Raw genomic sequence first — 119,086 nt, forward strand, 5'->3', positions numbered from 1 at the left:
CAATGGTGGCTTTGTAAACAATGGCCTTCTGCAAGCATTGCCCATTCAAAGGACAATCTGGCTTCACCCTACAATTGCAACCAGGCTGAGATGGTTCATTTGCAGCCTGCAATATTGATTTATTGTAAGTGAATATGATTCTTGCAACATTCGGAGTAGGCTACAGCTAAAAGTAAGCTTAATAGTATTACGGTTGAATATTTTATGCAATCTATAATGGAGCGGAAAGTGGATGGAAATGAGTCTGAAAAATTTCTTACCAATGTTGCTATCAACCAGCAAGCTGAAAGGAGGATTAAACCATAAAATTTTCCCACTCCTTTTCCTAGATGTGCGCAAGTGATTAGCAGGGTTGTAGCAAACTCTCTCCGTAAACCCACTTTTCAAAAGGGCATCATTATAAACAGATGCGGTCTTATCAAATTCATTCTAGCCAAATGATGTGGCGGACAATCGCTTTGCAATCATAGTCGAGATTTGTTTCTTAATGTTAGATGGGTGATTGGACTGACTTTCTTTGACACAGTTTGTCAGGTTTGATAACTTCAAAGTTACATCAAGAAAATCAGTTTCAACTAGGCCAATTTCCACAGTAGCCTAATACCTAAGCCATGTTGTTTGAATGATTGAATAAGATTTTTTTATCAACTTTTCGGCCAGATGAATTACGCAAAATAGCCAGACCATCATCACAATGCAACCCAAGCATCTCTCTGTCAACAATAGAAGAAAGTTCGTTCAAAAGAAACAAACCAACCAACTCGCAAACCTCTGCACTATGCAGTGACAGTACGCACTCATGCACCTCGACAGTAGGTGAATGTGCCAATAAGGTAAATAAGACCCACGCTGTTCGTTACATTGAACAAACAACTAAAGCAAACATTTGCTGACTTTCTCATATTGTAAGTAGACTTTTTGTAAATCATCACCATCATGTTCCTTCTTCGTATTGAAGGTTAGATAAAATGCGCCATTGTTCTCCACCATGAGCTGTTCGTACTGCTCTTTATAAATAAGTTGCCAGAATATTTTCCTGCTTGCATTGCGTATTGTTGCGTCATATTGCTCATAAGCACAGAAATAAATATTTAAGGCAGTGATTTTTATTCTATTTTCACCTCCCAATAGTCACAGCAAAACAAGATCAATGTTTGCGAACAGAAGAAGTTTGGGCGACCGTGTCTTTCAACCACTGCATGTAGACAAATGACGCTGTGCTGGAAAAGCCACAAACACTTTTATCTAACAAATGAAACTTATAAGCAAAACTTTTGTTACATTTTAACTAAAAACTTCAATGCTTACCAGGTATTCATTCCATCTTGTGGCATTCATTTCATTTCAGCTCCCATTTTGAAATAACTTTACACTAATTTTTACTTAAAGAGAAATTCCGTAAGGTGGAGCTAATGACCTATCCAGGAAGTTTAATTGTGGTTTAGCAAAAGATAAGAACGACTGAGCATCACTGGTTGGTTTGTTTTGAATCTTTATCCTCGGCCTTAATAGGTCATTCCTGGTAGTTTCGCATAGGTTACTTGTAGAGGCTCTTGACGCAAGGCCGGTTACCGAGATTAGCAGAGTGGAGTTTTCCGATTGTTGTTGCCGAGGAATTAATCCATTCACTAGGGGCCGCTGAATGGAGAGCAGTCCTGAAATGCGTTGCTCAAGCGCACACCCCGAGAGTCGAACTTGCGTCGCGTGATCTTGAGTCGGGTGCGTAACCACTGAGCTAATGGGGCGGACAACTGGGTTTTGTGATTGAAACTTGATTGAAGCCATGGTCGCTCTTGTTTCGAAACAAAAATTTACTCCAGGTATCTCATGTGTCTTCATTTAGTGACTGGTCAAACAAAAATGTGAGTCTTTATCAAGAAGGTTCACTGGTGCTAAAAAATAAGACAACGGTAACAAAGAAAAGAAAAATTTGACCAAATATCTCTGGAGGCTATCCTTTCAGACCTCACTATTTCAACTTTCGCTTCCTCGGTGCTCATCTATTTATTGCATGCCTTGTGCTGCAACAGTAGTGCAGTGCGCTAGTGTTTTGTGGATCTATTATCACAATCATCCTAATGTGGTCACAGTGATATATTGAGGGGAGACTGAAGAGCTCTCGCCTTTAGAAGCTGCACCCAGTTGCAGACGTCGCAGTCTAAATGTGCGTTTTGTCGCAGTTCCACAATGCAGACTACGTGCATCACGTCACTCACATGAACATCTTGTTCTTATGCTAAAGAGTGCATGGGAAGCTCTTGTTCAAATCAATCAAATCTAGTTATTACTATCTAAACCCTTGACAGCCTGTTTCACCTAAAGGAGGATCATCAGAAGGTCCTTATTCAAATAGAATCTTGTTCATATAAATCTTGTTCATATGATGTTCTTTTATGGGTTCAACAAACATAAGTAACTATGCAACGACTTTATTTTCAACTGGAGCTGATCTCTTAAACGTTTTATCGTTTCAAATAACATTCCTTTGTATAGAATTTCCTTTTGACAAGCCGTTCCGTTTGCAATAAAGCTCCTTACACCCAAGAAAAATATTCCACCATTAAGTTCCTACTAGTAACTCAATCTTAGTAGTGTAACTTGAAGACAGCGTGGACAGCAAGAAGCAATATAGCTATCTACAATATGATTAAAACTCGCTGCGGAAGCAACTGCCGCTATTTTTCATTATGACGAAACAAATGTGAAGATGTGCTTTGTATTTTGGAGGCAACAAAATGGTCTAGAGACAATTGTCTCGCGTCGACAGAAAAAAAGTCATATTTTATGAAAACAGTAAAACGACTGCGTGTTGGTCCAATGCGTTGTTTGGTGTTTCTTGTGACGTTCCCGTTGTAGATTGATGGGATAGGAAAAAAAGGCGCTTTACGTAAGTACACGGCTTGACGACATTGCTGCGTAACACACCATACAGTGAGGTAACAAAATAAAACACAGATCACAGAAGACTTGCACAAAATGTTTGGCCCGAAATACAAATTTTAAAATGAGAAATTTCTTACTCTACAAAAAATGTTTTTTATGTAAACTTCAGTCAAAACTTGGATTATTCTGCTTAGAAGACTCTTAAATAATAGTATATTACATATTTACAAATAGTTCAACATTTAAACGTTTTGTAAATATGTAATATACTGTTGTAATGCTCAACCCTGTGTTATTGTTGTGTCTTGCCTGTCTTTGGTATAAAAAAGCAAACTCTCTCCCGAAACTATATCTTAAATAATAGTTTGAGTAGAGAGGTTACTTTTTTCAATCATAAAGAGACATAACTTAGCAACAACATTTTCGTTTCTCAAATGCTTGAATAGTTGTGTTGCGTAATCGTTGAGTTGTTATTTCGTTTGAGGTATTTATTTCATATGCGAGCAAAGTACAGCAGTTCTCAAATATTTCTACCATTGTGTGTTATAAATGTTCTCTAGCATTTCGTATGTGACAATGTAACAAGGGCCAGATACATAGCCGAAAACGTTTGCTGTTTTGCCATGTTAAAGGTCAGGTTGGTGCTGAGTTTTTCTTCTCATAATAATCTTGCATCCACGTTTAGTTACAAGTTTTTCTTGATGACGTCATATCAGTGACGTGGTTATGAGCAGCTCAAGGGAGACATCATAATTTATACACTGCACGTATAACCATCACGGAATCCACATTTTGTTTGACATCTTTGTGGATACAAATCATCTTTTGTTTATGAAACGATGTTGCTTTTACAACAATGACTCAGGAGAGGTTGCCCTCCGCATGGCTGCGCAAAATCACACCACACGATAGAGCTGAGGTTTGTAACTTCCATCCACGAGAATTCCAACGACATTTTTTGGTAACAAACAAACAAAAACGACGTTTGTGCAAATTTAGTCAACAAAATCTTTTCACTGATCCTCCTCTGTGTAGAGAAGTTGTCGTGGGTTATGAGGTCACAATGTGAAGCAGACGATCTCAAAGTGGGGAGTTTGATCTCATCTCGGATGGGGCAGACCACGCCTCCATCGATCCGTTCCTCCTCCCATCAGAAAGGGAAGTGGTCGAATTTCGCGTTGAGGATCCTGTCGCTGGGTCACGTGATGAAGGTGCTGTCGAACCGTTTTCTATCTGTGACGAAATAAAAGTATTATAGTTAATCTGTGACGTCACACTACAACATCGATGGATGTTGATAATTCGTGGACTAATTTCGTGTTCGATAAGAATGGAATCCGAGCAACAATTGTCTGTCCACGAATTGATTGTCACAAAGTTCGTGTCACAATCTCACCGATATGACGTCAACTCGACTTCTACGCTTCAGTTTGCTTTTGCATCCCAGCTTCATGATTACCACCGCGATGACCACCGCGACGACCAGCAGCGCCGAGATGGGAATAAAAATGGCTAAGAACAGCGTAGTGTTGTCGGAATTCATTTGCTCTGGCGACGATGTAATGTTAAAAGAATTTGTGGAAGCACTGGACGTAATGTTAAAGTGAAGCATGGAAACTCTGGAAGTGGTATTTTGATCTGAAACATAAAAAATATTTTGATAATTAATGATCGCGTTCCATTTATGACGTAAGAAGTATTATATGAAACAACTTATCATTGTCGTTGCCTCACAGGCATGAAACTGCAAGTGGGACGGTTCCCACATTCCAAGACTCAAGGTAAATCGTTGGAAGCTGGTTGCATTCTCGATACATGCGCAGATGGCATCCACGGTTATCAATAAATTGTTAAAATAGTTTGTGTCGAACTAAAGCTACAAACATACAAGCCTGCCAGTATTCATCTTTACGAAAATCTTTCTCATTCCAGGCATAAATATTGTATTTACAATGTCTCACCTTTCCGCGTGGAAACACTTGTTGTGACGGCCATTGTTGTCGATGTCAGTGTTGATGATGTCATTGTTGATGATGGCATCGTAGATGACGGTTTTGATCCGTAACTTGTTTGACTTGTTGTTAAGTCACGATCTGTGGTGACATCAAAGAAGTCCTTACGAGTCGATGCAGAGCTGATGACGTAAGAAGTCGACGTGGAGTTTCCAATGAGGAATGAAGGAATCATTTCCAAACCAGGAGTGGTAGACAGTACTGTTGGTCTGGGGAAGTTAAATATATTTCTCCCTTCATTCACTCCTTCTCCAACCGGCCCAAGTCCTCCGAATCCTACCCTGCCTCCTCCCAATCTTCCTGTTCCTGTTGCTTCTCCAAGAACATCAATAGGGTAGTCCCCTTCGCCGTAAGTGTTTGAATAGTCTGTTTCATTGGAGCCGGGGTAATCTCCGATGTCGCTGTAGGGGCCAATAGTTCCCAATTCGGTCACATTATTGTTACTGGCCAGACGCAGGAGTTCGTCCTGTCCAAGTGCCTCTTGGGGAGCCAACCCAAGTAACGAAATGGGGTTTGCTTGCCCACCATTTGGAAGGAGCGCTCCCAAATTTTGCACGTCGTCTAAAAATACAAAAACAAAATCTTACAAAGACAAACCGACTAGGACTAGGCAGTGAGTTCAATCAAAACCAGAAGACGCAGCAAAAGAGAGTGCGACCCCAGCACGCGACACCAATCGGTTCTCATCTATGCTATAACGTTGTCTATTGCTTTAATTTCAAAACATTTCATTTGACCACATCTTGTGCTCCTCATCACTTCTACCATTTTATGATCGTCTTTACTTCTTTTATATTCTTATGATCCCCATCACTTCTTCTATCATCTTATGATCCTCATTAATTCTTCTATCATCTTATGATCCTCATCAATTTTTCTTTATCATCTTATAATCCTCATTACTTTTTCTATCATCCTATGATCCTCATTACTTCTTGTATCATCCTATGATCCTCATTACTTCTTCTACCATCTTATGATCTTCATCAATTCTTCTATCATCTTATGATCCTCATCACTTCTCATCATCTTATAATCCTCATTACTTCTTCTATCATCTTATGATCCTCATCACTTCTCATCATTTTATAATCCTTATTACTTCTTCTATCATCTTATGATCCTCATCAATTATTCTATCATCTTATGATCCTCGTCACTTTTTCTATCATGTTATGATCCTCATCACTTCTATGAAGTTCCATTTTTGATTTTTGCTTCCACTGCTGGGTAATTTCCGTGATTGATCGTAAAGAAATAGTATGAAATGACATGGAAGACAACTCACCCGTCGTCCGACTCGATGATTGCAGGTAGCCGTCTAATCTTCCACTGTTTCCGTGAGGGGATTCGCGCTTATCGCGATGCCTTGTTGGTTTCAGTCCACGCGATACACGGCCGGTGTGGAACTGCTTTTCTTTCAAAGAACTCTCCATCCCGAACATGTTCGTTGCTGTATTCATGAGGGACATCTTGCGGTGAGAGATTTCCGGTTCTGAAATTCAAATTAACTTCCAGATAATTGTTGAATATTGACTTTCGGGATAACAGTTTGAACTGGCGGAGTAGTGGAGAGGCCTTTCAGAGATCGAAGCAGATGAGTGCGGATGTGAAGCTTCAACATCCAACACAACAAATATTTCTAACGTCCGCCCAGTTAGCTCGCGACTTTCTGAATGAAAAACGGAAAAATCAAACGGCGCTGGTTCAACTCTCGGGGTGTGCTTTTGAAAAACGTATTTCAAGGTCTGCTCTCCATTCAATGGCAACTAGTAGATGGAATGATTCTCCGGCAACAACACTCCAACAATAGGAAACTTCACTGTCAATCTCGGTGACCCAGCGCGCGTTGGTAATTTAAAGATTTTACAAGTATACGCAACTGCCAGGTTTATCATCCGACAGAATTGCTTTGGTATCTGTTCTTCTTGTGTGTGTACTTGGCTCAATGCGTATTGCACTTATTTGTTTTGTCACTTATCATTACCATTATTTACAAGTATTTGTTTTTTTAATGTTTAAGTATTTTCTGATGAGGGCAGATAGTTCTTCCCGAAAGCGTTTGAACGTATTATGTTGTTGATCTGTTAGTGCATTGTATTTTGTTTGAATAATCTCATTCATTCCTATTACGTTATAGTCAGTCACCAGTTTATGGTGGGATTAAGATGTTAAAGAAGCTTTCTCAGTCCGAGGATAAATATTAAAAAGACAAAATCAATCACCTTCTGCCAACCAACGCACGTTGTGGCTCAGAACAACTTATTTTTCTTAATGATTTCAACTTTTAATATTTCTAAGGGCAGCTCTTCCTGTTTTAAAGAGATGACGCAAAGAGCTTTCAAATGAAATACACCGCATTGTGTACCTCACAAACACATCGTCATTGTGGCGAACAGACAATTGAACATGTTGCTGTTATTTTATTGGTCTCACATGTTGCTGTTATTTTATTGGTCTCTTAGATTTCAAGAAGCGAGTTATACAATTTATTGCTGCATTGCTAGTGGACCTCGCTTCCATTCAAAGATCGGGCAAAACGCTTTCCTCAACCAGAGATGAAGCGCAATCTCATAGACAGAAGAAGACAAAAGAAGCGTTGAAGTTGGCATCAAAGACCCATCAACGTTCCTGCAATCAATTGAGCGTCGTAGCCGTCGGCCATGTTGCGCTTGCCCCAGGACAAAGATCGCCCGATTGATTGTGCGCGTTCTTTGTCTTCTGTTTCAAAAACTCGCTTAACTATAGATTATGCCGTTCACTCGTATTGATGTTGTCCAGATGTGAAAGTTTGATTTGAAATTTTTGTTCAACTGCAATCAGTGGATGAGTAGAGCAACCTTCCCACTCATCATCATTTCACGTCCCATCAACAATCAACCTGGGTCGATCGATTGATGACGTCTGGCAGATAATTGTCATGCGATGCCCGCTAGAAACTTCTATCCAACAAGTTGTCGTCAGATGGTTTCTGGGACATTTTTTGGTTTTGTAAAAAATAAAACTTCATTTTGTCAACCACTGATGCGTGTTTGCATCATTGGTTCGAGTCCTCGCAACAAAGATATTGAACGTTTTCTTATCACGTCACGTTTGGAGGTTCGGTACATGAAGTGTTAGTCAACACTGTCTGCTTTGTAAAGCGCTGTGGAGCAACGCATTCTGCGATGGATACAGCGCTATATAAAAACTAACATTATTATTATTTAACAAGTTGTAAAAAAAATTAACTTCCTAAAGTGAAAAAAAAAACGTGAAAGAAATTTAAATTTAAAGCTGAAAACTCTCCTTCTTCACTCTCATCTATGTGAAGTAATTAGGATCACAATACAGAAGGAAGTACGTCTGGGAGGATCATCACTAAAACCATGGACAGGCAAGTTAGCAAAACCGTCATATCTAATCTTTAAAAGATGCTCTCTCAGTCCCAGAATAAATATTGTAGCAGCCATAATTGTCTTCTTATTATAGCGTTGATTATTATGGTAGTTACGTAACTTTGATTGTGCAAGTTATTTGTCGAAGCATTGAATGGCATCACGGTCAGGTATGTCATGCTCACTCGTTTCATGTTGTCGCAATAAACATTGCAAGGACTGCAACATAGGACCGTGTGAAGTTACCTTGTGCGGGTGCAAACATAGTCTGCGTCACACCTGGTCAAGCATAGTGAGTCATCAATTATGAAGACGCCGGGAGCTGTGAAGGCCATTATAAAATAATCAATCAAAGTGGGTGAATCGAAACAGAAATGAGTTGCCCCCGGGATGACGGTCTCCCATGAGAGTGAGTGAAGGCTTAAAAGTGTGAGGGAGAGGGTTTGGTGAAGAATCTATAAAACCGGCAAAGTGCTTTGTTCATACAATCCCTGCAACCAACTTCATGTCGAGGAAAGTGTATTTGCCCGGCGGTCATGGATGATACTTCATGACGTCATAATTGCTCTCCACCTCCGGCCGCGCCTTAAACGTCGATGACATATGGTCGTGTTCATCGAGTTGTTTGTTGACATCAACTAAACGAGGTTTGTTCAAACTGACCCACAGTCATCAGTAGAAACGATAAGAAATCTTTAAGGTCAGAATCAGTAAACCTGACGCAATAACACATTATTTCAAGTTTATTCGTTTCACAACAAACCCGACTTCCAGAACTGATTGCTCGAAACACAAACATCTTGAAATGCTATAGATTCGTTATTACGTCACATTCCTTGAGTGTTTTTTTCATTCAATTTTCGATTAAGTTCTTAAATTTTATTTTTGCTTACGAATACAAGCCGCTTCGTTGAACGTTGAGCGTTGAACGTAGATGGACTCGTCACCTCCAACATGCGACCGTCGCACAAGATTTGTCTCTGAGAGGTTCTTCAAATTAATTGACTAACCGCGTTTTTCACAAATCTTATTTGAACATTTTTAATACAAAACTTCTTCGAAGCAAAATAAAATGTTCGTTCGTTTTGAGGAAATACAATTTAGGCAGAAAGGTAACTTTTTTAAACCATAAACAGACATAATCCAGCAACAGCACTGCATTTAACATTATAAATACAAAAACAATAAGTTAACGTTTTCGGCTAGTCAGTAGTCACACAGCCCTTTTCAAGCCTATAAGAAAAATATTTTTAAACGAAATACTAAAGAATAATGCAGTATCACAGCAAAAAACATTTGAGAAACTTGCTTAACTAAGTTAGCTCACACAAAATAACTGAAAAATTATGCAGCACAACGGGTCAAGTATTTGAAAGGTAAAAATTAATCAATTGATCAGAAAAGGACTCAAACAGATTACGCTAGATAGACAGAAGCACAACACGAGATTCTTTAGAAATATTTTTCTTATAGGCTTGAAAAGGGCTGTAGGGGAAGGTGGGGATGGTTCGGACACTTTTTTGAAATTTGGCGTAAAACTTTTTTTTAAACTTTTTTGAAGCTTAAATTTTATGTCAACTTATAGCTATGTCTTTCATGAAAAAAGGGTGCACAGCATAGATTTCTCAAAATTTGTTTTCTTATTAATTTTCCTAAAATGCTGACAAGACTGAATTGTCCGAACATTCCCCAATGAGGGGTAGGTTCGGATAAGGTATGGGGCTATGTCGGACAAACCAAAATATGGTTGAAAATAGTCTTGAATAACATGTATTGTACCAATAATATTTACAAAGAAATCCTGCAATTGTTTCATGTTGAAGGGAATAACAAAATATCAAAAAAATTACAGAAGGTCTATAGCCTAGGGGATAACCCGGACACTTAGATATCTTATGTCCGCGGTATCCCCATGGTCACGTGTAGCAAACAATGGCAGACTTCTACTAGTACAAAATGTTCTGCTAGAAAACTCTTTTGCTGTAAAGAACCTGCTATCTACAACGTATATGCTACACTAAAGGTTAAAAGCTTTACAGCACAAACTTTTTTATAAACGCTTACGACGTTCACTAAAAATATTACGTCTTTGAGAAAAAAATCTAAACTTCTAAATTTGAACAACTGAAGTTCTTAGAGCAGTCCTAACGCAGCTGGCAACTTTCACCAATGGTGAAAGTTGGCGTGCAAACTGCGCGGCGATGAGAAAATTAAACTGGAAGTTGCTTGTCCGGGGTATCCCCTTGTCCGAACCATCCCCATCTTCCCCTATGACTAGCCGAAAACGTTAGCTTATTGTTTTTGTTTTTATAATGTTAAATGTAGTGTTGTTGCTGAGTTTTGAGGAAAAGTTTTTGATATGGTTTTGAAATATTTTTATTTTGAAAAGTTTCTTTCAGTTCAATTTCGTTTTTAAAGAATGTTATTTATTTGCCCGAATTAACCCGAGGCCGGCATGAAAAGTTTTGGATGATTCCTTAATTTTGTTGAGAAAAACCTTGAATCTTTTTAACTTGGATCCAGTTTTGTTTTCCAATGGCATTAGAACCAGTTTTTGATTGATTCAATCTTTATCCTCGGATTGACAAAACCTTTATAGGTTATTCCTGGTAGTTTCGCATACTTGTAGAGGCTCGACACAGGGCCGGTTACCGGTACCGAGATTGACAGAGTGAAGTTTCCGATTGTTGAAGTGTTGTTGCAGGGGAATTATTCCATTCACTAGGTGCCGCTGAATGGAGAGTAGTCCTTAACGTGCATTGCTGAAGCGCACACTCCGAGAGTCGAACCAGCGCCGCTTGATCTTGAAGCTTCTTTATTCCAGAAGTCACACGCTAACCAACTGAGCTATCGGGGAAGTTTCCAGGGCAACATTTCGTAACTTCACTTTCCACAATCTTCTGTTTATGTCTGCCCTGGTTGCATTTGATGAAAACAAATTGGATCAGCAGCTTCCACCACCTTGCTGCATTTTTTAACCCGCGCAACTTACATTTAAGAAAGAACAACCATAGAATTTTTTTTTAAATTTGCAAACAATAATACAAATGTGCTCAATTTTTATTGATACATAAAACATCTTCTATTAATGTGAAGAGCAGTTCATCAACATGACAATTGTGACGTCACCTGCATTTCCTTTGTTGGTTCCCACGGCGAAAAGAAGAATTATTAAGATACAAAGTTGTTTTGTGACGAAATAATGCAAGTTGTCATAAGTAATCCATTGTTGGGACATTATTTAATCATTGTCCCTCCGATGTAGAAATGTAGACGGCGGTGGTTCAAAGGATCAATTAACAAAGAATTGCTCCAAAACAGCCTAAAACTTTCGCTCTTTGTCGAGGATAAAAATATAATAAACAAACATTTAGTTAACACACAAGTTTGAAATATCATGTACCTGACCTCGCTACCAGCATGAGTTGAATTTTATCAACAAATTATTGATACGAACCCCTTGATAGTTACTTGGGATTTTAAATACAAAATTTATAATCCCTTCCTTCTGCCTTGTAAGATCTCCCTCCCTTCCAGGTGTAAGAACCAGAAAGCCTGATGACATTGGAACAACATCGACTGCGACTTTGTGTTCCATAAACATTTACTTCAAATTCATGTTGATTTCTCTTAAATCAACAAAATTACTCTTTCAATACTTCATAGCGTTTTGCTCGATGACCAACGCGTTGGTGACGTCACACTTCACAGTCGCGAGTTGAACGCAATTTGTCGCCGATGACAAACGCGGGGGCAGCGTGCGCACATGGAATGAGCCTTCCTTCGTGGACGTCGCTGTAATAGCGACGTCCACGCTTCCTTTCATAAGCTTCCGAAGTGAGAGGCTGACAGCTGTACAACTTATCGCAGAATAAACATCTATTTGAATAAGCTGAAAATGATATTGCTATAGCGAAGTCGATTCTTAATGAATTACACCAAGAGGTTAGATTTTTGTGCAAATGCCAGTATTTTGATGAAAGCAAAATAGAAGTACCTGCTTTTAGGAATAACCGACTACTAGACTCGACAATTCAAAAGCGAGGAAAGTAGAATTGCCAAATTGGAAAGCTACGTTGTAAGCTATACTAAAATTTAATCCACACTCGTAATTCAACATCTATTTTGTTGCTTCCACTAAATCATTGAAATCGCAGCCACATTCTTTCGGTCAGCCCTTCCTGGCAGTCAACGTACAGTGCGGACTGTTGTTGCATCTTGTTGTCCAATTAGATCGAAGTTCAAAACTTTATGTCGCCCCAGGCTGTTGGTCGACCGGGCAACCCACAATTTTCGTGTTAAGCAGAAACGACGACGAACAAGTTCATCGCTAACCGCGGGATAGGCGTTTTATGACGTCAATGGAACGTATTGTATCGTCTGAGCTCCTTTACAAAAGCAACGTCTTTTAACTTCCAGAGCTTTGGGATATTTTAGAAAACAGCAACTCGACCCTAGAAAGTTAATTCCACGCCAATATACATTTCCAGTAGTGGGCCACTGGGAGAAAAGAGGGTAACTTAGGTACAGAATCATTTCTTTGTCCTGAGTGCAGACGTTGAACAGTTGCGGGCCGATTTGTTGAGATCTACAACTGATATCATCTGCTGACTTTAACTCAGCTGCAAAGTTGAGGGATTAGAAATAAACAACTTGGCAAATAATTTGAACAAGACAAACGAAACGTTTATTTCATAATGGGCAGCAATTATGACGTCATGACATAAGAAAAATCCGTTGCATCGTCATGACGTGTCCAGCCCTGATAGGTCAGTTGCATCAGCAACCAATTTTGTGAACGACGAAGCCACAATAAGAAGCAACGCTGGTTCGGCTTTCGTGCACAACCCCGTTCAAAGGCAGCTCTCCATCTAGCGGCACCTCGTTGGGGAATTCAATGTCGACTGGGATGATGCAAGGCAAACGAACAAAAGGACGACAAAAAATGAAAGATTTTGACAATATCAAGCAAATTACAGGAATGAAAAACATGCCGGAAATACTAGAAAAAAATTCAAAAAACAGAACAAAATGAATGGAGTTCATATGGGAGGCCACAGCTGATCAAACATGATCAATTTGTTGAAGAAGAAGAAGTGGTTAGAATGATTCCTCTGGGAAATTGCCCTTGAATCGAGTTACAGATTTTTAGTTTTTTATAAACAATTAGATGCAAATTTGTTGAATTCCATTTCCTTCACAGCGCTGTGCTCCAGAGAAGCGCGCAGCAACCATTGATGACGACACCAATCAGCAGGTGACGCCATTGATTGGTCGAAGTTGCAACAACATGAGGTTGTTCTGTGCTTGTCAGACCAGGGAACACATGTATTTATATCTACCCGATGCTACAGTGGAGGTGGGAATCATTCAGGATACAACATAATTCCACGAAATTTTCTTTCGATCTAATGAATGGTTTTGTTGTTCTTGTAAACGGAGATATCGATATGAACAGATATATTTACTTTTAAAGGTCAACTGCTTAATCTTTCAAGTTGTTAGTTATAAATAGTTGCACAGATTAATGGCAGCTGTGTTCAAATTTAGTTTAACGTTCTTCAACAAAGTCTTAACGTTGGCCAACGAATATTATTTGCTTAAAGATATCTTGTCGGTCTTATTTGATCATAACTTCAAGCACTGGATGCTGTCGGATGTATCGGTTGAGCGATCCCTAATAATTTACTTCCATGTTTTCCACTTGTTTGGAAACAATTTTGAACATTATCTTCTCGTTATGACGTCACACTTATGCACACAACACAGGCACAATAACGTCATTGTCGGCTGCTTAGGGCGATAAGATCACAAGATGTCGCGGTTATCGTCGCGAGACAATTATTTCAACAGAAGCAGAATTATTTTTGTAGAAAATTGAAAACGAGTCTCAGTCATTGGATTCCCTTCCAATGCAAATCCAACCTGTTAGTTCCACAACTGTACTTGGAATTCGCTCAGTAATTAAACATCGGTTTCAAATTGAAACTTTCAGCCTTTGTGACGGTTGCGTCAGTTAATCAAAGAAAACAAAGTTTCTATAAACAGTCGGAGCTCGACGAGGACGAGTTTATGATTGCATGTGAACAGATCCGAATATCTATGTATTTGTAGCGTCCTGCGGTTTTTCTTATGTGTTTTACGACTTATACTGTTGTGAAATTTAGAGGCCTTTCATCCCCTGTAGTTTTTCTTTAGGACATTATGTCGTTCATTAGAAATTTGAAACGCTGGCTAGGAATTCAAGTAGTTGTGTGCTAAGGAATTTGGAATGCCACCCACAAGTTGGGCACATTTTTGCTACCGGCTGTTTAACATTTGCGACACGTAGTTTTACGTCTTCTTAGCGATGTAGCCTACATTATGTTGCATCCGCAGTGCTTTTGTATATCGTGATTGCAAGCGTCGCTCAGGGGATTCCTATCAAGTTTCGAAACTTTTTAAACCAGGGTTGAAATTTCATTAGTATTATTTTTTTCTCAGTTATTCAGCAGCCTACTATTCTTTTTCAGTCGCTGGATGGTGACATCGTTCAATCAGTCCGCTAATCAGTCCATTCGTAGTCAAGCGACGATTTCAGTTCAGTTGCGGCGATGGTTTAATTTATGAGACATGAACTGATTTGAGTTCTTTTTGAGATCGAGACATGTTGCCGGTTGCAACCCTTTAAGTTTGTGTGATGGTTTGAAGATTTGTTTCTACAATAAATACATGCATACAATCAAGAAGTCTAGATATTGTTCTCTGATCATTCTCACCGCACTACTGCGCTCGGAATGTTGCTGTAGGCTAAATACTCACAGCTAGGTATGGGTGGATAGTCTGGACTATACGACGTCCGCTACATATTGAATGCAAATGGCGAGAACTTTGCTCGACCTGCATTTTTAAGAGTAAAACTGCAGTGGCTTAAAAATTTGCCTTAAATGCACAAGCATGAACAAAAAGTTACGAATAAAAATTTACTTCAGCGATTTATAGTCTATAAATATATAAATAATTGGTTAAATCTTTATCTTCTGACTGGGAAAGCTTCCTTGAGAGCTAAATCCTGGCAGTTTCGCATAGGCTACTTGTAGAGGCTTTGAACCACTGACGCAAGGCCGGTTACCGAGATTGACAGAGTGAAGGTCCGATTGTTGAAGTCTTGTTGCTCGGGAATTAGGCTACTCCATTCATTAGATGCCGCTGAATGGAGAGCAATCCTTAGAATGCGTTGCTCGAGCAAACACCCCGAGAGTCGAACCAGCACCGCTTGATCTTGAAGCTTCTTCGTTCACAAAGTCACGCGCTAACCAACAATATGATAGCGAATCTTTCAAAACATTACCTGGGAGGGATGGAAATCTTTTGCAAGAATTTGCTTGATGCGTGGAAACTTCATCTGCACTGCATGAAGTTGCTCAGCAGTCCAACAATTTGACATAAAGTTCTGGATTGAATCTTTATCCTCGGACGGACAAAGCTTCCGATAGGTTATTCCTGTCAGTCTCGCATTGTTCCGGCGGCTCGATTGCCCTTTTTTAGGTTTAGAATTTGTGCTAACATTGTTTTTTTTTGTTATTTCGCGATTGTTTTCCATGACTTGGTCTGCCTGCGGACGACAGCATTTTTTTACTTCATAATCGCTTCTGCTGCCTGCCTAATTGTGCGTTTAAAAGCCATTTTCACTTGTGTTGGAAAACCAATATTTGTTGGAATGAGATGCCAGCCCCCTTTCTTGTGGTACCATGTCTAACAGTGAACTGGCAACAGAGGTCTCTTACTGTCCAACTTCGACAGCTCAGTTGGTTAGCGCGTAACTTCGTGAACAGAGAAGCTTCAAGATCAAGAGGCGCTAGTTCGACTCTCGGGGTGTGCGCTTGAGCAACGCACGTTAAGGACTGCTCTCCACTAAACGGAATCTAATGGATGGAATAATTCCCCGGCAACAACACTTCAACAATCGGAAAGCTTCACTGTCATTTTCGGTAACCGACCCTTCGTCAAAAGCCTCTACAAGTAAGCATACGAAACTACTAGGAATCACCTATCAAGGCTTTGTTAGTCCGAGGATAAAAATTTAAAACCAAGCAAAATATTTTATCCTCACCAAAGCAACCAGTAGATTGAAGCAGGGATATCCAAAGAAGGGCAGAGGTGGGCAGTAGCGCGCTACTTTTTTAGCTATTATTTTGCTAAAAGTAGCGTTAGCGGCGCTACTTCTTAGTTGGAGTAGCGGCGCTATTTTTTGTCAAAGTAGCGGTAGCGGGAGAGGCGCTACTTTTTTTCAGTCGCACTCCCGCTACTTTTTAATTTAAAGTGAAAAAAATACCCTTTTTTTTCGCAACACTGTCGTGGTCAAACAGCTATATTATATGGTAGCCACTTTAACAAGTCGAAATTCTGCCAGTGAAATTGACTACAATGCAACCGTCAACCAATCAGAACGTGTTATAAGAGGCTACCGTCCAATTGTGACCCTTCTAGCACTCATCCAGAGAGTTAATGCTTGTTTTGAACTTTATTTGGTAATTACAGAAGAAAAAGAGCAATAGCAGTGGTGAGAATCGAACACGCGTCAATGAAATGACTACTTTCTAGCCCTAACCCTATCCCCTAAGCCAACCAGCTGACAAAAATCCATCACTTAATTTGCTTTCTATGATCTTCTTTTCGCCATTTTTTACGTCACTTATGCGCGCTTACGTCACTTATGTAAACCATAACTTATGATTGGTTGGCGGTTTCATTCTAATCAATTTCAGTGGCAGAATTTCGACTTGTTAAAGTGGCTACCATATTATATAGCCTATGTAATCGGTTTGATTGCAAAGTTTCGGTCTTTTGGGAATCTCGTTTTCTGGTGTGGAGCTGCGATCAAGGTATGAAATCAATAATGTTCATTTTAGTTTTAATAATAGCCGAAGTAAAGTAGTATATGGCTTATATAGAATACAGCATGCAGTGAGCATTAGCCTACCTCATCAGTCATCACCTATGCTTAGATGTCCAAAAATAAGATTTTTTATTGTATTGATTAAAGTAAAACTGTTGACAAATGGTTAGCTAAGATATTTGTTGCTGATAAAATTTTCTTACACGATGGTTTTTATTAAAAGAAATTATTACAGGGCAATTTCGTGTGATTTGTTTTGCTTACAACTTAGAAGTTACAACATAGTTTATCTTATTTCTAAACTCATTTATTTCTAGCTGACTTCTTCGGCGAATAGCCTATCTCCGTGTGATGAAGTTAATCTGCCAGGCTTTAGACATTCTCCAGGCCGAGTCCAAGGCGTATTACGAAGTCTTGCTTCCAACTATCACAATTTGCGGGAAGAAGTTGACCGAGATCAGTGATCTTGTTACCTGTGAGGAGTTAAAAGTAAAAGTCCTTGAAGGGGTGAAGAAACGATATAACAAGTGCTTCACCGACATGAAATGCGTTATGGCATCATCCCTCCTTCAAGACGTCGTGGCTACAATTTCTGCACTACGTTTCCACGGATGATGCTGACGCAGTGCGAGAAAAAGTCAAAACAGATGTAATTCGACTGTTGCGGGAGACATCAAGCCAGGTTGATACCAAGAGTGACACCAACACCAGTCACGACTCCGAGAATGAATTTTTTGGTGTGTTGGCATCCCGTGAAACGTCGGTGCAGAAGGAAACAGCAATTGTGGACGCATTTTTTTCGGACAGGAGCATGTCCTTGAGCTTTTCAAATATCGAGTTAAAATATCTGTTCGTTAAATACAATACAACACCCCCATTCCTTCCAGTGCTGCGGTGGAGAGACTTTTCTCTGTTGGAAAAGATGTGCTTAAACCAAAGCGGGCAGGACTTAGTGACTCTCATTTTGAAATGCTCGTGTGTTTGAAAGATGCGTAGCAATAAATTTCCCTTAGAACAGGGGTTCTTAAACTGGGGTCCGCGGACTAGTTTTAGGGGGTCCATGAAAGCTCAATGGAAATCTTGGTGTATAATTTCAACAATAGGATAATTTTTTTAAAAGAAAAGAGATTAAGTTCAAACAACGCTGATGATTTTCCTCAGGTCATCATTACTCATTGCTTTTTACATCGCCATGCATTAGAATCGAAAACTCTCCCAACAAATTTGAAAGAAATTTTGTCGGGTAGTGTGAAAATCGTTAATTTTATCAAAGCTTGGGCTTTGAACCATCGAATATTCAAGAGGTTACGTCAAGAAATGGAAGTGGAACATGAAGTTCTCCTCTATAATATAGAAGCTCGCTGGCTGTCAAGGGGACAAGTTTTGAAGCACTTATTTGAACTTCAAATGGAAGTTTTTTTTTTCTAAGAGACAAAAATATTGAACTCTCAAAGCAGTTTAACAGTGAAGAGTTTATTCAAGGGTTAGCTTACTTGGCTGATGTTTTTACTCATATGAATGAGGTAAATCGTTCGATTCAAGGCCCTGCCGTTACAACTATGGACGCTTCTGAAAAACTTAAAGCTTTTCAGGACAAGTTATCTTTGTGGAAGAGGAGATTGGAGACTAACAACTATTCCATTTTCTCAACGTTGGAAGAATTGATGCTTCAACATGGAATTGCAGTTTGTAATGTTCCACCATCTTCTCTGCACACAGACACGTGCAGACATTTGGAAGCATTGCAAAACTCTTTCAGAGGTTACTGCTTAGCCGCAAAGGATATTAAAAATACAGCATGGATATTTTACTCTTTCCTCGTTGAACTGGAATCTATCAGGATGAGGAGGACCTTGCAAAAGATGAGTTCATTGAACTAAGGGCAATGGAATTATTAAGAATGTCCTTCAATTCGAAAAGTATTGGCGATTTTTGGAGTGCGTTGACGCAAGCATATCTTCTTTTGGTAAAGAGTGTCATGGCTGCTATGTATAATCCCTTTGGGACTACATAGGCTATTTATGTGAGTCACAATTTTCATCCTTGGTAACTATCAAAACAAGAAATCGAAACCGGTTGGATGCAAAGGATGACATGCGTGTTGCCCTATCAAAGACGAAGCCACAATTTCATATTCTTGTTGAAAACAAACAGCAGCATCCTTCACATTGATGAAATTAAATCGAAGATATTGAAAAACAATCTGCATTCGCTATTTCAAACATAAATTTTGTTACCAATTCACTTTAATTTTATTGCGTTATGTCCAATTCATGCTGATCAAAAAAAGTTTCTCGGACTAGGCCACAAAGGGGGTCCACGCAAACCAAATTTTTGTTTTAAGGGGTCCGCATTAAAAAAAAGTTTAAGAACCCCTGCCTTAGAATGTGTTTTCTATAACGATGTTAAAATGACAGCGTAAACGAATGATAACATTCGTTTTCAAGGTCATTTTTGAAGAGTGTTTCCTAGTGTCATTTTAGACAAAAGTAGCGGTAGCGCGCGCTACTTGATCCGAGTAGCGCGCTACTTTTGTAAATTGGTAGCGCGCGCTATTTTGGTCCAAGTAGCGGTAGCGCGCTACTTTAAAAGTAGCGGGTGTCCACCTCTGAAGAAGGGGATACAATGGCTCGCAGCAATTGCCTTATTCTAACGACACAAGAGTGGTAGTTTGTAGCACGTTAAACATGCGTTTTTTTTTCAAAATTGAAGAAAGTTTTGTAGTGCAGCTGGTACAGTCAGTTAGTAAATGTTACATAGAGCAAATTTAAAGAATAGGCCTACCGCATTTGTTTCGAAAGACAGTTGAAAGTTACCAGTATTAAAGATGTTTTTCTTAAAGCCTTTTGCAGTAGGCTAGAATAGATGTAAAGCAAGTATACGGGTAGTTGAACTAACAACTAACCATGAGCATGCAGTTAGCATCCGGCCTGATGCTAATAGCGCAATGCAGGTAGCAGGTTATCATAACATGATTTATTAAACTACTATCGGTGCCAATTGCCATTTTACGATAAACAGAATACCTTCTATTGTCAGACGTCATAAAAGCCTTCGTACCCCCTTCTTTAATATCCCTGCATAGAAGTTATAATGTACCGGTAGCTCATTTACTGTTGAAGGGTTGTTGCCGGGGAATTATTCCATCCATTAGGTGCCGCTGAATCGAGAGCAGTTCTTAGAATGCGTTGCTCAAACGCACACCCCGAGTCCAACCAGGGCCGCTTGATCGTGACTGAAGTAAATGCAGCGTCTATCCTACGTTGGGAAATTGGCAGTGTCCGTACTTCAGCCTCTGCTCTAAAAATGTAGGACTGTTCCCGCTACCAGCAAGGTAGCGCGCTCTACCCACCTCTGTATGACAGGACCTGGATTCAAACCTTCATCTGGTAGCCGCATATGCAGCGCAAGCATCCAGTTCGGATTATCCAAAACAAAGCATGGCTATTGGCTAATGCGATTATAGATCTGTTACTTTGAATTTCAGATCAACTCTCAATCTCCATTGCTGCGTGAGGAGGCAACTTTGGCAACAACTATCCATGGAACATAAGGTCCGGTGCTCGGCTCTTGTGTCGGCTACATCCCTTCACTACACAACTTTCACAAGGCCTTGATCCCCCCATCATCCCACAGAGGGCCGTAGCCCGTATGGTGCCCCGGAAATCTGCCTCACTTATCAACTATTCACGACAGAGATGCATGAAACCAGCAATTATTGAAATCTAATCAACGGTGAACGTCACAATGAATGTCAGCCGCTATGATCAGCGACGTAACAATGACCGAACTGTTGGTGACATCATGCCGTGACGTCATCAAGCATTTTCCTTCAGCCAGTCAGCGACGGCCTGACCATCTCTCTTCCACCAATCAGCTCTGAGCTTGATTTGTTCGAGCGATTGCTGGACGGTTCGTTCTGCGGCGTCGGGACGATTTGCGTCGAAGAATTCCTGAAACAAAAAGCTGATTAACTCGGGGGGGGGGTTGACACAAGTTTCGCCTCCAACAGCTGCGGTCACGCACCATTGAACTTTCCGATGGCCACCAAGTTGAGATACAAGGTGCCGGGTTCGATCCTCAGAAGGAGAGACGCAAACTCGACTGACCAAAATCTCTAAGATGTCGCCACAAAGAGCAGTGTCGAGTACTGACCTCAATCTCTTTGGCTTGGCTCTCGGTCGCGAAGTTCTCCGTTGTTACCTGTGCGGTGAAACAATAGTTAGACAAGATGCATCGCTGACGTCACAATGGCAACGGGGTGCGCCTCACCTTCACCAATCGAGCCATCAGGAACTGGCCTTTGTACAGGTCGTGGAGTTTGGGCCAGTTCTTTTTGGTGAACTCCCAGGCTGCGTCCCGGCCCTGTCTGTGCGATCCAGCCAGTGCTCCGATCACAAACACTCTGTCGTTCGAACGCACGCGATCCTGACAATGAGAGGTTTGTTCGTCAATAAACAGGATAATGACGACGCGTATAAGCATCAGGGCGTGCAATGACCATTTTTTCGGGTTTTCACATTTTTAGAACGTTTCAAACACGTTTGACTTGCATAGTGGCTCTTCAGTCTTCATTTCATACCAGTTTGTTTTGATATGATATGAAGAGTTATTAAACAAATTGCAAACCTAGTGTGTGTTAGCAGGAAAAAAGTGAACACCCAAAATAAAAATGGTCACTGTACGCCACTGATGGGTAAGTGACCCGGGAGTGCTTTTTCAATTAAGATTAGAACATCTTCGTTGACGTAGTTGCAACAATAAGCTCACCGACATCGCGAAGTCCAGGACTTCCTGCATCAATTCCTGATCTTTGATCGCTCCCAGACTCCTCTCTATCCTATTGCGTTCCTCGTGGAGATCCGCATCTTTGTGGAGCTACAACAAGATCACTGGTTCATGAGGAAGCTCCTCCATGTGATTAGTCAATGGGTTTATGAACTCACAGTGAGCATTGTCTCCAAGTCCTTCCTCCCGCCGTGGGAAAGCACGTTCCCGTAAACAGGCGCCCGCAAGTCAGCGTTGAGAGAGCACGACTTGTCCAGCTGCAACAGCAAAATGCCGATGTCTCATGGGACGATAGCGCAAGCATTATGACGTCAGTCAGTATCTTACGTGAGAAGCGAGTCTTTTCACTGATTCCGAAACAGTTTTCTCGCAACCGCAGTTCCCCATCCTTCCGACCACGAGACTCCGCAACATACCATCAAGATGACCTGGAGGAAATATCCATCAACAGCTTGCACCACACTCTGTCGGCTGCATAACCGAGTGGTGAGAGGCCTTGAACCACACTCGAAGGGACGCTAGTTCGACACCGCTCAAGAGCAGGCGATTGTGTCTTTGGCAGGACACTTAAAAGCATGCCTGAATGTGAACGAAGATTAGATTCCTTGCCTTCCCGTCCACCTGTGCAATCTAAATCTTCATCGTCGGGCGTACGCCTGGATACGAATAACACAAAAAACACTTCGGAAAGTAAATGCAAACTTTTGTTCATTAAATCACAAACAAGAAATTTGAGGCTTGAGGTGAAACAACCAACATGGAGAGGTAAATGACATTGTTTCATAATAATGAAACTAACAAGACAATCCCGAGCGCAATCTCTCTGACGTGGCTAGAATGCTTTACGTGTCACTGGCTTTAACACCAAAAGTTGATTGTCATGCCTCCGCTCCCGTCAGTGACGTCATCAACCACGTGATCTCACCTTCCCCGTCCTTTGGCTCCCATCCCAAGGAATCTGAGATCTTCTTGAAGAGCTTGAGGACGAACTTCTTGAACTTCCCATGAGTATCATCGTCGCTCCAAAACAAGGTGAAGAGCGTCCCTACCTTGCTGTTGACGTCACTCCACACGGTGTAGTTGGTCTCATTCTCGTAGGCGGCCAACGTCTTCAGGAAGTCCGTGGTCGGCGTCAGACCCGACGATGCCTGCACGTCACAATGTGATGACGTAGTCACAAATCAATGGTTCTTCAATCACATGCGCATCGATGGTCACTCACCAGCGCGAAGATGTCGCTCTGCAATCCGAGACGATCTCGGGGCTGGAGGGCCATGCTCCGGACTGCCGGGAGAAGAGAGGAGAGCAGATCCGAACTGTACCGGACCCGGTAGAAACCATAAGTACCCGGGTTCAACTTCACCCATCTGTGACGTAAGGACGACGTCATTGACACGTCAGATTTGTGCATATACTACAAAAAATAATTCTGTCGGTGCTCACCCATCACGAGGAACGTTGTCAATGACAACCTCGATGCTCCGTTCTTCCATGAGGATCCTTTTCACTGGCTCCGCAGGAGAGAATGATGTGGAGAAGGATATCGGGATCGCCCACAGGGGGTCGCTATCACCAGTGCTCGCCTTGGCAGCGTTGGCGCGGAACTTGCTTTGAGCAATGGAGAGAGTTACAGAGGTGTCGGTTCGACTCTTGCACTGGACGTCTAGGACAGGGTAGCCCATCTGTTTGGTCCATGTCGTCATCACCTAAACGAAGGGTCAAGTTAGTATGAGGTAACACACTAGTGCCTAGTGGCGCGGGAAGCAACATTACAGAATGAGGCATAGGATTGGTCATCGGATGGGGGATAACCGCCACTCTGTCATTGATCTCCTGCGGCAGCTCGGTGAAGCTGTCGGCTCCATCAAGATGACATGGCACAGGGATGGATGACATGGCACAGGGATGGATGACATGACACAAGGATGGATGACATGGCACAAGGATGGATGACATGGCACAGGGATGGATGACATGGCCCACAGGGAGGGATGACATGGCCCACAGGGGTGAATGACACGGCACAGGGATGGATGAAATGGCACAAGGATGGATGACATGGCACAGAGATGGATGAAATGGTACAGGGATGGATGAAATAGCCCACAAAGATGGATGAAATGGCACAGGGATGGATGAAATGGCACAGGGATGGATGAAATGGCCCACAGGGATGGATGACATGGCACAACGATGGATGACATGGCACAGGGATGGATGACATAGCACAGGGAGGGATGACATGGCACAGGGATGGATGAAATGGCCCACAGGGATGGATGACATGGCACAGGGATGGATGACATAGCACAGGGATGGATGACACGGCACAGGGATGAATGACATGGCACAAGGATGGATGACATGGCACAGGGATGGATGAAATGGCACAAGAATGGATGACATGGCACAGGGATGGACGAAATGGCACAGGGATGGATGACATGGCACAGGGAGGGATGACATGGAACGGGGATGGATGAAATGGCACAGGGATGGATGAAATGGCACAGGGATAGATGACATGGCACAGGGATGGATGACATGGCACAGGGATGGATGACATGGCACAGGGATGGATGACATGGCACGGGGATGGATGACATGGCACAGGGAGGGATGACATGGCACAGGGATGGATGACATGGCACAGGGAGGGATGACATAGCACAGGGATGGATGACATGGCACGGGGATGGATGACATGGCACAGGGAGGGATGACATAGCACAGGGAGGGATGTTTTCAAGTTTTGTGGATTTACTTTTCCGCTGATGGTTCAACCACGACATGCCGCCACAAGAGGACAACCATGACATAGTTACTAAGGTAACCGACCTTTTGCACAGGCTTGCCACTAGCGTCACCTAGTGCCTTCCACAGGTCCTCGGTGAATGCGTTGCTGTAGGCGTGCTTGGTCAGGTAGGCTTTCATTCCCTTCCTAAAGGCCTGAACAAAAACAACTTTATTATCACTGTTCGTCGGAAAAAGATCCTGTAACTTATTTCACTTCTATGTATTTTAATCAGAAAACGGCGAGAAGGAATCACTGAAGCAGAATAGGCGACTATAAGGTGACGTCACTGCTTACCTCGTCTCCGATCCAGTTGTGCAACATTCGGATGGTGGAGGCTCCCTTGCTGTATGAGATGAGATCGAATATCTCATCCACCTCGTCAGGATGACCAACCGGGATCTCGATGGGGTGGCTATTGTCCAGCGCGTCAAGGTTCATCGCCCTACAATCGTCATCAATCATGGCGTTATAGCGCGTCGGTGGACGAGCGGGCTGCTCTATGGCGCTTCAAGACGAAGACTCGACCTTACCATGGAGCAAACCGCAAATGCGCCAACCAACGCACAAGTAGACGCCATGGCACACAAACCTCGTCATTCCACAACAGACGTCACTGTGGAAACACTCAGGGAATGTTGGCGACCGTAGGAAATAGTGAGATTCGATAAATGACGGTCTGCTACTATTCGAAGAATCCGAATTCAGAAAAATCCCAATTCGGAGACAGCCTTTTTAGGAGAAAGCCTCTTTCGGAGATTTCTAAAATCTCACAGCGGTATCTCTTTATTCAAAGGAATTAGATTCAAAGGAAAGGAATCACAGCTTTCTGTGCACAGTGACCGGATGCCTGCGTCCAACACCATTGGATAATCTCCCCATTCTTGCTGGCATCCAATCTGCTGAGCTTTATCGCGAAGAAGCCACTCTGTCTCTCGGTGAACAAGTAATTGTAGCCAAACTACCTTCTCCACCCCAAGGTCTCTGCTACCGTAAACGAGCTCTCTGGTGACTGAAATCAAGACACCCATTCGTGCCAGCCGCTCAACCTCTGCATCCCCGATGCCGACACCCGTCCCACCGATCTGACGCAACAAAGACAGGCGTGGGTGCGCCTCAACCGTCTCCGTACGGGCGTCCGGCTTTTCCGCTCAACCATGCACCAATGGGGAATGGCCTCTTTCTCCTCTTGTGAATGTGGTACCGAGGAACAGACCGTACACCACATCAATGAATGCACCATCTACAGCTCGCCTAATAGAGTGGAAGGTCTGCGTGTCATGGATGATGAAACTAAAGACTGACTGATCCATGAAAGTCTTCCAGCATAGTCTGAGAACATCGTGAATCTGGGTTGGTAAAAGAATAGGCCCTCGGCCCCAGAGGCTCACACGACGACGACGAGCTTATAATAGACGATAATCAAATAAAGTCTCAGCGAAAATGTCTCAACTAAAGTTGCCAGATATCGCAAAGGCCCATACCAACAAGATATCAGCTAATGTACATCCACCTCACTGAAACAATAACTTCCTCGTTTGCATGGATATCTTCTTCTTCTTGTTTTACGTCTCATTTCCTAGAATCAGGGTAGGACGGGGTCTGGCAAGGCACATCCTCTGTCTCCATTCATCACGATCTAGGGGGTTAGTGTTGGTCATCTGCCACCGCTTCCTGTCATCGTTTACGGTGTCACTCCATGTCTTCCTGGAACGTCCAGGCTTCTTTGTACTAGCTCATGGATATGGGAAGATAAAAACAAAAACCGCCTACCCAAATGATCCCTGCAAATTCTCTAAATAAACAGAAGAGATCGCTGTATTAAGAAATCACCGAATCGGTGTTCACCAAAAAAGGCTGTTTCCTGATTGGGATTTCTCCGAATCGGATTCTTCGAAACGGGATTTTCGATGTAAGAGATTAAGAAAAACAAGCTATGAATTTCTGTTGTTTTTATCAATTTAAATTCGTAAACGAAACAATACGTCACTCAGACATGTCCTTGAAACGGATAGTGATGTCATCAAGCAGCGTACGGGGTAGTTTGTGAGGTCACAGCTTCACGTCACTGGGTTGTCACAATTATTTGATTGATTCTTCATATTGCGTCACATTGCATAGCGTGAGGTTTGTATGTCGTCATAATATAAGTGGACGCGCCATCTGACTGCGCTCACTGACCTGACGAGGTCGTCACCAACGAATTGCGTCCATATGTCGAACTCTGGGTGGCAGTGGTCGGTGGCTAGGTACTCCATGAAGCTAGCGAACCCCTCGTTCAACCACAGGTGGGTCCACCATTCCTGCACGATGGTGACGTCATAAATGATGCTTGCGTCATATAAGCTACAACAAGCCTCCTCGAGCAGTACCTCAGCGGTAAGCTCAAACATGCTCTCAAGCCTCCCCTGGATACTTAGTAAGGAACACCAAATCCTTACCATGTGCTCCCAATCTACCTTAACAATAAACCAAGCCATCACCTACGGTACCAAAGTAGTGACAAGCGATGAGAGCGCGATTTGAATTTGCCTCGGTTTAGCGTGGCCGGTCGGAAAACAGTGTTTTTACACACACATGAAGTATAACCAGCTCAATGTGACGTCACACTGTGTGGATTCAAATGAGACAAACCGATCGCGGTTACCATGGTAACGAGGTTGCCGAACCACTGGTGGGCGAGCTCATGTGAGACCACGATCGCCACCCACTGGCGAGTATGAGCGGAGGAGCTCGTTTCATCGATGAGGAGGGCCGTCTCTCTGGAGGAACACAAAAACGTTCCGTTAATCACCATCAAAATCAAAGTTTAAACTTCATCAAATATATCAACAGTGATAGCTTTACAAGCCTCTCCTATAGTTAGCACAACAAAGCAGGGCAGAGCAAACCTACCGATATGTGACCAGACCCCAGTTTTCCATGGCCCCCGCGCAGAAGTCAGCAATCGCGATCAAATCCATCTTTGGTAGAGGGTAGGGGATGCCGAAGTACTCCTGGTAGTAAGGGAGCACTTGGATAGCCATCTCTAGTGCAAACCGGCCCTGCAGAGAAAGCACGACGCAATTTGAAAGCAAAGAATTGCATCATTTCGATTGTTTCCTCGCCATTAGACGCCAAGCATACTTCATTGTGGAATGTTCCTTAAATTACTTGCAAATGAGTTCTTCTTAGCAGTAGCTGGCCGTGTAACGATATCTTCACTCTGTCAGTCTTGGTGAAGTAATGGAAACCACAAGGATTATGCAATACATTGAGTTTCGCTTTTAGCATGATCGTTGCTTATTTCACCATGTAGATATTAACGACCTGTTTTAGCCTGATGCTGCGAGTTCGCTGTGGTAATCGGTCAGCTTTCGGAACACAGTTCCCTAGTCATGTGCTCATACATTCGTCATAGCATATGACCAGTCATGTCATGTTCCCTAGTCATAGCACATGACCAGGGAACTGTGTTCCGAAAGCTAGTGCAAATCGCTATTACCACAACGAACTCGCAGCATAAGACTAAAACAGGTCGTTAATATCTACATTGTGAAGTACCAGGAACTTTATGAAACTTTCTCAGTCCGGGGATGAAGATTTCCAGCACCGAATAAAACCCTTTCACGAACCAACTTTTGACCTATCACGATGGCCGCTGTATGATCACGTAACTGCCACCCACCTGTTTGGCTTTTCCCACGGGGGTGTACACTCTTATCTTCACACCGTTTGAAGTAGTGTCCTCTAGATAGTCGTACTCTCCTGCGTGGTGTAAATTTAATGATGACGTGAACACCAAGCTCATGTTTGCACAAATATAAAACAATTACAAGTTCAGCAGGTCAACAACTGCAGTAATTCCAGGCAATAGGAGCGGAATACGAACCCACAACGAAGGCGAGTAGGTAGGTGGACATGATCGGAGTGCGGGCGTACTTGACAACCTTCAAGTCACCATCTTCCTTCTCATCGATCACGTTCTACAAAGCAACAACATTGGAATCACGCGCAATTGATTTCCAACCGCAATCCTCAACATTACCAACCCCACCAACCATGCAACGGCCGGACAGACCACGATGCTGCCCTTTGGAATCAAAATGTTATTTAACAACTGCGACAATAAATTAAAGAAGTTGGCTTCTTGCCACAAGCAGTCTTCACGCTCCACTGCACACTGACCATGTTGGATAGCGCGACAAGTTCCTTCCGCACCACCAGAGTCGCGTCAAACGTCGCCTTCATCGCTGGCTCGTCCCAACAGGGGAAGCATCGACGGGCGTCGGTAGCCTCGAATTGCGTCACTGCCGCGAACCTTTCCTCGCCGTTTCCGGCCACGTACCTAGCCAACCGGAACCACATTAATGATCAAACAATAGACGTCGTTTTTAAAGCCACAACAGAAAAAAGTGATCAACCTCACAAATCTGGTACGAGCATAACAATGTTTATGCAAGAACAATATAAACTAATTCGTCACGTCAATGAGTTTATTAAATATCAAACATTTCAGCCGTTCGCCATCCAGCAACAAATTTCAATAATTTAGTGGTTCCTAGGATGCCATGGGTCTTGAGTCCGGAGCGGCGGCTCCTTTCCCATGAAATATTACTCATAGTCACTTTACACACGGCAAGATTTTCTAGCAGATGCAAGTATCAGTGATGAGAATTAGTAGACGCACTTGCTCCTGTACAAACCCTTCATCTTGTTGTTGACTTCTCCTTTAAAGACCATGTTGATCTCGCCCTCTCCTGCCGGGAATGGAAAGTAGTTACTAATGCTGACTCATCAATTTAATGCTGAGTCAGCTTCTTTATGCTTTGTATATCAGTTCGATGTTGGGGACGCTAAAAAATCTGTGCCATGTCACTCCTAACTTTGTTTGCTTTGATGGTGAATATGCACCAAAGAAAAGTTTTGTAGTTACTTGGAAATAAATGAAACTTAAATAATCAGAAATGATTTCATAGCGTACACACCTGTAGCAAGGTCATTGGGAAATTGGAGAACGACTTTTTCTTCGTCTTTATTGTAAGAAATGTCGTTAGATTCGACTTTTTCCCCAGTATTTGTGACGTATGTTGCTGATGACACATCGATGTCAGCACAGTTCAGTGTGACAGATTGAGTAGCTTTTTGAACCTGAAAATGAATTTATAAAAATTGTCGGTATATTTAATATATATCCAAACAGTGATATGACAATTGTGCGTACAATATTTGAAATGTTTTTTTTTTTCTGAAACAATTTCTTTTACTTACAAACTTATCATAGCATATATCATATGTAGTAAAAATAAGGTTTATGAATACAACATGCTGAATAACTAAGCAAAGTTAGCATCACCTTAGACGACTGCATAGGCTAGTTTGCCAATTTTCATCACCATAGTCCATATGGTTACCGGTATGGGGTGTGCAACTGTGCATGCTACTAATAAATTTGTAAAAATTGGTAAGTTATGGGGTTAACCTACATCGGGCTGTTCAACAAAGATTCAAGCTCATCAACAAAAGGTTTATTTCGGTAAACCCGGAATGGCCCGTTTCGGCGAGTTCCCTATTCGGAGACAGCCTTTTTCGGAGAGTTCCCTATTTGGAGATTTTTTGAATTTTTTTTTGAAAATTATCGGGTGCCGTAGCCTAATTATTATTGCCGTTTTTACATCGCTTCAACGTCGCTAAACGTTGAAATCGTGCAGAGAAAATAGAAATAAACTGTTTGACCAATTAAATGAAAATTCGTCATGTCAGTTGAGTTGTTTTTATTTGTGACCATCATATCAAAAACAATACACGTCAACATAGCAAAGGTCGAGGGTAGAAGCGACAAAACGCGAACGTTAAAACGTGCTTGTGACCCAAGTAAGTGATTGAGTTGAAAGAAATTTGGCACGGCCGCAACACCTTCAGAAAAATTTAAGATATGAAGCGAAAATAAAAAAAGATGTTATAAAAAAAAAAATCATGTTTATGTCTATAAGTTAGTACTTTTGAATAGTTAAAATGATTACCGGTAGTTTGGATCAACAAATGTGTGGCCTACAGCTTGGATTAAAAGGAAATTATCGGGTACCGTAGCCTAGGTATCCCGACCAGTAAAAATTTGTTCCAAGAACCCAGTTAGCCTAACAGTTCATTTTTACATTGTAGTAACAGATAACCAAATGTGTGTCCTATCGTTTTAACGTCGCTAAACGTTGAAATACCGTAGCCTAGTTATCCCGAAACTAAAAAGCGAATTAAATTTATTTTTGAACTCTTAATGTTTGCTCAGATAAAATTGACATGTATCCTGCGTTGCCTTCTGCATGCAAACTGAGACTAAGAATATATTAGAATCCTCAACTATTACAAAATTCTAAATCCAACGACGCCTTCTGTTTATTTATGTACAGTAGAGAGTTTTGTGTTTTATTCCACAATAGTTGAAATTCTCGAAGCTTTAGATGAGTGGGGTTTAGACCTAACCACTGAGATCTTAAATCATATTTATGACACCGGAAAGACTCTAGTGATATGGTACGTTCCATATTCATAACTTTACCAAAGAAAACCGGAGCAACAGAATGCTCACTCCACAGAACAATTAGCCTTGTGTGAATCACCTAACAAACATCTTACTTCGAATCATGATGATGAGCTTGAGACCAAAACTACAATCGGAAACTTCAACAGCACAGTTTTTATTTGTTCCAGACAAAGGGTCCACAAAAGGAAGTTTTGCATTAAAAATGATAACAGAGAGATGTATGATTGTATGTCCGATTCTTCTGTTCATTTAGAGAATTTTGTATTTTATTCCACAATATCGTTTTTTTTGCATTCTTGCATTTTATCCAGTGTTTGCCTTTGAGTGCCTTTCCAGACGGCAAAATTCGTCATTTTTACATTGATTCAACGTCTGCAGACGTTCGAATCAATGTAAAAATGACGAGTTTTGATGTCTGGGTTCGTTCAAAATATGTGTTTTACATCAAAACAATAGTTTTTACGATTAACAATAGGGGTTAATGAGATAAAGTCTCAGCGAAAACGTATCAACTAAAAAAAGACAGTTGCCAAATAGCGTTTGCCATAAAAGATGAAGTTAAAACCTAAGTAGCAGTTTAGAGTAAACCTATAATTATTAAATAATTAATTTTTAAAATTAATAATAATTTTTAAAAAAAATTTGAAAAAATCTCCAAATAGGGAACTCTCCGAAAAAGGCTTTCTCCGAATAGGGAACTCTCCGAATCGGACTCTCCGAATCGGATTATCCGAATCGGACCCTCCGAATAGTAGCAGACCCCGGTGAACCACCCAGCGCTAAGTTGGCATAAAATTTGGTAAACTATAATAATACTCAGCAGAAAAGGGATAGCGTTTGCAGTTTCACTAAGTCAACAATAAAAAATTAATTTAAGAAAATATTGAACCTATGATTCAGGCCTGTACTCTGCAGTCCGCATGTTCATGGAAACAGACACCTGCACAATTAAGCTGTGGTGACGATCAACAAACCTGGTAAAAAAACAATATGCTACTATGCATGACTAACTACTTACGTACTACACTGGTGTCTATCGCTGTCAATTCTTGCTGCAATTGGCTGCCAAAAAACTATACAGACATCAAAAAACGTAGGTCCCTGTGGGTTGGAATCATAGCCATGTTTCTGTTTCCAGACATCAGCCACAGACAAAAACTTTGCCTGAAGATTGGGCTTCCATGATCAAACAACTGCTTATCAAGGTTGCAAACTAACGAAGTTTTGTCGCCTTTACCAATTGATTGCCCTTTCACTCAAATGACGAACTGTGGCTGATACAAGTGACTTACCTCCCAAGACATATTAGTAAGAAAAAAAATATATAATTTCTTAGTACAAAAAAAAAATTCACCATATAACACAATTGAGAATTCACATGGACAATGGACATTGCACTTAAAAACTGCTCACAACCAACAACAAAGTTTTATATTCCATTAATTCAACTACTTATTGCACACAGTAAAAAATCCTTGACTTAGAATAGATGACGATTGACGACCATGACATGCCTCCAAGCCCTCCATGATTATTGATGTAGCTTCCATATGAATAAAATTAATATGTTATATAGCCTATTCTGCTATTGTAAATTGAAATAAATGTGGGAGCTTTGTCGAAATAAACTTGATTCGTTTCTAGCACTAGTTGCTACGTTCATCTGATGAAATTGAAAGTAAAATTAACAACAAACAAACAAAACAAACTTGATTGATAGATTCAGGACTTTAGAAAAACATTCAAAATGAAAAATTTGATTATTAAGCAATTTTGCTACATACATACAAATTCCACAGCAGATTTGATGTTTTTTAATTGAACTAATGCTGCATATTCCAATTGTTACGGACAATCGTTCCCCAAATGAAACGTCACATAAAACCGTTAAGGTCTACTTAACCTAGCTGGCGTCTTACGTCATAGAAATTATTAAAAAATGAGCAGAGATTGCAACATACTTCGTAACACCAGTAAAACATTGCACAATTTCTTTGAAAACCTATGGAAATTGCTTCACAATGTCTATCACTGTTACGTCACAGAAGCTGGTTACGTGCATTTGAAATATCTCAAGTCAGTTTCGACATTTTAGAATGGTCGTTGGAAGGTTGGTCGAATATTAAAACTGTTTTGTTTGTGCTTACCAACTAGACGAAATTTCTGTCTTTTATCCTAGTAATTTGTATTGTGGTGACAAGTTTTAGTGGGTACGGTGTTGACTCCTTTTTCGACAGCCTGTTGGCTATTTTTTGCTGAAATACAATTCTTAAAAGACGTTTTCAGAAGAGCATTTTTTCGGTGTCATTGCATACAGACAAAAGGATCCGGGAATTTTATGTTACAACTTTCCCATGAAGATATTATGGTTTACCGCTGTGACCACCAATGACATGAACTTTAAAATCCAAACAACAATTTATGTTTGCTTTAAGTCATTTCAACGTTTGGCTATGTTTTCCCAATCATCATAATTCATCAGTCAATCAATCAGAATCAGTGATACTATGCTTTTCTCTTGAACATACAGGGCACAGGCCTCTAAACTCTTATTTTTCTAGTGACCAAACATGGTACCAGAGCTTCTTCCCAGCAGACAAATTCTCAAGCCCGGCAGCAAAAACAAAAAATGATTAAAAAAATAAACGCAGGCTACACAAATAAAACTTAACTACCACATGGCATTTAATATAATAACAGTTTAAAAATAAACTAAAAAAAAATAATGCCAAAAACGACACCTTTGAAAGATTTCCAAAAACTGTTAATATGTAGAACTATGAAGCACTAAAACTTGCGTTTTATTTCAATATAAGGGTTATAAGTGCTAAAAAAGGTGTGTTTCAATAAGCATTAAAGCTGCATCACTGAGTATTGGGACATAAATGTTTTTTAAAAAATTTGTACAATAGTCACTCCTACAATATACCATTTGCTTATCTCCTTGCACATATATAATATACTCTTTAATGTTTTATGTTGTTTTTGTTATTTCACTGTATTGTGTTAAGTACCAGCATTTTGTTCCTTAATTTTTGTGTTTAACTTATATTTTTTGGGTGGCAGCTGACTTTGGTGACTTTTTGATCTTTTGCTGTGCGAATTATTTGTGTTTATTGTGTTATGTATTGACGTGTTATTGCTTTAAGTTGCATTGTAATTTACGTTGTTGCTGATTGCTTCGTTGCTGATTGCTTTGTTACGTTGCCTTAAGTTCCTTTGTCGTTTTTACTGGTGTTTATTTTCAGTCTCAATTCAGTTTGCAGTTTATGTCGTCAGAACAACCTAGTTGCATTTTAGCGTAATAAACTTTTTAATAGAGGAATTGTAGATGGTTTTACTACATTTTATTACGCTAATAAAGTATGGATCTAAAAGACTTGCGCCCTAGACTCTTAGCTGCGGACCCGCAAAGTAAAGACGCTAAACGACAATGGGTGCATTGGTACAAGTCTTTTACAATTTATGTAGAGAAGCTCGGAGAAGTTTCAGCTGAAGACAAGTTGAATTTGCTTATAAATCACATAGACGCTTCAATATATGAACTGGTGTGTGAGACAACAAATTATGATGAAGCTATCGAACAACTGAAGCGCCTTTTTGAAAAGGTTTCTAACCCCATGTTTTCTCGATTTGTTTTAAAAACTAGGAAGCAGAAGCCAGATGAATCACTAGACGAGTACATGCAGACCTTAAAGCGATTGAGCCTCTCCTGTGACTTTTGGGCCGTATCGGCAGTTGCGCATAAAGAGGAAGCTATACGTGACTCGTTTATCGCTGGGATTTCGTCAAATCACATTAAACAACGCTTGCTAGAGGACAAAAATGCTTCGCTACAACAAACTTTTGATAAAGCTCGATCCTTAGATGATGCCCAAACGTTTTGCAATCGTGTCGAAATGACTGCGAGCCAGACTCCGTCTTCACTTGATTGTGGCGCAACAGCTTTTGAAACACGTCCTACCTTTAAAATTGAAGATTCTTCAGATAAGGAAGAAAGCTCAGATGTTAGCGCCGCGTTGGTTGAAAAGTGTAACTATTGCGGAAATAGGCGACATAGTAGAAGATATTGCCCTGCTCGTGAAGTTATTTGTTTCAAATGTTCTAAAAAAGGTCATTTCTCAAAAGTTTGTTGTCTTTCCAGGGTAAATCGAAAACCTATTTATTCATCTGCTTCTACTCCACGAGATGTCATTATGAATATGACAACCGAATCTTTCGACACCCACGCAAAGGTCAACGTCCCTGTTACAGTTAACGGAGTTCAAGCCAATGCTCTCATCGACACTGGCTCTACCCTTTGTCACATGAGCGACCGTTTAAGAAAGCGTCTAAATCTAAATCTTGAAGAAAGTGAATGCCGCATTGGTTTAGCCGTGAAAGGATGTTCATCGCAAAGTTTAGGAATCTGTAACGTAAAAGTCGCGCTTTTTGGACAAGAGTATGATAATGTAGGAGTCACTGTTTTGAAAAATTTGCTCACCGACCTAATTATCGGACAAACTTTTATGAAACAGCACAAAAGCGTGAACATTCAATTTGGAGGGCCTATGCCAACGTTACAGATCGGAGCATTAGAAGCTATTAAAACGTCTACTTCAATACAGCTTTTCAAACACTTAAAAAAGGAGTGCCATCCGATTGCTACAAAGCCTAGAAAGTATTCTCAAGCCGATAGAATAGGGTGTTCCATTTCAAAAAAGTTTTTTTGTAATAGTGATTATGAGATGGGATTTTTGGTCAAACGAAGTATCCTTTTTAAATTTTTGACCAACTCCAATTTTTTGAGGTCCCATACCCCCCTTGAAATATAGAGAAATACCCCCTATTAGACATTAAGTCAAATGTTTGAATGGTCATAACTTCTGGTTAGAATGTAATAAAACCATCATCTTTTCATTAATTCTGCATGATTTTTCATGCTAAACAAGATTACATGGTTTTTAAAGTCGTAAAATAAAAATAAAAAAAAATATTTTTTTAAAAATTATGTATACAAAAAAATTAGATTTTGATATTTTTTTTTTGAAACAAAACTTGATAATGGCATTCACTACGTAGAAAATAATACAAAGAATTTCAATACACTCCACAGGCAACTTAGAAAATACAAGATAGGAAAACACAAAAGACTAACCAAAGTTAATGTAAAACATTCACGATAACGTAGCCTGCTAAATCTTCGTATTAAACTTGTAACATGCTAAACCATAACAGGGTTCGATCTTAGCGGTAGTCCGCTAGCCAATGGCTAGTGAAAATTTGCGCGGACTAGTAGAAATGTTGAAGTACTAGTCCGATTGGCTAGTGAAAATATTCGCCGGTGAAAAGTTTTGGTTTACAAAATGGCGATTGGCGACGTCACTCTCACTCTGAAATACTGCAGAAATTTGCTTGCCAGAGGCAAAATTGCACGAAGAAGGCTGCATAGTCGGTCAACTGAGCATGTGACTACTTTTTTCTCGCATTTTCGCACGCCAGGTCGCCAGAGTTGCCAACTTGACTTTTTTGAAGCCAGATTTTGAGAATCTGGCTGTTTTTCAACTCGCTTGGCTTATTTTTTTTAAATAGAAAAAGCCAGAAAAATTAGGCTTTTTCTGGCTTTTTTTCATGTTTCATCAATTTTTTGTCAAATTAATAAAAAGCCAACATAATTTTGGCTTGTTTTGGCTTAATTTTATCTTTCGCGATTTTTTTTAGGAAAAAATTCGGTCTGCGTCAATTCGAGCAGCAATTTCTACCTTATATTTGGTTGTAGTGTCCAACTGAATTTCGTTTTGAAGCCGAAACTAGAAAATTTTCTGGTTGTTTGTCTTTTCATTAACTATGTTTCTGCGTTGTCGCTGAAGTCAAAGTTCGGTGGGACACTATTTGGTTGTACACTTTTTATATGTGTATGTTTAATGAATACTAATTGGCCTTTTCTTGGCTTTTTCAGCTATTTTTTGCTGGCTTTTTTAGGCTTTTTTTGTGACTAGGTCTGGCTTTTTTTTGGTGAAGACAGGTTGGCAACCCTACAGGTCGCCAGCACGAAGCCAGCATCCCAGCAAGCAGCAGTTAGCGAAATTAACGTTTTTTTTGTTGATATATCGTGATCAAATGCTGATTCAACGTTACTACAAAGTGTCTAACGCTGGGTGTTAGCTGGGTAGTTATCGCTATTGTTAATACGTCATCAGACAAGTGAAAAGTCAGTAAACTGGTGGGACTAGTGAAAAATCGTGCGGGCTAGTGAAAACGGAGAGCAACTAGTCCGGCGAGCTAGTGAAAAAAAAAGTTAAGAATGACCCCTGCATAACTGAACATGCATTCCTATTGCATCATTGCAACCACATATTGGCGAATATCATTGTCAGTCTTTTCAATGGTATATCATCATCATTGGCATTTGTGCTATCCTTGACTCGTTTTTCGATGACACATCGTTTCAGCAGTCCAATGACTCTTTCATTGTTCATCTGACTGTTTTTGAACGATCTCCATGCAGCCGGTGTGCCCAATGAAAGACATGGAGAACACTGACTGGTGAGTGGTGACATCATAAAATGAAATGAGTGTCTTTTTACCTGATAGCGCAAGCATTGACTGAGTTTTTTTTGGTTTCTATTGGCTTTGTTGCAATCTTGCTGACGTTTTGTGGCAAAATTGGTGGTTCATCAGAATGAGATGCCAGGGTGACATTTTTGGGGAAACCCACAAGCTTCCATTCCTTATAAAGCTTGGAATCGCATACTTTACAATAGCATGATCAGACGCTGCCATCAAATCTCTATTGGGAAGTGTAATGGCTGGTCCGTTTACAGCACTGGGGTGGAAAAAAATTGAAATAAACATTGGACCATACACATCAACTATAAATTGGCTGATAGACCTTAATCTAGCAAGTTGAGTGGCATTCAGTGCAAATGACCTAAAAAGTAGAATACGAAGATAGCCATTGGTCAAACAGCGAGCATGATGGACACTGGACAGTCTTCTGTGCAACGAACAAGTATTGTTTCAACTCATCAGGAATGTCCTGGAATGTTGCACAACTTAGGACTAAGAGTAAAGCTTGGTCAGCTCTCATGAATTTGTTGCCTGGAGTTGATGTTGCTTTCTTTCCCAAAGAAGAATTCTTTTGGTTTTCTCTGATGGCTTAATTAAAGTATCTCTGTAATTTTGTAGTTCATCAACCATTAAGTGATTTTTTGTTAGTTGGCTAATGAAATTAAACACAGCTCCATTACTTAAAAGATCCGGTGATTTTGTATTGCCATCAATAGCTGTTATGACATCTCCTAACAGCAGCTCAATGCAATGATACAAACATTCAAGCGATATTCAATCTTGGCCGTATTTCAGATTGCAATATTTCACGATTATCGTCACTATTCCTTTTTTTGAGCCTGTGTTTACTGCAGTACTGTCAGAAATTACACACAAGATATTTTGCATGTCATCGATTGCAACAAGCTTTATTTTATAGATGTAAAACTTGCCTCCCCCTAGCACTTTCCTTTTCCCTGAACGTTTTGAGGGCAATGAAAAAGCAACCATATATAAAATTGGAAATAACAGCCACTGCCAGTCTTTCCCGATTGAATAGCTTTTTTCCATCGAAACAAAGCTGATGGATGACAGCATTCCTCAATTTCAACAAACCATTATCAGTGATCTTCTTTCTACAGTATATGCAATGGCATTGCGATGCCATGTTGAATGACTTGTCATTGCTGACAGTGCTGATTGGAATAATAAGACTACCATTATGCGTTGCGCAATTGTAACTGAGAATCCAAAGTCGGACTTGGTAGAGCTACGTATTGAGACAGTAAATCAACGTGTAACTCAGCTGGGCAGATAATGGAAATAGTAAGCGGCTGTTCACAGCGGGAAGAACCTATTTAACGAAGGGATTAACCGGGTTTTCATTGGATAAATAGAAGGTGCACGTCCAACAGTGCAATGCCAGGATTTCGCTGTTATGCAATTGTAACATTAATTACGTGAAATACAGCAAAGAAGCGATAAACTTGGAGTAGTATATATCACTAGTGACTTGCAGTGTCACCTACGGCATAGCAACAGATGGAAGTGGTGGGTCGTTTTATCTGGCGAACATACCTTAAATCACAGATTTTTGCTTGTAAAGTCAGGGGTCGTCTTATATGCCGCGAAATACGGTATTGTAATTTTTTTTGAAAACTTGCAAAAAAAATTTTTTTTTAGATTACTCTAACACCTTAAAAACCATGTAATCTTGTTCAGCATGAAAAACTATGCAGAATTAAGGAAAAGATAAGGGTTCTACTACATTCTAACCAGAACTTATGATCATTCAAACATTTGAAATTTATGTCTACCGAGGGGGTATTTCTCTAAATTTCAAGGGGGTCATGGGACCTCAAAAAGTTGGAGTTGGTCAAAAATTTAAAAAGGATACTTCGTTTGACCAAAAATCCCATCTCATAATCACTATTACAAGTGTAAGTTCAAAAATTTTTGTCAAAATGGAACACCCTACCGATAGAAGTTTTATCTCTTCAGAGGTGCAGCGACTTTATAAGGAAGGTTTAATTGAGCCGAGTCGTTCGCCATGGCGAGCACAACCTCTTGTGGTCACTCAAGAAAATCACAAAAAGCGTATGGTCATCGATTTTAGCCAAACCATAAACAAATTCACTTGTTTGGACGCGTATCCTTTACCTCTTATGTCAGACGTAGTGAACAATGTTGCTAGGAACAGCATCTATACAACGCTAGATTTAAAAAGTGCGTACCACCAGGTAGAAGTTCCTCTGCAAGATCGAAATTACACTGCTTTCGAAGCCGATGGAAGCTTGTGGCAATGGAAGAGAACGCCGTTTGGTCTAACGAATGCAGTACCTGGTTTTCAATGGATAATGGACAACATTATCAAAGACTACGAGTGCAAAGGTACGTACGCTTATCTTGACAGTATTACCATTTGCGGGAAAACCCAAGAAGAGCACGATCAAAATTTCTTGCAGTAGCTCGAGAATGCAATTTAACTTTCAATGAAGCAAAAAGTACTTATTCGGCAGATACAATCGACTTGCTTGGATATAGAATCTCTAAAGGTACTTTAAGTCCTAACCCCGAAAGAGTGGAATCTTTACTAAAAATCCCGCCTCCAAAAAGTAGTAAACAACAGCAGAGGATTGTCGGTTTATTTGCGTATTATGCGCAATGGATTTCGCGTTATTCTGACAAGATTCAGCCTCTAATTCGAAACACTACCTTTCCTCTGAATGATGCAGCCCTAAACTCTTTCGCGACGTTGAAAGCTGAATTGGCTCAAGTTACGCTTGGGGTGATAGATGAAGAAATTTCATTTACAGTAGAAACTGACGCATCTGACATTGCCATTTCAGCCACTTTAAATCAGAACGGGCGACCCGTTGCTTTTTTTTCCAGGACACTCAACAAAAGTGAAAAAGTTCACTCAAGCATAGAGAAAGAAGCGACGGCAATTATCGAAGCCATTCGAAAATGGAGTCATTTTCTAGCGGGACGCCGATTCAAACTTGTCACAGATCAAAAATCGGTGGCATTCATGTACAACAGCAACAACCATGGCAAGGTAAAAAACGCAAAAATTTTGAGATGGCGACTGGCACTATCACAGTACGATTATGAAATTGTTTATCGAGCAGGGAAGTATAATACTGCTCCCGACACCTTATCTAGAGTGTATTGTGCAACTATGATGGACAATTCGTTGTATGAAATTCATGCGGCCTTATGCCACCCTGGAGTAACTCGCATGCATCATTATGTTAAAACAAAGAATTTGCCTTATTCTATTGATGACATCCGTAAAATGACATCCGCTTGTGAAATTTGTGCTGAGTTGAAACCTAAGTTCTACAAGCCAATTGAAATTCCATTGATAAAAGCTACGCAACCTATGGAGCGCTTAAGCATCGATTTCAAAGGACCTTTACCTTCTGCTACGAATAACAAATACATTCTGACTGTAGTAGATGAGTACTCTCAATTTCCTTTCGCCTTTCCTTGTAGTAAAGTAGACACTGAAACTGTAATCTCGTGCATGTCTAGTCTTTTTGCAATGTTTGGTAAATGTGGTTATGTGCATTCGGATAGAGGTGCATCGTTTATGTCTAAGGATTTTGTGTCTTACATGTACAGTTTGCGTATTCCTACCAGCAGAACCTCTATATACAATCCACGGGCTAATGGCCAATGCGAAAGATACAACGACGTAATTTGGACTTCTGTAAAACTTGCTTTGAAAACTCGAGATCTTCCTATTTCTAAATGGGAGTGTGTTCTACCTGATGTTTTACATTCTATGCGCTCTTTATTATGTACTGCAACAAACGTGACGCCACACGAGCGATTTTTTAATTTTCAGCGTCATTCAAGTCTAGGTCTTTCCATACCTACTTGGGTTAAATGTCCTCAAAAGGTTTTATTGAGACGACACGTTCGTGCTAGCAAGTATGAACCGCTTGTCGAAGAAGTGGAAATGACTCATGCAACTCCGAACTACGCGCACGTTCGTTTCGCGAACGGACGCGAAACCACAGTGTCAATTCGTGACATCGCTCCAACTGCTTGTGGTGGCCTTGACGAGTCGACTCTTAGTTTGCCGGATCCCGGGAGTCCAAACGAAGGGATAAACAATCCATCTGTGAAAATTCCCGAACAAATAACAACTAATAATGAGTCTGTCAATGAAGATGCACCTGCCCCGTCATCGGAAACTCATATACCGACTGATACCAGCGAGCGCCCCATGCCCCGGCGCTCATCTCGTTCAAGGCGACCGCCAAACAGATTTGTAAATTAATTAAATGTATTTAATGTATTAGCGCCTTTAATTTTTGTTGATCCCTATTGATAATCTATGGAAGGGGGTGAATGACGTGTTATTGCTTTAAGTTGCATTGTAATTTACGTTGTTGCTGATTGCTTCGTTGCTGATTGCTTTGTTACGTTGCCTTAAGTTCCTTTGTCGTTTTTACTGGTGTTTATTTTCAGTCTCAATTCAGTTTGCAGTTTATGTCGTCAGAACAACCTAGTTGCATTTTAGCGTAATAAACTTCTTAATAGAGGAATTGTAGATGGTTTTACTACATGTATATCTTTGCTTATCCACCAGCAGAAAAAAATAACGCAGTGGTTATTCTTGCCACATATGTGAATATAGCCTCAGAGGCTACACCTGTTCACTCAAGCATGATGTCCTTCTTTTTCGCCTTTTCTTAACAAAAAAGATGCATTTGTAACCGCTAAACTCTATAACTTTTAGCATGAACGCCAGTGGCTCATAACAACTGCATCGGTCTCAGATTACAAAGAGTGTCGGTTTGACACCACTCAGGAGCAACTTTTTAACTTCATCAAATTCTTTTAACTGCTTCTAGCTGTAACAGTATGAATATAATAATCAGATTTAGTTGTTAGAATTTTTTAATTTTTCTTGCTGGAGAATTTCTTTTGGTAAATTTTTGTTGGCCAAAAGGGGTTGACCACGTTTGCCTAACGAACTTGCATGTGATCTTTACTGAACAACTGTTTGCTCTGAGTCACTGAGTCAAATTTCTTTTCATATTATTTGCCAGCCAAGTTCACGAAAATGACTGATTTTATGCACTCTAGTTTTATTGTTAACAAATAAGTTTATGGCTGCAAACATAAACAATAATTATTTCAAGAAAAGAGTATTATTACAGTGAGTTTACCAACATGAGGACAGTCACCAACCTGAGGACACCCACGGTTTGTCATTAAGAACTGCTTTTATTCTTCACGCTTCCATCTGATTTTTTGCAAGTACTCTCAGCGGTACTTCAGTCACTCACAAAAAAAACAAGAAAAATTTTGATCAAAAAGCAAGCATTTTAAGACGATTCAACCAAATTGTTTGATAACGCACGCATTTTTTTTTTGAAATTAGTTTTTACTCATTTTCGTATATGTTAACATTTTACAAAATCCTCTGGGCGATGCATCACGATTTTTACACACGAAACTCTTTAATGCTTCTTATCACTGATGCGTGAAAATGTGGTTTCTATTCTAAGGGGTTTTTTTTGCTGAGACTTTTCGGTCATTTGTACGAAATGACTTGAAAAAATTCTGTCCCTTTTTTATTCTTTCGGTCATATTTTCTGATAAAAATATTTCCTTTCAAGTAGCTGATACAAACTAAAATTTGCACTTCCTGACTAGTTACAACAATAAGTTTCGCTGAAAAACGTTGTCGTGTCATTTTGACCGAATTGCAGGCCTCGAAATTCACGGCGGACATGTCCGCGGTCACAGCATGTGATGTCCCCGGGAAGTACCATCTAGATCGGTCATATTTGTCCGCCGAGAAATAACAAAGGAACTAGCGATACAAATTGTCATTGCATAGCACAAACAATTGTTGCGATAATATAATTTCCGCACAGTCTAGCGCGCATCTAGAAAATGTGAATGAATACTGTATCCGTAGCTTCCATTCAAGCAGGAAAACTTTCGATTTTTACGTTGCTTCAACGATTGATGACATTGAATCAGCGTAACAAAAGTGATTTTTTTCGCTAAGAATCAATGGGAGTTACGGTACTTCTACACACCAATCACGCGCAACTTAGTCCAAGTCTTACATTACAACGTCTGGCTTTGATCTGCGAGTAATATTGATAAATCAAGGTTGGTTACAAAATTAGATTATACGAGTATCGTAGGCCAGGGCTAACCTACTCAACTGGCAGACCGCGGTCCGAATCCAAACCTTCTGGGTGTTGAAGGTGGACCTCGGGCTTCCGGAAGAATAACTTCATTGCCACATTTTAGGACCTCTTAAAACAGATTTCCATTAGGGAAAAGCAATTTTTTATGATTATCCAAGAAGCTGGGTGCTTCACCCCCAGACCCCCCCATTGGCCCCAACGCTTTGCCGTTTTCTCTAAACAATGTGCGATCCACACTGCTACACTACAAAGAAATAAAATACATTTTTTCCTTTTTTATTTCTTTGTTTGTGTCAAACAAAAATCCAAGTTGTGTTAGGCACTACCTGAAAAGTGTTTCGATGCTCGCACTGGTTGTTTAATTTTCGTGGTTGCATATGAAATATTCCCCGGACAGCAAACATATTCAACTTGTCAAAATGGACCTTTGCTAAAATTAGTTGAGTAGCCCTGCCGTAGGCTATTACAGCAAGATGCAGCAAAATTTGTTAAGTTTTGTTATTACAGTAAGAAAGAAAAGGCTCAGGGAAAATTCACTTTCGCTCACATGACATGCAAAAATAAACCTAAAGAAACAAACTTTGAACAGCAGAATAGCGTTAGTGCAGAAGTTTTCCGACTCGTGCCCAGAGCATTGTGACGCAAGAAGTCACACGACCTGGTCGGTGGAAGTTAATCAGTTATGAGGCGTATTAAGCCAGAATGGCCCGTTTTGGTGAGTCAGATTCGGTGAGTTTTCTATTCGGTGAGAGCCCTATTCGGTGATTTTTTTTTAATTATTGGGTACCGTAGCCTAATTACTATTGCCGTTATAGGGTTAGGGGTTAAGGATTAGGGTCTTATTTCAACGTTTAGCGACGTTAAAACGAAGTAAAAGCGGCAATGATAATGAGGCTACGGTACCCAATAATTTTCAAAAAAATCATCGAATAGGGCTCTCACCGAATAGTAGCAGACCCGTATTAAGCAACTACACGGCGCTTTCCCGCTTTGATTCTTCAAGCGCACGTCGTTGGTCTGATGAAAGCCTTTTAGAGTGACTTTGCTGAAATTTTAAAAAGCCTTCTAATCCGCAGCTTTAGTTCTCAAATGGCGAAGAATTATCAAGATAAAGTGATTAAGCATGATAATCGATGCTAAAATGGGTGTGTCCGCCATGAGATTTATTTTGTCCGCCAAGATAGCTGCTCAGACCGGACACGTTTGCCTGCCGTCAACAAAGACGAATTTCGAGGCCTGGAATTGACTATATATTTTTTTGGACATTTTGACTGAATTGACTATGGATATATATTTTATCGGACATTTTGACCAAATTGATTATATATTTTTCAGAAATTTTGCTAAAAAATCGGTCAATGACCGATAAATGACCGAAAAAAAAAGGCAGTGGCTATTTGACCGGCTCCGGTCTTTGAATCTGAAACACTATTTGACCGGTCATGACGTCACTACATAAGCACTTTTTTCTTTTTCTCTTTCAAAGCAAAAGACGATAAGCGCCTTAAGTTCAACACGTTTTCTTCAACTGAGTCCGTGGCGCATACGTAACGTCTCGGGCTGCCATTCTAGAGGGAATGAGTTCGATACTACCTGGAAGCATTCTTTTTTTTTTTTTTTTAACTACAAAAGGATACAAACTGATATGAATGAATCAACAAGTGAATAAAAAAGTTTCAAAACGAATTAAAAAAGTTTTAGTCTTTATTTTTAACAAATTCCTTTCATTTCTTAGCACAAATTCTCTGAAAAATTCACACCTTCTAATAGGCTGTAGCCTGTAAGATTACGTTTCGCTGAAGTCCGAAGTTAAAAATTAAATCCAGTCTCATTGTCGCACAACAATCAGTCAAGTTTCAAATCATCATCTCAACCAACCCTTCAAGACAACTTTCCACTTTCACTTTACTACGCTACGCTGAAGAGGTCGGGAGATCGAAACACTGGTCAAAATGACCGGTCAAATGGTCTTTCGCTACCATCCTGATTGCGCCATAATCTAACCAACAGTTGTACAATGCATTGTTTTGACAATTACATTTTACTCTGATTATTTGTTAATATATGGCGCTGTTAAAACAAAATAAATTGACTTGACTTGACTGGCCTTTGTCCGTAGTTGCTTTTCATAATGTCTTTTTAGACATTCTTTTTGGGTCAATAATGTCTTTTTAGATATTACTTTTAAAGAAATAAAAAGGAGTCAAAAGGCATGTAAATTTCACTCTGTGTGGAGCTACGTGTACTTGAGAGGTTAACTGTTATTCTTTTATTCACAAATTAAAAAAACTTAACTTTATTACTCACATTTGGAAAGATTTAAAAAAATGGGCTGTAGGCTACTCAAATTAAAAATTGACGACAAAAATGCACTTTGGGTCAAAATTTAGTTTAAAAAAAAAAATAGAATGCTTCCAGGTAGTATCGAACTCATTCCCTCTAGAATGGCAGCCCGAGACGTTACGTATGCGCCACGGACTGAGTTGAAGAAAACGTGTTGAATTTAAAACTTAAGGCGCTTGTCGTCTTTTGCTTTGAAAGAGAAAAAGAAAAAAGTGCTTATGTAGTGACGTCATGACCGGTCAAATAGTGTTTCAGATTCAAAGACCGGAGCCGGTCAAATAGCCACTGCCAAAAAAAAACTCAGACTTTTCTAGCGTAGATTTTTTTATCAGAAAATTACATTTTTGTTACGACTACCTGGAGTAAGGTGGCGCACCAGGCTACGGACACTTCAGTTTGGCTGCCAATATATATGTTGCGTTGTTGTGTGCTGCTTACTGCTTAATATCATGTTTTTGCATTTATTCAATAGGCTACATTTTTCATGGCCTTGTTTGTACAAAAAACACAAACAAGGCCTTGAAAAATATTTGGGGATGTGTTTAAATGAACTGCTTCCCAAATAGTACACAGTTAGACCTAGAATATTTATAAGTCAGCGCTCAGCCTTTTTGCTAATTTTTTTCTCATCAATTTTTGTCAGTGTGTGAAAGACTTAGACTTGTTTTTCCATAAAGTTGCAAATAAAGAGAAAAAGTTTTACATGGATGCAATGACTGCCGGGAGCTACGTATGAAGCGTGGACAATGGACATATGGTTTTCAAATCCAGATATTGGTAAAACATTTTAGACATGCTTGAAGGAGAACATAAATGGACATTCTTTCAATTCTTATCACCACCAATGTAAATTTTCAATGGCTTCCGTACCGTATGTACCCACACACAATAAAAATTGGCTGTGGCTAAGTGTAAATATGGTAGCCACTTTAACAAGTAAAAATTCTGCCACTAAAATTGACTAGAATGGCACCGCCAACCAATCGTAAGCTACGTTGCCCTGTGACATGAACAAAATGTCTGCACGAGTGCGCTTGATTCACAGCTGATCAAAAAAAAAAAGCAGTAGGGTTGTTCCAAAACTGCTACATATCGTACCAATAACACAAATAAACTTTTTGATATCAATTTTCTTCGCTGATTCCGAATATGTTTTCGTTTTTTTCTATAGCACACCAGGTTTGTATTTTTATGCGTCCAGTCGCAAAAAAAAATGTTTCTAAAATGTCACTGGGAATCACAACGCATGGTCAAATCCGCATTGTACAGGCTTGAGGTTAAAACCATCATTATTATGTCAAATTGCGTCGCATTTGCATGAAAAACTGCGGAAAAATGTTTGCGGAAACTGCGATCAGCGAGGGTTAGGGTTAGAGCATAGATTACTACTCTATGGTTAGAATTAGGGTAAGGGTTAACGGAAACTGCGGAACAAATTTTGCGGAAACTGCGATCAGCGAGGGTTAGGGTTAGAGCATAGATTACTCTATGGTTAGAGTTAGCGGAAACTGCGGAAAATGTTTGCGAAAACTTCGATCAGCGAACTTCGGTTTTGAGCTATTTTTTCTCTTGATCTTTTCAGGGGGAAAATTTTAAAATGATTGCGGAAACTACGATCAGCGACTTCGGCTTTTTTTAATTTTTTTTCTTGATTTTTTCAAGGTACGAACTGAAGGTCCGAACTGTTCATGGTACGAACTAGGTTGCATCCAACCTTTCCTAACTTTAATCCTAACTCTGGCAACATCTGACTGTAACCATGGCAACAAGTGGGTAAAAATAGCCAGTTTGATAAAAATTACTTACTTTAACTTTAATTGTTTGCTTCCCATCAAACACAAAAGTCTTGAGACAAGGCTTCAACCAGAGATCGTAGTTAACAGGAATAACATCAGTAGGCAAGCGAGAAAAAGGCTTCTTTTCAGCTGGCATGGTGGAAAAACTAAGGCAAGACACAGATCTTTTACAACGTGTAACTGTAAAATAGCGATGTACAGTAAAAATTGTTGAATATAATTTCATCGAAGCTGGAAAAGTAAGTTTTCTAAACTTCTGAACTGAAACCTGACTACCCAATCCTTGGCTTTGCAAAGCAGAACCAAATTCAATCAACCAACTGAACCACAAAGTTGCCAGATAGAAATGAGATGTTCCAAACTCGGCAAACTTGGTCACACGATACAATGCGCAAGCTATTGACAAAACTTTTGTTCCACTTCAAAAAGATCAGTTGAAAATGTTAAAATCAGTTTTATAATTTTCTAAACTGTCCAGTCAAGCAAGAAAGAACCAATTCTTTACAGTGGTAATCCAAAGAGGGAAGACGGTCCATACTAAAACAGAGAAAAGTGACTTTATTTGTGGTGTATTTGCAAGGTCAGGTTAACTTTGACCTACACATCATCATGATTTGGTTGAAATTCCCCCATTAAAGCTACTTGCAGGATCTGCTTCCGCTTCTTTTGCCAATAAACTTTAAGAGCTTTGACATAGATTATACTAATCTGGCAACTTTGGTGTGCAGTTCCTCTTGGAACTTGGAAGCAAAATTGTAAACATCACCTAAGCGTGACGAAACATGCTTCTTTTGAAATGTTGCCAGTTGAAAATTTCAAAATTTGTCAGATTGAAATGTGTCTACTAGTTCTCACAAAATCATTCAATTCAATTTACTTTTATTTGTCAGAATGCAAAAGAAATGATATTGTGGAAAGTAAAGGAAAAGGTGGCAAAACCCTAATGGTTTAAGACGTGCATGAAAAGATCTAATTCTGCGGTATTTGTATCGATAAATATAGTTAAGCACGGCCACCAAACCTGATACTTTAAAACAAGTAGATGAATTAATTAAGAATCGGTCGTCTCCTCGTTCCTGAAACAACTGGAGTGCCAATTCTTGAAGCAATGAGAACACGACTAAACATAACAACATCACAAAAACAAACTAACACACACACATATTAAATTAACATACTAACATACACAAACTAACATACACACACACAGAAAATTTTAAGATAAGTTAGAAAGGAAAATTGTAGCGGACGCTGCTTTCAGCATGTCCACCCATACACAGCCATCAGTGGGATGGCAACATTCCTGGGCAAAATCGGCAAGGAATGATAGGACACGAGGTCGATTACGCTGCTATATTGTTTACTAACTCAACTCAGAAGATCAATGCTTGCTCACAACGTAATTGTTTATAGTTTTTAATCTTCGATCCAGCAACACAGAAAGTAAAGGAAAACACCGGAATATTAAAGCTCCACCACCAACAACTGGATACGAAATGTCGTCGCTGCTACATTAACAATAAACTGATCCAAACGTCATCCTGGCAGTGCCAAAAATAGAAAACGGTAGCAACAACGAAACTGATATATTGCTTTAGAATTACCAAGACTGATTTCTTGATACTGGTTTTAAGTTCTGACTTTTGATATTGCATTCAACTGATTTCCATATTGAAAGAACCGACTTTCCATATTGAACAAAAACTCAACAAACTATTGATTTTCACATAGCAAAAACTTAACACACTCTGATTTTTACATGTTGCAAAACTCTACAAAAGACTAAATTTCACATAGCGAACGACTGATTTTCACATAGCAAACGACTGATTGATTTAAAATCATGAGCTTAACTTCTTTAAGAAGGTACTAGTGTGAGATTGCGAGTTTTACATATGATCACACAACGCAACACGACTGCAATTCTATACATAACGATGAACCAAGGTAGGAATTCGGCATAGTGACGTTGATTACAGAAGTTGAATTCCCGATTGCTGAATTGAATTCCCGAGACGTGCAGTTATGCGCTCAAGGCGGAGTCTTCTGGAAGATTCTAGTGACGTGTACGTGTGACGTCAGAGACGACAGAGCTCTCTGGCGCTACAAAAATAAAAGAAAATGTTACAAAAAACAAAAAAAACAACAGCCCTTAATATTATAGCTTTAGCTGATATTTTCAAGATTTGTATAAATAGGCACTTGCTATGAAAATCGGCCATGGTGCGTTATCAAGAATGCTGATGGTCGTCAGGGGAACACATCTTGATGCGTTTATAGCTCATAGCAGAGAAGAGCAAGGCAGACAAAGAAAACCCCACATAATAATATTTATTTGCATCAGACAAAGCTGTCCATATCCAAATCAACGAAATACTACACAAACTGCAAATGCACAAAGAACGAACAACAACAACAACGAAATAATACACAAACTGCAAATGCACAAAATCTCACTACATAGGCTATCTACTGTTAACTTACAAGTTTGCTTTCTAATGTTACAAGTTTACAGACAATGGTACGGTAGTGTTACAAGTTAGAAGAACTGAAAGTATTCAGAACGATAAAAACAATCAGATGACATGGCAGCCATCAAAACTAGATAACAGCATACATAGAATTATTATAATGAATACGGTAATTTGAAATACGATGACAATCAGACCTCATCAGGGAGGCAACTATAGAGTTAGACGATACTTCGCATCTTCCAACAAAAGAAAAAACATATTTACAAAGTAATGCATCAAATGTTATGATGTTGCACAAGACTTGATGTTCACGTACGCTATTGTGTTTAGGCAAATTGTGTATAATTCTAAATGCATTATTGAAGGCAACACGCAGGCGATTAATGTCTCGTTGATGATAATTTTCCCACAGATGACATGCATACATTGGAGTACAATATGAACGGAATAGAACATTTTTAATATCACTGGAGCACTTGTAAAATTTTGATTTTAATTTGTTTGCAGAACAGTAGATTGATCGCACTTGTCGATTTATATCCTTGTCGTCACACATTGCCGTGTCAAGAAAAACACCCAAATATTTGACACTGTCCACAAATTTGATCTCACTTCCATTGAGCCGTACAATAGGATTCAAATTTAACTTTAAGTGATTGGTTTGGAAGTACATAGCAAATGACTTTTTGCAGTTAAAAATGACATCGTTAGAAAGCGCATAATCTTCACACACATTCAAGATACTCTGCAGACCATGAACACTTGGAGAGATACAACAAATATCATCAGCAAACATGAGATGATTGACAAGTGTATTACCTATGTAACAGCCTGCCTTGGTTTTGCTTAACACAGTCGATAGATCATCCATATATACGGCAAATAAGTAAGGACTGAGGACACCACCCTGTTTGCCACCATTGCTGACAGAAAAAGACTGTGAGTAATGACAACCCCAGCGTATGCAGCGTAATGATAATGATAAACCCAGCATAGAAATCCTACCACGGACAAAGTCATTTCAAGTGCAACGCCCCAGGCCTTGCACGACTCACATAGCCTAATAGTTACAATTTGACGACACGAACCATCAATCAATCAAGGTTATTTCGGCATAGCTCCACATTCATTTTCAATGTACACATCAGTAGATATAACAAATCGCTTTTTTGATATGGAAACTACACTATGGAGGCACCGAAAAAACCATGCGGTTATCTAAGTCAAGGTGCCTCCACATGGGATGTTTTATTGGATACAATAGGCTATATAATTGGATTAATAGTACGGAAAAAAAACACAAACTCAAAGAAAAACAACAACAACAACAACAAAAAAGGGAAGAAAAAAAAATAGTTATCAACAACAGTAGCCTAAAGCAACAATATAATCACAGAATGGCACTTAAACGGGTCAGTAAGTTGTTACGGACAATTTTCACCAAATCAAACGTCATATAAAAACCGTTATGGTCTACTTAACCTAGCTGGCATCTTACGTCATGGAAATTGCTAGAAAATGTCCAAATATTGCACCATCGTTCGTAAGACCTGATGAAACATTGCATCACCACCTTTAAACACCTGTTTGAATTGCGTGACACTGTCTTTCATTATTGCGTCACAGTTACTGTTTACGTGAGTTTGAGACATCGTAAGTTATACTAGTCATTCGTAAGGTTATTGCTTGAAAGTTGGTCGCATATTTAACTGTTTGCTTACCCAGCAAACATTCTACTTCGGCCCAACGTAGTGTGACAGTTGGTAAAATAATGCTCCTCCGTTGGCACTACGTTGTGGCCGAAGTTGACCCAACGTATCTTGCACCATTCGTCGCAGTTGGGACAACTTCTTTAAAATGTTTGGGCCAACGTTATCCCAACTCTGCACCCAACGTAGTTAATCGTTGGTACCCTACGATGGCCCAACGTATTTTGCACCATTCATCGCAGTTGGGCCAACTTATTTTAAAGTCTTTGGGCCAACGTTATCCCAACTCTACACCCAACGTAGTTCATCGTTGGTACCCTACGATGGCCCAACGTATTTTGCACCATTCGTCGCAGTTGAGCCGACGAATTTTAAAATCTTTGGGCCTACATAATCCCAACTCTACTGCCAACGTAGTTCATCGTTGGTACCTACGCTGGCCAAACGCACTTTGCACCTTTCGTCGCAGTTGGCCATACATATTTTGCACTAATCGTTGTAGTTGAGTAACGTTGGTTTAACTTAACCTGCAATTTCAAGTTGACACTGTCCTGATGATCCATATGCCAATACGATGACCATCTTCTTATACTGAGCAAATTTAAGTCAATGATGTAAAGAAACGTAAAGTTGTTGAAAAATACATTTATTCGAATGGTAAAATGCACCACCCATTCAGAATTCACAGCTACGACAAGACATGCATAAAAGTCTAAAAACACAGTGGACTGAGGTAGCCTACTCCATGCCTCATCAGAAGACTGCGCCTGGATGTAACAACGTGATCTGTGGCGGCCTCAAACGCAAGTACCTATAAAACAATATGCAACATATGTAAAGAAAATATACTGTACAGTGCAAATTAGATCGTGTTTGCAGCACCGTGAAAGAACAGACTCTAATTGCTACATATCCCATGGATATGTGTATGCAACACCCGGTTATTTTACAATAACAAGCATTTTTTTTAATACATCCTAACATTCCTCAGTATGTTCTAATTCTGTAATTCGTAGCCTATACGATGGGGTGGGGAATGGGTATACCGTTATGTTCTATCAACCTCTAACATTAATGCACATTCGTTAATCGTGTTAATGCGGTTTACCTTCTCTAACCAGTGCAAATTATTATTGTTATCGTTTGACAGATCTTCGAAGTCAAGTCTTAAAATGTGTGCATATTTCTTGAAGTTTTGCTCCAGTAATAAACTAATCGCTGGTTTAGTAAATAAAAATGCTTTTATTGCCCTTATTGAGAGAATAGTAACGATTTGTCAGTGACGGAGAGAACAAATGAACATACCCGCAGTACTTTTTGTAGCAAGACGTTTAAGCCGGCCCCCATCGCGGTCTTCCCACGTCTTAAACCAGTCGCCCAGTTTGTGGTCGATTTCTTGTAGAGTGCATGATTTCGTATTGCTCTGGACAACATCTATAAGTAAAGCAGTTTTGTAAACAAATAATGTTACATCGATTTTTATTTTTACACAATCATCTACAGCAGTGGCCAGCGGCTCTTAACTTGTGGGTAATTACTCAATCTGGGGAAGTTTGAGGTCTTCCAGAGGGCAACGAGCAGGACAGTGCAAATTATTACCAATTTTTAATCAAACTTAAATCATTGTTGGGTTTGGCTTTGGCTATTCCATTCAATTGATTGCCAAAGACTAATAAAATTGGTACGAATGGAATTAATTTTATGCTGCTGCTTGGAAGTCTTCACGAGAAGATGCAGAACAACGTGTTCTTGTCGAAGGTTGCTTATTTGTGCGACTTTTTCTCTGACATTTGTTTGTTTGTTTATCTTTATCCTGCATTGCGGGACTGCTTGCAAGGCAAATGGACAAGGTTATGAGATTTAATAGACAAATAATAGATTTAAGATGCCCAACATGCTTAATTGCTTAAGTGGGGTAACAGGTCAGAAAAGGTTAAGAACGTTGCTCTACAGTCTGTTTCACGTGCGTAGCACGATCATCAGGAGAGCTGTAATGAAAACAAAAGCGAGGACATCACCATAGGCATAGCTGCCGAATCCAGGAAGGTCGGCCTTCCCGACCTTTTCGCAGAGAAGGCCACCCTTCCCTGCGAAATCGGCCAGATCAACTTTCTAATCTCATCTTTTTTATTGCACACGAGTAAACAGCAGGTGTTTTTCAATTGGATCTAGACTGAGGCATTAATCAGAGATAGTAAACAGCAAATTGACAAAAAAGATTACGAAAAAGGTAAACTTTAGATGCTGCAAAACTTATGTTATATATATCCAAGGTTGTTATTTCATTGAAAATTAATCATGAACAGTAAGTATTCTTTCTGGAGACGATATCATACCAACAAAAGGTGAATACAAAACTTAAACAAACACTTACCTACGACCATGTTCTTTAAGTTTTGCATGGAATCAAAAGAAAACTTTTTCTCTCCACTTAATTTATTTTTCCCCTTCCCGGTCCGCGAGACGTAACTTGCGACTTCGTTTAACCTCACCTGAGGCATCAATCGATTAACCGTGTCGTAATAGGCTTCTTCCTCCTATACGACACAGTTGTTTGAACTGCAATAGAACAGATGGATGTTGAAATGCATAAGCCGAGATCATTAAAACAGCATAGAAAGCAGTCCGATCAAACAGTCGCGGTGCGTACCAGGCCACCAGCGTACAATAGCATGAATTTTTTGTAAATTGGTGTGTAGCCTACCATGTAGTTATGTGCGTTGAATTGTGCAATTAGCCTGTTGAGGCAGACATTAAATGGTTTAGAATTCATTCATTCAAGTTTAAACTCATTTTAGGCTAAATAGAAGAATTAACTCCCCACACATAAAACTCATGTATTACCTTACCAAAAATGTGGGTGACTTTAGATAGGTAATGCGCAGTAAGAACTAAGAACATATCGTGTTCACTAACCACAATCTGATAGGTCTCCTCATTTTCCAGCACGCTGTTTACGGTTTTTAATTCCGCTATGGTTGTAGCAGAAAGAGGAACATCCTCAGGAATCGGAGCCAATTCTAGGAATTTATCTGGGATAATCACTCCCTTCTCTCTCAGCATAATTTCGATTTCAAAGAGCCGTTTGTTCATTTGACGTTGCTCTGTCAGAATTATTTGAAGATAAGTGAACACTTTTACAATACCCCAGTATGTCAATGAAAAGGTGACATGACCACAAAACTCTGTCCGCCCCATTTGCTCAGTAGTTAAAGCACCCGACTAAGACCAAGCGGCGCTGATTCGACTCTCGGGATGTGTTCTTGAGCAACACATCAAAAGGAGAACTCTGCATTCAGCAGAACCTAGTGAATGCTGCGGGGTGCAACCTAATTCGTACCATGAACAATTCGTACCGTCAGTTACCTTGAAAAGATCAAGAGAAAAAATTAAAAAAGCTTTAGTTGCTGCGTAGTTTCCGCAAACATTTTAAAAGGATTAGGGTATCGATTAGCTAGGCATTGGTATCCGTAAACAAACAAACTGAAAAGATCGAGAGAAAAAAATAGAACATTGCTGATCGCAGTTTCCGTTTTTCCGCAAACGGTAATGCAAACATTTTAAAGTTTCTGGTAATGATCCTAAGAGTTTGCCGAAGTCGCTGATTGCAGTTTCCGCAAACATTTTAAAAGGATTAGGCTTGATCGGAGTTTCTGCAAGCATTTAAAAATTTCTTTAAATGATCCAAAGAGTTTTTGTTTGTTTGCGGAAAAATTTTAAAATGTTTGCAGAAACTGTGATCAGCGACTTCGGCTTTTTTAAAAAATTTTTCTCGATCTTTTCAAGGTACGAACTGACGGTATGAACTGTTCATGGTACGAATTAGGTTGCATCCGATGCTGCGCAGTGCGCAATCTACTTCATAAAACAATCTGCAAAAAACTCGTGGTATATACATAATGCGGTGATAGTAGCAACACTCGAATCCTGATAAAAGCACTTCTCGTTGACATAATAGTCATTTTTATGCCACTTAAAAGTGAAGATACCACTTTTTGAAAAAATCGAGTAGGCTACTTCTAAAAATGTTACTTCAAAACCAATAAACAGGTCGCGTAATTGCCGTAAAAAGTATTAAATAGTTTACCCTGAAGAATAGACCTGAGTATACTGAGTACTAGAACTGCAACAAACCTTACCTGAGTTTCGTGATGATCATTGATGTACCTGGTTTTTTTTTCGCTGAGACTTTTCGGTCATTTGTCCGAAATAACTTGAAAAAATTCGGTCAATTTTATTTATTTCGGTCATTTTTGATTCAAACATGAGTGAGTGATTCAAACAATTTGTGTATATATCGTGTGTTTTTATTCATTGGCTCAAAATTGTCCTTAAATTCTTTTTTAGTTATGCCATGTTAGACTGTCATAACTATAGGGGTCGCTATGTTACGGACAATTTTCACCAAATCAAACGTCATATAAAAACCGTTATGGTCTACTTAACCTAGCTGGCATCTTACGTCATGGAAATTGCTAGAAAATGTCCAAATATTGCACCATCGTTTGTAAGACCTGATGAAACATTGCATCACCACCTTTGAACACCTGTTTGAATTGCGTGACAATGTCTTTCATTATTGCGTCACAGTTACTGTTTACGTGAGTTTGAGATATCGTAAATTATACTAGTCATTCGTAAGGTTGTTGCTTGAAAGTTGGTCGCATATTTAACTGTTTGCTTAGTGCTTGCCAGCTGGATAAAATTTCCGTCTTTTATCTAAGTAGTTTGTTGTAGTGACAAGTTTTAGTGATGTACGGTGTTGCATCCCAATTTCGACAGCCAGGTGGCTAATTTTACAGAAATACAATTTTGAATAGATGGTTTCAAAAGAGTGTTTCTTCGGTCATTACATACAGACGAACGGATGCGAGAATCTTATGTTACAATTTTCCCACGAAGAGATTATGATTTACCGCTGTGACCATAAGTATAGTAGCCTAAATCAGTTTAGGACGTAAACAATGCCAAAAATCAGCTTTAGTAAGTTGAAATGAGTTGTTTTTTTATATTCCTTTTTGAAAGAAGAAAACGCCAACATTGTGATTTGCTTTGGGATGTTATTCCGCAAAGTTGCTCCAGCATATTTGATGCATTTTTTCCCAGAATTGGAATTTATTTGCTGAATATATATAGACTCTTTCTTCGCACTTCTGGTTGAATACTTGTGAATGTCTTTAGATTTTGTGAACATGTTTTCAAAATGATTCGGTAATATATTAAGATGAAATTTAAACATAAATTTTCCTAGTTCTAGTCGATGAATATCCTCTATCTTGAGTATATCAAACTCTTTATATTTGGGGGAAAGTTTTGTATTGTAGTCGCAGTTGGCTATACATCTCAGTGCATTGTTTTGCAAGGTGTTTAGAATTTTAAAATTGGAAGAGTCAGCTGTGCCCCAGCTTGTGATGCCATATTGGAGATGAGTATATATAAGAGCATAGTATAACATCATCAGTGTTTTTTTATCTACATAATGCTTAATCTTGTACAGACCAATAGATTTTCGCAATTGCTTTGTCAGTTTTTCGATGTGATGTGTCCATTTCATTTTGTCATCAAATATAACACCTAAGTATTTTACATTATCTGTGCGATCGATTTGGGTTCCATTGATAGATATTGCAAAGTTTTCATTTATATTATTCTCTCTTTTCTTGATTAGCATATACATAGTTTTACAATAATTCAAAGAAAGCTTGTTGTATCGAAGCCAATTATCAATTTGCAGAAGTTCTTTGTTAACATTACTTTGGAGATCATTTAGTGAGTTTGCTGACATGGATAACAAGGTGTCATCTGCAAAGAGGGTGGTTTGAAAAGAAAAAGCCAATGGCATATCGTTTACGTACAGTAAAAATAATAAAGGTCCAAGTATTGAGCCTTGTGGGACTCCGCATAATATATGTTCAAGGTTAGATATAGTATTGTTTATGTATATTGTGAACGGTTATTTAGATAACTTCTTAATAAACATAGAGGAACCCTTCTGATACCATAACAGTTTTCAATCTTTTTTAACAGTAGAGCATGATCCACGGTATCGAAGGCTTTTGACAAATCCAAGAATACACTACATGTATGAAGTCCCTTATCCTTATTGGATAATATATTACTACAGACATCAGAAATAGCAAGAGATGTAGAGAGGACATTTCGGAAACCATATTGACACTCTGATAGTAAGTTATATTTTTCTATATATTCATTGATACGTAATGAAATAATTTTTTCAACAACTTTTGATATAGGAGGGAGAAGTGAGATGGGACGGTAATTGCTACAATCAGTCTTTGAACCTTTTTTATAAATTGGTACTACTTGAGCAACTTTCAGACAGTGTAGAAAAATCCCTTGATTTATGCACTTGTTTATCATTTGGCTTAATATGGGAGAAATTACGCAGCTTGCCAACTTGAGAAATTTTATTGGAATATCATCTTTTCTCACAGATTTTTTGGGATTTAATTCACTGATGTATTGTTGGACCTCATTTGGATTTGTTTCCTTTAAATAGAAGGAATGAAGAGGACTTTTTATTTTCTCAGGTGGTGACATGTTTGGTGGATTGATTTTGGATGCCATGATAGGTCCAACAGTGCTAAAGAACTTGTTAAACATGTGTGCTATTTCATTGTTATCAGTGATAATCTGTTTCTGTTCGTTTTCTAATGAATGATTTGAAATATTGTCTTTCTGTTTCGTTTGTAATATTGTGTTTATAGTCTTCCATAGTTTTGCTCGATTATTTCTGTTTGTTTTTACACGGTCTTGATAGTGTTTTTGTTTAGCTATTTCAATAAGATGATTTAATTTATTTCTATATTTTTTGTACTTCAAGAAAGAGTTTTCAAGTCTGTTCTTAATGCTGAAACATTGGAAACAATGACAAAAACAAACAAACAAACAACAACAACATCATCTTGCAGAAATTCAATTATACTCAGGGAAGATATGTCTTGCAGATATCTAGCGTGCTTTCAGCAAACGTTGAATCAATGTAAAAACGACAGGCCCCGCTAGCCGGGTTGTAGTAGTAGCATGTCACAGCAATATGAGAAGCTTGGGTTACCATATGTTTTACACGTTAAATAAAAAAAGTAATCCAATTCGGCACGTTTCATTGAAAAAAGTATCAGACAAACAAACAGACAATAGCATGACGATCCGGCCCAAGATATTAATATAAAACATATGCAACATTTGCTGCAAAAGCTCCAAAGAAATTTTGGCATAATGACTAAGATTAGACCTTGTCTTGATTTGTCAAATTTGATCTGTTTATATCATTCTTTAATTGAAAGCAACCTGAAGTACGGAATTCGACTTGGAAATATGACAACGATAGACTTATCAAAAAAATTAAAAAATATATGGATAAACTTGACAAAAACTTCTCCGAATTCTGCAAATATGTTATAAAAAACAGTGCTTCTTGGTTTCAAAAAAACAATGCTGTGGTGGGCCTACAGTATTTCGATCATGCAAGTCGTATTACCAACATTATAAAAAAAAATTTTTTAACAAAATTTGAACCAGAATCGTCATTGGCTCGAAAAAAAAATTCTAATAACCATCGACAAAGTTAAGGTGGGTAGTGCTGATCTACAATTTTTCGATTAGTCTATTATTTTGAAAACAAATTTAATGTTTTTGCTGAAACGAGATTAAATCGCTATAAACTAACAAAATTGTAACTTCAAAATGATTCGGGGGCACGCTTCTCCCCGTGCCCCTTTAGACGCTACTAGATGAAACTATTCTTGAAATTCTTTGAAAAGAAGTAGCAAGAAGCAACAAAAACTTTATATTAATGACGCTGTGTAGCCTACAAAGTTTAACAGCTTTACTCGCAAACTGTAAGTCGCATTTTGTCGGTAAACTTATTAAAAATCACATTTATCTGAAGAAAGAAAATAAACTGCCGAAATGTTCAAGTTCAGCAGAAGAAACGTTCGTCGTCGTCGTGTGAGCATCTGGGGCCGAGGGTCTATCCTTTTACCACCCCAGATTCACGATGTTCCCGGACTACACTGGAAGGCTACTAGAGATTAGCCAGTCTTTGGTTTCATCATCCATGACACGTAGAACTGCCTCTCCGTTAGGTGGCTTGAAAATGGAACAGTCATTGATGATGTGGTCTGCGGTCTGTTCCTCGGCACCACATTCATAGGAAGAGGAAGAGGCCATTGCCCATTGGTGCATGGTTGAGCGGAAAAGCCCGACGGTTAAGCGGAAAAATCCTGTCTTAGTAGTGTCAGGCCGATGGGGCGTGTGTTGGCATCGGGGATGAACGAAGAGAGTCTGGTGGCTGTTGACTTCCATTCAGAACTCCATTTATGGTCCGCCCAAGTAGCCGCAGAGATGTTTTGTACATCAGCTTCGTTGATGTACAAGAAGTTGAGCGGCTGGCACGAATGGGTGTCTTGATTTCAGTCGATGGGGGTGCTCGTTTAGGAGAGCAGAGATCTTGTGGTGGAGAAGGTGGTTAGGCTCCAGTGCTCGTCGACCGAGGGACAGAGTGGCTTCTTCTCGACGAAGCTCAGCGGGTTGGATGCCAGCGAGAATGGGGAGATTGTCCAACGGTGTGGGACGCAGGCATCCGGTCACTATGCGCAGGGCGCTGTTTATGGCAGTGTCGATGTCATGGCAGTGAGCACTGCGTCACCAAACAGGTGCACAGTACTCTGCTGAAGAGTAGACAAGGGCTAAGGTTGATATACTCACTACTCAGTGTATCAGCCCTCGCCTCAGAGCTGGAGCCTGCGAGGTGCTTGAGTAGAGCAGCGCTGGATATCAGTTTCTTGCGCAGTGCCACCAAATGGTGGCGGTATGTGCGCGATCTGTCCAGTGTCACCCAAAAATATCTTGGTTCGGGGCAGAAGGACAGAGATTTTCCATTGTTCTGGACGTGTAGTTCACGATCAGCTTTCCAATTGTGGAGGTGGAAAGCTGCTGCCACAGTTTTGGTTTCGCTGAGTTTCAGTCGCCAGTTCTGGAGATAAGCTGAGAGAGTTTTCATGTCCTGGCTCAAGGACCAAGGTGTCTTCTAGATTTTCCCACGAATTTGTGGAGTGGAGAATTGCCAGGTCGTCTGCATAAGCGTATTTTGCGGAGACCGTAGTTGGCAGGTCGTGGGTGTAGATGTTGAAACGAAGTGGAGCCAGGACCGATCCCTGTGGGATGCGGTTTCCCAGGCGTTTCAGTCTGCTTCGTCGTGATCAACTGGTGGTAAGGGTGAAGCTTCGATTCCTGACACGATATGGACCATATGTTGGTCAGGAAGCAGGCGAAGCAGCTTGCAAGTAAGGCGCGATGCCATACGGTGTCATAGGCAGCTGTGAGATCTAGAAACACAGCGCCGCCAGAAAGAACCGTTAATTTGGCAACTCTGAATCCCAGAGCAAATTCAAAAATGAGAGAACCTTGCTTTGTGTGATCATAGTTAGTTTGATCCACAGCGCAATACAACCAGATCACGCATCCGTGCCAACTTCTCAGCGAATCAACCACAGATCAGGATGACGCCATGATACGTTAATTCATTGTCAGCTGACGTAGAGTACGCAACAACTTGTCGTTGCTACAAGTCACGCTGAATGCTTCCATGTCTCTAACTCTGTGTTCGTATTGTTTTAAATGCTCTGTGACGTCACAATGAATGTTAATGCAAGGTGTTGACAGTCGCGATTATCAAAAGATCTTCAATTGTTCTAAGTATGCATTGCAAGTAGAGACTAGAGAGGCATTCTATGTGAGGAAACCCAGGAGAGATGACAAACAATTTCGATTTTCTGTTGAGAATGTTTTCAGAAGGTTTCAAGAAAATGGAACGTAGCAAGGCTAGATGGGCTACTTTTACGACCACCTGTGAAGTCATTACATATGACTGTCGCAAAATAAGAAAATATTTTTGCAGCCTTGGCGAGTGCAGTCTACACTTACCTGCAAACTTGTTTCGCCAGTTAAATTGTCAATTTTGTTTGCAACATTAGCTTTCATCGGAATCGTTTGAGATTGTCTGTTAATACAGTTTTGAGTTTATCTAACAATTCACGAAGCCCTTGTATCCCAAACCTTTGCAATTCGCTTGTCAGCTAATCAGTAGTTTTATGTCCACAAACGTTGAATCAATGTGAAAAAGATTGATTTTCTGGCTAGGAAAGGCTCAGAAACCATTTGATGCAAGAAAACCTTCTCACCTGTTGCAGGTGTTTAATCGAATTATCGCTTGACCGGCATTTACACGTTTGTTGCATAACAATCTATTCTCGAGGGTTTCCTATCTTTTCATAAATGTAGCTCCAATGGCTCTGTTGGTTTTTGGTTAGCGCGTGCTTCAGGAATGAAAAGGCTTCAAGATTGAGCGGCGCTGGTTCGACTCTCGGGGTGTGCGCTTGAGCAACGCAATTTTAAGACTGCTCTCCATTCAGCGGCACCTAGTGAATGGAATAATTCCCTAGAAACAAGACTTCACCAATGTGAAACTTCAATCTGTCAATTTTGATGGTGACCAGGCCGCGAAATTATTTTTCCCACAAACTTTTTGTTATTTCGCATAGAGTTTGTATTTATACCGTGTGAATGCAGATAATTTTCGTTGGGGTGCTTAGTTCAGTGGTTTCGCCGTTTGCCTTATGTTCGTGAGGACATCGGTTCGACGCCCATCGAAGTCAATTTTTTTTTTCTTTACGTTAATTTTTGCGGTGCACAAAAGCTTTTCAAAAAAGTAAGGTTAGGGTTAATTCTTAGGGTTAAGGTTAATTCTTAATCAATTCGGAAAATCTTACTTTTAGACCATAGTGACCAGAATCAATTTCTTTTCTCAACTTTTTAAAACTTGACTAGACTAGGTGTGTTTCCAGGCTACGGTTTTTTTCAAGTTCAATATTTAGATTTAGACCTGAAAATCGGCTGCTGTGAGGGAGAAAATCGGTAAAAACAGTTACGCGCGCTGCGCGGTAAAAGCAGTAATACAATTTTGGTAAAGAGGTGACTTTCTTCAACCATAAACAGATGAAACCAAGCAACCACACGGCATTTAACATAATATATTAAAGTGAACATAAACTATCTACAAACGTTTTCGGCCATACACATGTTAACCGGAAAACAATATTAAACCGGAAAACAATAACCAGTAATGGCTACACTTACAGAAACATGTAAATGAGACAAAAAGTTCGTGGAAAAAAAATTTCGCGACAGGGCCTGCGTCAGTGATTCCAAGCCTCTACAAGTATGCGAAACTGCCAGGATTACACTCTGCAAGAAGTTTTCCCAGTCCGAGGATAAAGATTCAATCAATCAATCATGTAAACCAATTGACAAGAGACGAAGGCGAAAGACAAAAACCGCAGCAGATTTTTGTTTTTTGTACCGTTCGTTTGTTTTGTATTTGAATTTTCACAAATAATTTCCCCGTTTCGTTTGAAGCAATTGTTGACGCGCAGTGTGTGACGTCACACTGGTGAGAGCGCTAATCCTCGCAAGGTGAGCGGGAATAGCGACCAGTTGCAGCTGACTGGACAAAGGTCGCTTGAGGCAGTTATGTCAAAGTATCAACAGATGAGGTTGAAGTTGATGAAATAACAACAGAACACAAAAAGCTCCAATAAAGCTACAGGTACTTTTAGCCTTAGAACATGAGGCTGCGCGAGTGGTTCAAATTCAGTTGTCTGAGGCTCCCCCAGACCAGGAGCTTGCCAGTGATCGAAAGCACGCTCGATGTTAGAAAGTTAGAGAGTTGTTAGAAATAGTTGCAAAGTTCAGTTTATCCAGTCATCTGTGGTATGTAGTTCAGTATCCGTTGAAGCGTAAGTTGGGCATTGTAGTCGTAGAAGGACCGATCGTCAATGATAATACAATTTACGCGTTCTTCTTGTGTACTATACGTACGAGTGATGGTAATTAGTGAAAATCTTTCACTGAAATAATATATCCCTCCACCAAATGGTTTCAATTGTTTATTACAGAAGAAATATTTCCTGGAAAGAATACTTTATGTGTTGGCGGTTGGAGATATTTTTCATAATATTGTTTTCCTGGGGATATTTAGTCTATTATGGTAGAATTTTTCTGAGGAGATATTTATTTACATTCACGGATGATTAAAGCAAAATTAGTTTGAACAAAACATAAGAAAAAGATTCAAAACAAAACGAGATTTAGTTTGAAATAGGATTGTCCTCTCTATCTGCCAGTCTTCTACCTAAGCGAGCTTTCTTCAACGAAGAAACCTTCGATGTTTATCAAAATACAAAAACCAATAAATGTTTAAAGCACAAGAGTTGTGTCACGATCATTGGAAAACTAAAACGCTACAGATGTTCTAGGGTCTAGGGCTAGGCCTACTGTAGATGAGTTGGGGCAAACTGGTTGAAACACTTGGTCATTTTCAACATAAAGTTCGAAGTTTACTGTACAAGGTGTATCGTCTCTTAGACTAACATCATTGTATATTGTTTTTCTTTTGCAACACTCAACAACTAAGGTTTTTAATGATCGTGCACTGTTGATTGTGACGTCACAATGACTAGCTCAAAGCTTTTGTTGCTAATTATATTGCGTCTTGTGACGTGTCGCCAACAAATCAACGTCACTGTAATGGTGCCTGGCATTGCTGCTTTTGAAAACTTCGTGGAAAAAAGTTACCCAGGGTGGGGCGAGGAACCACCTTTCTATTATGATGACAATCTGATCGATGTTGATGACGTCATTTTCAACTCAACTGTCACACTCGGGCATTATGACGAAACGTTTAAATGCTTGAATGGCATAACCAGTTTCCCGGATGTACGCTGTCTCTATGACAACTATTACGTCACATATCCGTGGTCGTACGTGTTCGCAAAGCCGGCACTCGATGTCGCCATAGAAACCATCAAGCGATCGGAGGGTTTGTTGGATGGATTCGACATCGCGCTCCGGTATTATGACTCGGGAGACGAGCAAGGACAATCCTCTGCAAGGTGAACCACTCGCGCATATAACGACGCAGATGATGTTTAGAAGGAAAGTGCTTCAGAAATATCAAATTAATTTGTTTGAAAGAGTTTATTAATATCATTTGTTGTTTTAACTTTTTCCGATTGATCGCGCTTTGAAGCGATTGAAATGTACAATTAAAATTTACTAATAAACAGCTTTATAGACGTCACAAACAAAAGCCACATAGCTTACGTACGGGCCATGTGATGTGTGGTTGGCCATCGATGGTTCATAACTACTTGTCGTGAATTGCATTTGCGATACAAAGTCACCGGTTCACTTCCTTACTAGGCCACTTTGTTTTGCATGACGTCATGATTGTGCGCGTCAGTTGCCACAGACGAAAGGAAAACAATTCACTTGTTGATTTCTTGTCGTGGTGCATTCCAGGTTGGCTCAAATCGCCGTCGTTGACGCGATGATGAGTGGTCACATGACTGCTCTGATTGGTCCAATGAATGCCTACGCAATGTCACGTGTCTCATCGCTTACCGCTCATTGGAGGAAACTCAGCATCACTCCGGGAGCAATCTCAACTGCGTTCAGAGTGAGTCCTCAGAATCCAAACCTGGAAAAGATTTCAATTGTTTAATTTCAACATGACGTCACAATAGCATCTGTAAACACAAATTTATTGTGAGGCCTTAGCCGAGTTTCGTGTTGGTTGGCAACCAACCGGTTGTTCAACCCTTTCTAGTATAGATGAAGCGTAATAATCAGCAACCATCCAGAACGTAGTGTCATATAAACAATCACAGCTTTTTTATTGGCGTAATTGAGAACCTTCTAAGATCTGACTTCATGATCCCATCAAAGACCAATATTTATAAAAGGATTGTCCCGAAAAGAAGGTTTGCGAGCTATCTTGTGACGATTGGTGCGTCATAATACTAGTTCGCGCGTAGGATGATTCGGGCTGCCATCGATCGATTGGAGGCGCGTAATTGGATCCACGCATCCGCTTCCTTTTTATTTCCGCGCATTTCCTTTCTCATTGTCGCTCAGTTGGTTGGCTCGACCCACCTTATCGTGCTGACTTGTAGTTGGTCAAGCAAACTTAAATTCTTGTAGCAAAAACTGATTTCTGTGGCGCTTGGGGGGCTTGTTTGGCGTAACAGGTCAATAAAAATAAAGCCAAATTTACCCTCGGGGTAAACTTTGGGCGGGTGACCATCAAAGTACAACTTCGTTTCCCAACAAGCAACGGGATTGATCACTTCAGAAATTGTAGATTGTTATTGTGGATGGCGATTTGACATCGTAACTTATGTTGTGCCTGGTACTAAACAATTGCGTCATCATTAACAGAAGATCGATGAAGAAAAAAACAACGCGTTGATCCGTACCGGACCAGTGGCCAGCCAAGTTGGGGACTGCGTGTCAGCTATTCTGAGGTTTTATAATTGGACCTCAACGGCCGTGCAAGTATTCGAGGATGGAGGAATGGAAAGGTGGGAGACTCTACAGAGATTGTTCTAAAAGTTTACTTTGTTAGACTTGATAAAGTTTAATATAGCGAGGTTATCCGTTATCGAGGTTATCCGTCATCGAGGTTATCCGGAATCGAGGTTATCCGTCATCGAGGTTATCCGGAATCGAAGTTATCCGGCATCGAGGCTATTCGGTATTTTTATTCAAACAAGCCTTGTCCCCCCCCCCCCCCCTACAATGTTTGTTGAATCTTCGCGTTCGACAGAGCTCACTATTGCGTCACATCATATGAAGTATCTTTTGACCAACTTGCAATTTGGCCAATATCAGAAATTAATTTAGAGTTGGAGTCGATCGCTTAAGCTTTTCAACAGTTACTGTAGAATTATTGTCAATTTGTCGTAATTCGCCAAAGCAGCCAACGGTTATATTGTATTCGTCCTCTACCTGATCGAGGTTGGCGCGTGAGAGGATGCGCCACTTCTGTCGCAATAATCGCATGCTTGTGACGAAACAATTTCACCATTGTCATCTGCAGGGTTCATTACTTCACTGGGGAGGGAGTTTACATGAGCGTCATCCGGGACTTCCCCCAATACAAAATGGAGCAGGAGCGCCTCTCTGAGTTCGTCGATCCCGCGAGTGGTGACTATCGCTATGACGTCATCATGGAGAATATTAGAAACGAAGGAAGGGGTGAGTGCAAGGGTAAAGTACAGGGCAGCGTGTTTTTAGGGTAGTTTTACCCCTTTGTAGGTATCTTTTCTGCACTGTACCTTGAATATTTCCTTCTTCCTCATTTCACATTTTTCCAGTCCTTTACAATAGCCCTTCTTTTTCTTAAACTTTCAGCGTAATGAGCGTATGTGGCTCATAGGCGCCACCGTAATAACTTTAACCGCTTTTTTATTTATTTTAAAAGAAGACAATTTCAGTTTCCAATTTTATTCAAACATTAAGTTTAAAGTGCAGAGTTCAAATTTTTATTGAATCTTTCTTGAATTGAGTTGCTGCATTTTGTGCTCTTTTTTTGTTCATGTTGATAAATGTTGTGTAAATAATCTTTAGGCCTAAATCATAAGTTTTCAGAAGCTAAACTGCGATAAGTTTCTTAACCCTAACAATTTCTCAGCTTGTTGATGCAACGATGCAGTTTCATCATCCTCGTTTAGTGGATTCTGTGATAGCCAACTGCTTAATTTTTTTGTGATTGCATTTTTTTGCGGAATTGCTCATGTCAAAGTAAACCGGCTTGGTGTGTCGAATGAACAAACCGCCACTAGATGATGCTAATAATCAGAAAGTATAAATTTACTAAAAATATTGAAATATATTTGACTTGTATTATAACCGTTTGCGACTTCACCAGTAACAAAGTTCTGTTTCTTCTTTGAAGTGGTTGTCATCAGCGCGGAAGACTACACCGTTCGAGACTTCATGATGCACGCGGATACCTACGGGTTTGATGACGCATACGCTTACGTCATAATCGATCTGGACAACAAGTTGGGACCAAGACCTTGGGAGGCGATGGGGCCGCGCGGTGACAAAGTAGCGGTAGGTATCGTTAGTTTGAAAAGACACATCCATGAAAGTTGTCGGTCTACGTGTGGATCGGTAGGTTGTTGGTTCCCGTCCCACTCTGTCTCTTGTTACAACATGATGGGTGGGATATACAAATCACTGGTCAACAAATTTTAACTAATTTTTTTAATCAGAGATACAAATAAACCTTTCTACAGGGTGATTCGAAAGTAACTCCCTATTCTAAAATAATTGTAATTTATTCTTGAAGTGTAATTTCTCCAATTACTGAATATGCGAAGAAAATATATTGCATGGAATTTTATTTAAAATTCAATATGGCCACCATCATTCGCCACAAGCTTCTCAAGTCGACCATGAACAGCATCAACTGATTTTACAAGAAACTCTGGCGGGATGGAACTCATAACTTCACGTATTCTCGCTTCAAGTTCTTCCAAATTTTTTGGTTTTGTTGAGTAGACTTGTTCTTTTAACCAACCCCAAAGAAAAAAGTCGCAGGGTGTTAAATCAGGACTTCTGGCTGGCCATTCGTGTGAACCACGACGACCCATCCATTTTTCTGGAAACTGGGCATTCAGCCATTCTCGAGCAACAATAGCAAAGTGTGGAGGAGCTCTATCTTGCATGAAAATTAAATCTTCAATATTATCCCAAGCACTGATTTGGCCAAACTTCATTTTTCAGCATGAAGAGGTACCTTTCGGCATTCATGGTATCATGAAGGATGAACAGACCCACAATCCTATCCGAAGTCATTCCACACCATACCGTTACCTTGGGTCGATTCTGCATTTTTTCACTGGTAACACGAGGATCTTCTCCTGCCCAGTAGTGACAGTTATGACAGTTCACAAACTCGTCATAACTGTCACAAGTTCACACAAGTTCACAAACAATGGATCTCCAAACTTCGTAACGTGCAGCTATCTGGGCACGTTCCTGCACAGTGAAACGTCCAGCCATTTTCGTAGGGCTTTAAAATTTCAAACAAATTAACAAAGTTAAGAAACGAATTCACATAAGATATCTGAAAAGAAAACAAGATCATAGATTTACAGTAATTGCCAAACATTAAGTATCTTACAAACAAAAATTAAGAAATAATATTGCAGGATTTGAACAAATTGTGAGTATTTTCAAATAAGGAGTAACTTACGGATTACCTTGGTAGATGATGTTTCTGCACTGATTCCGAGTCTTTTTCGTTTTCTTTGCTACTTCAGGTTTTCAAAAGATTCGCACTTTAATATTTTACGTATTAAGTCATAAAACACGTTTCTAAAATGCAACTGGTAATCACAATGCGTTGTGAAATCCGCATTGTGTAAGCTTGAGGTCAAAATCGTGACCATCAGGTCGAATTACTTTGCATTTGCGTCGGCATTGGTCAAATTTGAACAACAAAAATTTAAATATCTTAAAACCCTAGTCTGCCCAAGAAAAAATAAGGACATTTCACGAGTTAGAGTCAAAAACCCTTCAAAAATCACCCATGGCCCCTCTGTAGTCGGCCATGAATCAAATAATCGGATTGTTTGAGATTTGCTGTTGACTTGTGATTGAACAGAAATTGTTGAAGATATTGATGTGGTCCGGTTCATCTTCAGTTGTGGAGGTGATGTTGTGCAGCAGAGATAAGGGGCTGACATACGTCACAATAGCGTAGTTCACCTACAACACGAACAAAGTGGTGTCGACAGATGGTAGGAAGGTGGCTTGTAATTGAACTATTCCCTTGCAGCGGCAATTCTTTGCAACAATCTATCTATTTTTGTCTTACAACAATAAGCTGGGGGGTGAGATAAGTGACGTCATGATGTTATTCACCCATGAGTGGTTCCATGACATCACGTGACAGATTAAGTTTGTCATTGGCGAGGTGAAAGGTCACTTTATGTTAATCCACCACAACACTGGCACCGAGCGATAGCAAAACATCTTATCATTGTAGAAGGTGACAAACACTTTGAGAAACAAAACCCGGCTTGCAAATTTTGACATTTCTACATTCATGCAACGTTCTCAGATGTTGAAGCAATGAAAAACGAATTCTTTTGTTTTAATCGCTCCTCTGTGAGAGACTATCGTGGTTTTGCGACCTTTGCTGTGTTGACGTGTATTGCTGTGTTGACGTGTATTGCTGTGATGACGTGTATTGCTGTGATGACGTGTATTGCTGTGATGACGTGTATTGCTGTGTTGACGTGTATTGCTGTGTTGACGTGTATTGCTGTGATGGTAAAAATAAAAACAACTGAATTGAACTAGATTCCAAGACTCAGAAGAAGTTTAGAAAACGCTCTCATTGTGACGTTGCAGCGGAAGAAGAGCTCGGACATGGAGGAGTTCATCAGTAATTTGAAAAAGAAGTTGACAGAGTAAGAAATGAAATGTTTCTTTTAAGATTGTGGCGTAATAATCTCAATATCGACGGCATCTCGCCGCCGCACCAGAAGTAGCTACATTTTAATTTCAGGTTTTTATTCAATTTTTCTTGTCGTCAACGCTCATGCTTCCAAAAGCAGCTATTCAAATACAATTAGAATAAACTTTATTTCAACCCTAATTCTTGTCTTCAAGCGCCAACATTCAACATAGCGGTGGACTTTTGGGTCAGAAATGATTTACAAGCGAGGCGATGCATGTTGAGATTATTATGGAAAATATTATTGATCTTACAACAAGTTTCGTTTCCTGCCGTACCATCTCAAACATCAACACAAGTGTTTTGTTGCTATTGGAAACCGCTTGACCATTGTACTTTCATCTGACGTCACACAGGACGGTCTATTTCGATCACATAAAATCCGATGTTTCCCACGCGGTGGCGCAAGAGATCGTTCGATTGGAGCAGTTGAGATTCGGAGTGGAAAGCGCGGATGAATATTTCCAGGTAAAGTTTGATCATAATCTTTGGTGATGTGTAAAAATTATTATTTAGAGTTCCATGAATTAAATTTCCTTCGCATCCATAAAGTGGTTTCAAGATAACTTCATAGATTCTTCTACTCCATCGCACTCTTCTTCATCTCGGTTGTCACCACTGGGCTGATCTAGCTCATAACTGATCGAAATCGATATTTAGCTGTTTATGATTGAACTGACTCGTGTCAAAATAAATTCGTTTGTATTGGGTGTCTAAGAGTGATGTCTTTTTAGACATTATTTTCAAAGAAATAAAAAAGAGTAAAAAGTCATGCAAATTTGTGTGGAGCTATATGTATTTGAGAGGTTACTGTTATTTTTTTTTATATATATCGTAAATTTTTATGTATATCAAATGCTTAACAATATTTCGTTTCGAATCAACTTCATTATGAAGATCAAACTTCGACTCCTCCAGAACAGCTCATGCCGAACGCACTCCTGAGATAGAATTCAAAGATTTATATTTCAAATTTTGTTTTTGACTGCTGCTCATCATTTGGTTACTTGTGGATATTCTTCTGCGTTTCGCACTTCTCGATGTTCCACCATCTTTCCCGGTCCATTTTAACCGACTGTTCGATTGATATCTTTCCTTGTGGTGGTTGGAAAGCCTGGAAATCATTTTTCTGCGAGATGAAACAAAGTTTCCTTAATCTTCAACAGATTATTTTTTATATTTAAACAGAAGAATCTCTATCCTGCCTATCTCCATGACTCCCTCCTGATGCTGGCCCATGTGCTCAACAGCTCCCTCTATGGAAACATTCTCCCCCAACCAAAAGGGAGAGTTGCAATTGGGTCCCAGGAACCTTCTACATCACGCAACCCCTTCCCTGATGGACTTTTCCTCAGCAACAATTACGTCATCGGCAAGCAGTTTGCAGGTGACGTCACAACAATCGCGCACACCTGCTCGCGGCGGCGCCAAGTGTGTTTGTTTAAAACAAAAACAAACAAACCCAATCATCGTCAACAAGAGCCGAGTGCACGCTTTTCTATGTCTGCTCTTGTTTGTATCTGACATGTTTTCAAACTTCCTCCAGTATCTGCTTCATAGCCTACTGCCTGCACTGGTGGGAAATTGTCATCACATTGATCGGGAGTGCTGTTGGAATACCATGGAAGATGGCATGAAAACCTTCGATGTGGCAGTTTCTTAAAGTTAAACTTTTACTGAATTGAATAAAATTACTTTCATCGGGTTGCTATCACATTTTGGGAATACCCGAGACCCCTCAGTCCCTGTACACCTGGGTAGGTTTGTGGTTATAGACGAATTCTTCGTAAACAATTCTTCGTAAGCAATTCTTCGTAAAACAATTGTTCGTAAACAGTTGTTGGTGAAATGAAATCCGTAAAAGAATTTTTCGTAAAGCATTTCTTCGTATACATCAAATCTCCATTGCATGCACGAATAAATGCTTTGGGAAGAATTGTTTTACAAAGAATTAACTTTACGAAAAATTGTTTTACGAAGAATTGCTTACGAAGAATTGTTTTACGAAGAAAACGTCGGACACCTAGGTTTGTTTAGCAGTGAAGTATCAATAGAGTGTTGTTTTGTTTGATTAAACAGTTACATGTGAAGTTTCATGGAGTCGTAGCTATAAAGTGATAATGATTGAACAATGGCCGCTTGATGCCTAACAATGGTGTGCGCAGGGGTCACGGGGCCGATGTCGTTCGACGAGAAGGGCGACCGAAGATTCTGCTTCTCCGTCTGGAACTTGAATCCGAAACAAGGTAATTGTCTGTGGATTCCTGATTTACAACACTGTCAACTCTTCTGTTCGCACACATGCAAGATCTCGCTTTTATGTAGTCGCCTCTCAAGTCTCACGATCTGTCAACTTTAGCGCGATCTTTTGAGAAACGTCGAAAAGCCACAACCGTTCTTCGAATGTTTTATTATTCGACCTTAACAGCCGCCAAACGGACAATGATGCTCTGACGGAAGCCGCAGATCTTCACAGCGATATACATTTAAACTATTGTGACGTCATCGCTTCCCAGGTGAATTCCAAATAATCGGAGAGTTCGACTCCACCAGAGGTCACTACTATGAGCATCGCAAAGCCCATTGGAGGGGAGGTGCCCCGCCCCTAGATGTGCCTACATGTGGATTTGATGGGAAGAAATGTACCAAGCCGCGTGAGTCCATACTTACCATTGTGATGACCTTACAAAGATGACACAATCGTCTTTGTGACTTCTTCAACTGCGCGATTGTGAACGAATAAGTGTTTGTGACAACAGAAGCTGCTTGCAACTTAATTTGAATTTTATTTATTTGCACGTCTGATAGATCTCACAGCAGTTGAAGCGATCGTCATATCTGTCATCACCATGGCAACAGTAGTGGTCATCGTCTTGATACTAGCTTACAGGTGAGGACATGAACTTTTCAAATAAACTGCAAAATATTGGGATAGGCAATTTAACGTATCAGAGAACAACTGCACGCCCAGTCAAGTCGGTGCTAGAAAGCCCAACTGCCGATCTATAGAATGCAATGTCAGGTAATTCAATATTGTCGGTAAATGTACGACAAGGTCCAAAAAACAAATTATTATGTTGCAGATCGAGATTTCGGATATTGAATCCTCTTCAGAACAACATGAACATAGAAAATATACTTCTTGTTTCCTTAAACTAATAAAAAAGAGTTAAAAGTCATGTAATTTGAATAATTTGAAGAAGGACCTTCTGATGGTCCTCTTTTAAGTGAAACAGGCTGTCAAAGAGTTTAGATAGCAACAACTATATTTGATTTAAAAGGTTACTGATATTTTTTTTATTCACTTATTGATTTATTCACATCAGTTTGTATCCTTTGTCGATCCTTCTCTTGATCATGGGTCAATGCAATAAATGTTTCCTGGTACACCTGTACCGAGTTTAGTCCGACTGCGACTTGCCGTTCTCACATAGACTATCGAATTATGCATCTCAGTCCCATCATACACCGGTACTTTTCATCATTAAAACCGGTTTCTTTTCCCTTTTGGTTGCATGGTGAAGTTAAATTTTTACTGTGGTACCAGCTATCAGTCTTTTGTCATTCCTGTGTGACGCGGCTTTGTTTTAGTGAGGTAGAGGTCACTTGACAGCATTGCGTCAGCTTCATCGTCAAATCATAATTATCAGTACAAATGCACATTATCATTATCACCAGTCATAAATCATCATTAATATTATTAGCAACTAATAATACAGTACATCATGATTAGCCACCATTGTCCCATTAGGTCAAGATGATGTCGCCGCCAATGTGCAGGTTAAACTATGGCAGGAGGGACTGGCACCCGGACCGACATTGGCCAATATGGAGCTCTCACCAGTGGAGGGCCTTCTTCCCGGAAAGCGTGAACCGTGGAAGTATTGGAGATGCCTCAACCGCTTAAGAACTGGTATTGGAAGATGTAAGACGTTAATGCGACACTGGGGATATTCCTTGGGAAGCACAAGTTGTAAATGTGGACAGGAGCAAACGATGCAACATCTACTCGAATGCCCTGACCTAAAAGCAAGGTGCTCTGCGCAGAATTTGGCCGAGTTCAACGGTAGAGCAAGAGCCTGCGTGATGCTCTGGGCTACGGCCGTGTGACACACGATGAAGAAGAAGATTAGCCACCACTTTCTTGTATTTTGGATCCATCTCAGATGATTGTTATGTCCTAGCTTAGTGACAAATTTCTGCCCTTTTTAAGCTTTTATTTTTAACAAATTTAAGACCTTTTTTAGCACAACTTGTCTAAGAAAATCTCAATTTTTCGCTGAAGTTTGAAATTGAAACTGAAATCGATTTTCATTTGGTTTAAATAATCGTCGCTCTTGCAAACCATCATCTCATCCGAAACTTTGAAGCATTCCAAGACAACTCTCTACTCTCAACAATAGATTTTTAGACATTTTCCTTGAACTGATAAAAACGAGACAAAATTTTAATTGTGTGTGGAGCTGCATGTACTTGAGAAATTTAGACTGGTTGGGAAATTTCCAAATGACTGACAAAGTTCCACGTGTATGTCTATGACGTTGTAGAGTTGGGTAAGGCGACTCTGATCGCGATATACGCTTTGCAGGAGGCATAAGCTGAAGAAGGAACATGAAAGTCAACTTTGGCGGGTCTGCTGGAGCGAAATCACGTGGCCAATATCAACCACGAAAGCGCTTGGAGGAAACCTGGGTGAGGGAGACATCATCCCGAGCGAGGGTGACTCTCTGTCACGGACCGCGTCTTCTTTTTCTCCCGCAGTCGTAACAAAACGCGCTATCCAATGGAAGAGAAAGCGATCGCTAAACCCTCGGAAGATTGAATGGCCACATGGCGATGACGTGAGTTATTATGACGTAATATCGATGCTGATGACGCAAGCCACTAGCGACATAGAATAATCTGTTGTAGCTAAAAGTTCGTAGATGAAAAGGACTTGCTTGTCGATTGAGTATTTCTGACCTTTGTGACGTCATCATACTAACCGATTATCGCGTTTTCAGCGGAAGACGAGCGCGGGTTCATTGATAAGCGAGAGAGCGTGGGGGGGATTGACCACCATCGGATTGTACAAGGTTGGTAGCATTTCTTTGGAAGTTTAAATGCCTTCAAACTGTGCGTCGCTCCAATTATCCAAGAGCGACACAAGAACAAAAGTTTGAGAACCACTGAAATAACTGAAGGTTGTTGCAGGACAAGACCGTCGTCTTGAAACTGACCAATAGGAAGAAAGTTGAATTGACGCGGGAAGTTCTCATGGAACTGAAACACGTAAGTAATGACGTGGCCTAATGGTAATGACGTATGCATGATAGCAATGTCGTCATCTCCTCTCGCAAATGAAGCGGAATTAAACAACAAGGTCACGCTTGATCAACTTCTCTTCGTCACACATGATCAATCATCACTTGTTTAGATGCGTGACGTCACTCACGAGCACCTGACCAGGTTTGAAGGAGCTTGTCTGGAGTGGCCACACATTTGCATTCTCACTGAATATTGCGGGAAGGGAAGTTTGAAGGACATCCTCCTCAATGAAGAGATCACCATGGATTGGATGTTCAGAGTCTCCCTCATGAATGACTTGGTCAAAGGTAAACACTTTTACATGATCAAATTTGGTTGGAGGAGAGATCATCATCTATCTTCCATTAGAGAAGATGAGAAGTCTTCGTGGTTTCTGGCAAGCAGATTCATAAATCATGTTTTGTTGATCCCAGGAATGCGCTTCCTCCATGGCAGCGCCATCCATTGCCATGGCAACCTGAAATCTACAAATTGTGTCGTGGACTCGAGATTTGTCCTGAAGATCACGGATTATGGATTGAAATCCTTCCGCAACCTCTCATCAGATGTGGAGTCCGAGAGGGATTGTGAAAGTGAGTACAAGCTCTTCATTGTACCACGCACGTTGCTACATCTTGTGTCGTTTTCTCACTCACACTCACGTGCTCATTGTCCCTTGAAAGGAATGAATCGAAACCAAGTGTGTGCCGGTTCTTGTGTCAGGATCAGACATCTGGCAACATGAGGAAGGAAAAAATTGTCCCAACAAATATAATGAACCTTTTCATTCCCAACATTTCTTGACTTTGATTTCTTCTTGTTACTTGTATGAACCTTGATGTTGTTTGTTCAGAGAAACTGTGGACAGCCCCAGAATTGCTACGATGTTCCTCCAACACATTCATCGGCTCCCAGAAGGGAGATGTCTACAGCTTCGGAATCATCTTGCAAGAGATCGCACTCAGGAAAGGACCTTTCTTCTTGGGAGAGGCTCAAATGTCTAATCAAGGTTAATGGCTTGTATTGAGAACAAAAGGGAGGGTTTGTGAGTTCAACCCCTTATTAAACTTGATACATTTAACATTTTTAAAAACAATGAAAACTATTAATACATGTACTACAAAAAGTGCTCAATGCTAAGCAAAAAAGCAAAGCAGAGCGAATTAAATCAAATATAGTTATTACTATCCGAAGCCTTAACCTAACGGAATAAGACCTTCTGATGATCCGTTAGGTGAAACAATTTGGAAAGGCTTCAGATAGTAATAACTATGTTTGATTTAACCTTTTTAAATATTTTAATTGAAAATAATTGCCTGTTTTTGGGAACATTTATTGTTGGACTGAAAAAGCTTTTTGAAAGTCTTCAGTTTAAACCAACCTACTTTGTACTAGCATTGCAATATTTCGTTCAGCTGGTAGTGGCTTATGCGACCTGCAAATGTGGCAAGGGGGAACAGATTATCGCGCCCTAGGCAGTGTTTTGTGCAAACAGTTGTTAATACTACAGTAGAGTGTTACATCACAATCAGCATATTGTGTCATCACAAGAGTATTTCAGTTCACTTCAAACACTGCTTTGTCAGAAATCATCTCAAAGATTCGATGCGGTTTCCCGCCCTACTTCCGACCCATGATCGATCTGTCGATCCTCTGTGAGGATATTTGCAATTTGATGCAAAAGTGTTGGCATGAAGACCCCAATGAGAGACCAGACTTCTTTTCAACGAAGAGAATAATCGAGAAACTTAACAAGTGAGCATTGTTTGCAAATACTTATTTTTTTGAACTTGGGTTGTTTCAAAGTATGACCCATGAGCTGATAATTTTCCAATTAATTTTGATATTTTTGACGACTGAAAAATATCAATAAAAGGTTTCAAAATTATTTTTTGGATCGAAAATTATTTTTCGTACCTTGGTAAGTTTAATAATTAACATTTTAGGAAACGAAACTTTTGACAAATTTTCTCAAAATGTTTTTTGTTTATGTTTTTGCAACCGAAGTGTATCTGTTGTGGATTTTGCACGGAGTTGCTTTGTGTCTCATTGTTTTGCACCAATCATCTTTCGCAAATACTTGTGCAGTCATAGATGGTGAGGCGAGATAGTGCGATCACGAATGACCTCACACTGCACTGTGCGGCGTGCGCATCGCGTTCAACTCGTCGTGCACAGAATGACCAAAGTAGCCGACTGCCCAATTGTGTAGTGCCTCTCGCGCGCCCTTGTGGATGATTTTTATACACAAGCATCAATCTTCCATCACGTGACAAAGCTTGGTCACGGTTGATTGAATTTTACTGTTGAAAAGTTTTCAAAATAATTCACAAATAAAAAGTGACTTCTTGCTAACTGCCCAATGGTATGACTCTAAATCTTTAAGAGGAATTGATTTTATCCAGAATTTGTTTGTTCAGCAATGCTCTAACCAATTTTGCCTGCTAATTGTGCCTGACTTGCACCAAATGAATTTTTCAGCCAATTGTGATCACATTGTGGCATTTATTGAAGAAATAATTCCCTTGAGCCCGCAAAGTACAAGATCAATCCTGGCAGTTTCGCATACTTGTAGAGGCTTTGAACCACTGACGCAAAGCCAGTCACTAAGATTGACAAAGTGCAGTTTCCTTCATGAATTAGCCGTAAAATGAACTTCTGAACTGCAATATTAGGAAACCAAAGTGACTATTCTAGCAAGTTAAGTCGCAATCTAACATCAAAAGTTCTCCAAACCTCCTCCACCAATGGTGAACATCCTGGTAATCTTCAAACAAGTCATGATCCGATTATCTTCAAATCTCTCCTCTCCTTTTGTGATGTTTTATGAGTTGTTTATTCAGGGAGAATCCTGGGAATCTGGTAGAGAATCTTCTCCACAGGATGGAGCAATACGCGATCAACCTGGAAGGTCTTGTGGAGGAGAGAACAGCAGCTTACATGGAGGAAAAGCAAAAAGCTGATGATCTTTTGTACCAAATGCTTCCAGTGTGAGTTGATTTAAACGAGTTTGGTGAAAACTTTTATAATGAAGTTACTCTCTGATGTGAAGAAATTATGAAGTTACTCACAGCTGGAACAATCCGCGATAGATTGTTTCTCGTTGTAAAGCAGGACTTTGCACTTAGTTTGTTGACTAAACTTGATTGCTGGATTATCGGTGTCATTATCTGTTATGAATACTGAATACCATCATCTGTTACTGAATACCACAAATAATTAGGTCATGAGTGGCGAGAATTATGCAAAACAATGATGAACACAGTCTCAACCAGTTACAATTGCACATTACTAAGTTCTCCGTCCTGTGTGTTTTCTCTGAAATTGTATGCAAGCAGGAATTGATGAGATTGTCACACCGAAGTACAAACCGGTGGCAATTGTTTCAACCGTAGTAGAGTTCTGCCGGTTAATCAAGATAGAGGTAAACTCATCTGGTTCTTGCTTTATGACGTCAATTTGCGGTTGACTATGTACGTGATGTTTGTCAGTGTTTCCAACATTTATTTTGCAATATTTTTACAATCTGTTCAATAACATATCCAATGCTGGTCTCGATAATTCTGACATTACAATAATTGTCATTGTTACGATGATCCGACGTTGACGTAGGTTGCTATTGCGTGCCGTCGTCTCATCGCTGACTAATCGTAAACGTCTTGTGAGCAACAACTTGTTCTTTCATTATGACGTCACTTAGCAGTGAGTCGCTGTTTGTTGCTTATAATAAGATCAGAAATGGAAAATATTTTGAGGTTTGACGAAATCTTCCTACGCCGCACGATATTTCTTTGCAGAAGCATCGATGCAGCTGCGCGATGAACAAACGAGAGTTCAACGCTGATTTTTGTTTCATGCAAACTTGTTTGCTCTGAAAATTGAAATCTTTTACCACTTTCTAACCTTCAACAATTCCTCACAGATCTGTCGTCGATCGACTCAAACGCGGCGACGCGGTTCCCGCTGAAGCTTTCGAAAGCGTCACCATCTGCTTCACCGACATCGTCGGTTTTACGTCATTGTCGGCCGCGTCGAGCCCGATGCAGATCGTGTCTCTCCTCAACGATTTGTACACTTGTTTCGACGCTATCATCGACAACTTCGACGTTTACAAGGTGACATCTCGCTACCGACCCGACCGAGGTTCGAACTCGCAACCAAGGTTCACTTCTAACTCTGATTACGTTCCCAGGTGGAGACAATCGGTGACGCGTACATGCTCGTGTCGGGCCTACCGGTGCGTAACGGGATACGTCACGCAAGGGAGATCGCGCGCACTGCTCTCGCGCTCCTCCGAGCGGTCAGCAACTTCAAGATACGTCATCGACCAAGCGACCAATTGAAACTGAGGATTGGAATTCATACTGGTGAGAAACGAAATTAATTGTTAATCATAGAAGTAGCAAATTTATTGAAAAGCACAATTGACCAGAGGTTGCTGTAAAGTGGTGAGGTTTATAATAAACAAAAAACTATTCCAGGGCCGTGCTGTGCCGGGGTAGTGGGGCTGAAGATGCCTCGTTATTGTTTGTTCGGCGACACAGTCAACACAGCGTCCCGGATGGAGTCCAATGGTGTCGGTGAGGATTTAATGATTTTATTTTTCAGTTTAATAATTCGCATTTTCTTCATAACTTATTCGCGAAAGTGGTTTTTCAAACGATTCTTTTGTACACAATTCCACTTACAACAACCCCGGACAAGGTGGCTCGCTTGCAACAGCGTATTCATTGTTTTTATACGCTTTGGTGTAGCTAGAAATGGGACTGATATCGAAATAGTCTTCTACAAAATTGAAAGTGAATCGCTTTTGCACAGTGCACATTGATCTGTTTCTGTCAAGACAACCTTTCTTGACGTAGCCACACGTCAGCAAATTTGTTCTTATTGCAAGGATACGCCGCTGATAGGAAGTTATCACTTGCGAGGTTGTAGGAAAGATGCTTTTCAGAGCTTGACATGACAAACAAAGACTAGACACACACAATATTTTGACATAAAAGTAAAAGATTACACTGGAGAACAACATTTTTGTTGCATTGCCACAGACACTTGCCCCGGCTCAATTCAAATGTGCAGCAGTTGGTTTCTTTCCAAAAGTTAAAGTTTTTTTTACAATTCAATATTTTCCAACAAAGTATACAACGTTTTTGGAGGGGCGACCCAAAGACTCCCTGTTTTTTCACAACAGTTTTAATAAACAACCAAACACAAGCGTAACTTATAGTAAAACTACAGAAATTTTTTTGATAAATAGTCTAAAATAGACTATAACATCCAAACCCAATCACCACCCGTTGATGCAGTCTCATGTGGCAACAACTGCACACAAGTGCACAGCAACGCAAACGATGTGTTATTCTACTGTGAAACTACAGTCTCTGTGAGTCGAATCAGCTGAGCAAGCTTGTGTATGCTTAGCAAACTGTACCCCAAGCCTTCGAGGGACGCACGTGGCCGCTGGTCAATAAGTAGTCACAAAATTGGATTGATGAATGAGTTGTATGAAAACGTCAAAAGAGGCATAGAAAATCATTTTGAGTGACGACAACACTCAACTCTGAAACATTTAAAAAATTTGCAAATCAGAGTATCAGCAATTCACTGTTGACTGTCCACAATGATGGAAAACAATGTCAAATGTTCTTTTTGCACCTAACATAACAAAAGTCGTTGTAATGACCACAACTTGGTAGTTATATGTTGCTTTGTTACCAAGAAAGTTTTTTGCATGCTGCTTTCTCCTTGTTGTTCAGTTTTTAAATCCTCATCATCTACAAGCGTGCCAATCTGAGGTCCATCAAACACATCAGATTCTGCCTTGGTTTTGGCCGGGGATATTTTGGCAAAAATCAGCTTAAGAAATGCAGAAAGTGTAGCCTATACTGAAAACATTCACTATCTTTGTGCAGTGATTATACAAACTGTTTCATCAATCCGAGTTTTGTGCGAAGTGAGGAAAACATCTTTTCTCTGTTAACAATGGAGTCGTGCACAATGTTCGGCATGCCTGCCTCCAAAGTCTCACGAATGTGCTACTTTGCATGTGCCCAGTGGTACTTCGCATGTGCCCAGTGGTACTTCGCATGTGCCCAGTGGTACTTCGCATGTGCTAAATCTTACAAACACAAAATGAGTTGACTAATCTGCTAATATGTAAAGGGGACAAAAGTTATTTGAGTGTTTTTGACTGTGAGATGGTACGCTGTGGTGTTTGTGACTTCGAGACCAAAGTGAAGATACCCACGTATAACAATATGAGACAAGACATTTATCGACTAGAGCTGGGGAACACTTGAATTTGAATTTCATACAGAAAAGTGCCATTAAAGATCACATTTTCTCGTGTACAGTATGCAAAAACAACGTTTCTATAAAACAATTTGAGATCATGTCCAGAGGCAGGTCTGAGTATCAAACTAAAATCTTAGAAGCCTTGTACATAAAACGTAACAATCCACCTTTGAACAGACAATTGTGTGCTTGCGGCTCGTCTTTCTTGCTCTCTGTATTTTAAAATTAGTTTTTTTGTACCTTGCCTTTCTACCATATCATGTGATCTGTTTAACACCTTTTGATGCAGTTACCTTTGATTCTCGTGGAGCCTATATCGTTGAGTTTGAAGTACAGTACAATTTTTTGTTTTTCCTGTTTATAGTTATAATAACCATTGTATTTTATTCAGATGTAGTAAAAATTGTATGTATATTATTCCTGAAGAGGACATCTTGTGATGTCGAAAACGTTCGATACTTAATTTGTTGCGTAGTTTTATGTTTATGTAAATGTAATAAACTTTAATATGTTAAACTTGATAACGTTGCTCGGCTTCGTATGCCTATGGTTCAACAATATGAGCATTCACGAATACGTTTCCATAAAAATTACATTTTCAAATCGCATGAAAACTAAAGGTTGTGGACAAACACCGACTTCATATTTAGAATCGGCGCAAAAATTCTATTAACAATCAGTTGAAAAATGTGATACAACAAACAATAAATAAAAAAATGTTCTCCAGTACTGTTTCCAAAACATGAGTTAACTAAGCCACAACAATCTTCGATCATCACGAAATTGTGTTTCTAGACATGGCGCCGGCCAAAACAACAACTGCTTTCAAAATGGTAGATTGGCTTCGTGTCTGATCTTGGGATGCTTGTTCATGAGTTTCCAAGTACTTAGATCATGACATGGGGCAAATGTTGATTAAATTATGGAATATTTGTCCTTGGAATGAAAGAACTCTTATCAACTTAATCCTGGTAGTTTTTCATACTTGTAGATACTTTGAACCATTGATGCAGACTCGTTCACTGAGATTACCAGAGTGAAGTTTCTGCGTTGAAATGTAGTTGCCTGTGAAATTGTTTCATCTGCTAGATGTCGCTGAATAAAAGCTGCCCTTAAAATATAATACTGAACTGCACATCCCGCGAATCGAAGAGACGTCGCTTGATCTTGAAGTTTTCTCGCTCGCATCTCTGTCTGGAATGAGTTAAGCTTATCGCATTGAAACCTCGTCTTGCCGCGTGGTTGTATTGTTACCTAACCATCATCTTCTTGCAGCTCTTGCTATCCACGTGTCGGAGTCTACGAAGCAACTTCTCGATAAATATCAAAGCTTCCAACTGCAGCTCAGAGGGGATGTCCCCATGAAGGGAAAAGGAGCGCTCACTACGTACTGGCTGGTGGGTGAGGTCACTGATGACGTGAAATCTTCTCCCGAAAAAGACCATTCATCATCAAGCACATCACCCCACGTCGAAAAGCAAAGACATCACATCCAGGAGTAATAAACATTTTAACTTGAAAAGTTACGTCACGGTGACGTAACCATCGCGATTTACAGAAGACCGAGTGGCTCGCTGTGGTGTGGAGCGAACAAACATATTTGTATTTGCGACATCTAGCGGATGATAAATGTAGAGATTATGTCGAATTTTTATCTCCACCACTTCATTATGTCAATGGTTTGAAGCAGCGCTCTTCAACAGGCACCATATCCACGAAGGGTGAGATATTGGTTCATCAAGTGTGTATGGGAGTGACAAGGCTTGCAAACATGCGCCGTGTCTGCTTGTGAGTTGTGCATGAAATGAAAACGTCGAAAGATTTATCGGAAGAATCTTTAAAAAGCCAGTGCACCAAAAAATCCGGTTGATATTTACACCAACCACAATTTACAAGAGTGCGTGGAACATCAACGTCAGTTCTGAAGGGGCGGAGAAGGAATGAAAGTTGAAGAGTGCTGCTACAAAATACAAGACGCTCCTACAAGACGTTTGTTTCGATCGAGCTATTCACTTTGGTTTGTTTATAATATTTATTGCACAATCACTGTGATAGGTGTAACATTTTATTGGTGACCTCAGCTATGATAAGCTAATGTATAGTTGAACATATCTATCATTTGTATATTAACTGATTGTTTGTTGCAAGTTTGCTATTATCAGCCTAATGGGAGTAGCTAGAGAAACCCTAATCCTGTTAAGCTGTTGGTGCCCCGAGTGAGCATTCTATACATCAATGAATACTTACCATCGAAGCGCTGGAGTTGTTTCTTTTTCATAATCAGCTGAAATGTTCAGAAGTAGCGATCGCTTATAGAAGTTTTTAAGAAGGGTTGAGGATCTTTCTCCGAAAACTGTGATATCCAACTCGTAACAATAGAGTCTTAGTAGTTGCTCTATCCGACTGTCCGCATCCACAAATAGTGCAGAAACGATAATTGCTCTTTTTGTTAAAAATTGAAAAACGAATAAAATATTCCTTAGTTGGCAGGAGTCTGGTATGGCATGAAGGGTTGTGACCAATATATCTCAAAACAGGTTTCCACCTAACATAAAATAGGGAGGATTGTGCAACAGTTCCATAAAGCAGACAGACAAAGTGGTGATTGTTAAGTGACTTTCGTTGACGCGATATTTGTTTACTTTCCCAACAACTGTCTGAATGTTGCTCTCTTCCGGACATAAACGTCACATGCGCATTTTTGGCAATGCAGCGGGATACTCGGAAAGCGTGACGATGTGCGAGTCTGCGCTGAAGAGCCCGATGAGATCCTGAAGGCCGGAAAGGTTCTTTGTGACGTCACCTATCATGGATCATTCCCACCAAAGAGTTCGGATAAATTTTAATGTAAATTTGAGATCTTCAAATTCATAGAAAACTTAAATTTTTTTATCAAAGTTTTGGACAAAGATATTTCGTGATTCAACAAGCTTGACATTAATCTCTCACTTTGTTATCACAAAGAGTGATTTTGCAATTGTGATTTATTGATGAGAATTGATGGAAGATGATTTATGTATTCGTACGACTAAAATAACGAGTTATAACGTTTCATTTCATTTGTAATTGAATGAATAAATCAGCACCAAATCATCGATATAAGTATATTCTTTCTCTGGGGGGGAATCAAACTCGTGATTGTTGATCACGCTGGCGAGCTTGTCGTACGAGACTGAGGCTCGGAAGTATCAACATTGAGCTCCCATCGCTCCGCTTGGAACCAGAAAGAATTGAATTGGCGATAAATAAAATCAATAAAAATTATGAAATCAATCAATGGAAAATTAAATAACTCCTCCCAAACAACAACTGGGTTGTGGGAAGGTGCAGGCAGTGATAACAAAAGGCGATACTAAGAAAAGCAAACCAATGAATAAATATAAGTCGCCATGCAGTAGTCTCCAGTGACACGTTGTGACGTCACAGTGGTATAAGCAACGTACAAAGTAGCACGTCACACACACGTCATGGATGAATCTTTTGCTGCATGAAGGTAGAGTAGTCGAACAAAGTGACATCATTAGATGCGACTTTCCTTTTCGGGAAAAGATTTCACGTCATCGGTGACCTCACCCACCAGCCAGTACGTAGTGAGGGCTCCCTTTCCCTTCATAGGGACATCCCCTCTGAGCTGCAGTTGGAAGCTTTGATATTTATCGAGAAGTTGCTTCGTGGACTCCGACACGTGGATAGCGAGAGCTGCAAGGACATGATGGTTAGGTTGGAATCTTGTTAAATTTACGAAGTTTTTTTTATTCAGACCAAACTTAGGTATTTCAAATCTTTTTTTAAAATAAACAAAAACTCACGTGATCCACTGGACTCCATCCGGGACGCTGTGTTGACTGTGTCGCCGAACAAACAATAACGAGGCATCTTCAGCCCCACTACCCCGGCACAGCACGGCCCTGGAATAGTTTTTTGTTTATTATAAACCTCACCACTTTACAGCAACCTCTGGTCAATTGTGCTTTTCAATAAATTCGCTACTTTTATGATCAAACAATTAATTTTGTTTTTCACCAGTATGAATTCCAATCCTCAGTTTCAATTGGTCGCCTGGTCGATGACGTATCTTGAAGTTGCTGACCGCTCGGAGGAGCGCGAGAGCAGTGCGCGCGATCTCCCTTGCGTGACGTATCCCGTTACGCACCGGTAGGCCCGACACGAGCATGTACGCGTCACCGATTGTCTCCACCTGGAAACGTAACTAGAGTTAGAAGTGAACCTTGGTTGCGAGTTCGAACCTCGGTCGGGTCGGTAGCGAGATGTCACCTTGTAAACGTCGAAGTTGTCGATGATAGCGTCGAAACAAGTGTACAAATCGTTGAGGAGAGACACGATCTGCATCGGGCTCGACGCGGCCGACAATGACGTAAATCCGACGATGTCGGTGAAGCAGATGGTAACGCTTTCGAAAGCTTCAGCGGGAACCGCGTCGCCGCGTTTGAGTCGATCGACGACAGATCTGTGAGGAATTGTTGAAGGTTAGAAAGTGGTAAAAGATTTCAATTTTGTTTGAAGAAGAAGGTGCTAGGTTCAAATTTTGTTAATTTGCAGAAGTGTTGCAAAAACATTCAAGTTTCTTTAAGTAAAAATATAGTTAAGCTTAATGGTTAACCAAGTTAGTTACATGGAAGATTAGAAATTCGTTTATTCCTCATAAGGATTTGTAAAACTTTATTTGTTTATGGTGATTCCGAGAATTTAGCTGTTGGTGTTGCCTAAACAAAGGGTTTGACCTTCACAGCATGGATCGAAAACCACGAACAGAACATTCTAGTTTGTATTTGTAGTCTTATAAAGAGCCGTGATTTGCAAGAATTCTTTTGCGATTTCAGAATTAAGCGCCGAGAAAAAGATTTATTCATGTTCTGGACTTATAAGTTTGGAATTGTTTTCTATCGTCTTATAAAGCACCTCCTTGTGAATATTTATAACTTTATATGCTTGTTCTTTGTGCTTGCTTCTCGCGTATAATCTCTGTTTACGACTTAACGCGGGTATTCTAACCCGTGGTGTGGCATTCCTTTGCATGGAAGAAACGCATTATTGATCCGTATAATAAACAAATATGCTCCATAGTTCAATTGCCAAACTAATCTTTGTAGCATTCCCCGAAGGGAGAGACGTGTCAGCTTTGCTTGACGATCAGACAAAGGAATTCTTCCACAACAATAAAGTTTTGCAAACAAAAACAAGACAATTAAAGTTCATCACGATTTTTGTTGTTGCTGTCGTCACAATCTGTCGTTTATTGCATCAAAGTCTGTTCTATTCATTAAAACATGCGCATTGCGGGATGACCCCCCATTTGCTCTGCCCATGATCGGCCAGGTAGTGTGTGTTTACTTTCAGATACAAAATTTAGTTGTGGCAACCTCATTTAAAAAAAAGATTAAACAATGCATTAGATGCAATCAGTCACACATTCATTGTGAGATCATCAACCAGAAACAACAATTTGATTATGTCCTCACAGCAGAGCTCAAAACGTTTTGCTGGAATTTCTAAGCATATGTTATGACGTAGTTTGTTATTTTTAAACAAATAAACAATTCGTTGACTCGTAGTCGCATCTGTTCATTCACGTCGATTTAACGTCTGTAGATGTTGACTCAATTTTAAAAATGAAAAAATCAACAAACAGGCAGTTTCATGTCCAACCGTCAATAAATGACTAACGTTGAATATATTCAATCTTGCGAACCTGTCGGACCAAACTTGATGATGACACCGATAAGCTAGCAATCACGTTCAGTCAACAAACTAAGTGCAAAGTCCTGCTTTATAACAAGAAACAATTTATTGCGGATTGTTTCAGCTGTGAGTAACTTCATAATTTCTTCACATCAGAGAGTAACTTCATTATGAAAGTTTTCACCAAACTCGTTTAAATCAACTCACACTGGAAGCATTTGGTACAAAAGATCATCAGCTTTTTGCTTTTCCTCCATGTAAGCTGCTGTTCTCTCCTCCACAAGACCTTCCAGGTTGATCGCGTATTGTTCCATCCTGTGGAGAAGATTCTCCACCAGATTCCCAGGATTCTCCCTGAACAAACATCTCATTAAACGTCACAAAGGGAGAGGAGAGATTTGAAGAAAGATAATCAGAAAATGAAAATAGTAATCAGATGTGATACCTGTTAAATCTTTCAATGATCTTCTGAGTCAAAGTGAAGTCCGGTCTCTCATTGGGGTCTTCATGCCAACACTTGTGCATCAAATTGCAAATATCCTCACTGAGAATCGACAGATCGATCATGGGTCGGAAGTAGGGCGGGAAACCGCATCGAACCTTCGAGATGATTTCTGCGAAGATGCGTTGTTTGAAGTGAACTGCAGTGTTCTTGTGGTGACATTTATTTTGATAAATCCATATTATCGGTATCATACTGTTACCAAGTCTATGGCTTATGAATATTAGGATCATTCGAAAATAGCAAGTTATGATATTTTATGACGTTACAATGCAACACGCGTCTCCATGCACGAGTGATCACCTCTACAAGAGAGCGGTATTCCTCCAACGTAGAAAGGTCCTTTCCTGAGTGCGATCTCTTGCAAGATGATTCCGAAGCTGTAGACATCTCCCTTTTGGGAGCCGATGAATGTGTTGGAGGAACATCTTAACAATTCTGGGGCTGTCCACAGTTTCTCTGAACAAACAACATCAAGGTTCATACAAGTAACAAGAAGAAATCAAAGTCAAGAAATGTTGGGAATGAAAAGGTTCATTATATTTGTTGGGAAAATTCTTTCCTTCCTCATGTTGCCAGATGTCTGATCAAGACACAAGAACCGACACACAATTGGTTTCGATTCATTCCCTTTAAAACACAATGAGAGCACCGGTCTCGTGTCCATACTTTTAGTCCAATAAAGTGTTAACGTTGAAGGTTTGTTCCTTCCACCATGTTCAACGATTCTTGTTGTATTTCAGTATTCATCGCAAAACTTTGATTATCAAAAATGGTGTGACGTCAAATTGATGTGAGCAAGGAAACGACACGATATGTAGCAACGTGCGTGGTACAGTGAAGAGCTTGTACTCACTTTCACAATCTCTCTCGGACTCCACATCTGATGGGATGTTGCGGAAGGATTTCAATCCATAATCCGTGATCTTCAGGACAAACCTCGAGTCCACGACACAATTTGTAGATTTCAGGTTGCCATGGCAATGGATGGCGCTACCATGAAGGAAGCGCATTCCTAGGATCAACAAAACATGATTTATGAATCTGCTTGCCAGAAACTACGAAGAGACTTTTCATCTTCTCTAATGGAAGATAGATGATGATCTCTCCTCTAACCAAATCCGATCATGTAAAAGTGTTTACCTTTGACCAAGTCATTCATGAGGGAGACTCTGAACATCCAATCCATGGTGATCTCTTCATTGAGGAGGATGTCCTTCAAACTTCCCTTCCCGCAATATTCAGTGAGGATGCAAATATGTGGCCACTCCAGACAAGCTCCTTCAAACCTGGTCAGGTGCTCGTGAGTGACGTCACGCATCTAAAAAAATGATGATTGATCATGTGTGACGAAGAGAAGTTGATCAAGCATGACCTTGTTGTTTAATTCCGTTTCATTTGCAAGAGGAGATGACGACATTGCTATCATGCATACGTCATTACCATTAGGCCACGTCATTACTTACGTGTTTCAGTTCCATGAGAACTTCCCGCGTCAATTCAACTTTCTTCCTATTGGTCAGTTTCAAGACGACGGTCTTGTCCTGAAACAAACCTTCAGTTAGTTCAGTGGTTCTCAAACTTTTGTTCTTGTGTCGCTCTTGGATATTTGGAGCGACGCACAGTTTGAAGGCATTTAAACTTCCAAAGAAATGCTACCAACCTTGTACAATCCGATGGTGGTCAATCCCCCCCACGCTCTCTCGCTTATCAATGAACCCGCGCTCGTCTTCCGCTGAAAACGCGATAATCGGTTAGTATGATGACGTCACAAAGGTCAGAAATACTCAATGGAGTTTCAGAAACAATAGTTTCCATTATAAATATCACAAGCTAACGCAATTGATTGTTTTGTTTGGTTTGCTTTGAATCTGTATCCTCGGACTGACAAAGCCTTGATAGGTTCTTCCTGGTAGTTTCGCATACTTGTAGAGGCTTTTGACGGAGGGCCGGTTACCGAGATTGATAGAGTGAAGTTTCCGATTGTTAATATATTTTTGCCGGGGAATGTATCAATAAAAAGATCTATAACAGATGTAACATAATGCTATAGAATTCTGCAGTGGTGACTTCGGTTACACTGTATTGACAGATTGCTATTGTGGCACTTTGTCGATGGTCCCTTCATGTAGCAAAAGAAAATTTTACTATTTCCATAACAGAGCTTAATACCGCTCTAATATCTTGGGAATCACGCGCTTTTCGTGGTTTGTCCACGGCAAGTGTAATATTTCTTCCTCCCCGTTCCCAACCAACTCACCTCGCTGTCAAACACTCGGTCATTCTTTTTTGAATTCGATGACCATTTTCGCTTCCGCTTATGAGCGCGCTTGGCTGCTATCCCAGGAGGCATGGACGGTACAAAGTATGACATCATTTCGCCTAAGGTAGGATCGCTTTCAGACGCTCTCGCCCTCTCCATTTCTGTGCTCCAGTTCATTGTTCCACTGAGGATGCTGTCTGGAGACACTGACCACGTGATATCGCTGCGGTGTACACGCCACAATTGACTCTCGAGTTCCTTCTGAAGTGCGTACGACCTGACGTAATAAAACACAAGATTCCATGAGTTCATTCCTCGCTCTGCCTAAGCGAGCAATTACTCTCCTCTCGCTAATAGTTTCCCATCATGCACAATCTGAAAGCAATGACACTGTAACGTGACAAAGCGTTACCTGAAGGCGTAGATGGCGATGCCTATCCCCAACAAAACCACGATGCCAGCGACCGCTATTAGGGTCGAATGAAGTGTTGACATCCCTGGAATGTAAAATGTGTTTGAAAAGCCGAACATACATTTCAGTAAAAACAGACTAACTCTAGGATACAATAGTTATTTTTGCATGTTTGCAGTGTATAAATAATTGCGCTTAAACAAAGAGTTAAACTGTTTGGCCGATTCAACAACGGTCGTGATAAGCTATGACTTCAAGCTATCGGCTGCATGGCCAAGTAGTGGGAGCCCTGGTTTGACGTTCGATAGGGCGCCGGTTCGCCACCGCTTAAGGGCATATGGCTATCGTTGGCTGAGGCCTGGAACTTAAAGAAGCTATTGCATATTCTTTGGATTTTAGTGCATTTTTCTTAAAATGTCTTAATTTAGAGCAAGAGGACCTCATTGGTACCGGGCCCAAATTATCCTCGCAACGGCCCTGCATGGCTTTGTATGTGTTGATACTTCACCCTGCATGGCTATGTATGCGTTGATACTTCACCCTGCATGGCTATGTATGCGTTGATACTTCACCCTGCATGGCTATGTATGTGTTGATACTTCACCCTGCATGGCTATGTATGTGTTGATACTTCACCCTGCATGGCTATGTATGAGTTGATACTTCACCCTGCATGGCTATGTATGTGTTGATACTTCACCCTGCATGGCTATGTATGTGTTGATACTTGATACACTTTTCTGTCTTCTAATTGTTTTCTCGTTGATACACTTTTCTGAATTGTTTTGCGATTTCAAATCGTTGTCTTTCTTCAGGATAAGACTAACGTATTATTTGCAAAAATGAATTATGACGCAATATAAGATGTCTCATTGTTTCAAGAACGGCACTCGATGTTTGCTTCCACCCGAAGGTGACAATTGGCAAAATTTGTTACTGAGTGTGCCATGTTTATTTTGGCACGTTTTCTCTTACCTGGTTTGCTGCATTTGCTTCCGTCAAAGCCACATTTTGGCACATCTGGAGGTGGTGTGCCTCCCGGCCAGTCAACATCGGTGTGCTCGAAGTAGTGACCTTTGCCGGAGTCAAAGTTTCCAATTTTTTTAAATTTATCTGAAAGGTGAATGGAAGTGATGAGGAAAAGGAAAAAAGAAAACACCAATATCATGTAGAAACAAGTTTCATTGGTTTTACAATGTTATCGAATGATCGGGAGAAAAACACAAAAAGGTTTTAAAACCAAAGATTGAATCTACGTATTACCGATCCTTGCGGGGAGACTATTTCTACATGGACTGACATTTGATTGAATAAAATGATAATTGTTTCAGGACTTGAAACTTGCGCCACTCAGTGGCTATTGAGGGTTAGCGCAATACTGTGATTTGGCCGATATTTGAACCCAAAACCTTTGGATTCAAGCTACAACAGCATGGATGAGTGAAGGCTGCACTTGGGAGTTGCTGGTCTTAGGTTTTATAAAGAATTCTCAATCAGGAAATGAAGTTTAATCTCGAACGTGGTTTTACCTTCATCAACGTCATAATGGAAAACGACAAAGTCGAACATTCTGTCGCCCTTTTCATCGAACGTCATCGCGCCGCTCACTCCTGCAGATGAAGACGACGTTATGAAGTAATTTAAAAAAATAGATATAGAATAAAAGCAAGGGGCTTTGGAGGGGGTTTCCATGGCTACCTTCATGCAGTGGGGCTACGAATATTTTAAACAACAACAAGCATAACTTTGATAAGCGGTTAATTCTTTCGTTTATTTTGCCAAAGCAAAACATAACAATTTTGTACGCAGCCAATTCTTTGCTAGCAGCCAATTTCTTGCCAATTGCCAATTCTTTGCTATTAAGTAAAATAGATTATTAATATTTTATAACCTGTGTATAATATCTTGGTCTGATTGCATTAACTTCCCGTCTCTTACCGACAGCTTGACATCAGCCATGTTGAGCGTATAAATATTATGTTAAATTTGCACTGGGTGGCTTATGTAAGTAAAGAGGAATTTTTATAAATCAATCAACATTAAACGCGATGTTGACGAAAAAATACGTTGCTCTCTTGTTATGTCACACTTTGGTCTTTGTTAAAGAATCGTGACTTTAAGTAGTTTGGTTCTATATTTCCATCGGAAACAAAGCGGCATCAATCTTGTGATGCAGGCTCGAGCTGTTCGGAACGTCCTGAAGCGAATAATTAAAGTTTGAGCTGTTTCTTAGAAAAATTTGTGGTAAACTAATCTATTGTTAATAATGCAAACGCGATATCGCGCTGGCAGCTTCAACTCGCTTCCAAGTAAAAACGTTGGTTTTCAAAGTTTGAAATAAAAGCGAAAATTTTAGATTTCAACAAAAGCACGCGTTCAAGGCGCCAGACCAAACGCGGCGGATTCGATTGATGACTGCAAATCTTGAAGATAATCCATTTCAGAAATTTTTGATGCGGATTACTTGACAAAATGTCCGACCAAGCGTCTCTTTTAAAACTTTTTGCTAAGAATTTTGCATTTTTTAAATCAAATTAATTTTTTGCTTCAAATTTACCACATTTCGTTTCCTCTTTGTTTTCTAATTAAGGAAATCTTGGAAATTACCTTGAAATGTTTTGTTGGCAACATAAGCATTCATGAGGTCCCCGCCATTGTTGAAGCCATTAATATGATTATGGGCCGTAGAAGGTTCCTGGGAACCAGTTGTAACTCTTCCCTCTGGTTGGGGGAGAGTGCTGTTGTCATGGAGAGAGCTGTTGAGCACATGGGCCAGCATCACGAGAGAGTCATACAGGTAAGCAGGATATGGATTTTTCTGTTAAAAGATAAAAATAAATTAGTTTTGAATCAAGTAAAGATTAAGATTTCGTTTAAATATTCAGGATAATGAGAAATTGATGAACAAAATCAGCCCGGTTCCGAAACTTGTAATTTATTGATAAAGCTTTTGCCCTGAAGGAGGCTTCTTCAGTGTTCAAATAGAATCTTGTTCAATGAGAATTTTTGTATTTCAATAAATCCACATCCTTTCTCACATTTTAATTGAAAAAAATCTTTTATTTTTTCAATGAAAGATTTTAATTTTGAGATGCCAGAAATGAAGGAAACTTAGATCTTCAAATTTGGAAACAGAATATTTCCAGCGGATGCTATGCCGTGACGTCAGAATCTGTGCTCATGGAAGCCGTTTAAACGATGATGTTAAAATAGGAACTTTGTTGAGGGAAACTCTGGAACGGAACCTCACCTGAAAGTACTGGTCGAGGCTGTCCGCCCCGTATTGGAGTCTTTCGCTGTCCGCGAGTTGCATCGCGATGTGCCTCGATAACTTGGGATCTAAATCTTCAAATAAATTCCTGAAATTTTGTAATAAAATGTGAAACTATGCCAAGACCTAGAAAGCAAGATGCCCGTTCTGGTTTGCAAAAATTGAAAATAAAATCTAAACATTGTTAACTTGTTCTTAACTTTATCAAGAGATTTTAAAGTCTCTTTCATGAAAATGTGAAGATAAAATTATTTTATATAAAATTTTACTTAGCCAAAGATTTTTACAAGTTTATCCTCCAACGACAAACAACTCTAGATCGTGGCACCGATAACAGTGAGGGCGTAGTCTCGGTACGGAAGCTACCAAGTTGGGGACAACATCTTACCTCCCCAGTTCTTCCTTTAACTTGTGAACAAATGTGTGATGCTTCCGAGTCTGTTCTTTTGGTAACGTCACAACCAACGCTGTCTCCAATATCTTCCGGAGCTTGACGTCCTTAATACATTGTTACGTCACAAATCTTTGACAGATGAGCTGTACCTGACAGCGTAAGGCTTGCTATAATGAACTTGCTGCTTTTGGGGGATTTGACAAAATTATTTTGAAATGACTTCAATGTTTTTGTAGTTATCAGTTTTTATCTCAGCGTTATGCGATTCCAATCGTTAAGAAAACATCTTTTCACAATTCTGAAGCGTTTGAAGACAACAGGGCAACCATCAATTATCTTCGTTGCCACCGGAAGAAGTTCACTTGTTTGTTTTGCCAATGGAAAGAATCAACAGAGAGGATCTGCCGAAGCTTTACACGAAGTTTGAAGGTTGAGTGATATTTGAACTTTTAAGCAAAATATGTGTTGAAAAAACTTTTGCTGTTGCACTTGAATACAACTTTGGTGAGATATTATTTACAGACTATAGATTTATAGGCGATTTAGTTGAAATTTTCAAAACAATTTATTTGCAATAAAAAATAAAAATTTGTTTGAAATAAAAAGTTAAATTCAAGCATTTGTTAAATTTCAACCTCAGACGATTTCTTTTATTTCAAACGAATAAATTTCTTCAATAATGGCACAATGTTCTGATGAATAATGTTCTGATGAACAATGTTCTGATGAACAAAATTTGATGAAACTCGAAATCTATCTCATTACCTTTGTTGTATATGTCAGAAGATTTCATTAAGTTTATAAATGAATTGTTTTGTCACAATTTATGAAAACATTAACAACAACAAAAAATGTTTTGAAGTAAGGACAAGCTGCTATTCTATCACTTCCTAGGCCAAACTATTAATAGACAATGATTTATTCTGAGGCTCTTTCGGGAAACATGACTTGGTTTGTTTGTTGTGTGGAAACTATGCGTTTGTTTGATCAACCGCATCGCGAGGGGATCTGCGTGGTTTGAGGTTCCATTGGAGTTGATTTTTATTTTTATTCAACTTTTGTTTCAAACTTTGACTCAACTTTCAACAAAGCAAAGGAATTCTACCGAAGCTTTAGCGACTTCGTGCTCAGGCCGATCGAGAATGTTGATTACGCGCAAGAACAAACAATACCGCTTCGCAGACGTACGAAAGCAACGTGATGGCTGCCACTTAGACGGGCATTTAACAGCAACACATTTTCAAAATATTTGGCACTCACTTTTTAAGTGTAAAGTTATCTGGTACTTTTATAAATTGTTTTAAGTATACATGTTTACTTTGGAGCTTATGACACTGGACATTAGATTTAGTAAAAACTTCTAAACGTCAAAGATTTATTTGTTTTTTTCTTCTTGTTGTAGTTTCGCCAACGCCTAATCGCACTTACAACGATTTCTGTCCCGTTTTCATCTTCGTACTTCCATGGGGTCGGCCCCAATTGATCTTCAAGGTCGATTATGATGTAAACATACTCTCCATTGTGACCGTACACAATCGCCTGCTCCAACATCTCGAGCACTGTGTCCCCATCCGCGCTGATGATGAGCACTGTGGAAGAATCGAGCGTTTAGAGATCTATGATGGTCAAACTTTTTCAGAAACAGCGTGTAATCAAAAAATGACCAAGAACGTTATAAGGAGTTGCTTATAACTCTGCGTCCACAGAGCACTCGCATTGCACTCAATGATTTACCATTGGCAGAAAACTTCAGCTCGATTCAAAACAAACAAGACAATAATTCAATGATGGCCAACTTTTGTTTCATCATCCCGATATCTGATCGGGAAAAGTGTTTCAACTTTCTTGAGATAAAATAATAATAACCACATTTTAGTTTGCACCCATTGTGACAAAATACAGCACGCTGTGAAGAAATATCGTGCTGAGGGGCCGGAACCTGTCATTGCTGCCGAATTCAAATTGTCCTGCCGCTTTGAGTGCTTCAGTCGAAGCTGCTGATTGTGAGTTCCAAAGCAGCGTGTTCTCGATTTGTTGATAGTTTTGTGATGTATACGACGAAACAATTAGTAATTTCCTTACTTTATTACGTCATCCCATCAAGTGAATGAAACGTAGTTAGATCACGTGACTAACTGATATTTCATCAAACTTTTAATTTTAAACTTTCAATGAACCGCTTCCGGTGGTGGGAAGGTTGCGGTTGCCCATCCGGCCACACGCGAAGCCTCAGAAACAAAGGGAGATTGTGATAAAACAATTGCGGTGCTCCCAACAATCGCAATGAGGCTGATGGCTGTTGTGGTTGACTTCAGTGTTGGAGACCACCACCGGTTAGATTGTGACGCAGTAATATTGACATGGGGGTTCCAGGGGTACTTTTGGGCATCGATTAGATCATTTCATTTATTTTCAAGCAGAATGTTTTCAATGAAAAAAAGAGAGAATTTCGACACTTTAAACCCTGATTAACGTAAAGTCAATAGAGGATCCGCGTAAAGCAGATACAAAAGCATCTAATTTAAATTAGATGCTTTTGTATGACGTCGCGCTTTGTATTCAAATTAGATGCTAATGTTTTCAAGCCTTTAATTTCATCTTAACATTTCAATTTTTTGCCACGTCTTGAAAAACAGAAAAGTGCCATTTGCAGCGAGCGATGCATTAGCGCTTCAACGCGTTTATGATTAATTATGCGAGAAGATGTCGTGCGACAACCCCGTGCGTCGTTTATGAGCTCAGAGTAAACTCCTCAATTAAACAAGCCAGTGAGTTGTCACAATGGAACTGTTTGTCATTGTGAGATGTGACGCCGACCACATGACGCGCCAGACAAGTTACTGATAACCACGGTTCACATTGTATTGCGTCATAAAACAGCACAAACACACATTCAGCAACAATTGATTGCTTTTCGCTGCAAAAGAGGCAAGTTTCCAAAATGTTTCCAGTGAACGTTGTCGCAATTCAACCCCTCTGTCCCACTCATTATGACGTATCATCCCTCGTTGTTACAGCTGGTGCGCGACGTCACAATCAGAGCACTCTCACGCGATAACTCGCAGAGAAAATAATTGAAAGCCTATTTCTTCCATTTATTTAAGAAAAGTCAACAAGAATCGGTGACACTACAACCGCCGACATTTGACCCCTGACCCCTAATCACGTGATTGAAATGATTATAACGATTGGAATGACAGCAAGGAAGTTTCCATTAAAAGAAATTGTTCACTGAAAATATGTAATTTTGATGCGTTTTGAGTCTCAGCTGAGCCTCCTACTCTGCGGTACAGAAGCCGATCATCCGGGTGCTTGCACTGTTTGTTTTGCGTAACAGACAAGAGGAACTTCAGAAGCATTCCCACCTTTGGGAATCTGGACGTGAAAACGTACGATGACGTCATAATATTGCGGTCAACGACCGCCATTGGTTGTGCGAGTCACCACAAAGTGGCGTGAGAAATTTTGAGGCCAAAGAAGTTTTACTTTTATGAGAATTCGATAACAGCTGCCTCTCTTGTATGACTTCTATAAAAATGTAAAATAAAGCATTCCATGGAACCCAGCAGCATTCCAAGGTTACCATCTCACATCTCAAACATCGCGTGCTCGCCTTAGGCGAAGTGGGCGATGTTTACTTTGAAAAGATCTCGCGACCGAGTCGAGATGCGGCGTTTGTTGAAAGGCGTTCACACTTTCACATGAGCAGATTAGCCGCGAAAGTGGTCGGTAATGTTTGATAATGTAAACAATTCGAGCAAGTAAACAATAAAGCAATTCCATGACTAAAGTTATGAAAAACATTTTTACCCTGCTCTTCAATTCACATGTCATTGTTGATGTCACCTTCCAACAGCAGCTGCAGTGTTTCCAATTAATTAAAAGGGGAAAATAGAAATATGTAAATTCTTTATTCTTTACTGACCTTCCATTAAAGGTGGCAATGCGCATTCCGGGAATGAATTGAATTATGAAGATGCGCATTGCTACTGAGGGTGAAACGTTAAAACGGCTTGAAAACATTTCTTGTCTTACTTCTAGTACTTTCTGATAAACTCGATCTCACCTCTGCCCTGTTTCTTCACTTCCATGAAGGCCACCGGGTAGTTGTACCTCAGCAATGACTCCTGGTTGTTCTTGTATTCGGACAAACGTATCTGGTTCTGCTCCAGGTCTGGGTAGGCTTCCTTCACCCTGTCGAAGACCCCCTCCATCATGAAGTAGTGGTACCTTTGTCAGCATTGTGATGTCAGATATGTCAACTTTAGTGACTACGCAATAATGCCTCCACCAGCGGATTATTATCATGGAGTCCCCCAGTAGAGGCAACTGCTGTGGTCCACTTCTTCTAAATCTTTCCACAATTTATTTGGTTCCAGGTCAAATCTTTTATCAAAGATAATATGTCGAAATTACAACAACCTTCGCTTTTTCAACGTCAGTTTAACGAAATGTTACCGACACACTAATCTATGAGCGCGATGGACAATTACTCAGCGATAGTCACTCGATGACTGGTCAGGCAACAATGCCGATGACAATCGCTTGTTTGTTTTTGTTTATTCAATTTTATTAAATATTTGTTGGGGATTTCAACTTAATCATCGAAATCTACCGAACGCCGCAAACGAACAATAACAAATTCGGAGAAAAGTTGAAAAATCTCTTCAAAAACACAATCTTTGATGACGTCATAATTGATCATATTGTGATGACAATAATAATTAATTTGATTGAATAAACAAGGTCGATTTTGAGATAATTGGAAATCCCAAAATCACGTGATTGTTTACCGACCAATCAGCAAAGAGCGCACACTGACGAGGCAAACCCAAGACAACAGTTCCACCCCTAGGTCCCATAAGCAAGTACAACATCACTGAGGCGATGAAGCATAAAGCAAGAATCGTCTTTGCTTAATGAAAAGCAGCAAAATGAAGAGTTTGGTCTCTCTAATGACAACTGAACTGAACCTACTGTTATGTCAACTTCTAGAAGTTTCTAATGGAAGAATTTAAAAAAATTTAGCACACTTTCAGCTCGAACCAGTTGATTAGTTAAAAGATAAAGGGACGACTTTGCGAGGCCAAAAGTATTGCCAGCAAAGACGGTTATTGTGACGTCATGGGGTCGTTTGTTGGCAGCGAGACTTGGTCGTACATCAGCTATTTCAATTTTAGGCGATAATTCCAGTTGTTTATTTTCCAACATTAAATAAACAATAAATAGTAAACGCAATCGCTTCTACAAGTCAAAGCAAAGTTTTACAACAGTCTCTGTAGTGTCTCTCACCTTTCCATTCCTCCATCCTCGAATACTTCCACGGCCGTTGAGGTCCAATTATAAAACCTCAGAATAGCTGAGACGCAGTCCCCAACTTCGCTAGCCACTGGTCCGGTGCGGATCAATGTGTTCTTGTCAGTTCCTGACTTCGCTTCCTTTCCCTGAACACAATTATCATCAGTTGCTGAAGATTTTCATAGAAGAACGTCAATTATCATAGCTGATGAATAACTGTCATTGATTGAAAAGTTTTTTGAAAACCCATTTGTCGGCAATATGGCTTGCCAGGTCATGTTAACATGGGACATGTTTCCTGACTGGTGCTTGTGTTGGCTTTGCTGCGTTGTAGAATAGTCTACCTCGTCGTAATATGAAGAGCACTGATAGTTGTCGTGTGAAGTTGTTTAAACGATATTTTGTGTTTGTTTAATGTTTATTTCTGTTGTAAATGCCTGATGCTTTGCGAATGATCTAAATAAAATTCTGTCTGAATCTCTACACAGGGATATTTGTTTTTGTGCGGATTAATAGGTATACCTAATGGCGCGGTGCCCCGGTGGTTGTCCACCAATTGAATGGAGCACCCCATGAATTATTATGGGTTTAGTGAATAATTAAAGAAGTTATCATTTTTGCAAGCAAAAATGAAATTGGCCGCTTTTTATGACCACAGGAACAGCTTGAAAACTCTGATTTCACAACAACTGGTTTGGATTATGCAGGATCTTCGGTTAGGATGGAGGTGGCAGCTTGTTTGGATGGATCAGGATTTTGCGAATATTTGAAGCCGCTTCGGGCGATGCCGCGCTTGTTGACGCTTTTTGAAAATTTATAAACGATTTTAACAAAAGATTATAAGTCACGTGAAAATGCTGTGACAATTAACGCTTATCGTTTCGATAAGGTCTGAAATAGTTCATTAGTTTGGTGAAGCAATGAAATATTTTGTGACAATATTAAAATGAGTCAAAGGTTGCTGCCGATTTGCGTTCGTAACTTTAAACTTGTGGCATTGCTGATATATTTCTTGAATACCTCATCTCTGTAAAAACGATGAACTCAAACTTCTAAAATGTTTGAGGTATAAGAGTCTGCAAACCTGGAAATGCTTTCACTGTGAGGAAGCAACTTACAATCACAAATTTCAGGGAAAGTTTACTTTATCTAATTTTCAATGTATCGTTTGTAGCTGCACCTTCTTTCTCGGGCGGGATAGCTCAACAATTATGTAAACATCATGAACATAAACGCGATTCAAACGGCACCTAAGGTTTATGTATTTCGAAAAACACAAAATTTTATCACAATTACGAAAATAAACAAAATTTCAAAACTGAAAAATAATTCTGTTGAAAGACAAGGCGCCACAATCGGCGAGTCGTCGTTGAAATTGTCATCCCGGAAAGTGGATTTACTTCATTGCTGAAGAAGTTGGCGTGTTACAAATGTTAGGTCACAATCATCTCACGTTTTATGTCTGAAATATTTTGCAAAAAGAGCAAAAGCGCAATTTGACCGATTAGTTTTGGGATGCAAAGATAATTGCTTTTGTAGTAATTGAAATTTAAAACTAAAATTTATTTTGTTTATTATTCTCATCACTTTGCTTCAGCTATGATTAAAGTTAAATGGATTTTCATAGAGGGATTGCCAACTATGTATTGTGACGTCACGAACAGCTGTCACAGCAATGCAAGCGTTCAAACCACAAGGTCAAACTTCATCGAAACGACGGCAGCAAACCGAGAGTTTATTGAAATTGTAAATCACTGGGTTGCTTTCATCTGTTTGGTTTGCATCGGAATTTCTCGGTCAACAATTGTGGCATTGTGACGTCACATAATTGCAGCTTCCAATCGTTTCGACCCGAGCTTGAGCCCAATCAGCCGATGACCCCCGACAGCATCAGGCTTGGAATAGATGATTTATTAATTTATTGTCCCAAATCTTTCTCGATAATTTGTGCAATTGTTTTAATTGCGTTTTTACATTTCTGTTGTAAATCAGTATCATGGTCTGTCCGCCGTTTAAAGACAGGAAAGTTAGAACTTATCAGTTTCAAAAATCACATAAAATTACTCAGCAAAACTTTGGATTAAAAATTACATCTAATTTGAACTAAATAAAATTAAGCAGAAATTTTCACGTTTAACCGCAGTTCGCTCTCACTTCAAGAATTTTTGTTCGAGCAACCTGGCTTTTTGTTTTCAATTGCTTAAGATTTGTTTACAAAGAATTTTCTCACTGATCACTCGATGGCCACATTGGTCACTCGACATGGCAGTAACAAGCCCAGTTTATGAGGTCGCTTACCTTGAGCTTGATTGAGATTGCTCCCGGGGTGAGATTCAGTTTGCCCCAATGTGACGTGAGCGACGACACGCGCGCCATCGCGTACGGATTCATCGGACCAATCAGAGCCGTCATGTGGTCCAACACCACGGAGTCGACTGCCGCGATTTGAGCCAATCTGGAAATTGTTGAAAGTTTATTTCCACAGCTTTGATACACGAATAGTTGTGAGGTGGAAAGCAGCCATTGCTTAATTCTTAAGTGGTTCTGCGTTCAAATCCCGCCCAGAACATATCAGACGACGCAAACTACGTCGTTGCACGTTGCCCGTGAAGCAGTCATAATTGAACAATAAGCCAACAGGGGGTTATGACCACCGCAACAATGAACAGAATTGACGAAGTGCAGCTGCTGCAAACGCTTAGCTGTCACACTGACATCATCACAGCCTTGGCATTATGACGTTTTGTGATAGAAGACATTTCCATGAGGTGAAGTTTTCACTGAAGCTCAGATGTAAATCCGCTCTCAATGTAATCGATTGTAAATGAGTCATCTTTGACCTGTGACCTCTTGATGACCCTTGACCTCGTGGTAATTCTGGGGTTTGAAGATAATTATAAAACTTTTTGTAATTTCTAGTGAAATCAGAAAGTTGAAAGTTAATTTCCTCAGTGACAACATAATGCTAACGCGCAGGCTGATCACGCCTGGAGACCTTCCTTCCATCAATATGTATCTCACTGTGAAGATCATGCCACAAAAGTTTGACGTAAACTATTTTATTGTTAACTTTATCGGGGCGTGAATTGTTCGTGACAATTCGACGAAGACATCAGTTGCAACTCCATTCCATCGGTCGCCATTTTGTTTCAAGCTCTGTGCAAGATCTACACAAATTTGTGGAACAGATTGGACTGAATCCACGAAGAATCCGCGTCCTGCGCGTCCAAACGAGTTCAGCGATGCGTCAAGAATGAACTTAAGTTTTAATATGCAACAAACGTAATTTTTGAAGTCATCACATTTCAACCTGATCGCAGTCAACGACAAATTAAATTTATTGTAAAACAAATAACAGATGTAAAACATTGAAAAGCTATTCAATAGATTAAGTTTCGCTGGCAGCGCGATCGTTGCTTCCTTCACAATGTAGATAGGCTACTAACGACCTGTTTTAACCTGATGCTGCGAGTTCGCTGTGGTAGTAGCGGTTTGCACCAGCGTTCGGAACACAGTTCCCTCCTGGTCATGTGCTATGAAGATTATTGAAGAACAGCATCAGGCTAAAACAGGTCCTTAAACATTGTATGGATTGAAAAGTTAAACGATTTTTTGCAGCTTTTTTGTCTACTAACCTCACTGAAGCTTTTCCTTGTTCGTCTCCCGAGTCATAATACCGGAGCGCGATGTCGAATCCATCCAACAAACCCTCCGATCGCTTGATGTCTTTCAATGCAAGGTCGAGTGCCGACTTTGCGAACACGTACGACCACGGGTGAATGACGTAGTCTTGCGTGTAGTGTACGCACTCGACGTTTATATCGTTCCCATTCACGCAACCGGAAAGAAATTCGTTCAGACCCAGTCGGGGGCCAGTGTAAGCGTAGTCTGCTGCTGCATCATAATCGTTCAATGACGAATTCATTTGCTGGACAATCGTATGGAGGTTCCGGAAAGCTTTTCTTCCCGGGACCATGACTGTGATGTTGATCTGCTTGGGGGTGGCCAACGTCATCAGCAAAGCTATTATTACAATCATCGCGAGCGGGCGCATCTTTAACGCAATGAAATCTGCCATTCTTGTGTTTTCTGTAAAATTCTACTCTTCGATTTTTGAAATTAATCGACAAAGTTATTTTCAAGCATTTCAGAAAATATTCTCGTTGAGCTCCTGGTAAACTTCAAATCTAACTGAAACTGTGAGAAAGTTGTCCAACTTAATAGCAATGCAACCGCGATGAAAAGAAGGCTGCCATTGTGACATCACCAATCGCTTCAGGCTGAATAACATTGTAAGACCATCAGCAGTTTATTCGTTTAACTTATCTTTGATGGATGAATCAAGAAAAATTCTTTAAAAGGAGGTGTCAACACACTTGAAGTATATATGCAGCGCTTATTTGTTCTCTAACCTCCCTAGACAGGAACTGAACTATTGGTCCAGAGTAAAAGCTGACTGTCATCTTCATCTCTGTCGCGCGGCATCGATGAAGATGTAGGAGAGATGTCAGTAAGAAGATTAATTCACAAACGAGTTTATTGAAGACACAAACATACCAAGCCTATTACATCGCTCTTTGTCAGCAAAATCCGCGAGTCTTTATTTGATAACAAATGATAATATTTATATAAATGAAATCACAGTAATCCTTTCATTACATCACAATCGCATCAATCCCTCTGTCTATAGAGCGATCATGATGTCATAACCACTAATGTTGGTTCTTGCAGAGATAAGAACAAATATTAGTGGTTATAAATATTAGTGCCTTATCACGTTGTTCCAGTGTAGTCTTGGAACATCGTGAATCAGGGGTGGTAAAATGATAGACCCTCTGCGCCACAAGCTCAAACGATTACTAATGCTTTGCTCGTATGATATATAAGTTATCAGTTTGATACAAACTGCTAATTACATCTCTTCCACCATCACAATGTTAGAGGCTGGTTTGCTTGGGTGTGTGGGTGAATGTTGATTTTGCAGCTAATTCATCTCAAATCTAAGCGAGCAATGCTTTTCTTCCTTGTCCTTTTCTGAATGATCCTAGTGGATAGAGAGGAAAAAATCACTGGGATTCTGATGTCTAAAACTAAGTCTGAGGTGAAAAAGTTCGTAGAGTCTTGGTCGGTATTTAAATTTGAAGCGGAGTTGAGCATTTCTAGTGCGTTACTCAGCATGCTCCAGGTTAGCCCAGTGCTTAAGCTCCCGACCTATTAAGAGGCGCTGGTTCGGCTCTCGGGTGTGCGCTTGAGCAACACATTTCAGGACTGCATGAGAACTAGTAGCGTTTATGGGGTTCCAGGGGATACTTTTAGCAAGGCCCTGGAAGATTTTAGAGGCACGTAGCCTTTTCAAGGAGCCCAAAAACTACAAGAAACCATCGCATATTGTTTGGATATAGTGCGCAGCATATTGTTTGGATATAGTGCGCAGCATATTGTTTAGATATAGTGCGCAGCATATTGTTTGGATATAGTGCTCAGCATATTGTTTGGATATAGTGCGTAGCATATTGTTTGGATATAGTGCGCAGCATATTGTTTGGATATAGTGCGCAGCATATTGTTTGGATATAGTGCGCAGCATATTGTTTGGATATAGTGCGCAGCATATTGTTTGGATATAGTGCACTCTTCTTGAAAGTGTCTTGACTTGGGCCAAGGATCTCATCGATACCGGACACAAATCATCTTCCAAACTGCCTTGACCAGAATCTTATCACCTCATCTAGCATTGTTTAGTATCAAGTGAATTATTCTCCAATAATCTTAATAAGATCATAAGGCGCTCCCTTTCGAATCGTGCGATCTTGAAAAATATATAAATAAGGCCAACTTTTACCTTTATTGTGTGAACATGGAATTCCCAATGCGTGGAAAGAGACAAACGTATGGAATGCAATACGTCACTGGTGATGACGCCACGACGTGATTACGTCAAGTCATCATAAACGTAGATTCAACAGAGAAGTTTGTTTGGTTTGTTTTATTATCTTTATCCTACATTGCGGGAAAGCGGACTTGAGCGCTATGCATCGGTGTACGCCTTCCGACGTACACCTGACCCACGCTGCAGCCGACAACAATGTCTGTTTCCGGTTGTCTACTCTACTTATGACTTAAATTTGGTACTACCCATTACTCGAAATCGATCACTGAGTAGAGGCAATTATCGTAAAGTTTCTTGCCCAAAGAAACAACAGCAAGTGCGGGTGGCTGGAGTCGAACATGCAGGCTCTCGACTGCGAGCCAAACGCGCCAACCACTCGGCCACTGCTGCGTGAATCAGTTTACGTGAACAGCGCTTCGATTTCTGGCTTTTGGGAAAATAACTTGTGAATGGATGCAAACTAATGATTTGTACGATGTATTGTGCCATGTTGGTGCGTTCTTTAATTCAAAAAATGTTCAATGGTGCTCCATAGTAAAGGATAGAAGACCATTGTTCTAGTTTTTAAAATCGGGCTGTCCAATCGATCAAGCGTTATGGCCAACGCTGCAATCACAACAACGATAACTTGTTGTTTTGTTTGTTGATCCATTAAAAGACTTTTGCCCACGTCTTTTCCATCTTAGACTGGGCCTACAAAGCCACATACGACATCACCATTCAAGGTCAAATCTGACTTGAAGACAAAACCCACGATCGGGCACGAGCTGAAGCCGACGACGACGATCTTTAAAGCTTTCCATTAACAGAAGGAGGTAAAGAAATCTCGATAGATGATGACGGAGCCATTGAGAAGCTGCACGACTGTGCTTCAAACTGCAGCATTGTGAATCATGTACAATCTCTCATATGAAGTATGAACATGCAGTGTATCGCCTGCATGGCCGAGGGATTAGAGGTCATTCGAAAGAACGAGGATTCAATCAATCAATGTTTTATTTGTCAGTAACAGGAACATAGTACATGTTTGAAATATGCAAGTTGTATATACACTGCAAAAGTGGCACAAGCTTCCATACCGACAGGGAGACAACGAGACGACCGTACGGTCTACTAGTCAATTACCATCCTATGGAAATGACAATTTTACCATTTAAAATACTAGAGAAAAAAATAAAACGTTAAAGGGTTCCCGAGCTTCAACATACACGCACCAAAAGAAGAAAAAAAAAAAACATATTTAACATAACGTAGGCCTAAACACAAAATTCCAAGAAGCAACCAGAGATTAATCAAGTTTCCGACTGGCGACTGAACATGTTATTTGCATAGGTAAAACTGACAAGTTGGTTTCCATAACATATAACTTACGATGCACTGTAGCTTTGTACAATTAACGTTTTGATCTCTTTTTTGAAACAATAAAATGATAAGTTTTTCAGCCTACTTGGAACCTCTGACCAGACCAATGGTCACAATACCTGCATGGACTTTTTGCCAAATTCTGTGTTTGATCTATTTATAAAATAGTTGTTGCTTGTTTGATATCTTGTGTTATGCTGGTGAATGGATGAAGCATTTGTAAATAAATCACAATACGTAGACAGATACTGATTCATATGAACTTTGTACATATGTTTTTTATTTCAATGTTATGTATGTCTTTTAGTTTCAAGATGTTCATTTTGAAAAATAAAAAATTAGTGTGAGCATAGTAATTTTGTTTCGTATTTATTCTTATAACCTTTTTTGTAATTTTATTAATGGATCCAGTACACTGTCACAGACCTTTCCCCAACTTGATATACAATTTAGAAAATGACAGTAAATCAAAGCGTGATACACATCTTTTAAAGTACCTGTGTTGACATAATTTCTGAGTTTTAGCAACGCCCATGAATCTTTTGCTACCTTTCCGTAAATTTTATTTATGTGATATTTCCATGTTCATTTCGTCGTCGTCGTCGTCTGAGCTTCTGGGGCCGAGGATCTATCGTTTTACCACCCCAGATTCACGATGTTCCCGGACTACACTGGAAGGCTGCTAGAGAGCAGCCAGTCTTTAGTTTCATCATCCATGACGCGCAGATTTTCCACCCCGTTAGGTGGCTTAAAGATGGTACAGTCATTGATGATGTGGTCTGCGGTCTGTTCCTCGGCACCACATTCACAGGAGGAGAAAGAAGCCATTCCCCATTGGTGCATGGTTGAGCGGAAAAGCCCGAAGCCCGTAAGGAGACGGTTGAGGCGCACACATGCCTGTCTCTGTAGTGTCAGGCCGATGGGGCGCGTGTCGGCGTCGGGGATGAATGAATGGAGTCTGGTGGAGTTTCAGTCGCCAGAACTGGCGATTGAAACTCAGCGAAACCAAAACTGTGGCGGCAGCTTTCCACCTACACAATCGGGAAGCTGATCGTGAGCTACATGTCCACAACAACGAAAAACCTCTGTCCTTCTGCCCCGAGCCAAGGTATCTTGGGGTGACACTAGACAGATCGCTCACATACCGCCACCATTTGGTGTCACTGCGCAAGAAACTGACATCCCGCGCTGCACTACTGAAGCGCCTGGCAGGCTCAAGCTGGGGGGCGAGGGCTGACACTTTGCGAATAGCAGCCTTAGCCCTTGTCTATTCTTCAGCAGAGTACTGTGCACCTGTCTGGTGCAGCAGTGCTCACTGCCACAACATCGACACTGCCATAAACAGCGCCCTGCGCACAGTGACCAGATGCCTGCGTCCCACACCATTGGACAATCTCCCCATTCTCGCTGGCATCCAACCCGCTGAGTTTCGTCGCGAAGAAGTCACTCTGTCCCTCGGTCGACGGGCACTGGAGCCTAACCATCTTCTCCACCACAAGATCTCTGCCTTCCTAAACGGGCACCCCCACTGAAATCAAAACACCCATTCATGCCAGCCGCTCGGCTTCTGATCAACGAAGCTGATGAACAAGACATCTCTGCGGCTACTTAGGCGGACCATAAATGGAACTCTGAATGGAGGTCAAGCACCAGCATGTTCATTTGTTATCTACGTAAACGCCAAGGTATTTCATTTGATGTTTTTGTTGAATTCTTGTGTTACCAACATGGGCTCCTTTAGAGGGGGCCGGGGGGGTGATTACCCCCCCACCAATCGGAGTGGGGGGGTAACTAATGCAAAATTACCCCCCCCACTAATGTAGAGATAAAAATTTCATTTTTAATATATTTTTTACTTTTGTGTTTAATTTTTATGTTTTTATTTTTTTTGCACAACTTTTGAGGTTTTTGCTTGGAAACTCCGACTCGCAAGACAACGCCAAGTCATTTATGGCCAAACTATGTATCCTGTCAAAAATATACGCATCGCAATGCGCTGTGTGTGACGTCATAGTTTCTCACTGCTACAAACTGTTTAATTTCGCTTTTACCACTCACGAACGAAACCCACTGCAGTTGCACTGTTTCAATGTCTTTATACTTTTGGTTGTTGTAAAAGTTAATGCATTTTAGCTTTTATTTTTTTTTGAGAATTGAATGTAGGCCTAGACCAGGGGTGCACTGTACAACCTTTTTGCTATTGCCGGCCGCATTCAGATTAATTCTACAAAGCACGGCCGCTAGTGAGTATTAAATGATTTTTTTTAATTTGCGTTATTAAAGAGAAGAATTCATTCGTTAATATCTACTAAACTTATCATACTTATACCTAATAGCGCCATAACACTTTTTGAAATGAATTTATTCCGTCTGCGACATTGCAACAAGTGACTCCCGTGATTTTGCATACGAGAAGAAGAAGAAGTTCTTTTATTTTGCATCATCAGCACATGCGAAAAAACAAAACAATACAAGATTACAATGTGAGCTAGGTTGTTTGCTGATGACGATGGGAGTGACAGAAGGACCAAACTGGTCATCGAGTCTGCCACACCCGTGTGGTGTCATGGCTTATTTAAAATGGAACGGTGTCGAAGTTGAACGCACGTGTACGAGCAGATAAAATTGCTAAGTTGAGAACCTCTCGAGATACAGTCTTAGTTGAGACTCCAGGTTTCCGTCCAACAATCGCGTTCGGTAGGCTACTCGTTTTTCAGGTAGGCTACTTCATTTGTGAAAAGGCAGACCCGCACACGTAGCCTAAGGGCTTCCGAAAAGAACAAGAGTTTCTCTTGCCAATTCTCGCAACATTGGATAATCAAGTGCACTTTTCCACATTTTCGACACAGATTTTCCTCGACTTGCCTAATTTTGCGTAATTGTGTGACATATGACGACAAAAATGCTGCTTTGCATTATCTCCTTTAACAGTTTTAACAACTTGACTGCATATTAGACACATCATAGTATGCGCTGCCGTCTCGATCATGAAATAATCCAACTCCCATTTGGAACTGAGTACCCTTTTCTCCTCTGTTAGTGTTCTTTTTAAGGACATAATGCAATGTAGGCTAATGTTACAATGAAATTGGGTCGAGTAAAAAGTTTTGTCTCTAAACGATTTTAACAATACAGTCTAGCCTACAAAAACTTACGATGAAAATGTTTTTCAAGCTCTAAAATTTGAAGGTATCCAGTGGTTCTAGATATCCTTGTAGCCTATAATATTTAAAATACATTTCATTTTTTTAATGAAATAATTTTTTCATTTCAACAATAGGACACGGTCGCCAACACATGCTTATGAAATCAGGCTACGTGTTAACGGCCGCATAATTATTCATCGACGCCGCATGCGGCCGCAGGTTAAACACCGTTGGCCTAGACCCTAGATGCCGAAACTTTTTCTTTCACTGTGGATGTTATGGCACAGGTTAGCGTGTTGTATTCATGCAATTGCAAATTAAGTTATAGAAAGCTTGGACCTTAACGCTTTTGATCTTTTAAATCTAACCATTTAGCGTCTGAAGCGCAAAATTTAGAAAACTTCAGCCAAGGAAGAATACAGAGAGGAATTTTTGCGTAGGCCTACGTCCCCTCTTCCAGTCAAATTTGTCTAAAAACCTTAAAAAATGTGGCAAATATTAAAGAGCTTTTGCTCGCGATTTTAGATTTGTTGAAATAGTTTTTCGACCTTAAATCGTGCTGAAAGCCAAAAATTTTGCGCCTTCGGCGCAAAATATGCCGCCTAAGACGCTGTATAAGAAACTGAAGCTTTCAGTAATGCTAAGGAGGGTCTGGGAAGCGACCTCCCAGAAGTATATGTGATGCGATAATCTAATAAGCCCCTGTCGATGTCAAAACATCGTTCCCGCTCTGCTTAAATTACCCCCCCACTCTCAGGAAGTGTCCGGAGCCCCTGGTTACCAATGTTAATGTTAAAATTTTTTGTCTATTTTTTGTTTGTTATTAGCATGTAGGCTATTCAGTTTTTGAGAAATTGAACGATAATCTATTAAGCTTCAACCAGTTGTAAACTTTTTGCATTTCGGCATTCACATTGTTCTACAAATTTATTTCACATTTGTCGCTCATGGTAAGATTGGTGTCGTCTGCAAATAGTTTAACATTCATGTTTGTTGAATTTGGGAAGTCATTTATATAAAGTAAAAAAAATAAAAGGTCCCAATGGCGATTTTTGGGGCACACCGCAGGTAACCTGTCTTGAGTTTGAAGAGATTCCATTGACGACCGTGTTCAACATCGCTCAAGCGCACCCGGCTCAGTTAGGATACACAGTGGTATGCTTCAAGATAGACACAAAGATTGGCTACCTTGGTTTACCGTTTTTTTTTTTAGCCGCACCTAAAGGAGTGAATAATACTCCGGGAACAACACTTCAACAATCGAAAACTTCACTCTGTCAATCTCGGTAATCGGCCCTGCGTCAAGAGCCTCTACAAGTATGCGAAACTAACAGGAATAACCAACCAAGGCTTTGTCAGTACGAGGATAAAAATTCAAAACCAAACCAACCGTTACCTAACCCAAAGCTACATCAACCAGGCGTAGCCTAAATACGACAAAAACATTTTAAGCCTAAATTTGGATCGAAAATAATTTTCTTGTCCAATATCCTGTAAAAGATTCTGCTTGTATAATTGACTCTCGAAAACATTTCGTATTAGACAGTGGAAAGTTACATTCACATCATGGATACGTGACTACGAAAACAGAAATGTTCAACTATCGGATAAACAGGCATTGATGGGTGGCATACAAAATATACGAATATTCTTAGTCCGCAAACTTTTAAGCCACTGCAACTCATCTGCATAAGGTTTTAACAAAAATAGCGTTGGTATCAATACTTGCAGCGGGCTGCATCGCACCTGCATCAGTTGACAAAATAACCATAATAATCCAATCGTGATCGTTTCGATCAGGTTAGATATTCCACAATCAAATATGAGATGCTGTAATCGGCTTAGCTCTGACGTCAGCGCTTGTGCTTGTCAGCAGCGTTAACAAAATTCAATTTCATTTGAAGCAAAATCTCTGTTTTGTTTATTTAAAGGTAAATAAATAAACTATCAATAGTTCTTCTGTTCACGCCAGATATTCACAAAATTAGCAGGACTGGAGTAAGTGTAGAGCTGGTTCGCTACACCAGGAGGATTACATTCCAATTTCCAAATTAAATTTTCACATAGTAAATTTAGTAGAATTAAAATTCGTTGTTTATTGCATTGTTTTATTTAAAAAAACACAATATGCGATTTCCTGCAATGAAAACAAGTTGAGATGTATTGTAGTTAAAAGTCATTCCTTAAAAGTCATTCCTTAAAAGTCATTCCTTATGTCATTCCTTAACGGTTTCCAACTCTACTCAATGTAACCTGTTGCATTTTGATTAGCTACATTGTAGCAGAGATGTACTTATACGCCGCAGACTTGCGGCGTAAACTTTTTGTTCACGCTAACGCTTACGGCTACATTTTTTTGGATAGTTTGTCGCTTGAGGCTACGCCGTAAAGATTTCGCGTTTTATTAGCGCATAGCGTCAACGCATAGTTTTTAATGTATTGTTTTCGCTACAACACGCCAATACCTTCCAGCGCTGCAGTTGGAAGAATGTTTTCAATGGGCAAAGACATATTGGAACCAAAACACAGCAAAATGTCAGATGAGCACTTTCAGATGCTTGTGTTTCTTTGTGGAAATTCAAAATAAAACTTGTTTGCTTCGAGTGGTTTATACCGTGTGAATGTTTGGCACCTAACAAACAAAATGAGTTTACGCTAGTGTATGCGCTGACGCCGCCAACTTTTTTTACAAGTTGCGTTGACGCATACGGCGTATGGTTTTTCGAACGTTTGCGTTTACGCTGACGGCGTCAATATTTTTTGTATGCGCGTACGTCACTGCCTTGTAACTTACAGAAAAAAAGTTGTTTTGTCTTTTAGCTTAGGCCTAAATGTAGCGACTATGATAACCTATTCGCTCATTAACCAATACATCATAAGTAAATGATGAATTGTGGAAATTTTACCATCGATAGAAGTGCTTTTCTAAGATTTGCATAAAAATTGTTTAGGCCTAAGTGTAGGCCCTAATAACATATAATTGGAATACAGTCCCTCAATAATACACCAAATTAGCCAATATCTGTTGGTTATGATTATTGAAGCTACCCACTAGAACAGTGCTTTTTAAATATAGGTAAATGATTCATCCCAGGTAAAATAACATTTTTGCAGGGGTGAACCAACCAAATGGGGTGAATAAAAGTGAACCATCAGAAATGGATGATAGCTTGTGAGTAGGGCCGGATATTCCGGGTGTTCAACCTGTTCAGTGAACAGGTGAGAATTTCCAAAAACAAAATCAATTCTAAGTTTTTCATTTAAGTAAATCGACTACTGAACTGTTGTTTTTTGGTGTTTTTTTTGCTTATTGTAATGGTGAAGTTGACTTGCACTGAGTGTATAAGTACAAAAATTTGGTGACTGTGTTTTGTGCTTTTGTAGCTTTATATCTCTGGACTCGAGAAATTGTAGATTGCAATGGTAAAACTTAGCTTGAGTTGATCTTAACAAAAATCGAAACAACCTAAGTCATTTTGTGCTGTTAGGCTGTATAATATATATAGACGAGATAGTTTTATCATATCATGAGACAAGGGTGAATGAAATCTGGAGATAGATGCTAGGGGTGAACAAAACTAAAAACGTTTAATAAACTGCACTAGAACATAGGCTACCGATAAACAGAAAGCTGCTTATAATTGTGTGTTTTGACCGATATTAAAAAATTCAAACCGGACTGTTGTAGCCTATAACAGATAAATTTAAAAATGCCAGACTATTTTCTAGCAATACGAAAATTAAAAAATTTAAATTATTAAAAAAGATTTATTAATAAATCATAAAAAAATAATGTATAAAAAATAATATTTTAAAAATTAAATATAAAAAAACTTAATTAAAATTTAGCTTGTTTGAACAAAATAGAACACAACTTTCACTCAAAGCTTTTGTTTTGAAGCAATTCCAAAACAAATTTTTCTTGCCGAAACCACATTTTATTTTTTACTGCAATATGCGTTGTTTCGGAATGTTTCTCTGTTTGTCCAAATACCCATTAGAGGACAGGGAGCTTTTGCTTCCAGACAACTCTATTTGTTTTGTTCCCGTACACTATTTGTAACTTTATCATTGCTGTTGTTTTCCAGGAGATGTACGTAAACGCCGCAAATTTTTGCGCCGTAGACTTGCGGGGTAGACTTTTTGTTTACGCTAACGCTTGCGGCCACATTTTTTTGGATAGTTGTTGCTTGAGGCTACGCCGTAAAGTTTTCGCGTTTTTTTAGTGCATAGCGTCAACGCATACTTTTTAATGTCTTTTTTTCGCTACAACACGCCAATACCTTCCAGCGCTGCAGTTGATGATGGCGTATGAGCGATCTTTTCAGGCTAGATTGGAGGGCAGGAAATCTTCAGCCACTCAGCAGTCTCGTCGTCCAGGACCCTCAGACCATGCGCACCGTGTGGAGGCCGGTGGGTTAGGCAGTGGTGGATGACATGGTCTGCGGTCTGTTCCGTGGCACCACACTCGCATTCTGATGAAGAAGCCAGGCCCCAGTTGTGCATGTCCGAACGAAAGCGGCCGACGCCAGTTCGCAGGCGGTTAAGCCTGACCCACGCAAGCCTTGCGAGGGACATCCCTGGTGGACGGGGATCGGCGTCGGGTATGAAGTCACGGAGCGTGGAGGCGTGATTTTGCCACTCCGTGTTCCACATGTGGTTCGTCCAGTGTGCCGCACTTAAATCAAGTTCTTCTGTGTTCTTAAGTAGTTGTTGTGTGGCAGGCACAAAGGGGCGTCTTGATTTCAGCCGCTGCTTTATAGGTGGTGGTCGCTTGAATGTTGCATGGAGGAGATGGTCCGGGTCCAAAGCGCGGCGAGCGAGAGAAATCGTGGCTCCTTTACGGCGTAGCTCAGAGGGTTGGATGCCTGCTAGGATGGGTAGGCAGTCCGTTGGAGTGGGACGCAGGCATCCACTCACAGTACGCAGTGCGTCGTTGATGGCGGTATCAATCTGGTGGGTGTGAGAACTACGACACCAGACCGGCGCGCAGTACTCAGCGGTGGAATGAACAAGGGCTAGGGTAGCTGTACGAAGAGTTTTAGCACCAGATCCCCAGCCGGAACCCGCCAATCGCCTCAAAAGTGCGACGCGTGTAGATAGTTTTTTGCGCAGTGACTTCAAGTGCCAGCGGTACGTGAGTGGCCTGTCCAGGGTTATGCCGAGGTATGTAGGTTCGGCACAGTAGGGCAGGCGTTCCCCATCAATCTTGATGTTTATCTCACGCTGTGCCTCCCGGTTGTTAAGGTAGAAGGCCGCCGACACTGTCTTTGACTTGCTGAGCTGTAGCTTCCATTCTGGAGGTATGCTGATAGTGTTTGCATGTCTTGGCTGAAGTTCCTCTCCACTGACTGCCAGTTTCCTGCTGAGTGCAGGAGTGCCAGGTCGTCTGCGTAAGCATATTTTCTGGAGATGGTGGAGGGCAAGTCGTAGGTGTATATGTTGAACAGGAGAGGAGCCAAGACTGAGCCCTGTGGGACGCCGTTTTTAAGTTGTCGTATTCTGCTTCGACGACCGCTACCGGTTGTGAGGGTAAAACTACGGTTTTGCACAAGTTCCATCATCATATGGACCATGTGTCTGTCAGGGAGCAGACGGAGTAACTTTCAGGTAAGGCCGCTATGCCATATGGTATCATAGGCAGCCGTGAGATTAACAAACACGGCGCCAGCCTTCTTCTTAGCCGAGAAGCTGTCCTCAATGTCTTGGGTCATAAGTGTGACCTGATCTTCGGTTGATCGTCCGTGTCGGAAACCAGCTGTCAATATTCTTTGTATGCGCGTACATCACTGTTGTTTTCCGACAAAGTAAAATAAATTGAATTGAAATAATAATTCTAAAATTATCCTTTTATAAAATATCGATATAGTTTTTGTTTTAGGGGATTTCCCCTTTAGCGCGCGTGATTACAAAATCAAAGCTTTCTGCAAAAAAGTCCTATGTGGACGCAGGGTTGCCATATTGGCGTTTTTCCTGCCAAATTCCACAAATTTGGCGTTTTTTTAAAGCGTTTGGCAGGAGAAAATTACGTTTGGCAGTTTGGCATTTTTTTGGCATTTTTTATTTTTGTGTCTGGCATTTTTTTGTAATTAGTATTACGATACCTGTACAACTCACCACTACAGTTTTTTCAAAAACTTTTATTAATGAAAGTCCATCAAAAAACTTTAATTTATGGACTAGAAACTCTGAATTCCTAATTTATTGAAATGGAAGCTCCAGACCAGAGGCCACTGGCCCAGTGCTTCCACTTTGAAGGATTTTATCCCGAAATAGGGATTTTTCAACGCTTCGAAGGATAAAAAAAGAAATGAAGATCAGAAGGATTTTTTAAGGATTTTTAACAATTTTGCAAGGAAATTTTGTCTTAAAAAGGGAATTGTTGTTTTTAGCAATTTTAAAGAAAAATTTGTTAATAGTCGTTTTCAAAAGTTCTAAAAACGACTGGAATAACGATGATCAGCTGGTTTCCGTCGCCATCCGGAACCCCCTCTCACTCTCCTTCCCGTTCTCACCTTTAGGTCCCTTGATTTCTATTCTCGCCATCTTGTGAATTGGACGTGAGTGCAGTGAGTGAGTTAGTTAGTGCTCAATTCTTAGTTAAAATTAGGTAATCCGTTGATTTGCGGTTGAACTTGAGTAGCAATGACAAAGTTCACTGAGCTTTGACGTACAGTTAGGTATGATAAGCTTAGGCTAGTGGTATTCTTCCGGTTTAAAAAAGTTAGTTAGTCTATGGTAGCCTAACTGTAGCGGTCAATGGGAATGTCGAACTGATAACCTATTATGGTGTCATAATAATAGAGCTAGCTAGGCTGTGTATACAACATGTATAAGTGTACACAGTCAGACTGAGTCAGTATCATAAATTATCCTGAAGTTTTTCATCACTCTCAGATGATTGTGAAGACGTTACTGACAGGGAGAAAAAAGAGATAGCCTACCGTAGCTTATTGAGTTGAACAAGTTAGCGCATCAAGAAAAATCAAACTAAACACAAAAATAAATTGGTTAATGGATGGATAATTCATTACTGGGCATTTCCCACCACATTTTCGGTGTTAGGGATAGGTTAGGAGTCCGGGTGGGAAAGATGAGACTGAGAGTGGTAATTGGTAAATGATGTCCAGGACTCCAGGTGGTAAATGTCCCAGAACCGATTAACTGACAAGCAGTTTTTTTGGCTGGACAGCAAACAAAGGATAGAAACCATGTTATTGTAAAATATGTGCTGCTTTTGTAAATAAAACAACGTTGCTTCGACATAACGGTGCTATTGAAAAAAATCAAGATTAAAATAACTTTAACTGAGATTACAATAGGCCTAACTTTAAAGTTGTATTGGCACCTTTTTTAACTTAAATAACGTCAAAAATAACCTCGCCTATGAAGGAAATTTTGAAGGATTTCCGACTGAGAAAAAAAGGGATTTTTCAGGACAAAAAAGGAAATTGAAAAGGATTTATCAATTATCAGAAGTGGAAGCACTGCACTGGCAAGTCACACCAGTCACCAACCAAAGTTGGACTGGGTAGCTGGAGGCATGCGGTTTTGACATTTATTTTCTTGCGGCTTGCCAATAGCAAGTGTTAACAGGGTATGGTTAATGATGCGCAGTCGCACCGTTTGAGTTGAAATCATAGCTTAGGCCAGAGGTCTTGTAGAAATTTGAACCGGAACGTATTTGGCCTACCGGTATGCTGTACTGTGTATGAATAGCTGGCTGGGCTGAACACGTTGACATACAGGTAGGCTATAAACCTATACGGGAGGCTACTGTCTCGAAGAGCACACGGTCACTGTGCAGCCAACCAGGAATTTCGTTGACTTGAGCTGCTGAATTGGTACCAGAAGTTCCTCACAAGTACCGTACATGCAGTCTATTATATAGCCTATGGCATGTGAAAAAGCATGTTAAAATGAAATGCGTTTTTTTATTAGATTATAATCAAAATCTAAAATTGTAGTCTGCAAGTGCCGCCCGGGGCGGTCCGCCCCCCCCCCCCCCCCCTAGCTACGCCACTGTAGATCACCTTCAGTTAAGCTTATTCAAACAGAATATTTGCGATGCAAAAGTTTCAGACAGCTGTTTGATATTATGAATGCATGTGAAAACCTATCGGATGCCAGAAAGCTCCACATCCACTTGTAAAAACATGCACTACAAGGCCAATTGGTCTTTATCACCTTCCTCTGATTGCGCTTGGTTGATGCTTGATAGCTCCAACTATGTGGCTGCGTACAACCTTTGAAAGTTTGTTTTAATTTAGCTTGATACATGCAGTTTATGTGTCATTATTCATACTAAGTGGTCTATCAAGTTAAATTAAGACAATATACCATCAGACAGAGCTATATGTAGCACCAAATAGTATGGTGTATGACCTTTCTGATTAACAGGACAAGTAACTATTAACACTAACAGTTTGGCATTTTTTTTGGCAGTTTATTTTAAAACCCCGAAAAATTTGGCATTTTTTTGGCGGTTTTTATGAAACATTTGGCAGGCAAAGCTATTTTGGATCTGGCAACCCTGTGTGGACGTGGTCTAGCTTGGGCTAGCCTGATTGAAAATCCTTGACCT

At 40.1% G+C, this 119,086-nt stretch overlaps 4 protein-coding genes across 4 annotated transcripts; 1 reads left to right on the top strand and 3 right to left on the bottom strand.

Annotated features, from left to right (window-relative positions):
- Nucleotides 1-2,702: 2,702 nt before the first annotated feature.
- Nucleotides 2,703-11,841, bottom strand: LOC145768825 (uncharacterized). Its single transcript, XM_082580425.1, has 5 exons — nucleotides 11,402-11,841; nucleotides 6,184-6,390; nucleotides 4,845-5,456; nucleotides 4,280-4,521; nucleotides 2,703-4,116 (listed from the first exon to the last, which is right to left on the bottom strand). The coding sequence occupies exons 1-5, from the start codon at nucleotides 11,508-11,510 to the stop codon at nucleotides 3,964-3,966; spliced, it is 1,323 nt and encodes a 440-aa protein (XP_082436551.1). The 5' UTR covers nucleotides 11,511-11,841; the 3' UTR covers nucleotides 2,703-3,963.
- A 9,008-nt stretch (nucleotides 11,842-20,849) lies between these two features.
- On the bottom strand, nucleotides 20,850-48,361 carry LOC145768117 (puromycin-sensitive aminopeptidase-like). Its single transcript, XM_082579589.1, has 20 exons — nucleotides 48,115-48,361; nucleotides 29,700-29,862; nucleotides 29,402-29,471; nucleotides 28,900-29,059; nucleotides 28,604-28,697; nucleotides 28,400-28,479; nucleotides 27,628-27,776; nucleotides 27,380-27,494; nucleotides 26,914-27,035; nucleotides 25,030-25,177; nucleotides 24,777-24,887; nucleotides 23,382-23,644; nucleotides 23,161-23,305; nucleotides 22,864-23,086; nucleotides 22,266-22,366; nucleotides 22,097-22,195; nucleotides 21,921-22,028; nucleotides 21,423-21,578; nucleotides 21,306-21,353; nucleotides 20,850-21,103 (listed from the first exon to the last, which is right to left on the bottom strand). Exons 1-20 carry the CDS (start codon nucleotides 48,328-48,330, stop codon nucleotides 20,969-20,971), a joined length of 2,706 nt encoding a protein of 901 aa, XP_082435715.1. The 5' UTR covers nucleotides 48,331-48,361; the 3' UTR covers nucleotides 20,850-20,968.
- Nucleotides 48,362-64,896: 16,535 nt separating this feature from the next.
- Nucleotides 64,897-83,869, top strand: LOC145768291 (atrial natriuretic peptide receptor 1-like). The gene is made up of 23 exons (XM_082579767.1): nucleotides 64,897-65,261; nucleotides 65,671-65,827; nucleotides 66,592-66,731; nucleotides 67,250-67,407; nucleotides 68,081-68,268; nucleotides 70,528-70,637; nucleotides 71,041-71,152; nucleotides 71,873-72,071; nucleotides 72,850-72,930; nucleotides 73,201-73,338; nucleotides 73,493-73,574; nucleotides 75,273-75,525; nucleotides 75,688-75,759; nucleotides 75,878-75,955; nucleotides 76,101-76,278; nucleotides 76,405-76,563; nucleotides 76,824-76,979; nucleotides 77,557-77,725; nucleotides 78,814-78,960; nucleotides 79,893-80,085; nucleotides 80,163-80,337; nucleotides 80,452-80,550; nucleotides 83,540-83,869. Exons 1-23 carry the CDS (start codon nucleotides 64,897-64,899, stop codon nucleotides 83,764-83,766), a joined length of 3,636 nt encoding a protein of 1,211 aa, XP_082435893.1. The 3' UTR covers nucleotides 83,767-83,869.
- A 1,370-nt stretch (nucleotides 83,870-85,239) lies between these two features.
- Nucleotides 85,240-104,094, bottom strand: LOC145769677 (atrial natriuretic peptide receptor 1-like). The gene is made up of 23 exons (XM_082581352.1): nucleotides 103,740-104,094; nucleotides 102,403-102,559; nucleotides 100,099-100,250; nucleotides 98,873-99,036; nucleotides 96,235-96,395; nucleotides 94,801-94,910; nucleotides 94,392-94,500; nucleotides 93,749-93,959; nucleotides 92,671-92,751; nucleotides 92,117-92,254; nucleotides 91,142-91,226; nucleotides 90,727-91,006; nucleotides 90,130-90,201; nucleotides 89,933-90,010; nucleotides 89,610-89,787; nucleotides 89,323-89,481; nucleotides 88,770-88,925; nucleotides 88,410-88,578; nucleotides 88,172-88,318; nucleotides 86,540-86,732; nucleotides 86,288-86,462; nucleotides 86,074-86,172; nucleotides 85,240-85,963 (listed from the first exon to the last, which is right to left on the bottom strand). Exons 1-23 carry the CDS (start codon nucleotides 104,078-104,080, stop codon nucleotides 85,785-85,787), a joined length of 3,594 nt encoding a protein of 1,197 aa, XP_082437478.1. The 5' UTR covers nucleotides 104,081-104,094; the 3' UTR covers nucleotides 85,240-85,784.
- Between the last annotated feature and the right edge of the window lie 14,992 nt (nucleotides 104,095-119,086).

This window comes from Aplidium turbinatum, chromosome 4 (genome assembly GCF_918807975.1).
Source record: "Aplidium turbinatum chromosome 4, kaAplTurb1.1, whole genome shotgun sequence".
Classification (NCBI taxonomy): Eukaryota; Metazoa; Chordata; class Ascidiacea; order Aplousobranchia; family Polyclinidae; genus Aplidium; species Aplidium turbinatum.

Excerpts from the sequence above, each read along its gene's own strand:
- LOC145768825 (XM_082580425.1), bottom strand. The coding sequence starts at position 11,510 with ATGTCCCAACAATGGATTACTTATGACAACTTGCATTATTTCGTCACA. Across the intron at positions 6,391-11,401 it reads AACCAACAAAGGAAATGCAG|AACCGGAAATCTCTCACCGC; the intron begins GTGACGTCACAA and ends TTTGAATTTCAG. Across the intron at positions 4,522-4,844 it reads AAGTGTTTCCACGCGGAAAG|ATCAAAATACCACTTCCAGA; the intron begins GTGAGACATTGT and ends TTTATGTTTCAG.
- LOC145768117 (XM_082579589.1), bottom strand. The coding sequence starts at position 48,330 with ATGAAATTATATTCAACAATTTTTACTGTACATCGCTATTTTACAGTT. Across the intron at positions 28,698-28,899 it reads TTGTCGCGCTATCCAACATG|AACGTGATCGATGAGAAGGA; the intron begins GTCAGTGTGCAG and ends GTTGCTTTGTAG. Across the intron at positions 25,178-26,913 it reads GTTGGTGACGACCTCGTCAG|GGCGATGAACCTTGACGCGC; the intron begins GTCAGTGAGCGC and ends TGACGATTGTAG.
- LOC145768291 (XM_082579767.1), top strand. The coding sequence starts at position 64,897 with ATGGTGCCTGGCATTGCTGCTTTTGAAAACTTCGTGGAAAAAAGTTAC. Across the intron at positions 72,072-72,849 it reads CATCGGCAAGCAGTTTGCAG|GGGTCACGGGGCCGATGTCG; the intron begins GTGACGTCACAA and ends TGGTGTGCGCAG. Across the intron at positions 76,564-76,823 it reads GTCCGAGAGGGATTGTGAAA|AGAAACTGTGGACAGCCCCA; the intron begins GTGAGTACAAGC and ends TTGTTTGTTCAG.
- LOC145769677 (XM_082581352.1), bottom strand. The coding sequence starts at position 104,080 with ATGGTCCCGGGAAGAAAAGCTTTCCGGAACCTCCATACGATTGTCCAG. Across the intron at positions 96,396-98,872 it reads AGTGAAGAAACAGGGCAGAG|TGCTCATCATCAGCGCGGAT; the intron begins GTGAGATCGAGT and ends ATTCTTCCACAG. Across the intron at positions 88,926-89,322 it reads GTCCGAGAGAGATTGTGAAA|AGAAACTGTGGACAGCCCCA; the intron begins GTGAGTACAAGC and ends TTGTTTGTTCAG.